At 40.9% G+C, this 130,755-nt stretch overlaps 1 protein-coding gene across 1 annotated transcript; it reads left to right on the forward strand.

Moving 5' to 3' along the window:
* The first annotated feature begins 22,430 nt into the window (after positions 1-22,430).
* Positions 22,431-118,964, forward strand: LOC126166411 (tRNA (uracil-5-)-methyltransferase homolog A-like). The gene is made up of 11 exons (XM_049920400.1): positions 22,431-22,521; positions 37,657-37,881; positions 63,229-63,399; positions 80,183-80,341; positions 83,347-83,539; positions 97,871-97,998; positions 110,592-110,845; positions 113,487-113,595; positions 115,727-115,849; positions 116,680-116,872; positions 118,603-118,964. Exons 1-11 carry the CDS (start codon positions 22,435-22,437, stop codon positions 118,905-118,907), a joined length of 1,947 nt encoding a protein of 648 aa, XP_049776357.1. The 5' UTR covers positions 22,431-22,434; the 3' UTR covers positions 118,908-118,964.
* Positions 118,965-130,755: the final 11,791 nt, after the last annotated feature.

Consider the following 130,755-nt stretch of genomic DNA (forward strand, 5'->3'; position numbering starts at 1 on the left):
AGCTTCGTCGGAAACACAAAATCATGCCAACCGGTTCAATAGAATCGAAGTTAACATACTGTGCGATAAAAAAAATGTTATTTCGAAAAATTACGCGTTTGAAGTTTTGACTACGTATAAATGCAATATTATGCAACGTACGTTCAATCTGCTATTCCGGGTCCATAAACTAGTCCTTCCTCTTCCTCATAGAGGGCGTTCTTCTCGATCTGGGCCATCCTGCACTCTCCAGAGCCGCTCGTGCGGTCGGTGACAAGAGGTTTCGGCCGCTTGAATCCGGTGGTCGTCCGAATGCTTGGCGAACTGCGTCGAATAGAGTCCCAGGGTGACGTCCATCTTTGTCATGGTCTTCAGAATTGCTGAATCTCCTTTGCTGAAGATGATCACTGCCAGGAAAGTCGCAATCTCCACAGTTTTCGCACCACAATGCAAATGCTTGGAGGCTAACTTCCAAACACACGAGTTAAAACTTTCTTTTGAATTTTGTGTGTTTCCTCCCAAGCACTGGGACAATAACTCGTCCTCTGAAAGAAAAAAACTGGTGCAGGAAAAAGGTCAATATCAGGCAGGTGCATTTTCCGTTCCGTATTCGGAAAAACCGTTTCAGGGGTGGATTCTAAACACTTCCATGGATCCAAAAATGCAATTTCAAAAATCGATTTTTTTGACCAAAAGGTAGTAAACCTCCCCTTAAGTTAAAAGGGTATCATGTTCTCCACCAAGATATAAATGACAGGAAAGAAGACATATCTTTGTTAATAAGATCTTCTGTGGCTTTTGCCATACAGTAAATGGATTTTACGAATGTATGTAATTTCTGAGTGGTAGCAGCAAAAGTACATTATCATCACAATTTTTAACTATAATCTCAATTGATTGTTTGCTGAGTTCTAAAGTAACAACAACAAAATGGTACTCATTATTTAATCAGTTAAGTCCACCATTTTTATTATGCAGAGGCTTCAATGTTCGTAATTCTTCGGAGAAGCCATTTAGGAAGTAATGAATCAATTGAATTTATTTATATTAAATGACACTGCTTACTGTACCACAGTGGAAAAAATAGGCTGATGAGATATCTGTTTGTTCAGCATTGTTAGCAGACACATTTGAATAGAAAGTTAACTCATATCCAATAGGTTCCTATCACTATTCAATTGAAATATTAGTATATAATTCCAAACTTAATGTTTCCTATGAACCATAATTGAGGCGGAATGTAAGGAAAGCAAACTAAACTACATACCAAAGACTTTTAGATGTAGAATGTAGTACATTTGGTCTCTTAGAAGAGTGTCATAGTACACACAGAAAATTTGTAAATATGATCAATGTAGCAGCATCAGCCTCCATTCCTTAGAAGAAGGCGACAAGAAATCCTAAATTTCATCCTGTACCATGGTGGAATGCTAAGTGTTCACGCGTAATTGCTGAAGTCCCGACAATGGCGACATCACCCGAAATTTTTCGTGACATAAACACAAATATTTCTAATCACGTTTTCGTTACAGTGCAAAATTCGTTTAAAAGACAGCTGCTTGCTTCATCAATGTATATTGTCGCAATAAAAGTGTAATTAAGCGTTCCGAAATCGTATTTAACTATCACATTTCGTATTGTTTACTAGTTAGATAGACGCGATCTAGCCCAAAGTTTCCGAGTTATAAACGTTTAAAAACCCAGACGCGCTTGATAACGTAAGTTCTCTGAAAGCAAAGTAATTAAAAATTCATTCTTCTGTCATTGTATATCTAAATCAGTACAAAAACAACAACCACCGCACATAAGACCTTTGTGTCGTTTTTTGTTTACTCACAACCAATCTCGCGTCCTTGACAAATATGAAACATTCTTTAAAATTAATTATTCTTTCGAAACTGACTAGGAGTGAGAAATGTGGGAGCTGTTATAGAGTAGTGAGTAAAGTGATTTGTGCCAGTCTTGTAGGAAATATTTTCACTGGGGGGTTCCAGTGGGAAGATTGTTGGGAAAAGAGAAAAAGCTCTCTCCTGGAACTTCAGAGCATGCAGGAGGAACATTTTGATTGGGGAACAGGAAAGGAAAATCTATGCCCTTCAGGCACAGTTGCAGGGTGCAAGGAAGGAACTGATAAGGATCAAGGGAGATAGGGGAGGAGGAGGGTGGTTGGGAACTGGCAGCTGGTAGGAGGATAGGAAGAAACAAAACGCTATCTAACAGTTTTATCATCAGCACCAAAAACAGGTATCGACCACTGCCAGAGTTAAGTGGAGAAGAGCCTCAGGTAGAATGAGGAGCAGGAAATGTGCAGCACACTTCAATCGAGGCCAAGAAGTCTAGGAATGTACAAAGTGTTAGGAAGAAGAAAGTGCTGCTACTAGGTAGTAGCCATGGGCGAGGTGTAGGAGCGCAGTTACAGGAAAGTTTAGGTGCAGCGTACCAGGCCACCAGTATCTTCAAGCCAAATGCAGGGCTGAGTCACATGGTAGAGGACTTAGGGTCTTTATGTAAGGACTCTACAAAAGAGGACCATGTAGTGATAGTGGGTGGGGCAGGAAACAGTTTGGACAGGGATGGAGCATATGGCATAGGTGGTGACCTGGACAAGATAGCTTCTCTACCTCATGGCAACAACGTACACTTTGTTGAGCTGTTCCAGCGTCATGATCGACCACACCTTAATTGAGCTGTGAGGTGAATCAGTGTGGGGTTGGGGATGGCTATGAGGACACCCAACTTTGCTCATGTTTCTCTGGTGCCCGTCGGAATTATCAACAGATGGGGTTTCACCAGGCATGGCCTACACCTAAACAGGACTGGGAAGGGAAAATTGGTACAGCTGATTTATGAAAGTATAGTGGGTGGATCTCGGACCACACATGGGTAGGAAAAGTAGGTTTTTTTAAGGATAAATCCAGACAACAGTTCCCCCTGCCTAAAGAGTATCTTCAGCAGTTTAAAAAATACTGAAACAATCATTCACAAGACAGATTTTAAAACTTCAAATATCACACATACCAGATGTCACAAAGAAAAACAAACCACTGGAAAAAGTAACATGGGGCATTTCACAGACTTAACAATCATCCAACAAAACATGCAATCAATAAAAAATAATATACAACTATTAGAAGTTAAGCTCCAATCTTTGAACAGCACAGTACTTTGTGGTACTGAGCACTGATGTAGGGACAGAAATCCAACATGTAGTATTATCATTGTATGAAGGGGAAAACTCTTACTGCAGAACTGCTTCAAGGGGTGGAGGATCATGCATTTATATCAGAAAAGGAACACAGTTCAAATCAAGACATGACCTCAGTACAGTAAGTGAAGGCAAACACTTCAAAATATCAGCTATTAACAGGGCTTGATATCAATAATAAATTAATCATTTTGTTTGTATATAGATCTCCCAGTGAAGTGTGGACACTTTTTTCAATAAATTAACAGAAGTTCTAGATAGTCTCAAGTACAAAGGTCAACATAATTTTGTGTTGGGACACTAACACCAACACTAATATCATAAGTGAATCCAGCAGCACCTTCACAAATATCTTTTAAAGTTTTGGCATGTCCCTAATGGTCAATAGTGCAACAAGGGTTACTACAATGACTGCATCAGTAACTGACCACATAGTCACAAATAAGGACAGGGAAAAATGTGATGTAGCTGTAAAAGATCTCAGACTATCAGACCACCTCTGTCAAATAACAACTGTAAAATCAGGTATCGAATCATTCCCTAAACTACAAACCTACAAACGACATCTATCAGAAATCAAAATAAAAGACTTTTCAAAAGGACTAGAAAAACAAAGCTGGGGTGAAGTGTATAAGGAAACCAATGTGAATATCATATTCTCTAAATTCTCCACATTGTTTAAACTGAACTTTGAAAAGGCATTTCCAAAAGTATGCATGTCTGTATCAAGATCTCACAAAAACAGATGCATAACAGCAGGTATTAAGAAGTCCTCCTAAACACTTAAACACCACAGTTCCATGAAAAAGATTCACAATGATCCAGAATTCTTAAATTTCTATCGTAGATACAAAAAGATCTATAGGAAGGTGCTGATTGCTGCAAAAAAGTCATTTAATGACGAATTAATAATAATGCAGAGACTAAAAGCAAAGCAGTCTGGGATGTTATAAAAAAGGAAATGGGGAGAGGCAAACAAATGCAGAATAACATACTGCTAAGGGAGTGGGGATAAGGTAATAAATGATCCACAGTACTTAGCAAACTATGTAAACGAGCATTTTTTCAAGAATTGCAGATAAGTTACAACAACAATTCCTCAAAACAAATATAACACCTGTAAATAATGTTGCAGTAAATACATAAAATGTTACTTCCAACCATAGAGAATGAAATCAATAAAACCGTTCAAAAACTAAAAAATAAGAAGTTAGTAGGCTTATATGAAGTACCAATATGTGTACCAAAACAGTGCATAGGGATTATAGATTATACAAGGCATCTTAACAAATATAATAAATGAATCTTTCACATCAGGGATATTTCCAGAGCAGATAAAACAGGCAAGAGTTGTACCTTTGCTTAAGAAAGGTAATGCAGAAGACATGAAAAATTACCGGCCCATTTGCTGCTGTCACCATTCTCAAAAGTGATAGAAGCAAGAAAGACAGATTAACGAATTATTTGAATTAATACAAACTTTTAAGCGAATCACTGTTTGGTTTCCAAAGAGGCAAAAATACGGAGTCAGCCATAGCAGAATTCACAGAAGTTGTATTTGATGCTCTTGATAAAGATGAGTGTGTCACAGGTATATTTTTGGATCTTTCTAAGGTCTTTGATACAGTCGATGACAAGATACTGTTAAATAAATTAGATGCATTAGGAATAAGACGGGTAGCTAATGACTGTTTTCGATCATACCTAGCAGATAGGGTACAAAGAGAAGAGATAACACACACTTGAAATAGATCGAAACATTTAATAAAACACTTATCAGAACCAAAATACATTAATATAGGGGTTCCACAAGGTAGCATATTAGGACCAATCCTATTCCTGATATACATCAATGACTTTCCCAGTAGCGTTACTTATGGTGAAAAAATTCTCTTCACTGATGACAGTAATATTATACTCACTGAGAAAACAAGAGAACTCCTTGCAGAGAAAGTAAATGAGACTCTCAAGGACGTTTATGATTGGTCAGTAAGCAATAAAGTGACATGGAACACAAAGAAATCTAATGCCATGAATTTCAGTTTGAAGAGGAAAAACTACAATGGTAAATTAAGTGTAGATGGCACCTTTATAGACTGTGTAACAAATGCAAAATTTCTAGGAATGAATACTGTTTCTCAGCTGAAGTGGTGTCAAACCACAAAGGTACTTGAAAACAGAATGTCATCAGCTTGTTACGTCTTTAGAATCCTATCATCAGTGTGTAACATGCAGGGTCTTTTAGTTACTTATTATTCGTATCTACACTCAGTTCTTAGCTATGGCATTCTTTTTGGGCAACAAACGCACAAAATATGAACACAGTTTTCAAACTACAGAAAAGAGCCATAAGAATAATAACCAAAAATACTAGATGAATTCATTATAAAGATCTGTACAAATTACTGGAGATTTTAAATGATCCATGTGAATACATTTGCCTGTCAATTGTACACATTAAAAATAACATTGGTAATTACTGCACAAACAGCTCTTTCCATAACATGCAACTTACATTTAGCAAGAAAAAATAAACATAAAACTCGAAACAGCATTTTCTACCAAGGAATATAATTATACAATAAATTACGAAAAGAGATTAAAGAAATTGCAAAAATACATTTATTTAAAAAGGCAGCCAAACAGTACCTGTTATGCAATACATTTTATTCATTGAAGGATTACTTAGATAAAACAGAGTAGGGATTTGATAAAAAAAGTTGTACAAATAAATAATAATAATGAGTATAAAACATCCAACATTCCACATAACACCACCACATTATGTTTTTTCCTTCACTTTTCCTTTCTAGGAATACTTCCCCCCAAGCTATGTGTAGAACTATACTAACACCTCTTCCTCTTTTTAAGCTCAACATTTCACTCACTACAGAGGGATACTGACTCAGTTTTTTAGGATAGCAAATTGGAAGTTGTGGTACAAAAAAATTGTTCAAATGGCTCTGAGCACTATGGGACTTAACATCTATGGTCATCAGTCCCCTAGAACTTAGAACTACTTAAACCTAACTAACCTAAGGACATCACACACATCCATGACAGAGGCAGGATTCGAACCTGCGACCGTAGCAGTCGCGCGGCTCCGGACTGAGCGCCTAGAACTGCTAGACAGCTGTGGTACAGAAAATGGCCTAGAGATCACCAGTGTGTGTGTGTGTGTGTGTGTGTGTGTGTGTGTGTGTGTGTGTGTGCGTGTGTGTGTTTATGTGTGTAGTGAGTAAAGGGTTATGAAACAATGTGTGTATAGTGTGCAGTGATTAAGTGACTAATAGTGAGATATGCGTGAACAGTGTGGCATTACATTATTTAATAAGTTATTTGTAAAAAAAAGTATTATATACCAGGAGTAAATCTAATGATTGTCTCTAACTGGAAGTCTGTAAATGTATGTGTATGCGAATTAGCTTATTTTTATATCAGTCTAAACGTGTAAATACTTTGTCATGTCCTACTGTAAATTAGCGTATACACAATTCAAGCGCAATAGCACATGAGAAATTTTTTGCAACAACAGGGTAACAATTATTAAACTATATGAAGTAAAATCGTCATAACTTCTGAACAGTCTGCGCTAGGATGTTCAAACTGCACAGTTGACCATGCGGCTTGATGGGAATTAGTATGCTCATGTATGGTTTGGTTTAGCGATGAAGCCCACTTTCATTTGGATGTGTTCATCAATAAGCAAAATTGGCGCATTTGGGGAACTGATAATACGCATTACGCGATCGAACAGTCTGTCCACCCTCAACAGGTGACTGTGTAGTGTGCAACGTCCAGTCACAGAATAACTGGTGCAATGTACCTTTATGGCACGGTGACTACCAAACAGTACATGAAGGTTTTGGAAGATGATTTCATCCCCATTGTCCAAGGTGACCCTGATTCTGACAATATAAGGTTCATGTAAAATGGAGCTCGACCACACTGAAGCAGAAGAGTGTTTGATGTTCTGGCTCTGGGGCAACCAGAGGCCACTAGCATGGGCCTCGATTGGCCGCCATATTCTCCGGATATGAACACATGCGACTCCTTTTTGTGGGACTATATTAAAGGCAAGGTATAAGGCAATAACTCCAAAACATTTACTGAGCTGAAAACAGCCATTCAGGAGGTCACTAACAGCATCGATGTTCCGTTACTTCAGCGGATGATGCAGAATTTCGATATTCGTCTGCGCCACATCATCGCTTATTATGGAAAGCATATCGAACATGTCATACCATAAATCCAAATATCTGCAGTGATGTTTACATGTCGAATAAAGTGTGTACACGCCATAGTTTGCAACTAATTTACGTTTGTTTTCGTGTAGTTCAATAATTGCCAATACTAAACGATTCATTAAACTCCAAAATAAATCTTTCTGGAAAAAAGATTGTGAAAGGATTGTTATTGCACCTCTACTAGAAGAAGGAGAAACATCACAGACTGGAAAGAGCATTCACAAAGAAGCACAGGCATCTAGCGAATTATTTACAAAAACTTTTACAATCCAAGGATTAGAAATGGTACTTAAATGTTCTACATCCACAGCATTGGGAAATGGTCATATAAATTACCTTATGACATACAACTGGCCAATGGCAGCAAAAAAGATACTCTTGCAGATCTTTAAAGCAGTATGGTCAGAAAGTGAAGTTCCTCAAGAATGAACCACACTAATTATTGTACCTATACCAAGCCTCATAAAGATCCTTCAACAGCAGGTTCATATCGTACAATTGCACTGTCATTGGGCTTAGTAAAGACTTTGAACAGTTTCTCAAATTATATTGGAGTGGTCATTAGAACATAATAAAAATTTACCAAAGTCACAGTATGGTTTCCAGAAAGGGAGAAGATCTGTTGACTATTTAGACATCCTCACAATGGACATTGAAAAAGTATTCAATGAGAAATGTTACCTTACAGTATGATTCTTTGATATACTGGGAGAATATTGCTGTAGACGTTATCTTACTCTTGCAGAATATAGACGACTTATGTGTCCCACGAATTTGTCTCCGTTTCCTTCAAAACTATCTATAATGTAGAACTGTATACATTAAAAAGCAAGACAACAGCTTATCTGTGCCCTTCTTAGTGTTGAAAGGTTGACCTCAAGGTGCTATTCTTAGTCCCCTCTTTATGCTTCATTTGTAGCAAATTTGGAACGTGTATTTGGTCCTACTATTCATATGTTACAATAAACACATAATGTCTGCAGATATACAGCATCCATCAGCCTGGAATGGTGTTGCTCATGGATGAATAATGCTAGTGATCTACTATTGGAATGGTCGCTGAGAAATGCCTCAGTTTGTCACAATCAAAATCTTCTGTAGTTTCCTTTTCACGAAAACAACGAACATACCCAATGAATACAATAAGCCTGGGACCTTTTAGGTTTAATGCATGACCATCAGCAAAGGTAATTGGTCTTTTTCTGGAGAGCAGACTAACCTGGACAGAATATGTTAATCATATTGTTACAAAAAGCGAAAAAAAGCTCTGAATGTTTTATGTGCTCTAAGCTGTGTGTAATGAGGAACCCAGCCAGACATATGGCTTATCCTATACATGGACGCTCTGTAATGAACTACAGAAGTTTTCTATTTTGAAATCCCCCACGAAATGTACTAGAAAAACTAAAAGTATTTCAGTATCGAGCTACTACGTGGTGACTAGGAGCAATGAAATCATCACCATGTAACACCCTTCTGAAAGAGGCCAAAGAAATACCTCTTGAGCCCGTAGAAAACTACTTGCTAAAAACTTCTGCTTCAAGGATCTGTAGTAATTAATCATCCCATCATAGTTAAAGGTAAGCTATTGGAAGAAAGCGGGTACTCAGACGAATGCAAATGAACACTGCTGTTAAAATTATAGTAACAGGCTTTCGATGTCTCAGATTTCTGTTCCTTTTGACATGAGTGCTACCAGCATCCAGTAAAGAATATTAGAAAACAGTCCGCCCACATGAAGATTTTTTATCTACTAGACAGAATGAGTCAAGAACTTAGAGCAAATATAGAAACAATAAATTACCTAGAAAACGAATAGCCAAATTTTTATGTGTATATACTGACAGATCCAAAACTCATGGTGGTGTTGGCTGCAATATTATTGCTCTAGGCTGTAGGTAGCTTAAAAGGTGTTATTACCATCATTAAATAGTGTTTTCACTGCAGATGTAACAGCTGTTTAAGATGAAATTAAGTTTAGTACTGAAAAAGGGAACAAAACACTAATTCTAACTGAATAGAAGTACTTTTGGAGCAATTAGAGTATACAAAATGGAAAGCTGATAACAGTTCTACCTATGATGTGGTGGAACTACCAATGAAAGTTAACAACAAAAATGGATCGGTAATCTAATAATGTTAGAGGAGCACTCAGGTATTTGACATAACGAAAAAGTAGATGGTCTTGCAAAAGAAAGCATCAAAGAAGGAGACCCAACATTTATACAGCTTCCATATTCTGACTTTCTCCGTGTGCTTTTTGTTCGCTTCAGGCCAATAAATATACCAAAAAACCCATGCTACAGTTACAAACATCTCTTAAGGAAACATCAGTTATTAGAAAAAGGTTGTGACACGGATGTTTCCTCATACACCTCTACAGGATTGGCGTGATAGGTTCTCTCACATGCGAGGAACATCCAGAAGACAATGGGGATCTTGGCCATGTCATTTTGGGATGTTCCATATATGATTCACATCGAAAAAACTGTGCAAAAACCTTGTAAAAATGAAGATTTCCTTATCAACAAATATTAAAATTTTAATGAGTGAGAACAACTAGAAAAGCAATAGTTTAATACACACCTCGACAAAAGTTTGCAATATCATAGTGTTTATTATGATGACTTCTTATAGTACAAACACTGAGGTTTGTACGATACATTATAAACAAAATAAACATAATTCGTTCGGATTTCTATACGTTACTAAAAAGAAATTACAAAACAAAGAAAACTCTGTCCTAAGTGTACATCTTGAAAACAAAAACAAATGAAAACCTTTATCTGGTGATAATTATTATCATTCTTTAGTATTGAGATGTCCTCCTCACAGATGGATGAGTTCTTCCACTCTATGAAGGATGCTCTGCATGGGAACGTCACGTTTATCTTGGGGCTTCAGTGAGGCCTGAAAACTATCAGGTGGATTTGGATGCTGTGCAATGGCCATGTTCACTAAGTCCCATGCATGCTAAATTGCGTTCATGTCTGGGGACTGTGCTGGCCAACGCATTCGATAGATGTTGCGTCTTTGAGGATACCGAGACACTGTTAGAGTACAGTGCGGTCTTGCATTGCCATCAACTAAATTGAAGTTGTCACCATCTTCACGTCTGTATGGCCTACAGTTGTTGTGAGACTTCTTGGAAGTATCGGGGGACAGTCAAATTGCCATAGCTAGGAAGGGTCTGCCATCCCATCATTATTGCTGTCCAGAACATTACGCTTTGACCTGAAAACAGATAGACTTTGTGAGCGGACTATTGGAGGAAACGATTCTGCATTGATGTTGTCATACGAGGACGACCACTGCGACGTCTGTCGTTAACATTTCCTGTCTCTCTATACTTTCTTCCCACCTTAAACACCACTTTGAGCGGCATGTAATCGATCGGCAACGTCTTGCTGTGTATGACCTGCTGAAAGTTAAGCCACTATCCTGACTCTATCAAAGTTTTACATTCCACCACATGGCGTGTTACTGCAGTGCTGAACACAACCTGAATGAACCTGTTGTTAATACTAGGTGCTTGTGGTGTGCCTCTGCAGCAGCACAGCCACAAAGCATACCAACAGTAAACACTGTCCAGTATATGGGCTCTAACTGGATAAAACATGAAGTGCCTCTATCAATGAGACCCCTAGTATTGTACACTACATTTACGATAGTATTCCAAACTTTTGTTGAGTAGTGTAGATTACTTATAAGAGGCGGAGATAAAGCTCTGACATATAAAACACTAAATTCGTAACTGTAATTTCGTAATTTCACGTATGTACATAGTAGTTGTGTAATTAAAATTTAACTGAAGTGACAAACCTAAACAACTGTAATGGCTGTTTTGTTTCCTAGAAAAAGTTAATAAAATATTAATTAAAAAATAACTCTGTGGGAACTGTCTAACTGCTTAACGCAGAAAATTGACTATGATTACGTGCCAAGTTCAGCAACTGACATTAGGTGGATCTGCTCACAAATGAACTCATTCATTGGACATTGCATGTCTTGAATTATTTGTTTATATATGTGAATAGCAAGCATCATTACAAAATAATGGGTTCTGTCTTCAGTTAAATAAAGAAATACTTTATGAAGTGACAAACTGTACTTAAACCATGTAGTAGGAATCCCACTGTAGCATTCACAAATTCCTTATAAACACATATTTATAGCAAGCTTGAAGAGATGAACAGGATTTGAAAAGTGTTGTAATTGAAAGTGTGGACTTGCTAAGGTTCATATTACTGAAAAAAGTCAGTATTGTAAAGGTATTTTTTTATTTCTGTATAATGAAGATCATTTTTTGCTTCAGTCACTGAGTTTAAAAACTGAAGTGCAAATATAAAACTGATTTGTGCTTTTAGAGATTTAAAACTATTCTTGAGCCTAATTAAAATCCTATAAAAATATAACAATATTCAAATTATTGCAGTCACTGAATAATGACAGCTGTGTACAGTAGTACCAAGTTTGGTTACAAAATTAATGACCATACAACCAAAAGAATATTTACAGCAGCTGCAATTTATCAGTTGTTGTTGTTGTGGTCTTCAGTCCTGAGACTGGTTTGAGGCAGCTCTCCATGCTACTCTATCCTGTGCAAGCTTCTTCATCTCCCAGTACGTACTGCAAGCTACATCCTTCTGAATCTGCTTAGTGTATTCATCTCTTGGTCTCCCCCTACGATTTTTTACCCTCCACGCTGCCCTCCAATACTAAATTGGTGATCCCTTGATGCCTCAGAACATGTCCTACCAACCGATCCCTTCTTCTGGTCAAGTTGTGCCACAAACTTCTCTTCTCCCCAATCCTATTCAATACCTCCTCATTAGTTACGTGATCTACCCATCTAATCTTCAGCATTCTTCCGTAGCACCACATTTCAAAAGCTTCTATTCTCTTCTTGTCCAAACTATTTACCGTCCATGTTTCACTTCCATACATAGCTACACTCCATACAAATACTTTCAGAAATGACTTCCTGACACTTAAATCTATACTCGATGTTAACAAATTTCTCTTCCTCAGAAACGCTTTCCTTGCCATTGCCAGTCTACATTTTATATCCTCTCTACTTCGACCATCATCAGTTATTTTGCTCCCCAAATAACAAAACTCCTTTACTACTTTAAGTGTCTCATTTCCTAATCTAATACTCTCAACATCACCCGACTTAATTCGACTACATTCCATTATCCTCGTTTTGCTTTTGTTGATGTTCATCTTAGATCCTCCCTTCAAGACACCATCCATTCCGTTCAACTGCTCTTCCAAGTCCTTTGCTGTCTCTGACAGAATTACAATGTCATCGGCGAACCTCAAAGTTTTTATTTCTTCTCCATGGATTTTAATTCCTACTCCAAATTTTTCTTTTGTTTCTTTCACTGCTTGCTCAATATACAGATGGAATAACATCAGGGATAGGCTACAACCCTGTCTCACTCCCTTCCCAACCACTGCTTCCTTTTCATGCCCCTCGACTCTTATAACTGCCATCTGGTTTCTGTACAAATTGTAAATAGCCTTTCGCTCCCTGTACTTTACCCCTGCCACCTTTAGAATTTGAAAGAGGGTATTCCAGTCAACATTGTCAAAAGCTTTCTCTAAGTCTACAAATGCTAGAATCGTAGGTTTGCCTTTCCTTAATCTTTCTTCTAAGATAAGTCGTAAGGTCAGTATTGCCTCACGTGTTCCAGTATTTCTACGGAATCCAAACTGATCTTCCCCGAGGTAGGCTTCTACTAGTTTTTCCATTCGTCTGTAAAGAATTCGTGTCAGTACTTTGCAGCTGTGGCTTATTAAACTGATTGTTCGGTAATTTTCACATCTGTCAACACCTGCTTTCTTTGGGATTCGAATTATTATATTCTTCTTGAAGTCTGAGGGTATTTCACCTGTCTCATACATATTGCTGACCAGATGGTAGAGTTTTGTCAGGACTGGCTCTCCCAAGGCCGTCAGTAGTTCCAATGGAATGTTGTCTACTCCGGGGGCCTTGTTTCGACTCAGGTCTTTCAGTGCTCTGTCAAACTCTTCACGCAGTATCGTATCTCCCATTTCATCTTCATCTACATCCTCTTCCATTTCCATAATATTGTCCTCAAGTGCATCGCCCTTGTATAGACCCTCTATATACTCCTTCCACCTTTCTGCTTTCCCTTCTTTGCTTAGAACTGGGTTTCCATCTGAGCTCCTGATGTTCATACAAGTGGTTCTCTTATCTCCAAAGGTCTCTTTAATTTTCCTGTAGGCAGTATCTATCTTACCCCTAGTGAGATAAGCCTCTACATCTTTACATTTGTCCTCTAGCCATCCCTGCTTAGCCTTTTTGCACTTCCTGTCGATCTCATTTTTGAGACGTTTGTATTCCTTTTTGCCTGCTTCATTTACTGCATTTTTATATTTTCTCCTTTCATCAATTAAATTCAATATTTCTTCTGTTACCCAAGGATTTCTACTAGCCCTCGTCTTTTTACCTACTTGATCTTCTGCTGCCTTCACTACTTCATCCCTCAGAGCTACCCATTCTTCTTCTACTGTATTTCTTTCCCCCATTCCTGTGAATTGTTCCCTTATGCTCTCCCTGAAACTCTGTACAACCTCTGGTTTAGTCAGTTTATCCAGGTCCCATCTCCTTAAATTCCCACCTGTTTGCAATTTCTTCAGTTTTAATCTACAGGTCATAACCAATAGATTGTGGTCAGAGTCCATATCTGCCCCTGGAAATGTCTTACAATTTAAAACTTGGTTCCTAAATCTCTGTCTTACCATTATATAATCTATCTGATACCTTTTAGTATCTCCAGGGTTCTTCCATGTATACAACCTTCTATCATGATTCTTAAACGAAGTGTTAGCTATGATTAAGTTATGCTCTGTGCAAAATTCTACCAGTCGGCTTCCTCTTTCATTTCTTAGCCCCAATCCATATTCACCTACTACGTTTCCTTCTCTCCCTTTTCCTACACTCGAATTCCAGTCACCCATGACTATTAAATTTTCATCTCCCTTCACTATCTGAATAATTTTTTTATTTCATCATACATTTCTTCAATTTCTTCGTCATCTGCAGAGCTAGTTGGCATATAAACTTGTACTGCTGTAGTAGGTGTGGACTTCGTATCTATCTTGGCCACAATAATGCGTTCACTATGCTGTTTGTAGTAGCTTACCCACATTCCTATTTTCCTATTCATTATTAAACCTACTCCTGCATTACCCCTATTTGACTTTGTATTTATAACCCTGTATTCGCCTGACCAAAAGTCTTGTTCCTCCTGCCACCGAACTTCACTAATTCCCACTATATCTAACTTTAACCTATCCATTTCCCTTTTAAAATTTTCTAACCTACCTGCCCGATTAAGGGATCTGACATTCCACGCTCCGATCCATAGAACGCCGGTTTTCTTTCTCCTGATAACGACATCCTCTTGAGTAGTCCCCGCCCGGAGATCCGAATGGGGGACTATTTTACCTCCGGAATATTTTACCCAAGAGGACGCCATCATCATTTAATCATACAGTAAAGCTGCATGCCCTCGGGAAAAATTACGGCCGTAGTTTCCCCTTGCTTTCAGCCGTTCACAGTACCAGCACAGCAAGGCCGTTTTGGTTATTGTTACAAGGCCAGATCAGTCAATCATCCAGACTGTTGCCCTTGCAACTACAGAAAAGGCTGCTGCCCCTCTTCAGGAACCACACGTTTGTCTGGCCTCTCAACAGATACCCCTCCATTGTGGTTGTACCTACGGTACGGCTATCTGTATCGCTGAGGCACGCAAACCTCCCCACCAACGGCAAGGTCCATGGTTCATGGGGAGGGGGGGGCAATTTATCAGTTTCTTGACTAATTCTAAAAATACAAACAAAACAGAATTGCTTAGGCAATACATGACTTTCCGATGTACCTACGGGGAATTGTAGATAGTTTCCAAGCACTTAAATCGATTTAAAATGACATTTTGGAAATGGTGGTCTTCGGAATGCAATACGTGTATTGCAGTGATAATAGTGTTTTCAGTTGCCCGATATCAAAAAGTTTCTTGTGACTTTAATGCGAATCGGTGCTGCCTCTCATTTACCTGTATTAGATGTTTGTATCTTACATTCGAAAATAATTTTCTTCCTCAGCAGATAGCCCCTTATTAGCATATTGGATGTGTACGAGATACCTATTCTCAACATTTCTGGGCTCCTACTCTAATACGGGGAGAAGCTAATTTCAAGTGAAGCTCCTCGCTGCGAAAAGCGTGACTTTTCGCGATCTTCAAAGTCGCATAAGTAGCGTTCCCAACTTCGGCAAATGGAAACGCTACTTGGCCCTTCGTCCACACATTGATGACAACGTTGGCGCCAACACTGGTCAATTTAGTTTAGTGATACTAGACATGTCATGTTTCCAGTTTCATACAGAGTAAAACAAATATCTTCGAAATTAGTCATTGACACATAAAAACAATTTTTTTGTAATATCATTTTATGTGTAAGACAGATATTTAATAGCACTACACGGCGATGATACTGTAGCGACCGCTACTCACGTCTACTGCTGTGTCCGCACACGTTAGTTCCGTTTTCGCCATCCATAGATACAATTGTTCAGTGACTGCTCGGCAACAAATGAATGGCGTAAACCGCCAAGTTTGAATCCGCCGCTTGGAGCGCTGAATAATGTTGTGCCTACTCCTTGCAGTTATAAATTTTGTGTTTATGTTTACTCTGTTCCTTGGTTACTGTTTTGTTGTTTACAAGTTCCATATAGCAACTGTGCTTCTTTTTCTGTAATACCAAGTAATAAAACGTTCGAGTATATTCTCAGCGCGTGTTTGAATATTTATTAAGTACGGGTAGCTCTACACGAAGAAAATATACCTGTCAGTTCTGACCCCGAAGTGATCGGCGCTGAGAAAACCGGTCCCGCGACAAAACTGATTGCAGAATGGAATCGCCTGCAGTATCGAGACTGTCTGTTCGCCTCCCAATGTTTTAGCCACATAATCCAGGTTCACTCAGGTTGAGGCCAGCTTTTGCTATGCCGGAATTACAGCGGATACGACTAAGTTTGCATTCATAGTGAGTCAGCTAGAGCAACGCTATGCTTCCGAAGTTCAATATATAATCACAGCACCACCGACAGAGAATGCATACGAAAGATTAAAGACTGAACTTATTCATAGAGATTCAGCATCGCAGGAAGAACGTATCAGACAATTGCTGACTCAGGAAGAGATAGGAGACAGTAAACCATCTCAGTACTTGCGTCACCTCCAAAGCAAGGTGGACATCGGAACAGTGCCTGACAATTTTCTACGTACACTATGAAGCAGCCGTCCGTTGCAGGTAAAAGCGATTGTCGCATCGCAAACAGAGATGTCTCTGGACGCTGTTGTGGAACTGGCCGACTGCATCCAAGATTCCATCACTCCGAACCAACAGGTTAGTGCTGTGACAATGTCTGGTAGTGTCTTGTCCCTGGCCCTTCCCATTTCACGTGCAGATTACGATGTTCTGTCCGCCAAAGTTGATGCACTGAGCGCACAGATTGGCACTACTGTCACAAGGAGGTCCTAATCGCTATAGAGGACATAGCCGCAAACGATCTAGGAGCCGTTCCTCGACTCAGTCTGTATCAGATGCTGGTCCGACCACTTGCTGGTACCACAGAAGGTTTGGTGAGTAGGTTAAAAAGTGCACTAGTCCCTGCGTTTATCCAAATACGAATGGCGGTCGCACGTAGACGCCACCGACTGCTCAACTACATCCCGATGCCTATTCATTACTGACAGGGTATCAGGCCAGAAGTATTTAATAGACACAGGGTCCGACCTTAGTATCCTGCCCAGAGTGTCAGTGTTGCAGGCCATCCACTGCATTTAGCTTGTCTGCTGCAAATAATTCAGCAGTTGCAACGTACAGCACACAGCATGAAGAATAGAATTTGAGGCTCCGCTGCCAACTCACATGGGACTTTACTGTAGTAGACGTGGCTGAAGCAATAAATGGTGCCGATTTATTAGCTCACTATCAGCTCCTACCGGATGTAATGCATTCCCACCTAATAGACAACCTTACCAGACTTGCAACCACTGGCTGCCATCATGATGCCAGAACATACAGCATCAAGGTCATACACGTTGCAGACGAGGAGTGTCGCTCACTGCTGCATGAGTTAAAGACCTTAATGAGGCCTCCAGGCGAGCCACAGCAAGTATTGCATGATACGGTCCACCTCAAAAAAACTGCGGGCGGACCGCCTGTGTCTTGCCAGCCGAGACGATTGGCTCCAGGACGCCTCGCCATTGCTAAAACAGAATTCGATACAATGTTACCAGAAGGTATCATACAACCCTCAAACAATCCATGGTCATCTGCACTGCATTTGTTACCCAAAAAGGGAGGAGCCTGACGCCCATGTGGCGGTTACAGAGCGCTCAACTCGCGGACCGTGCCTGTCGCTACCCAGTGCCACTACTAAAAGACTATAGCCACGCACTGCATGGAGCCACTGTATTCAGTGTTACAGAATGCGCAAAACCGTATACCAAGATTCCTATGGCAACAGAGGACATTGCAAGGACTGCTATTATTACGCCATTCGGGTTGTATGAAAGCAATTTTATGGCCTTCGGCTTGTGTAATGCTGCTCAAACCTGGCAGAGGTTAATCGATTCTGTGTTGTGAGGGTTGAACTTTTGTTTTGCCTATCTGAACGATGTGTTAGTGTATTCATCGTCCAAGCAGCAACATTGCCAGCACCTGAGAGAAGTTTTTGAGCATTTCGAGAAGTACGGAATGGTGTTAAACACAGCTAAATGTATATTTGCCCAACATCAAGTCGATTTCCTTGGTCATCAAATATGTTCATCAGGTTCATTACCACTCACTGAGAAGGTTGAAACCGTACTGCAATTACCCAAGGAATCTACAATAAAAGAGCTATGCAGATAGTTAGGAATGCTCACGTTTTACCACTATCATTTACCATGTGCTGCCAAACAACAGGCACCGTTGAACACGGCACTGGCTGGTCCCAAGTTTAAGAGCAGTTATCCTGTGCAGTGGTCCGAGGAGATGAATGCAGCTTTCGAAGTAACCAAAAAGAGCCTAGCACAAGCAGCACCGCTGGTGCATCCCAAGCTCGAAGCTCCACTGGCATTAGTGGTGGACGCCAGTCAGTTAGCCATTGGTCCAGTCTTCCAACAGTGGGTGGAAAATGCCTGTCAACTGCTGGGTTATTTCTCGCACAAGCTGTCACCTGCACAATAAAGATGGAGCACATATGATCGGGAACTTTTAGCCATATATCAACCAATCAAGTGCTTTCGACCAGAGGTTGAGGCACGAGAGTTTGTGATATACACCGACCACAAGCCTTTAACATCTGCCTCCAAGAAAAACAGCAACACTTGCTCTCCATGGCAGTACAGCCAATTGAAATTTATTATCCAGTTTAGTATGGACATCCGCCATCTATCAGGCATCACTAATGTGGTTGCGGACTGCCTCTCTAGAATGTCTGGTGTCTCACAGCCTGTGGACATGATGGCGCTTGCCAGGGTGCAACAAGAAGATTCCGAGCTACATGCCATATTGCGTGATGACACTGCAGCACTCAAGTTACAGCAAGTCGACGTTCCTGAAGAGAACATGAAATTGCACTGTGAAGTGTCACATGGTAGATCACGCCCTTTTGCTCACGTTGAATATCACATGCCAGTGTTCGAGTTCTTACATTATCTTTGCCACCTAGGAATCTGGTCGACATTCAAGCTAGTGTCTCAAAGGTTCATGTGGCCAGGGATAGATAGAGACTGCCACAAATGGATGAGAACTTGCCAACATTGTCAACTTTGCAAAATCACTCGCCACATTCATCCCCCAATAGGAGAGTTCCCAGATACTTCTTCACACTTAGCCCATGTTCATCTTGATGTGGTGGGACCACTCCCTCCATCGGATGGCCAGCAGTACATATTCACAATGATTGACAGATATACATGATGGCCTGAAGTAGAACTTATGGACAACCTCTCTGCAGAAACACTATCCACCGCTTTCACATCAATCTGGCTGGTGAGATTCGGCTGTCCATCCATATCACCACCAACACAGCTCAAGTCAGATTTGTTCACACAGCTGGTGAAGTTCTGTGGCTACATCCATCACAAAACGACCAGTGATCATCCGGCCAGCAATGGCATGTTTGAACATTGGCATTGAACACTGGAGGCTGTGCTAATGTGCCACGAGACATCTTGGACGTTTGCACTACCCACAGTCCTGCTGGGTCTACAAGCCACAGACAAACCAGACATAGAGTCCTCGGCAGCTTAATTGGCTTATGGCGAGACTCTGCGCCTACCAAGGGAGTTTGTCGACACAGGCCTACTGTTAGAAATGGACGACAACCAGAGTTCCTTCACAAGTTACGGGAACATGTAAGCCAAATCAAACCCACAAAGGCCTCCAAGCATGGTTGTCCAACAACTTTTGTGCATAACAACCTTGAAAGCTGTTTGCACGTTATGTTACGTACAGACTGTGACAAGCCATCACTGCAGCCACCGTATACTGGACCCCACCGCATCCTGCACTGAGACACACACACACAATGGTCATCATAGTAAATGGCAAACAGGCCACCACCGTGTCTCTTAGCAGAGTGAAGGCGGCTTACATTTTCAAGGAGGCATCACCCACCTTATGGTCAAGAGCTCAACGCCTGACAGATGTAACACCTCAACTTCCAGCACCGCCGCCACAACAGGTCGATGCCGAACTTATATGCACAACCCACTCCAGACGACATGTCCACTTCCCGACCAGATTCAGAAAAGACGCACCACTCTTCGCTTTCACAAAGCGGGCTCCTGTAGCGACCGCTACTCATGTCGACTGCTGTGTCCGCACACGTTAGTTCCGTTCGCTCCATCCATAGATACAGTTGAGTCGCGAATTCAGTGACTGCAAGGCAACAAATGGAAGGCGTAAACCGCCATGTTTGAATCTGCCGCATGGAGCGCTGAATAATGTTGTGCCTACTCCTTGGAGTTATAACTTTTATATGTATGTTTATTCTGTTCCTTGGCTACTGTTTTGTTGTTTACAACTTACATATAGCAACTGTGCATCTTTTTCTGTAATACCAAGTAATAAAACGTTCAAGTATATTCTTCAAGTATATTCTTAGTGCGTGTCTTAATATTTATTAAGTACAGCGAAAATATACCTGCCAATACCTACCAATAGCCTGCATTAATTTACACAACACTCTTGCATTACACAAGGAAAGTTTACAAAGCTATATGTCTTTGCCATACAGCTGAAAATTTTAATACATGTAGACAAGCTGGAAACTGATTTTTAGATCATGCAAGTTGAGCACTCTGCAGAAAATATTTACACATAGTGAAAATTCATTTCTACCATATTTGCTCTAATACACTTGATCTCTGTTTCGGTACTATACTTTGTTCTCCGTTTGCTTCTTCCAAGAAACTTGTTTCCACTTGAAAAAGGAAGTATTGTACTCCACAACAACTTTACATTTTCATTTGTCCTGTGGTTTTGCCCACAGGTACTTCTTCACCATACGACAAAGCCAGAGGTCAGCTATACCTGCAGTTTTCTTTTGCAGGTTCTCAGGTTATGAGACAGCGCCAAAGCGATCCAACATTCAGTAGAAATCGTCCATAGCCAACGTAAACGTGCATGGTGCATAGAACTAGGACTGTGCATTTGTGTTATGTAACGTGACTAATTATTTTTGTCCTTGCTAAACAAAAGGAAAACATTAAATGATGGGCTGTAACACTTCATGCGCTTTGAAATTAGTAATTTTTAAACAAGGTATAGGTTCACAGTTAGGTTAGTTGCTCTGTGCTCGTGTGAGTAATTTATTCATGCCTGTGGAAGCTCAGCTAAAGCCCGGTCCACACGCAACGATCTGTCTGCGCAGACATCGGCGCATATGTCTGTACATGCAAAAGATCGCTGCAAATGTGGTGTGTTCACGCGACACAAACCCCAATCTACTACTCGCCCGCCATCTGTCGGTGTAGAAAAGAAATCAGTGGCAAGCGACTACGCTCCCCCTACACATCAAAAATTTAATCCCGTCATTCTGAAATATAGAAATGGAGAAAGTTCTGTTGTGGTCTGTGTTCGCAACTTGTGTTGTAACAAACATTCAGACCAACCGCAGGAAACAGAGAAAGCGGTCAAAATGATGTAGACAGTGGCTGCTAAAGCGAAAGCAGTTTTCTCACGTAAATTTACTGCGAGAGTTGCAGGGCGAACCTAACGACTGGCGAAATTATTTGCGGATGGATGTCGAAACTTATAATTATCTCTTAAAGCTTGTAACCCCTCATATTATGAGAAAAAATACTTGTATAGACAAGGGCAATTTCTCCTCATGAACGGCTGGCGGTAACATTAAGATTCCTAGCAACAGGAAGGAGCTACAAGGATTTGGAATTTTCAACTGCAATATCGAAACAAGTGTTGAGTGAAATAATACCCGCAATTTTTCAATTAGAGCATTGTATGCTGCTGTCTTTTTGTCTCAGTCACTATATTCTTTACTTTAATCTTCCACAAACATGGGTGGTTTCTATATATTTCAATGAATTCACTTACAAACTCTCCAGAACACTGACGAGAATCAGCCATTTTAATGTCCTGTGCGCACAAATACAAACACTAGACTGAACAAACAGCTGTTTAGCGCCAGATTTGCGGCGATCTCCTGTCCACACGCTCCTACTTGTCGGCGCAGATGTGGTTTGAACCCACAGATTTGAGAGGTTTCGCTCAAACCTCCTACTCCAACTTCCAGGTTTGCACACACTTCAGTTTGGTGCAAATCTTCTGTCCACACGCAACGATCCGTCTGCGCAGATGTGATGTGCGCAGACATTTGCGCAGATAGATCATTGCGTGTGGACGGGCCTTCAGAGATATACAAGTTTGCTTCAAAGAGTTGGCACCAATGTTATGTGTGTGAGAGTCTTTGGAATTGTTTGTTTATATCGGGATTGTCAGCGTGGTAAGACAAGACGTGAATGTTTTTGTTTGGAAAAGGTGTGTTGACATGTCATAAGGCTCTTTATTTATCGGTAAATCGTGCGAGAGCCATTGAAATAACTAAATGACAATCCTTTTGCATTTTGACCGTTCGTTTTATGGACACTACTGCACTTTCGGGCCCGCGTGATTCTTTATTATTCAACAGTACCTGCAGTGCATGCCATAGCAGACTTGAACATATTATGTGTAGCATCTAACTATATAAGAAAATCATCATCTATAATAACTGCCCTCCCAGAAATTACTAAATCCTTTTCAAGGCGCTATCACATGCATTATGGTACCATTAAAATTTTTAGAATGTATACGCACCAGCGTGGATCAGTGAATGCAAAGCTTTGAGTTCAGACATAATTTATTTTTTTGTCGTTTTTCTTAATCTAAGGACTACCGTTACCGTATTTTAATGACATTTCTGGAAATGACAAACAATGTAATGTATCATAAGCCATTATTTATTTATGACAGAGACTAGGCCTAAATGGAATGGTTTTTGGTTTAAGAATGTCGAAAATGTCTTGTTTGTTGATCAGCTGATAAACATTTTGGGCGAACTTGCTTGCACAGCCTGCTGTCACAATACGGAAAGATAATTTCAGGCACGTGTGTCTTATATAGTTTGATTTGGCTGCATTTAAAATGTCAAATTCCTTCTACTCTTGACATGTTTAATAATTGTACTTTATTTAAAGCTAGAAACATTAGCTGTTCGTAACAGTAATTCAAAGTCACTAATTTGATGTAATTAGTGTGTTCAGTTCTGTTACATGCTTAGTGATATGATTTTTAATCACCTTGAGGTATAGTATGTGTAGGCTAACCATTCCATGCTGTGACCTGAAATTATAGGTGTACTTACAAAATCTGAGAATTTTCTTTATTGTTTTTACTCTTGTTCATTTAATCGTCCAGATTATTTAGCAGGCTGTCTGTAAGTATTTTTTATCTTCTTTGGTACTTGTGGAAAGTTGCTGACACTGTGGACTGCATGACTTTCTAGTAAGGTGTACTGATCAGAGCACAAAGGAGGGAAGAAAATTGTTATCTCCGCTATACTTCACTGGTGCTACAACACACTCAGGTAAATACCATTTGGTAGTTATCTTAAGGTCAACATTTGCACATCTGACTGAGACATCACTCCATAAAAATGTCTTCGGTCAAAGACATAGACCAACAATTGCATTTTTTGGAGAACACTGTAACTATACTTCACTTTGTATTTTCATTCATGTGATCATACAATGTAGGCTTTCACAACTGGTATTGTCTTCACTTAAAACTTCCAGCCTTACAGGCAGTGGTCAATGTATAAAATTCTCCCCTAACGTCTCTGACTGCGGGAGACATCCTCCCAGGTAAGTTCGCTGTTTTACCTTGGAGGATGTCTCTGGCAGTCGGAGACGAAACTTTAAGGGAGGGTTTTATACATCAACCACCCCCTATCAGCCCGGAAGTTTTAAGTTTCATTAATGTGATTAATGGCTTTTGGGCAGCATCATGATTGTGAAGACTGTGCCGTACAATCTCCACTGGGCCATTCTACTGCCGAACTCTAGCTGAACTGTGATTGACACACACTGCTGTAGTTGAAAGACAATAGTTGTGTTGGGATTACAGAAGTGCCCGATTCCACCCATCTGCTTTGACCCATGACGTCATCAATATGGCGGAAATGTCTATTCTAAGTGTCTTCAATATGGCACCTATGACGTCACTACATACACACGGCAACAAACATGAAAATATGTATAAATAAGACAATAACATCTCCCTCCAAAAATATAAACTAACGGGACAACTGCGGGAAATTGTGGTTTTAGGGTGAGAACAAGCTTAAAAAGAAAAAACATGATCCCAACACACAAAATTATGAACGAAAAGAAAAAAAAAAATTACAACATTCCGCTCCAATATCAAGGAATCCGACACTTCCCTTGACCTACATAGGTCACCCACAGGTGACGATACCAAAACACCAATACCTACAAATAAAGTTACGAAAATTGGAATCTGACATTTCCCTTGACCTATATAGGTGTACCACAGATGATGATACCAAAACAGCAACACCTACAACTATGAAAATGGGAATCAATCATTTCCGGTGACCTACATAGGCTAGCCACATCTGTTGATACCAAAAAACCAACACCTACAACTACGAAAAATGAAACCAAAACCCCAACCTCAAAAATCCACAAATCAAACATCCCTACATAATTAAAAACACATTCAATACACCATAAATGCACGAAACATCACAACTCGAGAAGAAGAGAGAGAGAAAAAAAAACAACATTAATTACCATCAACAAATACCGGCACTGGAAACTAGGTTGGCCACACATGCACACAAATTAAACGTCTTACCACAGTACAAACAACAAGCCAATAACACCTAATGAAAATGCCAGACACGTAAACAAAAAAATTGATAACTCATTGAAAAAATTTCCAAACCTTACATTTAGAATTACAAACACTGCCAACGGCTTCACATCCAACACCAAGGCTCAAATGAACGCAATATAACACATTGTACTCAGTACACCCAACCACCACCACCAGAGGGCACCATGAAACACAACAAGATGATTTCTACAACAACCAACTCATAAACACTGTGCTGTAATGACGTCACACACTACAACACCCTTACGTCATGGGTCAAAGCAGACTGATGGAATCAGACACTTCCTTTGACCCACTGGGTCATACAAAGCTTGGTTGCTCCTTCCAGTTAATTTCTGAGACCAAGCAGAATGACTTTTCACTTCAGAATACAGCTGTTAAAGTGGAGCATGTTTAATTCCTGTGAAGAACCCCTCTGATCGAATGATCGAGCAAGGTGGCACAGTGGTGAGCATACTGGACTCATATTTGGGACAATGGCAGTTCAGATCAGTCTCCAGTCATCCAGATTTCGGTTTTCTCCGATTTCTCTAAATTGCTTCAGGCACGTACCAGGATGATTCCTTTGAAAGGTCACAGCCATTTTCCTTCTCCATCCTTAAAGCATTCAGAGCTTGTCCTCCTCCTCTAATAATCTCTATGTAGATGGTACATTAATCTTCCTTCCTTTGATGAAATGATCAAAACTTGTGGGCTCCATATAATTTTCAGTCTTCATACTCACTCAGATCTATCCGCTTACTCCAACAGAAAATTTGTCTGTTGTGTTAAATCATTGTGGTACTACTTTTCTGATTTTGGGTGCAAAGCTTGGCACAATCGATGAATCTGTTCTGCCAAAAGAAGTCATCTGCTTTTGAAACTGAATAAATAGAGAATTTTGCTACTCCTGTTTATGATTTTAAACAGATATTTCAAGCTTTTTTTTTCGTGTGTATCCACTATAACTTTGGGATCTATTTACTCTATTATGTCTAAGTTTTAGAACACTGTCAATTACACTATTATATCTTAGTATTAGAACACTGTCAATTACACTACTGGCCATTAAAATTGCTACAACACGAAGACGACGTGCTACAGACACGAAATTTAACCGAGAGGGAGAAGATGCTGTGATATGCAAATGATTAGCTTTTCAGAGCATTCACACAAGGTTGGCGTCGGTGGTTACACCTACACCGTGCTGACATGAGGAAAGTTTCCAACTGATTTATCATACACGAACACCAGTTGACCGGCATTGCCTGGTGAAACGTTGTTGTGATGCCTCGTGTAAGGAGGAGAAATTCGTTCCATCATGTTTCCGACTTTGATAAAGGTCAGATTGTAGCCTATCGCGATTGCGGTTTATCGTATTGCGACATTGCTGCTCGCGTTGGTCGAGATCCAATGACTGTTAGCAGAATATGGAATTGGTGGTTTCAGGAGGGTAATACGGAACACCTTGCTAGATCCCAAAGACCTCATATCACTAGCAGTTGAGATGACAGGCATCATATCCGTATGGCTGTAACGGATCGTGCAGCCATGTCTCGATCCCTGAGTCAGCAAATGGGGACATTTGCAAGACAACAACCATCTGCATGAAAAGTTCGACTTCGTTTGCAGCAGCATGGACTATCAGCTCAGAGACAGTGGCTGCGGTTACCCTTTACGCTGCATCACAGACAGGAGCACCTGCGATGGTGTACTCAATGACGAACCTGGGTGTACGAATGGCAAAATGTCATTTTTTCGGATGAATCCAGGTTCTGTTTGCAGCATCATGATGGTCGCATCCATGTTTGGCGACATCATGGTGAACGCACATTGGAAGCGTGTATTCGTCATCGCCATACTGGCGTATAACCCGGTGTGATGGTATGGGGTGCCATTGGTTACATGTCTCGGTTGACCTCTTGTTCGCATTGACAGCACTTTGAACAGTGGATGTTACATTTCCGATGTGTTACGACCCGTGGCTCTACCCTTCATTCGATCCCTGCGAAACCCTACATTTCAGCAGGATAATGCACAGCTGCATGTTGCAGGTCCTGTACGAGCCTTTCTGGATACAGAAAATGTTCGACTGATGTGCTGGGCAGCTCATTCTCCAGATCTCTCACCAATTGAAAACATCTGGTCAATGGTGGCCGAGCAACTGGCTTGTCACAATACGCCAGTCACTACTCTTGATGAACTGCGGTAATGTGTTGAAGCTGCATGGGCAGCTGTACCTGTACACGCCATCCAAGCTCTGACTCTATGCCCAAGCGTATCAAGGCCGTTATTATGGCCAGAGGTGGTTGTTCTGGGTACCGATTTCTCACCCAAATTGCGTGAAAATGTAATCAGATGTCAATTCTAGTATAATATATTTGTCCAATGAATACCCGTTTATCATCTGCATTTCTTCTTGGTGTAGCAATTTTAATGGCCAGTAGTGTACTCAGCTGACAGTGTGCTGCAGATTCACTTTTCTAACCAATATGTTTATGATATTGAACCCTGTGAGATCTATTAGGCACTTTTTTCGTAACCTATGTAAGAACTTTCACATTTGCCTGTTGTTCAGACCACTTTGTAAATATACCTGCAGACAAAGGGGACCAGAACCTCCTGGTTTTCCATATCTTTACATATTAAGTGAAGGATGTGTGGCATCCCTACACTGCACATCATTCTTAGCAGACCAGCCCTGTTCCTGCTTGATACAGACGTTTGCTAATGCAGTGAGTTTCTTTCTTTATCCCGTACTTCTCCCCAAAGCTCTCAATTCTGCCATGTGAACATACACCCATATACTACTGTCACTGGCTACCAGGGCCGAGACAATAGCCGTGTATCTACCTCACCTGTCTGTACACCAAGGTCAACTGCCACATAACCCCCTCCCTTCTCCCAACACACACTTTGGCTCCTTACCAATGCCAGGCAGAGTTTTGCCCACATTCACATGGACGTCATTGGCCTTCTACCTTCCTCCAACTAACTTCTCACCATTGTGGACAGATTCACCAACTGCCCTGAGGCAACACCAATACCCAACGTCACCACTGCCCCGGTAGCTGCCTCCTTCTTCCTCACATGGATTGTTTGTTTCAACTGCCCTTACCATGTCACAAGAGGCCGAGGGCACCAATATCTATCTTTCGTGTGCTAGTGGACCCTTGCAGGTCTGACCAGCACTTGACAGTGAGCTACCATCCAGCCGCCAACAGCATGGTGGAATTGCTGCACCGTACATGGAGGCAGCCCTTGCCTGCCACAGCAGTAAGTGAACTGCTGCACTGCCTCTGCTGCTTCTTGGCTTCCATGTCACTCACAAGGCCTATCTGCAGATATCATCTGTTGACCTTGTCTACGTCCAGGTACTCGCCATGCCAATCGACTTCCCGGATCCTGCCATCTGCTCACAGGTGACAACATGCATTAGTTCGTCACTGGTTTGCAGGACTGCATGGCTCGCCTGTGACCCCTCCTATCCCAGAGCTATGGTGAACACAGGACATTTTTTCACAGTGACCTCACCTCACGCATCCTCATCACACTGTATATTGATGCTCACTGGCCCCTGCTTTGCCCACGAAACTCTGGTTTCCGCCAGGTCCTGTAGCGGGTCTCCAAGATGCTCACACTACATCTTCGAGGCACTTCTACCAGTATCTCAATCAGTAGACTGAAGCTCAGCAATATGCTCTCTATCCTCACAACACTCAGCCCCCCCCCCCCCCCCCCCCCCCCGCCCCGCCATTATTATCAATACACTGCAGATGCCCGTTGCTGCCAACTCTCGAACCACTGCTGACACTGCCCAACGCGCCCCTCTGCCAATCCCCCTGAGATGCCAGCCTACCACACCACTGCCGAGGGCATAGCTGGAAACCTACCAAGCCATGATGGAGCTGCCCCTGACCTGCAGCTGTCAACAATGCTGGCCGGGCCAGCTTGGCACACCTCATCCCATGTGCCACCAGCTGACACACGTCTACACCTATACTCTACAAACCACTATGGAGTGTATGGTGTGGTGCATCCCAGTGTACCAATTATTGGGGTTTCTTTCCATTCCATTCACATATGGAGCATGGGAAAAAAAATTGTTTGATAGCCTCTGTGCATGCAGTAACTATTGTAATCTTATCCTCGTGATCCCTATGTGAACGATATGCATGGGGTTGTAGTATACATGGTGCGTCAAAAAAATGTATACACACTTTGAAGTGTCATAGAAAATTTGTTTCCCATTCTACAATGTTAAATTTCTGGAAATGGAAAGCTTAAAGTCCAATTGGAAAAATAAATGTACTTTGCAAATGTGATTAATGTTCAAACTGGTGGCCTTCAGCATCAATAAATTTCTGAGTATGAGTCACCACTGATTCCGTACATCGTACCAAAGTGTCCAATGCGATTTCAGCGCGCACTGTCTAAATCTCATTCCAAAGTGTGTCCAGGTTACGTGGTTTACATTTGTACACCTCATCTTTTACTGTGCCCCATAAGAAGAAATCCAACGGCGTGAGGTCTGGAGAGCGTGCAGGAAACTCGATTGGTCCCCTGTGTCCTATCCACTGGCCTGGCACATTGTGATCCAGGTATGCTCGTACGTCCCTATGATAGTGTGGCGGGGCGCCATCTTGTTGGAAATAAAACTCTTCATTACCACATAATGCATGAATGGCAGGGAATATGGAGTCAGCAAGCATTGTTAGGTACGTTTCTCCAGTAACAGTACTTTCGAAGTGGAAAGGCCCAATGAGTCCCCATGCAGACAAACCACACCACACATTTACACCAGGCAAATTCACTTTTCAACTGTAATGTGAGGATTATCTTCAGTCCAGTACACACAATTGTGCCTATTGACAGTTCTATTGAGTTTGAATTGGGCTTCATCCGACCAAATTATACTACCCATAAAACCCGGTTCACGTTTCACCATCTCCTGAACCCATTCACAAAATTCTAACCTTCGATCTGGATTGTCGTCACTTAGCTGTTGCACCAGCCTTGGAATGTACATGCGAAACTTGCCTTTCATCAGAATGCGTAGCACACTACTAGCACTTATGTTACTCTCACGTGCCGCTTGCCTTGAAGATTTTTGAGGCGAACGCTGGAACAGTTCCAAAACTGCAGTTGTGGAATCATCACTTGTAGCTGTACGAGGTCGCCCTGATCGACCTTTATGCACATCACACACTGTTCCATGCATTTCAAATTTGTCTCGTAGATGTGTAATTGTTAACCTTGAAGGTGGTTCTGCACCATACTCACTTCTCCACTGTCTTCGAACTGTAGCTACATTCTCGAACTTCCAGTACCACTTAATTATCTGCTTCCACGCTTCAAAGCTCAAACACACGTCTGCCATGTTGCAGTTACTTCCTTGCCACTGCTGCCACCTGTTGAAGAAACATAACATTACTTTCTCACAGATATTTAACCTTGTAGAACGGGAGATAAATTGTCTATGACAGTTCAAAGTGTGTATACATTTTTTTGACGCACCCTGTATTTCCTAGAGTCATTTAAAGCCAGTTCTTGAAACTTTGTTAGTAGACTTTCTTGGGATGGTTTATATCTAGCTTCAAGAATCTGTTGGTCAGTTTCTCCACATTCCTGTAACACTCTCCCACTGATCAAACAAACTTGTGACCATTCATCCATGCTGCCCTTCTGTGTATATGTTCAATATCCCCTGTTAGTCCTATCTGGTATGGGTCCCACACACTTGAGCAATGTTCTAGAATCAGTCACATGAGTGATTTGTAAGTAATATACTTTGTAGACTGATTGCACTTCCTCAGTATTCTATCTGCCCCTTACCCAACACCTGTCAACAATGCTGGCCAGGCCAGCTCGGCGCTCCTCATCCCATGTCCCACCAGCTGACACATGTCTACACCTATACTCTGCAAACCACTATGTAATGTATGGCAGGATACATCCCAGTGTACAAACAGCTTGTTTGATCAGTGGGAGAGTGTTACAGGAATGTGGAGAAACTGACCTGACAGACTCTTGAAGATAGACATAAACTATCCCAAGAAAGTCTACTAACAGCCTTTACATATGACCAGAATGTCTTTGGGTTTTGTGGAAGATCATTTATCAGTATTCTGCAGTGTTAATCACAATGTTTTATCCATGACTGAGCCTATGTGATCATTCCATTTCATATTCTCACAAAGTGTTATGCCTAGATATATATTTTGAACATGTAAAGCAAAGTTTCAGTCTTTGCACCATTTTGAGATCTTATCAAGATCTGACTGACTGAATATTTATGCAGCTTCCTTCGGACAATACTTCATTATAGATAAGTGCATCATCTGCAAAAAGTCTCAGGCCACTATTAATACTGTCTGGGAGGTCGCTAACATATGACATGAACAGCAAAGGTCCGATCACACTTCCCTGGAGAACACCCAAAGTTACTTCTACATCTGACAATGACACTCAATCCTAGGTAACATGCTGTGTCCTCCCCACCAAAAAGTCCTCAATCCAGTCACATATTTCACTTGATACCACATATGATCACATTTTTTATAATAAATGTAGGTGTGGTATTGGCCAAATGCTTTTCAGAAATCAATTAACACTGCATCTGCCTACCTCCCTGGATCCAAAGCTTTCGGTATACCATGTGTCAAAAGTGTGAGTTGTGTTTCACATGATCAGTGTTTTTGGAAACCATGCTGTTTGGTAGGGAGAAGGTCATTCTGTTCAAGGTACCACATTATGTTTGAGCCCAGAATAAGTTTTAATATTGTACGACAAATCGATGTCAGGGATACTGGACAGTAGTTTCGTGGATAACTTCTGTGACCCTTCTTGTAGTTGGGTGTGACCCATGCTTTTTTCCGAGAACTGGGCTTGGTTTTCTGCTCGAGGGATCTACACTAGATTATAGTTAAAAGAGCAGCTAAGACAGGTGCAAATTCAGTACAGAATCTGATAGGGATTCCATTGGGCTTTGGTACTTTGTTCAATTTTAATGATTTCAGCTGTTTCTCAACACTGCTGACACTAATGTTCAATTTTAATGATTTCAGCTGTTTCTCAACACTGCTGACACTAATACTTATTTCACTCATCTTTTCAGTGGTACGAGCATAAAATTAAGTTCTCCTGGGTTATCCTTTGTAAAGGAACATTTGAAAACAGAGTTAAGCAGTTCAGCTTTTGCTTTGCTAACCTCAATTTCAGTTCCTGTCTCATTTGCTAGGGACTGGACACTAAATTTGGTGCCACTAACAGCCCTTACATATGACAAGAATGTCTTTGGGTTTTGTGGAAGATCATTTGTCAATATTCTGCAACGGATATCACTGAAGGCTTCACACATTGCTCTCTTGACAACCAAACATGTTTCGTTCAATATGTCTTTATCCATAGCTCTGTTCTTTATTTTACACCTATTATGCAGTAATCTCTGTTTCTGTAGTAGATCCTTTACAACAACTATACATCATGGGGGGGTCCCTCCCATTATGAACTATTCTACTGGATATATGTCTACCCACTGCATGGTCTGTTATTCTTTAAAAAATGTTAGCCGGAGTTCCTCTACGTACTCCTGCCCTGTGCTGAAAGTTTTAAGTTCCTCATTGAGATACGACTACTGATTTTTTTTTTTCTAGTTTACTGAACATATAAATCTTTCTGCTTGTTTTAGTTGTCCTTTGTGCTCTGATAATTATTGTTGCGACAACTGTATCATGGTTACTGATACCAGTGGCGCAAGCTGTGTGGCAGCCCCTTCACCACACACTGGTCTTGGCAGTCCAGCTCCATTCCATATGCACCTAGCTTTATGCAGCTGTGTTAATGCAGTGACATGCACTTAACTTCCACCCAAAGTCTGTGATTCTGCCCTGCCATGTGGTGGACACTCATCTCTTATGGTCACTGGTTTCTGGGACCAATGCAATAGCTCCACCTCTAGCTAGGCTTCCTCTGGGCTAACCTCATTCTCAGTTCTTTGCAACGACATCATCGGAGTTAGGCCCCTTTCACAGACTGTGATAGTCTTGCAATGTGGGTGTGTACTTTGTTTCTTTGACACTTGGTGCAAAGTATTGAGACTTGCCCACACTGCACTGTCTTTACACCAGCAACACAGCTCAGTATATAAATCGGTGCTTCATGCTTCAAGACATTCCCCTCAACTCACGCTCACATGTGCTCACTTGGGGACTGGCTGAGATTCGAGCTCCCACCTGTCACAGCCAGTACACTCATGAGCTAAGTGTGTTCCAATCCTTTGGATCTCACCCTGGCCATTTCTCTTATGAGAGGCATCAGTTCTCCACCTCATGTTGGCAATATCATGTTTATGCTGGTGAGTACATAGCTACTTGTTAGTAACTGTGTTCCATATCCCATTTCATGTGGAACATGTGTAGTCATTTGTTTTCTGATCGAGCCAGCACTAGGGCACTATTCTAGCTTCACCCCATTACGCTGCTTGTTTATTTGGTGTCATCATATCAGCAAGTAACTATCACTAAGAACTATTAATTTTTGAGATCATTTCAGTGCTCTCTGCAGTAATTTAATTATTTAGAAAAAAAAAACCTGTTGTTTGTCATTATTGTTCATTGCACTAGTACCCAACCTTCCCACTCACAGGTCCTCAACTTTTTAGTGATTATTTAATTAAGTTATGTAGTGTTACATTCCTACAGATGTATAAGTTTCCATCTAGGATTCTAAGAAATGAATGCACGTGATAGCAGGCAGTTCTTGTAAGGAACACACTACATCCACATCTACGAGTATATTCTGCAAACCACTGCGAAGTGTACTTCCTATATTAAGGTCACTTCCCATTCCATTTGCATGTGGAGAGTAGGGAGAACCACTGCTCAAATGACTTTGCACACTAATGACTCTGATGTTCATCTGGACAGCCGATGGAAATAATACGTAGCGGCTCCTAGTATATTCCTAGAATCATCTCTCCATTCTGACTATTTAAGGTTTGTCAATAGATCTTCATTGGTAGTTGGCATCTATTTTCCAGCACCTGGTTGTACAGCTTTTTCAGCATTTTCGCGACATTCTTCCATGGGTCAAACATACCATGCTGCCCTACTTTTTATACATTCAGTATCTTCTGTTAGTCCCATTTGGTACAGGTCTCTCTTTTTTAAGTAATATTCTAGGGTGAGTCGCACAAGGTGTTTTGTAAGCAATGTCCTTTGTATATTGATTGCTTTGATTGTCTTTTCAGAGTATCCTTCCAATGAACAAATGCCTGACACCTGTTTTTACTCCAACAATGCCTAATTATCCACACCTAGGTATTTGTTTGAGTTGCAGATTCTAATTATGAGTCGCTGGTGATATTGTTATAGGATACTACATTTGTATATTTTGTGAAGTGGAGAATTATACATTTCTGATCATTTAGAGCATTTTGCCAACCTTTGCATCTCTCACAGGAAATGAAACTGGTTTGGGCAAACATGTTACTTACATAAAATTGTAATTTTTCCCCACTTTTTCTGAACCATGAGTGACTTTTCAGCTGAATTTATTTGTTGTATTTGGAAATGAACACTTGTGTATTAGGCATAGTGTACAGTTGAAAACTACAAATATTAGCAAAAGCATTTGAAAGCCTTTTAAACTTACCAGCTGGTGACCACTGACTAGCTGCATTAAATAGGGTATCACATGAGATGAACCATTTGATATTTATTTCATAGATATTCTGTCAATGTGACATATTTGTAAACCCTAGTCATACATGCAGTGGTTCCTGAAGAGTCTGCTATGGCTCAGCTCAGATCAGGTGATTAATATGGCAGACAATGGAAAGAGACTGCTCAACAGAGAACCAAGTTAGTTCTTTTATATGCAGAAACAAAGAGTGTAATTATTACACAGATGTTTGCTTCAACATTTTAACACAAGTTGGGCTTCCACCAAAAACACAGTCTTTAGGTTGCATCAGCAATTTGAAAATAATGTAATGTTAGAATCAAAGCAGCCGTGTGTATCTCAAATCTGATGACCTGAAAATATGAAAGCTGTAAGAGTGGCAATGCAATGCAGCCCCCATAAGTCAACAAGGGGAGCCACAGTTGAACCTGGAATCTCACATCAATCTATTCAGCACATTCATAATCAGACCTTCATTTATTCCCTCCAAAATGACAGAGTTCCATATTCTTCTCAATTAGTAGAAAGAAGACAGGCATAATTTTGCTGCTTGGGTTATGAAGAGGAAAGTGGAAGGAGTCCTGCACAACATCTGGTCCTTCGTCAAGGTGTACATCCATGTTAATGGAGTGGTAAAACAACAGAATGTGACATTTTGGGCTACGGGACATCAGTGAAATTTTATGAACTGGACAATAACAGTCATAAAGTGTCTGTCTGGGCTGCCATATCAAGCCACAGATTAATTGGACCTTTCTTTTTTGGCAAAACTATCAGATCTGAATGGTACATGGGCATGTTGCAGAACTAGTTCCTTCAGCAATTTATGCCCTTTGACTTCGAATGCACATGCAGTGGTCTATGCACATAGCCTGCCATCACTCAACTAATGTTGTTCTTGACTTTCTGCATGAAACATTTGGTGAAAGAGTACTTTCTCACTGCTTTCCTCAGTGTCCTAAGTGTGGTCAAATTTGGCCACATCAAATCCCCGGCATCAGTCCCTGCAATTTTTTCATGTGGGGATATTTAAAATCAGAAGTCTTCTGTGAGCATCCACAAAATCTAGTGAATCTCAGATCTCGTGTTGTGGAAGTGTGCAACACTATAGATGAAGGTATGTGTCACAAGAAGTGCAGAAAATGTGTGTTCATCTTGAACAGCAACAGCAGCAAAGTGGTGGTCACATTGGACATGTTGTCCATTGACATCAATTCTCCATGATAGTATTAAAATAAATATAAGAATAAATACTTAGGATTAAAGGAGCACTGAAAAGCAGAAGCACTAAGCTGCTGATAGGCACACACAAAAGAAGGAAAACTTGCTAGCTTTCATGGTTATCCTGTGAGGAGCTGAAGTACGTGCACACATTCTTTCACACACATGTATACTCACGCCTATGCCTCTACATGGTGCCAGCTAGTCAGTCGTGTGTGTGTGTGTGTGTGTGTGTGTGTGTGTGTGTGTGTGTTTGTATACTGTATGTAGCTTGTCAAAGGATAACTCCAAAAGATAGAAAGTTTTCCTTTTTTATGTGTGCCTATCAGTGACTCAATGCTTCTCTTTTAACCCTAAATGATTTACATTCCACGAGAACTTTCCTACAACATTTTTAAGTTTAACAGTTTCAACATCTCTTGCACACTCCTGTAGTCTCTCTCAAACATAATTAAATACTTAAAATTAATTGCCTGTAATTGCCTGTAAATAAGCCATATTTGTGGATTTTCTAAGAAGTGGTTTCTATATTGTAGCTGTTACATTCCTACTCAGCAAAGGTCAATCATTTTGAGACAGAGTAATACACGGGGTGTATCAAAAAGAATCACCCGATTTTAAAAAATCATAAATATTATGTTATTTGAGATACATGTGTGAACAACTCTTGAGTTTTACATGGTTCCCGCTTATAGTAAAAATGGTGTTGGGACAACAAAAAGTGTTTCATGTTCTATGTTTTGCGCAGTGCGCATCAATAATAAGTGTTCAGCATGACTTTTGTACTAGTGGTGTGGATCCTCCTACAGCACAGAGCATTAGATGATGGCATGAACAATTCTGATAATCTTTAAATCAAAGGATTACTGAATGATGGACCAAATGATTCAGTCTTAAATTACTGGCCTGACTTTATATGATTATTTCTTGTGGGGGTTTATAAAAGCCTCTGTTTATGTGCCTCTATTACCAACAATAATAAATGAACTGAAGACATGCTCGCTGCAGTGTTGGAACAATTCGAATACGGCATTGACATATGCCATGCATCTCAAGGGGGCATAATGAACACTTATGGAAAAAAAATTGCGTTCCCACTCAAAAACAAAAAAAAAAAAAAACATTGTATATGTTTATTAGTTCCGGAAATATAGACTTGCCAGATCGGATGATCCTTTTTTATACACCCTGTATTTAATGTGAAGTGTGCCATTATTTTGCAATTCTGCTTTTTTGCTATGGGTAGTATGTTTGGTGTTATGTTTTTCCCGTTATTTCTGTATGTCTTATTTGCCTTCAGATTAGTGCACTGCATATCATACTAATCTAAGAGTTCTAATGTCAAGTTATTGACAGGCACACATAAAATTGAAATAAGACTTGCTAGCTTTTGGAATAAATCCCTTGATGAGCTATAGCATGCACATGCCGCCGTCCCCCCCCCCCCCCCCTGCCTACCCCCAATCACCCCCTCCCCAATGCACACCTATCCCCTTCCTGGTACCCCTCCCCTGGATGTGTCCAACCACTCTTCCACTCCCCCCCCCCTCCCCCTCCCCGCCCCATTCCACCCCACACACCTCTCTGTGGCCGCTACATTGTGCAATTTTCCATGGCTTCTTTTGATAATAAACAACAAATATTTGTGTGGTCTCTATCAAAACACTTTTTGTGAGTGTCAGCAAATATGAGCTCTTTTCAGCAGTGGTCACAACAGAATAACTTCAGTTTATGCAGTACAGAATATTCAATCGATATTTGTGATTTTATTACTATTATAATGTATCTGTCAAATTATCTTTAATTTTAACATTTACTTTTTGCTTATAGGTTATGGCTGAGGAAACAAATGTCATTCTGGAAGATGTACCAGGTGGCAAGCAGGAAGAGGAACAACCATCAAATTTAAATAATGACAATAACAATGGTGAAAATGTTGTTGCAACGGCTCCAGTTATCCCTTTGAATCCATATGCATATCTGGAAAGAAACGAGTTTACTTCTGAAAGGTTCAAAATAGAAGTTAGAGGACTACCTAAATACTATGGAATTGGTGTAAGGTTTGATAATCTTCAAACATTTACCTGTTAGTTGTATTTGGTATAAATTATGCTATTGGTTATAACCAGTGTCTTGGTGGTATGGGTGGAAAATTATGTGTACACATTTTAAAATCTCACCAAAATGTTAACAAAAATAGAAAGTCAGATTCAGAAAGCAGTTCCTGGGCTTCAGCCACACCAAGTGGTTAATAGATCCACAAGCGTGCAGCTGAGTGCTTCTCAGTTGTTGTCAAATGGTAACTGAATGCTATGTTGTTGTTGTTGTTGTTGTTGGACGGTGCTCAGTCCATTGCTGCATAAGGCAATGTCTTGTCCTACATCTGTCACATCTACTTGAACCTTGCAGTGTTTGTGCTCTAGTGCTGTATGCAGCTGCAAACTACTTTGTTATTAGATATTTTGATCTCTAGAGCCTCTTTAATTACACCCAGAAATTGTTAGCATTTGTGATTATGGAGAAATTGTTAATGTAATTTTTTGTCCATTTTTCATTGAAATTTCAGCTACTGCTGATTTGTCTGGATAGTGTAGTTGCAGACACCTCTCATGTCCAATCTGGCATAGTTCTCCTATGTGCACGATCTGCCTGATGCAATACTGTTTGCACTAGCATAGTATTCCTTAAATGACAGAAATTATGAGTCTTACATTACGGTTACTTCAACAATAACCGTCTCTGTGACACATGACGCCTCTCGTGTAGTGACTGCAACTGTAGTTATTTGAGCTTCTCAAACCTGAGTCTCGTGTGCTAACAACTACACCACCCAGGCAAGTGACTTCGCACAACTATACGGACTACACTAGCATGTCTTATTGCCATACGATAAATAAATAAATAATACTAGCATGTCTCTCACTCCTCAATCCAAATTCCCATTTACGTCTCGGCCCACTTGTTATATGTCGACGGAGATGCTAATGTCAAAATCAGTTTATTCCATAGTAAATTTGCGTGAGTATTTGAAACTTGCTTTCCTAAAAAGTTATCCAAAAGATCCATAAAAAAGTCATGGATGACTAGGGGAATTTGTTATAACTTCAAGTTGAACAAATATAGTTTAAGGACGACACAATACATGAAAGTCACAGATCAAGTAGACCGAGTAAGATGTGTGTACACTTTAACAGTCAAATTATAACTGAGTCTGAGTCTAGCGGCCGCTGGCTGGCTGGCCACTCAGGTGGTGTGGCTGCTGCATGGCTGGCAGACAGCGCCGCATGTAGAGGATGCGCGTAATTGCGCGGTGGCACTTTGAAAGACCAGCGAGTCACAACACTTTTCCCCCTTTGAAGTTTTTGCACTGGTTTTGATGGAGGTGGCCTGTAGCTTGCTAACGTCCATAGGTGTTGTTTGACTGGCCGTAAAGTCTCCAGGAGGAGGCTTCCCATACGGACGGAAGTGTCCCCGATGATAACGGGTGAAGATGACAGGAGATGTGAGGGTTGAATCTGCTGGGACCCCGTGCACCAATCTGCCCGTTGCGGCAAGTCCGGTTGTTATAACAGGAGCCATGGGCAATGTGTCCACGTCCGAAGGAGAAGGAGGTGTGTAGAGTTGCTCCACACATGATGGTCATCTGCTTCCTGCATGGGCACGTCTCCTGTTGGTGTCAGTTCTTGTGCTGGCACCGATATGATGGTAAGAGGACTGCATTGTGAGTGATGAGAGATTCCAGGATCCCGAGCGTCAGGTAGAGCCAAAGGTGGTGTAGCAGCATCTGGAACAGGCGTTGCCGGCACATGAGGCCGAAGCTGGTCCGAATGATGCACTGCAACACCCGTGTCCGTCTGGATTTCATACAGGCATTGGCCACGGTGTCATAAGATGCGGCTAGGACTCCATTTTGGCCGCCAGCCATATCCCCGTACTCATACAAGGTCGCCGGTGGTGAACCGTCCAAGCGAAGGCACCTGCGGCCTTGAGGTGGAAGGCCGCAGAAGATGAAAAGTAATGTGCGGGGCTGTCGGCCATGTAAGAGCTCAGTCGGGCTGTGGTCGCCCATGTGGGTGAAACGGTAAGAAGCCAGAAATTGAAGAAGCGCATCATCAGCAGCAGAAGAAGTCAGGAGTTTCCTCATCTGAGCCTTAAATGTGCGGACCAGTCGTTCAGCCTCACAGTTTGACTGTGGATGGAGCGGAGGGGGATGTGACATGCATGATGCCGTGATGGGAACAAAAATCTGCAAAATCGGAAGAGGCAAATTGCAGACCATTATCAGTAACAAGAGTAGAGCATTGGTGGTTGCCGCGGTGCTAGGCGATGCGCAACAGACAATGAAAGGAAAGTTAGATTAGGTGTCAATAATGAGAAGCCAATAAGTACCTAAAAAATGTCCTGCGAAGTCAGCATGAATACGCTCTCAGGGCTTCTCATGCGAAGGCCACGGGGACAAAGATGACTTCGGGGCGGCGGCCTGTGACACACAAGGGCCGTAGGCAGCGACCATGTGTGCAATTTCAGAGTCAATGCCGGGCCAGTACACATGACGGCGCGCCAGAGATTTCGTGCGAGAGACACCCCAGTGCCCTTGGTGAAGGAGACGCAAGACCGAAGCACGCAAAGATGCAGGTACCATAACACGAGGCGAAGCATTTTTGTTGGAAAGGAGGATAACACCATCCCTAGCCATGAGGCGGTAACCCAAAGGGTAGTAGTTCCGCAACGGATCAGAAGTCTTAGCGGATGGACGATCTGGCCAACCCTTCTGAATACAGCGTAAAACCCGGGAGAGGGTAGGATCAGAACCCGTAGCAGCCGCCAGCCGGTCCCCGGTGATGGGGAACCCATCCACAACCCATTGCTCGGCAACATCCAGGTGGAAACACAGAAGTTCGTCCCTATTGAATGCCAGATTAGGACCCATGGGAAGGCGAGACAGTGCATCAGCATTCGCATGTTGAGCGGTCGGCCGGAATTGAATCTCATAATTGAAACGAGACAAGTAAAGAGCCCAACGCTGCAGCCGGTGTGCAGCCTTGTCGGGAAGTGACGTTGATGGGTGAAACAAGGAAACAAGTGGTTTGTGATCCGTAACAAGATGGAATTTGGATCCATAGAGAAAAGCACCAAACTTATGAGGAGCATAAATAATGGCCACAGCTTCTTTTTGAATTTGAGAATACTTATGTTGGGCATCCGTGAGTGTTTTGGAGGCATAAGCAATGGGTTGTTCAGAACCATCAGAAAAACGGTGCGCAAGGACTGCACCGACCCCATATTGAGAGGCGCCCGTGTCAAGAACAAGAGGTTGGCCAGGTCGATAAGTAGCCAGGCATGGGGCCTTTTTCAGCATAGTCTTCAATTTCTGAAAAGCCACATCGCATGACGCGGACCAGTGAAAAGGCATGTTTTTATGCAACAGGCGGTGCAACAGCTGAGCCACCGAAGCAGCAGACGGTAAAAACCAGTGATAGTATGCTATTTTCCACAAGAAGGCCTGTAGTTCCTTAACAGATGTAGGGCGAGGAAGGGCATCGATCGCAGTGACAGTTTGCTGAAGCAGACGGATACCATCCCGGGAGAGTTGATACCCCAAGTACGTGATAGATGCCTGAAAAAAATTTTGATTTCTGAAGATTACACTTAAGACCGGCAGTCTGTAAGACATGAAAAAGTGTGCGGAGATTCTGAAGATGTTCTTCAGTGGTGGAGCCAGTGACAACAATGTCGTTCATGTAATTTATACACCCAGGGACAGGGAGCAATAATTGTTCCAAGAATCCCTGAAAGAGAGTAGGGGCCCTGGCAATCCCGAATGCCGATTGTTGGTATTGATAGAGGCCGAAAGGCGTGTTAAGGACTAGAAACTGCCGGGAAGCAGCATCGAGAGGAAGTTGATGATACGTTTCTGACAGGTCAATTTTAGAAAAATACTGGCCTCCAGCAAGTTTAGTGAACAATTCTCCAGGCCGAGGCATAGGGTAAGTGTCGATGAGGCATTGAGCATTTACAGTGGCTTTGAAATCGCCACAGAGACGAATATCACCATTTGGCTTAACAACGACAATGACAGGAGAGGACCACTCACTGGAAGTGACAGGAAGGAAGATCCCTGAAGCAGTGAGACGATCCAGTTCCCGTTTCACCTGATCACGAAGGGCCACAGGAATGGGCCAAGCCTGAAAAAACTTAGGCCGAGCTGTGGGTTTGAGCGTGATATGTGCTTCAAAGTTGTTTGCACGGCCTAATCCAGGAGAAAAAAGGGACGAAAATGTCGTCGACAAGGAATTCAATTGAGCATAAGGAATAGCATCAGAGACGATATTGACAGAGTCATCTATGGAGAACCCAAAAACGCAAAAGGCATCGAAACCAAAAAGATTTTCTGTATTGCTATGTTCGACCACAAATATAGGAACAGTGAGAACGACAGATTTGTAAGATACCTCTGCATCAAATTGTCCCAAGAGAGAAATCTTCTGTTTATTGTAAGTCCGTAATTGCCTAGTGACAGGTGACAGGATTGGAGAACCCAAATGAAGATACGTCTGAGACTTGATGATAATGGCGGCAGAACCAGTATCCACCTGCATGCGAACGTCTCGACCAAGTATTTGGATAGTGAGGAATAACTTCCCTGAAAGGGAAGAAGTACAATTGACAGATAACACAGAATCAGAATCTGTGCCATGTTCATTAACATCATGTATGCAGTCAGATTTGCAAACGGATGACACATGACCCTTTTTTTTTGCAGTTGTGACACACGGCCCAATGTTGTGGACAATCCTCTCATGAATGTTTCGTAAAACACCGCGAACATGAAGGAAGTTGCCGTGGCTTTTGCTACAGTTTCTTAGAGGTTTGTTTACGGTTAGGCCGAGGCTGCGCTTGGGAGCGTACTGCGGCCATGTCGGCCGGCAGGGACACACTACACGCTTCGTCAACAGCGCACAGAGGTTGTATTTCCCAGACTTCACCCCACGCCTCTATTTGCGCCCCAGCGGCGCGAGAAAATTTCAAAAGACTGAGTGATGGACAGGATTTCATCTAGAGTCGGATTTGCCAACTGAAGGGCATGTTGCCTAACTTCTTTGTTGGGCGCCGACCGGATAATAGCATCCCATACCATGGAATTGGCGTAGGTTTCTTTGTGAACTTCAGTTACAAATTGACACTTTCTACTGAGGTCGTGAAGTTCAGCAGCCTAAGCGCAATAGGATTGACTCGGTTGTTTTTGACAATGATAAAAGGCAACACGAGAGGCTACCACATGTGTAAGCTTTTGAAAATAGACGGACAGAAGTGAGCACATTTCAGCAAAGGACAAAGACACAGGATCTTTCAAAGGAGCCAATTGCGACAACAACCGATACATTTGAGGTGAAATCCATGAAAGGAGCAGAGACTTACATGTTTGTTCGTCCGCGACATGAAATGCCAAGCAGTGCTGTCGAAGATGTTTTTCGTAATCAGACCAGTCCTCCGCCGTCTCGTCGTAAGGAGGAAGAGGATGTAGAGACGATGGCGAGAGACGCCCCGCATTTGATGCCGCGACGAAATCACGAATCGCATTTGTGAGAAGTGTTTGCTGTTCTATGAGACCTTGCAATAGTTGTTCTTAAGTAGCCATGGAAACACGTGGGTCAACGATGAAAAGGAAAAATCCACTACCTTGTCGCCAATTATTATAACTTCAAGTTGAACAAATATATTTCAAGGACGACTCAATACATGAAAGTCACAGATCAAGTAGACCGAGTAAGACGTGTGTCACTTTAACAGTCAAATCATAACTGAGTCCGAGTCTAGCGGCCGCTGGTTGGCTGGCCGCTCAGGTGGCGCTGCTGCTGTATGGCTGGCAGACAGCGCCGCATGTAGAGGACGTGCGTAACTGCGCGGCGGCACTTCGAAAGATCGGCGAGTCACAACAGAATTAAAATCTCATGTAAGAGAAGTATGGAAATTTATGTAGCCTAAAGGCCAGAGTAAGGCAGTATCTGATATTACTTGCATACTACAAAAATATGTAGTATTTTAAAGGAAGTCATTAAAATGTCCAGAAGTATGCATGTCCTGAAGAAAATAAATAATGCAAATAATAAGATTAAAATTATATGAGACAGTGTCAAATAGCAAACAGAACAGCCAGTCAGTGTACAGAGTTCCATAACAATTAAACTAAATAACAATATTTTCACAAGCTTTTAACAATCACTTTCTAAATGTAACAGCAAATATAGGGTTAAATGGTTCAGTTGAAGAAGCAGGAGGATATATTAAAATGTCATTCCATAAAACCTTAAGCAACTAGAAGTTAGCACCAACTTCCTCCATTGAAATTAACACAGTTATAAGAATTCTAAAACAAAAGCTCTTATGTGGTTGATGGAATTTCGAGCATACTTCTGAAAAGTTGTAACAACTTAATAAGTAATGTCCTTAGTGATATATGCAATGCAGCATTGGCACTGGAAATGTTGACAGGCAGGTTAAAATATGCAATTGTTAAACCACTTCATAAAAGAGATGACAATATAAAAAGTAATGTACTGAAGACCAGTAACACAGATTTGAAAACAGTTTACTTAGCGTATCACAGTTTGGATTCTGGAGAGTTTGCCTGACTGAGAATGCTATTTATTCACCCATCAGTTAGCACAAGCCTTACATATATCACCAGTTGGTACTTTTTGTGATCTCATCAAGTTCTTCAGTTGTGTAGATCATGATTCTCTCCTAGAAAAACTCAAGTTTTATGGGATTGATGGTTTTACATATGGCTGGTTTGAATCATGCTTGACAAAGAGAATGCAAAAGGTTGTGCCAAACAGTTCAAACAATGTTGGAAGGGTAACAAATTTTAGTCACTGGGGAGAAATCACATAGCGAGTCCCACAGGTTTCAAATTTTGATCCACACCTAGTCCTTATATATGCAGAACTGGTACTTTTTTTCAGGTGATACATGTGTTATAGCAAATCCTATTGGAGAGAAAACAACAGAAGAGTTGATAAATGACTTTCTCCAAGGAATTATGAAGTAGTTCTCAGAAAAGGGACTCTCCCTAAATTTTGAAAAAGCACACTGTATTCAGTATTGTACAACAAACAGTCATACCCGCAGTTGATGTAATGCATGAACAGGAGTAAGTAAGCAGTGTTAAATGTTCCAAAATTTGGGTGCACATACTGATGAATGCGTGAATGGGGAGAAACATGTTAAGAGCTTCTGAAACAGTTAAAGTCAGCTAATTTTTCTTCTCATACAATTGCTAAGCTTGGAAACCAATGGATTAACCTCCTGAAATATATTGCATATCTCCACTCAAATAATTTTCTGGGGTAACTAATCACTTAGAAAGAAAGCATTGATTGCACAAAAGCAAGCAGTAAGAATAATATGTGGTGTTCACCCACGGACATCATGTAGATACCTCTTTAAGGAGCTAGGCATTTTAACTGCACCATCACAATACATGTAAACCATAATCAAAGTAGTCATAAATAATAACTCAGAATTTGAGAAGAACAGTGATGTCCATACCTACAACACTAGAGGGACAAATGACCTTCATTATTCATTTTGAAAACTGCCAGTGGCTCAGAGAGGATTTCAGTATGCAGCAATAAAAAATTTTCATTCTTTGCCCAGTAATTTAAAATGTATGGCAGGTAGCAAAGTAAGTTTTAAATCTAATTCAAAATCATTTCTCCTGGACAACTCCTATTCCATTGGTGAATTTCTGCTCAAAAACTGGTAACCATTAAAAAAAAGTTTTTAAGTATAGTTGCATGAGGAGGAATACAGTGATAATGTGTTCATTAGTCTTAACACTAATGACTTGTACATATCCTGTAAACTGACTCATTCCACATCATTTAGATAAAAGAATCATTCAAATGATCTGTGGAACATGTGACTAACTAAGCAATCCCCTAAACTCGAATACCTTTGCAGAGTCTCTCCAACTGTATTGGAATAGCACTTCAGCATGGAATGACACTAGAGATCGTGTATGAAACGAAAACATAGTTAGAATGAAACTATATGGTTTCAGAGACCTTTTCAAGTCACATCTATGCTGTACTAATAAAACAATATGTACTGATATATTTTGTATATGATGTACTGGTGTGTGATGTGGTGTGCCAATGTGACATAGTGGCTAGCACATCTGCCTTGTGAGCAGTAGACCCATAGTACGAAGCCCAGCCTTGGTACAAATTTTCAGTGTCACTCCAGCCTGCATATATGTATGTCATAGATGTGCGAGTTATGAGAAGGCCTCTGAAATCATATATTTTCATTTGATTGAAGCACCTTCACCTGGGTTCTAGGCAGGTCCCCCATGTTGTTTGATGCTGAAGTGCTATTCCAGTACAGTTGGAGAGCTTCTGCAGTGCTGTTTGAGTTTAGGAGAAATACCAAGTGGGCTGGGACATGGATGGGAATTTGGATTGAGGAGGGAGACGTGTTAGGGTAGTCCATGCAGTTGTGCCAAATCGGTTGCCAGGATGGCATAGTGGTTAGTGCATCTGCCTAGTGAGCAGGGAGACCTGGGTTCAAATCCAGTTATTGGTTCAAATTTTCGTTCATTGCTTCAGTCTGCGTATATGTACATCATAGATGTTTGGAACTTGAAAAGTTCTCTGGAATCATATATTTTCATTTGGACTTCTGCAGTGTGTGAATGGAAGCTATATTTAACTTAAGTACTGGCACTTTTAGGCACAACCATGTCCCAGTTAAAATGAGTGTTAACTAGTTGCAACTTTTCTAACTGATGTCCCAAAGTATATGGGCTGGCACAGCTTTAATGTTGACATCTCCAGCAGTCGCTTTCTCTGATGGTGGCTACCTGTGGCTTCCACAACAATGTACTTGCACTTCTAACAGCACCAGCTCCTGAAAATGACTAGCACAGCTTTTCACTACTGTGTGACAAGGAATGGCTTTTGTAGCAGTGGTTACACCATCCTTCTGCCTCAAGATACTTTCTGATTGTTGATGCCAAAATGCTTGTTTCCTAAATTAAATTTATACATTTTGTGATTTGTGAAAACATCAAAATTTAGTATGATAATTTTTTATGTATTTTTATCTTTACTGATTACCAGTTTTTAATAAAGAATGATTTTGCATTTATTAAGGATGTATAAGATTTGAATTTTTGGAACTGCCCCTCAATTTTGTCACAAATGAGGTGTTTCTTGTTGATTCGAGTAACTCTCCCCACTACTTACGCGTTTCATTTCAGATGAATATAATCATCCACCCTTGTACCTTTTGATCAGTGCTGCCCAATATTTTGTTGATATAGTAGTAGTAGTAGTAATAGTAGTAGTAGTAGGCTTCTAAGAGACTCAAAGCTCCTGTGCCAATCTCATATGATTCCTCTAGATGCTCCTGTCTTGTGTTGCCCGTTGCCCATTATTTATTCCCTCTCTTTCACATATGGAATCAATTTTATTGCGCCAAGTACTCCTGAGTCTCCCCCTTGGTCTTTTGCCATATGGCTTCTCCCTGAATATTCTTAACACAATTTGGTCTTCTTTCATTCTCATCAGATGTCCAGCCTATTGCAGTCTTCTAGCATTTATTATGTTTACTATCATTGGTTGTTGTGATAGCTTGTGGATTTCTATGTTATGTCTTCTCTTCCAGCATTGTGATTCATTGTCATAATATGGACCAAAGATTTTTCTATAAACTTTATTCTCAAACACTTGTAAATGGTGGTGTTCTGTTTTTGTTAGGCGCCATGATTCTGCTCCATAGATTAGCACTGGTCTGATGATTGTATTATATAACTTTATTTTAGTTTTCCTAGTCAGTAGTTTGGACCCTAAGAGATTTTGTATTGCGTGATAGGCTCAGTTAGCATTTTGCAGTCTTGCTTTTATTTCTACCTGTCTCTGATTTTGTTCATCTATCACTGATCCCAGAAATTTGAACTGTTCGACGTGCTTGAATTTGTGTTCACCAACTATTAGATGTGATTGGTTATCCCATTGATCTCTACATCTTTGAACTATCATGTATTTCATTTTCTTGTCATTTACTTTCAGGCCAAGTCTTGATGCGTCTGTCGCAAACTCCACAAATAATTGCCTAATCTCTATTTCACTGTTTCCAATGAGCACTACATCATCTGCTTATGATAACATGTTGATTTTGCTTTCTTCCCAGCAGGTACCATTTGAGTTTCCTCACAACTCTTTCTAAAGCTATATTGAAGGGAAGGGAGACAAAACATCTCCTTGTCTTAACCATGTTTTATTTTTAAAATGGCCAGACTTTAATTCATTTGGTAAAACCCTGCTTGTATTTTCATCCATGCATACTTTGCAGAGATTTATCAATTTAATTGGGAAACCAAATTCAGTCATTACATCCCACAAGCTTGGTCTATGGATGGTCATAAGCTTTCATGAAATTGATGAACAGATAATGTATCTTTTGTTTATACTCACAAACTTTCTCATTTATCGATTTGATTGCAAATATGTTGTCAGTGGTGAATGTGTTTTTGCAGAAGCCATTTTGATAATCCCCAATTATATTTTCTACATATGGCTTTAAGTGGCATAGCAATAAACAAGATAAGATCTTATAACCTGTATTGACTAATGATATTCCTCTATAGTTTCTGAGATCTTCCCTGTCTCCTTTTTATGAAATTATGGAAAAAGACTATGGAAAAAATGGTTGCAAACAAATAAGAATCCTGAAATGGAACTTGCTTATCGGCAGGCTCAAATGCAGACAAACAAAATTAACTGGAAGAAAAAGAAACAATTCCTAAAACAACAGATTGAATATATTCATGAATATAATCAAAATAACATCATCCAGAAAATGTATGGTACAATCAACAAAATTAGTAAAGGTTTTAATTACAAAACCACGGTGATGAAGGATTTAAATGGCTATGTGATGATTGAACCAAGAAAAGTTTTAGTGACAAGCAAGGAGTATTTTGACAATCTACAGAATTGTTCTGATTCAGAAGCACCAATTACTAGTTCCAGCAACAGTCACAACTGTGAGGAAATTCCAGAACCTACATATGAGGAGCTGGTAGACTGTATCAAATGCCTAAAAAGTGGTAAAGCAGCTGGCCGTGACAGTATCCCAGCTGAGATACTAAAATATGGAGGCGAAGCATTGCACAGTAGTTTATTTCATCTTATACAGATAATCTGGAAAACAGAGAAATTCCAACAGAGTGGAGAGAATCATAAATTGTCCCTACACATAAAAAAGGATTTTATTAATGAAAGTTAAAAAAAAGAACAATACAGTGTTCTATAGCAGAATCATTACAGTTTGCATGTATGTGTACTTTTTACTTAACTAGCTCTGAGAAAGGGCGTTTTCTAAAAGCTTTGAAGTGATGTCAGCCTTTTTTATGTGCCTGTTATCTGCTCGACCTCAACTATATAATGAAATAAGGTACACAAACAGTTAAAATATGATCACAAACACAACAGAGTTTACACAATTCTCAGGAAGGTGGCACACATGGCTTCCCTTCCGTAGGCCACCTCGATGACTGCGGTGACAGGAAGGGCATTCGGCTGCAGAGTTAAATAAAATAAATTTGGCAGAACATGAATAAAGTGAATCCCCATACTGTACAGTATCAACGCCAACAATGAGACGTCCTCAGGGTGGGATTGACCTTTTGAAATCATTTGAATGGTGATGTAGGTTAAGATCCCATATACCTCCCCCTGCAGCCATTCATCCAGGTAGGCCCTTGTTTGCGAATAATCAGTGAAACAAAACATTTCACAATGCTGTGTGATGTTTCAGAGCCTTAAAATTGACAGCAGTCTGAATGTTGGCTATGTAGTGTAGTGGCTAACATATGAGCCTGATGGGCAGAAAACTTGCAGGTTAAAATCTCATCAGGTGCTTCAAATGTTTTTTATTTTTTATACTGTATCAAAATGACTGTGGTCATTATTTTTTTTGTGTTTAGGAATCCTGTATATTTGGTTCACTAGACAAACAATCAAACAACTCGTATAAATGAGTTTTATTACAACAAGACAAGTGAAAATACTTAACTTTGAATCAATCTTCTTCAGAATATACAGAATTAAGGCACCAGCAAAACACAAAAGCCCACAACAAAACAAAACTAAGACAATCTGTTGCAGCTGGTGGCTCTGGATTCAAAGCGTTAACAGGTTGTCACTGTGTTATTGCTCCTACATCGTCAGCACCATGTTATTCAGACATCTCGTTGCCATATTGTTGTGTCTAGGAATCCTGCATACTCAGTTCACTAGACAAACTGAACAACTCGTATAAATGAGTTCTATTACAACAAGACAAGTGCAAATACTTAACTTTGAATCAGTCTTCTTAAGAATAGACAAACACAAGTAACAGTTTTGGTCCTAGCGAACACTTCTGACAAGAGTCTCTCAACTGAACTGCAATGACTGCTGATCTCTAACTGTGCTATGTAGAGAGTGCTAATGAAGAGGCTACGATGCATCGACTAACAAAGTGGCTAATGTTGAAGCTGCTATCGAAGTGGCTGTCACCACTCAGGTGCGACACTTATGTTGTCTTCACCTAGGGGCTGCTGCTATTCCATTGTCATCCTGGAGGGAGGTTGGTCAGTGTGCGATTGGCTAACCTCTCCTCACAGCCTTCTCTTTTCTGTCATTCCTGATTGCCTGTCATTCCTGATTGCCTGTCGTCATATATGGAGCACGACAAGGGGGCTGGGGGGGACAGAAGGCAGGAGCGTGGCCACTTTGATGGACTCAAAACTGTGGCTGCAGGGGATGTCAGACTTCTGATTGTACCCCACCATTTGGCTTTCGTTCTGGTGGAAACATCCGCCAAAAAACACCCAGAAGGGTACACGCTCTGAGGCCCATACCAAGATGTAGAAGGCATCGGCTGCTGTGGCGTGGGTGGGTCCAGCTCCAGCTGCATCGGTAGGATGAGAGAAGGCAGAGGAGGCAAAAGCAGCAGCTCCATGGGGTCGTCCCGCAGTGTCGTGATGACACCCTCTGATGGCTGCTGTGGCCACGCTGTCCTCGGGATGCATGTCTCTGGGAGAAGAGCTACAGAAGTATCACTTTGCACATGGCAGTGGCGAATTCGATTGTCATGTTGGCGCTGCAGTCCGTCTGGGCCTGAAATGAAGATACATGCGGGAAACATAATATCATGCAGCACGAAGCAATACTTGTGGCCTTCCTTTGGTGCCGGGTGCTGAGGAGGGTGGAGCAGTGTCCGATGGCGGCAGCCACGAAGCAATTCTGCTGGAGATGATCCATCTGGTGGATGTGAGTGATAGGAAGCAAGAAACAGTTGCAGTGCTTGTCTGTGGTGTGTGCGGCACCAAGTTTGGCCATCTGCTGCTTGAAGTTTCTGACACAAAATGTTCAGCTTTGCTGTTTGACTGTGAATGGAACAGTGCACCAGTTAGGTACAGTATGCCATAGTGTTCACAGAATGTTTCAAATTCTTTTGACGTGAACTGAGGCCCATTGTCTGGCACTATGACTTCAGGCAAACCTTAGAGGCTAAAAATAGAGGACAATGTGTGAACCGTGCTATGTGACGTTGTCGAGTTCTTTGGCACAGCAAAAGGAAGCTTGCTATAAGAGTCTACTAAATCAACCAACAAATGTTCCACAAAGGACCTGCAAAGTCTATTTGCGCAAGTTGCCATGGTGATTGCAACTTAGGCCAAGCAGAGAATTTTTGTGGGAGAGCGGACAGATTTTCCACACATGCGTGACACTGTGACGTCATCTGTTCTGTTTTGGGTGTCCATACCCTGCCAGGTACAGTGTCGATGTGCTAACTGTTTCATACCAACAATCCCCCCGTGTCCTTGATGAAGTAGCTGCAACACGTGTGACTGTCCACTGTCATTTTGAACAAGAATTGCACCTTGCTGTATAGCGAAGCTATGCCGATGTGCAAAGTATCGGTGCACTACAGAGTTCTTTATGCTATGCAGTGAGCAAGATCAATATGTGCAAATGTATTTTAACAAAAGGTGCAGATCTAAATCAGCTTCTGTGGCCTTTGCAATTTTTCTGTAGTTCAGAGGAAAGGATTGAAGCAGTTCAGAATCATGAGCATCGATATGACAACAAGATGCAGCAGAAGCATCATCAAAGTCGATATCGGGGCAAATCGGAAGACATGAAAGTGTGTCCGCACTACCATGTTGAGCTGTCGGACGATACACAATCTTGTACTGGTATTGAGACAACAACAAAGCCCATCTTTGCAATTTTTGGGCAGTTCGTACTGGAACCAGCTTCATCAGATGGAACAAGGACTGCAATGGCCTGTGAGCCATTTCTAAGTAGAATTTTGTGCTGTACAAATAGTGGTGGAATTTGATGACACCATACACAATAGCCAATGCCTCTTTATCTATTTGTGAATAGTTACACTGAGTTTTGGGCAATACTTTTGATGCGAAAGGAATAGGCCTGTCTTTATCACCACATCTGTGCAAAAGCACTGCTCCGATTCTGTAAGGGGAAGCATCAAGTTGCAACACAACTGGATTGTTAGGATCAAAGTGAACCAAGCACTGAGCATGCATCTTTAAGTTTTTGAAAGCTTCTTGGCACTCATCTGTCCAAACAAAGGGGACGTTCTTGCGATGCAAGTGATGCAATGGAGCTGCAATTTGTGCAGCATTTGGTATGAAGCGAATATTGTAGTTCATTTTCCCTAAGATTGACTGCAGTTCTGTGACATTGCGAAGAACTGACAGGTCGCGTATCGCTAACAAATGTGACTGAAGAGGATGTACCCTCTGTTTATGACATGACTGAGATTTTAAAAAATCACACTTGTCCATTCTGCACTTAAATCCTGCATCAGATAACACATGAAACAGAGCATGCAAATTTGCAATGTGTTCTTCAGGTGTACGGCCTTCTACAACAGTATCGTCCAAATAATTTGAACAGTTTGGCACTTGAGCAGTCAGCTGTTCCAAATACCGCTGGCAAATTGTGGGTGCGAAAGCATTACCAAAAGGCAAATGCAAATATTTAAAGAAGCCCAAATAAATGTTCACAACACACAGGGTTTGAGCTTCTTCATCTAGTGGTATTTGAAGATATGTGCTGCGCAAATCAATTTTTGAAAAGTAGCTACCAGCACCTAATGTGTCCGTGAGATCCTCTGGGAGTGGCAATGGATAAGTATCAATCACAGTTTGTGGGTTGACTGTAGACTTAAAGTCAACACAGAGGCGAATGTGACATGAAGGTTTGGGGAACAAAAGCAGTGGACTTGCCCATTGACTAGCTCGTATGGGCGCAACATCTTCACTATCTTGCAATTCTTTAAGTTCAGCAGCCACATTGTCCTGTAATACAATGGGAACAGTTCTGACCCAGCAAAATTTCAGCTGAGCATTGTCTTTCATAGTAATATGTGCAACAAAATTGTTAGCCTTGCCTAAATGTTCAGAAAAGAGTTTAGAGAATTCTTTCAGCAAGCTAGCTGCATTGTCTTTGGTATTGAATGCAGTCACTGGCAACACATTGTCCTGAATTTGAAAACCAAAGAAATCAAACGAATCGAGGCTAAATAATCACGTGATTGGAGCACAGTGAAAGTCATGGTTCGCATATGCAAGCGATACATGGCAGGCAAAGTACATTTTCTGTGGACGGGCGTGTCTTGTCCGTTTTAAGCCGTCAGGTGCGTGCTAGTTTGAGACAGGCATAGGGAGCCTAAGAGTTCATGTGTGTTATGATTCAGCAATGTAACAGAGGCACCCATGTCCAACTGAAATTTCACATGTCTTTCACTAAGATGCAAATGAACAAAAAGTTTTTTGGACTGGCGTAGCACTGAAGAACCTTGCTAATTTTGCTACACCGCATTGATTACATGGGCCTTGTGAGTAGATTTTGGTGAGTGAGTGGAATACTTATGATTGTTCTGTTGCAGACATATGGATTGTACATGACCCTTCTTGTCACAAGTGTAACACTGTGGTTGTCTGGACGGGCAATCTTGGTGTTTGTGCCGTGAATAGCACCAAGGGCATGACTTAATTCTTTTTGCATGTTTAGAGAACTGTTTACACGGCTTGGCATGTGCATGCTGTTGCTGCCCACTGGCTCGGTCGTGAACAAGGGATGACTCAATCCGACAAATTGGTGGCTGCTCAGATTTGTCAGTCGTTATGGCATCTGAATCATACTGATTTAGAATTTGCACTACGTGATGAAATGATGAATCTGACTCTTTCAAAATCTGTTCTCTAAGTTTGGCATCAGTTGCATTGTACACAATCGCATCACACAACATAACATCAGAGTATAAAGCACCACAAGCACATTTTAATTTGCATTTCCTCATCATACCCTGCAAATCTGTTACCCACTCATGATAAGTTTGTTGTTCCTTTCTGTTGCAACAAAAGAATTGGTACTTAGCTACCACCACATTCACTTGCTGGTCATAATAATTAGAGAACCTACAACCTGGTTGTATTGTAACGTGGCAAAAATATTTTTGTGTGGTTAAATTTGAGATGTGTATCATTGCTCAACACAAGGAAAAAACAGAATACTATGTCATATTATGGATATCCTCCACCAAATAAATAACACGTATCTTGTGTAATCTGCGGTGCTGCTGCTTAATGCTGCCATAGGTTCATCTCGATGTTACTGCATCACCACAAGGGAGTTCTGCAATGGTAGAAATAAGCTCCAGGAATTAGTGTTCACAATGTGTTTTATTTCACATGTTAGCTGTTTGGTGGCGAACTATATGCATAAAATTGTCTTAACGCTGTCTCATGACTGACGTAAGACTAACTTCAGACTAACTTAGTCTGACCTAAGACTGACCTCAAACTGTACTGAACTGAACCAAGACTGACTCCTGGCGGCTTAAAAATCAGCTCTATTTATATGATTTTAAACAATCACTGACATTGTTAGATATTAAATTTGCACATTTAACAATTGAAACTTTTAAATACATCTTCCCAAATTACATTGAAATTTACATGAAATAAAAGTGAATAATTTCATACAAAGACAGGAGAGAATTGGTTTCTATTAACACTATAAATTGCATGTTTTGTCATAACAACAATATATTTCATTAATTTGCATATATTATTTTACTTACTTAAAGAATAATCACCCTATCATTTTCAGATGATCAGAGGGATTAATTTTGTTGAATGAAAGGCCTAGATTCAATTAATTAAATTTTGTAGGAGAAAAAATTTACATTTCTATATAGTCATAATTACAATTCCATTAACCCTAGAAACACCAAGCATGGACAAAAATTGCCCATATATTTTTATTTTTTAAAAATGTCATGGCAAATATCCTTCTATGTTTTTGGGTCTTTTTCTATTTGTCTGTTACCTTATAATATATTATGCTGTACGTTTCTTTGGTTAAATTTTTATAATTGCAAGTACAAAATAGGAATTTTACGCCCAAGGGCACATTTGGCCTGGGGTTGGTACTCCACGCGACCATAATTCTTATTATCTTCCCTACAACCACCAAGCATGGGCAACATCTGCCTGTACGTTTTTCTTTCCTTTATTCAGTTGGCAACCTCGAACATGAGTTTTACAGTGGTTTGTTGAGTGTCTAATTGTTGAGTTTCACTTTCGTTGTTGATTTTAGACTTGCCATTATTACTATTAGCAGTTTGTCACAATGGAGCGACGCCTTTATCGTAAAGTTGATTTTGTAAGATGAGTTATAGAGGCTTGAACGATGCAGAAGTTCTTGCAGAACTGTTACTCGACGGCAAATTATCAAATGTAAGTGATTTTGAGTCAGATCATACAGAAGTAGAAAAGGATTCCAGTGAAGAAGCGGAGCACAATGAAGAAGGAACAAACCATGCAGGTAACACTCCAAATAAATATGTTACAAGTTCTGGCACAGTGTATCTTGCAGAAGCTCCGAGACATAGTAAAAGGGATTTTGGTAACATAGTCCATGAACGTCAAGGAATAACCAGTGCTGGGAAAGTAACAAGCATATGTGAATCATTTTAAAAAATGTCACTCCTGAATTAGTACAGAAAATACTTGACCATACAAATGAAGAAGCTGAAAGAGAAAACATATCCCCAGTTAGCGATTCTGAAATATATGCATTGATGGGAATTTTAATTCTAATGGGAGTTTAACGGACAACAATATTTCTTTTCTGATGTATGGTCAAATTTATTGGGAAGAGTGATTTATAGGGGAGCTTTGGGTAAGATAAGAGCATATCAGCTATTGAAAATTCTTCACTTTGATGATAAAGGCACCAGGTCAGAATGACGTGTACTTGACAAATTTGTGCCACTGCTTGAAGTATTTGAAGTATTGAATGGAATATTCCCAAGGTACTTCAGAAATTGACCTGAAAATACAATTGATGAAATGTTGCATCTTTTCAGAGGTAGTTGTCCTTTCAAAGTTTTCCTCAAAGACAAACCTGGAAAATATGGAATATTAGTCAGAAAGCTTTGTAGTGCAACTGAATGATACATAATAAAAATAGAAGTGTATGCTTGAAAAGACAGTAGACCTGCCAGTGAATGAGGTGCTCCTGAGATTGTGAAGAGACTGGTGGAGCCAATAAAGAATACAGGCTACAATGTCACAACTGACCACTTCTATACTTCTGTGGAGTTGGCGGACATTCTCTATCAAGACTGCAAACTTACATTGGTTGGGACACTCAAATCAAACAGAAAACATGTACCACAGTAACTTAAGACGACAGCAGGCAGAGATCTGTATTCCTCCAAATTCGCATTCACAGACCCATCTCCTAAGAAGCTGCCAGTAACAGTTGTCTCTTACATCACAAAGGAAAAACCAAAGAAAAATCTGTTGTTGTCTACACAACATCGTAATGCAGGAGTAGAAAGTTGATACACCAAAAAAGAAAACACACATAAACCTGTACTATAATTCCACTAAGGGAGGAGTGGATGCAGTAGATCAAATGGTTAGTACATTCTACAAAAAGTGGTATGAGAAGATGGCCACTGTCAATGTTCTACAGCCTACTTGATATAGCTGCAGTTAACTCATACAAACTGTTAAAGATGAATGCGCCTAAATGGAATGACGGGAAACCAAACGCCAGAAAACTGTATCTCCATGAATTAGGCCACGAACTTTAGAAACCATACATAGAAGAGCGAGCCATGGATCTGAAAGGACTCCAGTTGCCTATTATTTGCGTGATGGGAGAGATCCTATGAAAGAAACTAGAGGTAAACAAAATTGCTGCAAATGAAGAACCAACTAGGAAAGGAAGGTGTTACTTATGCTTGAAGAATGCAAGTAACCAGAGAGCAAGAGACAACATCACAAAACATGTGGAAGCTGTGGGCGCCATCTGTGTAATACTCATTCAGAACCAACCGTTTTGTGTGCAGGAGGTAAATGTCATCTGTAAGTGAAAGTATTCTCTCCAAGTGAAAAGTATTTTCCAAGAGTTTTCAATGTACAATAACATGTATTTTAGCAAGTGTTTTCATTTCTGTTTTTGAAACTTTCTCTCAATGACAAATTTGTATTATTCAGTTAATAGATCAAAGAGTACATAGAAACTTTAGACAGCCTTTGTATTCAATTACAAACCTTCTTATCTTGTTTACACAAACTTTCATTGCCCAAGATTTGACCGTTCTTTGTTGTTATATTCACCCTATGAGTGTTAAAAAATTAAGCTTTCAATTATGTCGTCAATATTTCCTGTTAAATTAATATCTCAGTGGAAACAGAATTACATAAAATAAATACATATTACAATAAATCACAAGATTTAGAGCTTATTGTAACACGGGCAAAACTTGCCCTTGGTTGGAGCTTCGTGTAACCTAAAATACCTTGGTGTTTCTAGGGTTAACTAACACCAATTAAAACATGAGTATGCTTAATTCTGACTGAGAAATTACCACGTCATATTTCCATCAGGGATGCAATTTGTTTTTAGCGTGAATACATAAAAATAGTTGTATCTCGATGACTAGAAATATTGGAATTTTAATTATTAATTGCTCCATAATTACAATAGCAAATTATTCCTACCATGTGCCTGAAGTTTGTATAATGTACAAATTGTGATGGTACATCAGCTTTTAATCCAACATGTTTCCTTCATTGTGCATACTGCGAGGTCAAACATAAACAAGGTCAAAACAGTAGCTTAAATTGGTGCAAATTACTAATTTGCTCCAAAAGAAAATCTTCAATGTATTCACAGCCAGATAACCAGAAAAGACAAAACCAAAGCAGGAGTTTAAATTTGTGTACATTACTGATATTACACATATGTCCTCTTCAGAGGAGTGGGGATGAGACTGGAAATGGATACAGTAGCCCAAAAAGGGTTGTGGTATTACATGATCATAGGAAAGTTCACTCAGAGTGGCGATAGGGGACAATTTCTGAATGAGGCAAAAGACTGCACTTTCTACTGTTGACAAAAAGTAATGTAGTTTCACAGTACCTGAGACTTTGTGAGCAATGTTTTGGGCTTCATACTGTTGCGACGACTCAAGCCATTCCTCTTCTTTTTCATTAAACTGGCGAAAAGGCGCTATAGCACTTGGAGCTACAGTTGTTGCATGTTGGTTGGAGGTTGCACTGCATTTGTTGCTTGGTTGGCGAGTAACTGCTGTACCGTGTTTAGAAGGGTTGAAATCTGTTGTGGGTAGGAGAGATGGGTTGGTCTTTTTGGAATAGGCAAATGCAATAAATAGACAATGCAAGCAATAAAAATAAGCACACAAGCAAAGAAAAATTTCTGCCATACCCACCTGAAAAAATTGAATAGAAAAACACTATAAGAGACACTGTTAAAACATATAAACATGTCCCTGCAAAGAAAAGACAGGGTAGAATTAAGGCACCAGCAAAACACCAAAGCCCACAACAAAACAAAACTAAGACAGTCTGTGGCAGCTGGTGGCTCTGGATTCAAAGTGTTAACAGGTTGTCGCTGTGTTATTGCTCCCACATCGTTGGCACCATGTTATTCAGACATCTCGTTGCCATATTGTTGTGTCTAGGAATCAAGCATACTCAGTTCACTAGACAAACTGAACAACTCATATAAATGAGTTCTATTACAACAAGACAAGTGCAAATACTTAACTTTGAACCAGTCTTCTTCAGAATAGACAAACACAAGTAACACGTCTGGTCCTAGTAACCGCTTCTAACAAAAGTCTCTCAACTGAACTGCAATGACTGCTGATCTCTAACTGTGCTATGTAGAGTGTGCTAATGAATAGGCTAGAATGTGTCAGATAATGAAGTGGCTAATGTTGAAACTGCTATCGAAGTGGGCTGCCACCAATCGGCATGGCGTTTATGTCGTCTTCACCTAGGTGCAACTGCTGTTGCGCTGTTGTCCTGAGGGTAGGTCGGTTAGAGTGTAATTGGCTGACCTCTTTTAACAGCCTCCTCTTTTCTGTTGTTCCCAACTGGCATTCCAGCACTAACTTTAGGCCCTGACAATTTTTATTTAATTAATTGGTTTAAATACAATTTTTAAATATTTATAATCTTTTGTTATGTCATTTTAATCATTGTAAAAAATTTTGGTTTGGCCCTTATTTTTTCTTCTTGTAATTTTCTTTTCATTTGGAATCTTTGCACATGTGATCATTTTATTTATCAATCACAATATTTACATGTTTGAAAATGTCAACCTAAAAAAAGAGGAAATAATCTGTTTTTGTATTGGCTTTTCGGTGGTGTCAGAAACATTCATTTCATTATGTACAAGATGTACATTTTTTTGAGTGGCAATAGTCATACAAATAATGGAAACATAAATTCATGTTGCTCTATGGAGAAAGTAATACAGATGGAGATTAGAATGAAAGAAGGGATTATAAATGAAATGACAGTCAAGCAAAGTGAGGAATAGAAATAATGTATGAAAATATAAGATGAGAAAATGGATAAAATTAAATTGAAGTCAATAAAATCACATCCAGAAATGTTCCAAATAAAAAATAAGGTTGTTGTTGTTGTGGTCTTCAGTCTTGAGACTGGTTTGATGCAGCTCTCCATGCTACTCTATCCCGTGCAAGCTTCTTCATCTCCCAGTACCTACTGCAACCTACATCCTTCTGAATCTGCTTAGTGTATTCATCTCTTGGTCTCCCTCTATGATTTTTACCCTCCACGCTGCCCTACAATACTAAATTGGTGATCCCTTGATGCCTCAGAACATGTCCTACCAACCGATCCCTTCTTCTAGTCAAGTTGTACCACAAACTTCTTTTCTCCCCAATCCTATTCAATACTTCCTCATTAGTTATGTGATCTACCCATCTAATCTTCAGCATTCTTCTGTAGCACCACATTTGAAAAGCTTCTATTCTCTTCTTGTCCAGACTATTTATCGTCCATGTTTCACTTCCATACATGGCTACACTCCATGCAAATACTTTCAAAAATGACTTCCTGACACTTAAATCTATACTCGATGTTAACAAATGTCTCGTCTTCAGAAATGCTTTCCTTGCCATTGCCAGTCTACATTTTATATCCTGTCTACTTCGACCATCATCAGTTATTTTGCTCCCCAAATAGCAAAACTCCTTTACTGCTTTAAGTGTCTCATTTCCTAATCTAATTCCCTCAGCATCACCCGACTTAATTCGACTACATTCCATTATCCTCGTTTTGTTTTTGTTGATGTTCATCTTATACCCTCCTTTCAAGACACTGTCCATTCCATTCAACTGCTCTTCCAAGTCCTTCGCTGTCTCTGACAGAATTACAATGTCATCGGCGAACCTCAAAGTTTTTATTTCTTCTCCATGGATTTTAAAACCTACTCCGAATTTTTCTTTTGTTTCCTTCACTGCTAGCTCAATATACAGATTGAATAACATCGGGGAGAGACTACAACCCTGTCTCACTTCCTTCCCAACCACTGCTTCCCTTTCATGTCCCTCGACTCTTATAACTGCCATCTGGTTTCTGTACAAATTGTAAATAGCCTTTCACTCCCTGTATTTTACCCCTGCCACCTTCAGAATTTGAAAGAGAGTATTCCAGTCAACATTGTCAAAAGCTTTCTCTAAGTCTACAAATGCTAGAAACGTAGGTTTGCCCTTCCTTAATCTAGCTTCTAAGATAAGTCGCAGGGTCAATATGCCTCACGTGTTCCAACATTTCTACGGAATCCAAACTGATCTTCCCCGAGGTCGGCTTCTACCAGTTTTTCCATTTGTCTGTAAAGACTTTGCGTCAGTATTTTGCAGCTGTGACTTATTAAACTGATAGTTCGATAATTTTCACATCTGTCAATGGCTGCTTTCTTTGGAATTGCAATTATTATATTCTTTTTGAAGTCTGAGGGTATTTCACCTGTTTCATACATCTTGCTCACCAGATGGTAGTTTTGTCAGGACTGGCTCTCCCAAGGCCGTCAGTAGTTCTAATGGAATGTTGTCTACTCCGGGGGCCTTGTTTCGACTCAGGTCTTTCAGTGCTCTGTCAAACTCTTCACGCAGTATCGTATCTCCCATTTCATCTTCATCTACATCCTCTTCCATTTCCATAATATTGTCCTCAAGTACGTCGCCCTTGTATAGGCCCTCTATATACTCCTTCCACCTTTCTGCTTTCCCTTCTTTGCTTAGAACAGGGTTTCCATCTGAGCTCTTGATGTTCATGCAAGGGGTTCTCTTATCTCCAAAGGTCTCTTTAATTTTCCTGTAGGCAGTATCTATCTTACCCCTAGTGATACTCGCTTCTACATCCTTACATTTGTCGTCTAGCCATCCCTGCTTAGCAATTTTGCACTTCCTGTTGATCTCATTTTTGAGACGTTTGTAGTCCTTTTTGCCTGCTTCATTTAGTGCATTTTTATATTTTCTCCTTTCATCAATTAAATTCAATATATCTTCTGTTTCCCAAGGATTTCTACTAGCCCTCGTCTTTTTACCTACTTGATCCTCTGCTGCCTTCACTACTTCATCCCTCAGAGTTACCCATTCTTCTTCTACTGTATTTCTTTCCCCCATTCCTGTGAATTGTTCCCTTGTGCCCTCCCTGAAACTCTGTACAACCTCTGGTTTAGTCAGTTTATCCAGGTCCCATCTCCTTAAATTCCCACCTTTTTGCAGTTTCTTCAGTTTTAATCTACAGATCATAACCAATAGATTGTGGTCAGAGTCCACATCTGCTCCTGGAAATGTCTTACAATTTAAAACCTGGATCCTAAATCTCTGTCTTACCATTATATAATCTATCTGATACCTTTTAGTATCTCCAGGATTCTTCCATGTATACAACCTTCTTTTATGATTCTTGAACCAAGTGTTAGCTATGATGAAGTTATGTTCTGTGCAAAATTCTACCAGGAAAAAAGAAGGTAGGAAGCAATAATCAGAACAAATGAAAAAGTTAATATGGTATTTAAAATAACATGACAAATAATTACAATTTAAAAAAAAATTTGTATTTAAACCAGTTATAAGAATAAAAATAATGTTTAAAATCATTTCAATAAAGATTGTGAAATAAAAAAGTATTGAAGCACCTGACAAGATTCAAACCCACAACCTTCTGCACATCAGAATCATATGCTAACCACTATGCTACTTCTACCAAAGTGAGGGCTCTAGAGCACATGCAAAATTATGAAATTTTCCCCCTTGATTACTCACAAATGAGAACCCACCAGAATAGCTGCAGAGTGAGGTACGTGGGACCCTAAGTTACATCACCATATGGATAGTTTCAAAAACTTGATTACACCCTTGGGGACTCCTTGTAAGTAAAAGAAGAAAGGATTGTCAGTGAATGCTGTATTTTAAATGTTTACCTGAAGGTCAGGCAGACAACCGTAATCACCTTTGCAGGTGTTTTTGAAAGGTTGCATGAGAAAATTTGCGGAAAGAGATTACAATTGTGGCAAGACAATTTGTGTCTCCTTCTCAATGATAATGTACCTAGTCATCCAGCGTAGTCTGAAAATTTTGTGTCCTTAATCAGATGACTGTCTGTCTGCAGCAAATCTACTCTCCGAATCTCACTATAAGTGACTGTCTCTTCTTTTCAAAGTTAAAGTCAATGACATTAAAGAGAATTCACCACAGGTGATGAAAGATATTACAAAAGCAGATTTCTGGGACTACATTACTAAGTTTGTGGCTAGAGAGGTGGAGTACTTAGTAGGAGAGGTATTATCTTTGTTTATAAGTTGGGTGTTGTGTAAAATGTCCATCATTCTTTTCTTGTCTGTATTATAACTACTTCAAAATAAAGAATTTTTTAATGCTGTAAACATTTAAAATTTAGTGAATGGAGGAGAATTATGGCTTTTTCATTTAATTTATGTTTTATCCTAGGAATTTAAAAAACTCTTGAATGATAAACTGAAACTTTCAACAACAAAACTGAAACCTCCAGCTAGAGGAAGTCGATGGATATATATCTGCTTTCGAACAGAGGAGGATAAAAAGAAAGCTCTGGAAGTCCTGAGTGGCTACAACTGGAAGAACAGCATATTAAGTGCACAGGTATATCTTCCTGAATTCAAATTGGGTAGAAGTAACGTCTATAAATCAGTTAGCAGAAGATTAATGAACAAACTTAAAAGGTTTTGAATTTATGTTTTCTCTTCGTTTAGGTGGTGAGATATCTGGATGATGTAAGTCTTAAAAAATTTTTTTTTCTCCCTCAGTGCCCCCCCCCCTCCCCCTGTCTCTCTCTCTCTCTCTCTCTCTCTCTCTCTCTCTCTCTGGGTGCGTGCGTGTGTGTGTGTGTGTGTGTGTGTGTGTGTGTGTGTCACCCCAACCGAGATCACTACTTGCCCTAGAGATGACAGTGGCCCTGTGTGCGTAGTTTTCTCTGTCTGATAATGGACTTTTTCATATAGCTAGAATCTCAGATTCTACTTCTAAATGTCCCTGTCTGCTGTTCAGCATCTTTTGTATGTGGTTTGTACCAGTGTATTCTGATATTCATATTGTTATATCATCCCAGATTTTCAACTGTTGAATACATACGTCAGAATTTTTAACCAGTAGATAGGCACAGATTTCAGAGTTGTGTGTTCATCATATAAATGGAGTGGGTGGGGTGACAGCAGAACAGACTGTAGTAAAGACAAAAGAAGGCCCTATCTTCATCTTTGAGTATGACAGGAATAGTAATGTATTACGCGCAAGACTGTTGGGGGGAGGGGGGAGTAAGTAGAGCGAGCCCATTAAGGAAACCATTTAGTGGGTAAAGGACACTAATTGAGAAGGGAGGCCAGGAAGTGTAGTGAGTGTGTACACAGAAATATGAGGATAATTAGAATGTGTGTGTTGTAAAGAAGTGGAGTCCTGATGCGAAGAAGTAGTAGGAAAAGGGTAACTAATGCGCAAAACATATCGTTAGAGGTGAGATGCTTGTGCAGAGGGTGTGGGGGCAGATATTATTGGAGACTGAGCCAGTGGTTTGTGGGATTGGCAGTTGTGTTGGATAGATAGTTTCTGCCAGTGCAGTTAAGAAAAGCTCAAAGAAGAAATACAAAGCTATCGAGAATGAGACTAAAGGAACAAAGTAGCATGTAATAGATGATGTTTTAATTCATCAAATATTAAATGAATTCTGCCTAAAGGTGCACACACAAAGAAACCAGGTTACTTGTGTAGTGGAGTCAGGTTGAACCTGCGTGAAGAATAACCCGTTGTTTTCTACTGGAGCATGACGGAATGATAACCTGGTGGCAGTGCTGACACTGGGTTGGACACGTGCCTGCCAGAAAACCAGAATGTACGAGACATTGGTTTCCAGTGTCTGCACCACCTGCAGATGACATGCCGTGCTGACAAAATTGAGGAGCATCCCCTACAATCTTTGAGAAAGATTTTATGGAAATTAATCAGTAAAAAAATAAAAAACAAATGTGTTACTTATAGCTTTATATGTCACTTCATAGTGAAGTGCCCATTATTTCTGTTATAACGTCAAGTTGAACACATATATTTCAAAACGACACAACACATATAAGTCACAGAGCAAGTTGACAAGCAAGACATGTGAACACGGTAACATTCGAATGAGCACTGAGTCCAAGTCTAGCGGCCACTGGCTGGCTGGCCACTTAGGTGGCGCGGCTGCTGCATGGCTGGCAGACAGCGCCGCATGTATATGACGCATGTAATTGTGCGGCGGCACTTTGAATGATCGGCGAGTCACAACAATTTTTCCCCCTTTGAAATTTTTTCACTGGTCTTGATGGAGGTGGCCTGTAGATTGCTAACATCCATAGGCGTTGTTTGACTGTCCATAAAGTCTCGAGGAGGAGGCTTCCTGTACGGACGGAAGTGTCCCCGATGATAACGGGTCGAGATGACAGGAGACGTAAGGGTCGAATCTGCTAGGGCCCCGTGCACCAATCTGCCCGTTGCAGCAAGTCCAGTTGATATAACAGGAGACATGGGCGACGTGTCGGTGTCCGTAGGAGAAGGAGCCAAGTAGATTGGCTGCGACAGATGATGGTCATCCGGTTCCTGCATGGGCACGTCTCCTGGTGGCGTCCGTTCTTGTTCTGGCACCGAGATGACAATGAGAGGTCTGCGTTGTGAGTAATGAGAGATGCCAAGATCCCGAGTATCAGGTAGAGCTGAAGGTGGTGTATCAACATTCGGATCAGGCATTGCCGGCACACGAGGCTGAAGCTGGTCCGAATGACGCACTGCAACACCCGTGTCCATCTGGATTTCATGACGCACTGCAACACCCGTGTCCATCTGGATTTCATACGGGCGTCAGCCACGGTGTCATAAGATGCGGCCCGGACTCCATTTTGACCGCCTGCCATATCCCCGTACCTAGACAAGGTCGTCGGCGGTGAACCGGCCACGCGAAGGCAACCCCGGCCATGAGGTGGAAGGCCGCAGAAGATGAAGTAGCGTGCGGGGCTGTCTGCCATGTAAGATCTCAGCCGGGCTGTGGTTGCCCATGGGGGTGTAACGGTAAGAAGCCAGAAACTGGAGAAGCGCATCATCATCAGCAGAAGAAGTCAGGAGTTTCCACATCTGAGCCTTAAATGTGCGGCCCAGTCGTTCAGCCTCACCGTTTGATTGTGGATGGAACGGAGGGGCCGTGACATGCATAACACTGTGGCGAGCACAAAAATCTGCAAAATCAGAAGAGGCAAATTGTGGACCATTATCAGTAACAAGAGTAGAGGGAAGGCCTTCCAAAGAAAAAATGCGTGCGAGAGCACTTGTGGTTGCTGCGGTGGTAGGCGACGTGCAACGGACAATGAAGGGAAAGTTAGAGTAGGCATCAATTACAAGGAGCCAATAAGTACCTAAATAACGTCCTGCGAAGTCGCCATAAAGGCGCTCCCAGGGCGTCTCAGGCGAAGGCCACAGGGACAAAGATGACTTCGGGGCAGTGGCCTGTGACGCACAAGAGCCGCAGGCAGCGACTCTATGTGTGCTGTTTCAGAGTCGATGCCAGGCCAGTACACATGACGGCGTGCCAGAGATTTTGTGCGAGACACACCCCAGTGCCCTTGGTGAAGGAGGCGCAAGACCGAAGCACGCAAAGACGCAGGTACCACAACACGTGGTGAAGCATTGTCGGTGGAAAGGAGGATCACACCATCCCCAGCCGTGAGGTGGTAGCGCAAAGCGTAGTAGTTCCGCAACAGGTCAGAAGTCTTAGCGGACAGACAACCTGGCCAACCCTTCTGAATACAGCGTAAAACCCGGGAGAGGGTAGGATCAGAACCCGTAGCCGTCGCCAGTCAGTCCCCTGTGATGGGGAATCCATCCACAACTCGCTGCTCGGCAACATCCAAATGGAAACACAAAAGTTCATCCTTATCGAATGCCAGATCAGGACCCATGGGAAGGCGAGACAGTGCATCAGCATTCGCATGTTGAGCGGTTGGCCGGAAATGAATCTCATAATTGAAACGAGACCTTAAAGAGCCCAACGCTGGAGGTGGTGTTCAGCCTTCTCGGGAAGTGACGATGATGGATGAAACAAGGAAACAAGTGGTTTGTGATCCATAACAAGGTGAAATTTAGATCCATAGAGAAAAACACCAAACTTATGAAGAGCATAAATAATAGCCAAAGCTTCTTTTTCGATTTGAGAATACTTTTGTTGGGCATCCATGAGCATTTTGGAGGCATAAGCAACGGGTTGTTCAGAGCCGTCTGAAAAACGGTGTGCAATGACTGCACCGACTCCGTATTGAGAGGCGTCAGTGGCAAGAACAAGAGTTTGGCCAGGTTGATAAGTAGCCAGGCACGGAGCCTGTTTCAGCATAGTCTTCAATTTCTGGAAAGCCGCATCACATGACGCGTACCAGCGAAAAGGTACGTTTTTATGCAACAGGCGATGCAACAGCTGAGCCATCGAAGCAGCAGACGGTAAGAACTTGTGATAGTATGCTATTTTCCCCAGGAAGGCCTGCAGTTCCTTAACAGATGTAGGGTGAGGAAGGGCATTGATCGCAGCGACAGTTTCCTGAAGCGGGCGAATACCATCCCGAGAGGGTTGAAACCCCAAGTACGTGATAGATGCCTGAAAAAATTGTGATTTCTGAAGATTACACTTAAGACTGGCAGTCTGTAAGACATGAAAAAGTGTGCGGAGATTCTGAAGATGTTCATCAGTGGTGGAGCCAGTGACAATAATGTCGTTCATGTAATTTATACACCTGGGACAGGGAGCAATAATTGTTCCAAGAATCACTGAAAGAGAGCAGGGGTGCTAGCAACCCCAAATGCAAAGCGTTGGTATTGATAGAGGCCGAAAGGCGTGTTAAGGACTAGAAACTGCCAGGAAGCAGCATCGAGAGGAAGTTGATGATATGTTTCTGACATTTGAATTTTAGAAAAATACTGGCCTCCGTCATGTTTAGTGAACAGTTCTTCAGGTCGGGGCATAGGGTAAGTGTTGATGAGGCATTGAGCATTTACAGTGGCTTTGAAATCGCCACAGAGACGAATATCACCATTTGGCTTAACAACGACAATGACAGGAGAGGACCACTCACTGGAAGTGACAGGAAGCAAGACCCCTGAAGTAGTGAGACGATCCAGCTCCCATTTTACCCAATCATGAAGGGCCACAGTAATGGGCTGAGCCCGAAAAAACTTAGGCCGAGCAGTGTGTTTGAGCATGATATGAGCTTCAAAGTTGTTTGCATGGCCTAACCCAGGAGAAAAAAGGGGCGAAAATGTATCGACAAGGAATCCAATTGAGCATAAGGAATAGCATCAGAGACGATATTGACAGAGTCATCTATGGAGAACCCAAAAACGCGCAAGGCATCGAAACCAAAAAGATTCTCTGCGTTACTCTGGTCGACCACAAATATGGGAACAGTGCGAACGATAGATTTGTAAGATACCTCAGCATTAATTTGTCCCAAGAGAGAAATCTTCTGTTTATTGTACTTCCGTAATTGCTGAGTGATAGGTGATAGTAGTGGAGAACCCAACTGAAGATACGTCTGAGAATTAATTATAGTGGCAGCAGAACCGGTATCCAACTGCATGCGAACATCCCGACCAAGGATTTGGACAGTGAGGAATAACTTCCCTGAAAGGGAAGAAGTACAATTGACAGATAACACAGAATCAGAATCAGCGTCATGTTCATGAACATCATGAATGCGGTCGGATTTGTAAACGGAAGAACATGACCTTTCTTTTTGCAATTGTGACACACAGCCCAATGTTGGGAACAATCCTCACGTGAATGTTTCGTAAAACACCGCGGACATGAAGGAAGTTGCCGGGGGTTTTTCTGCAGTTTCTTAGCGGGTTGTTTACGGTTAGGCCAAGGCTGCATGTGGGAGTGCACTGCGGCCACTTCGGCCGGCGGGGACATGCCGCACACGTCGTCAACAGTGCACAGAGGTTGTATTTCCCCAACATCACCCCACGCGTCTATTTGTGCCCCAGCGGCGCGAGAAATCATCTAGAGTCAGATTTGCCAACTGAAGGGCACATTGCCGAACTTCTTTGTCGGGCGCCGACCAGATAATAGCATCCCATACCATGGAATCGGCATAGGATTCTTTGTGAATGTCAGTAACAAATTGACACTTTTGACTGAGGCTGTGAAGTTCAGCAGCCCAAGCGCGATAGGATTGATGCAGTTGTTTTTGACAACGATAGAAGGCAACACGAGAGGCTACCACATGCGTTTGCTTTTGAAAATAGACAGACAGAAGTGAGCACATTTCAGCAAAGGACAAAGGCGCAGTGTCTTTCAAAGGAGCCAATTGTGACAATAACCGATACATTTGAGGTGAAATCCAGGAAAGGAACAGAGACTTACATGTTTGTTCGTCTGTGACATGAAATGCCAAGAAATGCTGTCGAAGACGTTTTTCATAATCAGACCAGTCTTCCGCCATCTTGTCGTAAGGAGGAAAAGGATGTAGAGACGACGGCGAGAGATGCCCCGCATTTGATGCCGTGACGAAATCACGAATCACCAATGTTAGAAGCGTTTGCTGTTCAATGAGACTTTGCAATAGTTGCTCGACAGTAGCCATGGAAACCTGTGGGTCAACGATGAAAAGGAAAAATCCCATCCTCGTCACCAATTGTTATAACGTCAAGTTGAACACACATATTTCAAAACGGCACAACACATATAAGTCACAGAGCAAGTTGAGAAGCAAGACATGTGAACACTGTACCATTCGAATGGGCACTGAGTCCAAGTCTAGCGGCCGCTGGCTGGCTGGTCGCTTAGGTGGTGTGGCTGCTGCATGGCTGGCAGACAGCGCCGCATGTAGAGGATGCGCGTAATTGCGCGGCGGTACTTTGAATGATCGGCGATTCACAACAATTTCTTTAATGGTCATAGTTGTAAAGTTTGCATTTAAGTCACACACTCTACAAAATTCAAAAAGTTTGCAGTGAAAAATTGGGGTTGCTCATTTTGGCTTTGGCTGGCAGATGGTGGTTGAAATGATCACTATAGCAAAAATTTACAGATACCAGTATTTGAATGCTGGCCCCTGCTTTGACCAGAACCGAGGTGGAATCTTCCTGCACGTCAGTCAGGGGCCTGAAGATGGCATTGTAAACTGGCTAAATTGGTAGCCAAATAAAATAAGTTTGGACATGAGATGGCTGAAAGGTGTTTGATTTGACATCCTCTAGCAAACAGCCAAGCCCCACAACCATCTCTGAAAAGATGGACATACAGAGATTTTTGGTTTGGTGCATATTAGATCATACACTGCTGCATATTACATTTAGCTAACATGGTGAATATTTCTTTAAACTTGGGAGACAATCTACATGTAGTAACAATCCCCAGAAAATGAATTTCATGCAGTGGGTTCCCTTGCACACGCTAATTATTTCCCCCTTTCAAGAACTACCCGTCTCTTTGAGCTGCTCTTCCAAGTTTTTTGGTGTGTCTGACAAAATTACGATGTCATCGACAAACATCAAAGTTCTTATTTCTTTTCCCAGAACTTTAATTCCCTGTCCAAATTTCTTCTTGCTTTCTTTCACAGTTTGCTCAGTGTACAAATCGAATAACACTGGGGATTGGCTACAACTTGTTCTCAGTGCCTTCTCAATTACTGCTTCCCTTTTGTGCCCTTCAACTCTTTATAACTGTCATTTGGTTCCTAAGTTGTAAATAATGTGTCATTCCATGTATTTTACTCCTGCTACCTTCAGAAATTCAAGGAGTTTATTCCAGTAAACATCATAAAAATCTTTCTCCAAATGTGGCAAATAGCAAGCAAACAGCTGAGAATTTTGCCATGTAGTTAATACACGTAACTTTCTTATCTATGATGACATAGCAGTAGCTATAGTTTTTTCCCTTCATTGGAGTACTGTAATTTTTTTAGATTGTTGACAGCTAGTGAAAAGAGGATTTGCTAGTATGACAATAAACATGAAATTTTTAGACTTATGTTATTGCAAACCAACATACAGAGGATTTCTGTAAGCTATTGACCTTTCTGATGACCAATTACTCGTTTAATAAGATACTCTTGTTTTAGGATTCTGTCGCAGTAGCTTGTAGTGATCAGAATTTGAACAACATATATATTGTTAAAAATTGCACTTGAAAGTGGCATTTATGTATTTGTTATCATGGAAGTGGAAGTTTCAGGGAAAGTATACCATCACAGGTATTAGTGCACCTTCACTGGCCCAGTTAGTGAAAGTGGATTACTGATTCTAGCTCTGTCAAACAATACACATTGACTAGGGATAGTGCACTATCACTAGTGAATGTATACTTTCACTGCCAATAGGTAAGGAAAGTGAACCATGGCTGTAATAACAAAACAGTTGTACTTTGAAAGTTGCATTTATCACCTGCAGTTTGAAAACATAGTCATATTATGTAAAATTCATTTATTGCAGCAAAGACGTGCACCATGGCACTTTTGAGTTGCACAACACATTTTTGTTTCTGCAAAAGCATCTCAGAGTCTGACATTTTTGCTGGCAGTTGCATTTGAAGAATCCCTGGCTGCTTTCCTCTGACCAAGACGTCGCAACCATCCTCAGGGCAACAGTTTTCTCTGCTGGAAATTCCTCCTCTGAGATTATTCTTAGAGGGCAAGTACTGAGCTGGGACCTGAAACAAAATGTTGTAGTTGTAGCCGCAGTGCCATATCGTATTGTCTCTTCCACAATTATTTAAAAACAAACGATTTATTACTGTGCATATAGTTGGCTCAGCACACCATCTCTCATCCCGATTCGGTAGAAGCCATTGGCCATTTTCTTGAGGATGACACCCAAGGTAACTCAGCATCTCCTCTTGCTTTATCAAAGTCGGAAACTGGAACTCTCACAGTACAGCCATCTACCACTGTTGGAAAGCAGTGATCCGCACACTGCTGCATTCTTTGCACTTGTTCTTCTAAGCACTTGTACACTTCAGTTCTGTGTTTCTTAATAGCACAAGTTGTTGTTGTTGTTGTTGTTGTCTTCAGTCCTGAGACTGGTTTGATGCAGCTCTCCATGCTACACTATCCTGTGCAAGCTTCTTCATCTCCCAGTACTTACTGCAACCTACATCCTTCTGAATCTGCTTAGTGTATTCATCTCTTGGTCTCCCTCTACGATTTTTACCCTCCACACTGCCCTCCAATGGTAAATTTGTGATCCCTTGATGCCTCAGGACATGTCCTACCAACCGGTCCCTTCTTCTTGTCAAGTTGTGCCACAAACTCCTCTTCTCCCCAATTCTATTCAATACCTCCTCATTAGTTATGTGATCTACCCATCTAATCTTCAGCATTCTTCTGTAGCACCACATTTCGAAAGCTTCTATTCTCTTCTTGTCTAAGCTGTTTATCGTCCATGTCTCACTTCCATATGTGGCTACATTCCATACAAATACTTTCAGAAACGACTTCCTGACACTTAAATCTATACTCGATGTTAACAAATTTCTCTTCTTCAGAAACGCTTTCCTTGCCATTGCCAGTCTATATTTTATATCCTCTCTACTTTGACCATCATCAGTTATTTTGCTCCCCAAATAGCAAAACTCCTTTACTACTTTAAGTGTCTCATTTCCTAATCTAATTCCCTCAGCATCACCTGACTTAATTCGACTACATTCCATTATCCTCGTTTTGCTTTTGTTGATGTTCATCTTATATCCTCCTTTCAAGACACTGTCCATTCTGTTCAACTGCTCTTCCAAGTCCTTTGCCTCTGACAGAATTACAATGTCATCGGCGAACCTCAAAGTTTTTATTTGTTCTCCATGGACTTTAATACCTACTCCGAATTTTTCTTTTGTTTCCTTTACTGCTTGCTCAATATACAGATTGAATAACATCGGGGAGAGACTACAACCCTGTCTCACTCCCTTCCCAACCGCTGCTTCCCTTTCATGCACCTCGACTCTTATAACTGCCATCTGGTTTCTGTACAAACTGTAAATAGCCTTTCGCTCCCTGTATTTTACCCCTGTCACCTTTAGAATTTGAAAGAGAGTATTCCAGTCAACATTGTCAAAAGCTTTCTCTAAGTCCACAAATGCTAGAAATGTAGGTTTGCCTTTCCTTAATCTATTTTTTAAGATAAGTCGTAGGGTCAGTATTGCCTCACATGTTCCAACATTTCTGCGGAATACAAACTGATCTTTGCTGAGGTCGGCTTCTACCAGTTTTTCCATTCGTCTGTAAAGAATTTGTGCTAGTATTTTGCAGCTGTGACTTATTTAACTGATAGTTCGGTAATTTTCACATCTGTCAACACCTGCTTTCTTTGGGACTGGAATTAATATATTCTTCTTGAAGTCTGAGGGTATTTCGCCTGTCTCATACATCTTGTTCACCAGGTGCTCTGACAAACTCTTTACGCAGTATCGTATCTCCCATTTCATCTTGATCTACATCCTCTTCCATTTCCATAATATTGTCCTCAAGTACATCGCCCTTGTATAGACCCTCTATATACTCTTTCCACCTTTCTGCTTTCCCTTCTTTGCTTAGAACTGGGTTTCCATCTGAGCTCTTGATACTCATACAAGTGGCTCTCTCTTCTCCAAAGGTCTCTTTAATTTTCCTGTAGGCAGTATCTATCTTACCCCTAGTGAGATAAGCCTCTACATCCTTACATTTGTCCTCTAGCCATCCCTGCTTAGCCATTTTGCACTTCCTGTAGATCTCATTTTTGAGACGTTTGTATTCCCTTCTGCCTGCTTCATTTACTGCATTTTTGTATTTTCTCCTTTCATCAATTAAATTCAATATTTCTTCTGTTACCCAAGGATTTCTACTAGCCCTCGTCTTTTTACCTACTTGATCCTCTGCTGCCTTCACTACTTGCACTTTTGCACTTCCTGTCGATCTCATTTTTGAGACGTTTGTATTCCCTTCTGCCTGCTTCATTTACTGCGTTTTTATATTTTCTCCTTTCATCAATTAAATTCAATATTTCTTCTGTTACCCAAGGATTTCTACTAGCCCTCGTCTTTTTACCTACTTGATCCTCTGCTGCCTTCACTACTTCATCCCTGAGAGCTACCCATTCTTCTTCTACTGTATTTCTTTCCCCCATTCCTGTCAATTGTTCCCTTATGCTCTCCCTGAAACTCTGTACAACCTCTGTTTCTTTCAGTTTATCCACGTCCCATCTCCTTAAATTCCTACGTTTCTGCAGTTTCTTCAGTTTTAGTCTACAGTTCATAACCAATAGATTGTGATCAGAGTCCACATCTGCCCCTGGAAATGTCTTACAATTTAAAACCTGGTTCCTAAATCTCTGTCTTACCATTATATAATCTATCTGATACATTCTAGTATCTCCAGGATTCTTCCATGTATATAACCTTCTTTTATGATTCTTGAACCAAGTGTTAGCTATGATTAACTTATGCTCTGTGCAAAATTCTACCAGACGGCTTCCTCTTTCATCGCTCTCCTCCAATCCATATTCACCCACTATGTTTCCTTCTCTCCCTTTTCCTACTCTTGGATTCCAGTCACCCATGACTATTAAATTTTCGCCTCTCTTCACTGTCTGAATAATTTCTTTTATCTCATCATACACGACATCAATCTCTTCGTCATCTGTGGAACTAGTTGGCATATAAACTTGTACTATTGTGGTAGGTGTGGGCTTCGTATCTATCTTGGCCAGAATAATGCGTTCACTGTGCTGTTTGTAGTAGCTTACCCGCATTCCTATTTTCCTACTCATTATTAAACCTACTCCTGCATTACCCCTATTTCATTTTCTATTTATAACCCTGTATTCACCTGACCAGAAGTCTTATTCCTCCTGCCACTGAACTTCACTAATTCCCACTATATCTAACTTTAACCCATCCATTTCCCTTTTTAAATTTTCTAATCTACTTGCCCGATTAAGGAATCTGACAATCCACGCTCCAATCCGTAGAACGCCAGTTTTCTTTCTCCTGATAACAATGTCCTCTTGAGTAGTCCCTGTTGTGACTTGGCAAGACAGCAAGCCACTATGGTTGGTAGCAGAAAGGCACGCGTTAAGCTCACGCAGGCTGGCGTGAGGTCTGGAACATTTAAGGAAGTTAAACTTTAGCAAAAAATGTCGTAGCTGTTGGAATACTTAACTTTAATTCATAATTGGTGAACATTGGTCTGACGGTACATGCATCACAAGATAAATAGCAAATGATAATGGCGCCTTGCTAGGTCGTAGCAAATGACATAGCTGAAGGCTATGCTAACTATCGTCTCGGCAAATGAGAGCATAATTTGTCAGTGAACCATCGCTAGCAAAGTCGGCTGTACAACTGGGGCGAGTGCTAGGAAGTCTCTTTAGACCTGCCTTGTGGCGGCCCTCAGTCTGCAATCACTGACAGTGGCGACACGCGGGTCCGACGTATACTAACGGACCATGGCCGATTTAAAGGCTACCACCTAGCAAGTGTGGTGTCTGGCGGTGACACCACAGTCCCCACCCGGAGATCCGAATGGGGGACTATTTTACCTCTGGAATATTTTACCCAAGAGGACGCCATCATCATTTAATCAAACACAAAAGCTGCATGCCCTCGGGAATAATTACGGCTGTGGTTTCCCCTTGCTTTCAGCCATTCGCAGTACCAGCACAGCAAGGCCATTTTGGTTAGTGTTACGGGACCAGATCAGTCAATCATCCAGACTGTTGCCCGTGCAACTACTGAAAAGGCTGCTGCCCCTCTTCAGGAACCACACGTTTGTCTGGCCTCTCAACAGATACCCCTCCGTTATGGTTGCACCTACGGTACGGCCATCTGTATCACTTAGGCACGCAAGGCTCCCCACCAACGGCAAGGTCATGGTCCATGGTTCAAGTTAACTCATTTAAATGTCAAGCAGTAGTCGCTATTGTCAGGAATACTTTCTTTCTCTCTGTTCTCAACCTCTTTTCCTGTTGGTATGTTACCCTCTTGCACTCGAGATTTACTGTGATCGTTATCCTGCAACATTTCAGTCCCTGTCTCACTGCTGATACTCACCTGATTAATTATATTTTCAAGGTCATCCTCAGAGTGAACGTTCATTAGTGCTTCAGGAGGTAAACTTGCTGAAGACAAACTATGTTTAGGAGAGCAGCCAACTATAACTTTGTACTGAGAGGTATTGGAGGTGGAGGTGGAGGTGGAGGTGGAGGTGGAGGTGGAGGTGGAGGTGGAGGTGGAGGTGGAGGTGGAGGTGGAGGTGGAGGTGGAGGTGGAGGTGGAGGTGGTGGTGGAGGGGGAGGGGGAGGAGGAGGGGGAGGAGAGCCCTCCCATCAGTTAGCGATTGCCCGCATCCAATAGAGGCTGTGACCTTGAGTAGGAGTGGACAGACCCCTATTCTCAAGTTCATTACAAGCTAATGTTTAATCTGTTAGCAAGGTGAGTTTGTGCAGCTTAACATGTGTTTTGGCAAAAGAAGCAAAATTAAACCTCTCAACTAGAGAAATGTAGATGTTACACAGTTCTGATTCATCATCAATTATTAGTAATGTTTACATTTCCTTATTGACAGGTTTCTTCAAAGGAAGAAAGGTAGAAAATTCAGACTAAAATAAACTGACAATTCTGTTGTAATTTTGCCAGAAATCCGTAACCCATTATATTTTTAACATTGAATGAGTGAAACGGAAACTTAACAAAGGATTATCTTGCTGCCCTTCAATGATGTGAGAAATATGAAAATGATTCACAGCGAATGGTGTATAATCTCGTTGTTCCTATACCCATTCAGAATGAAGTGATGAACTACTTCACTTTAAATATCTTTTGATATGTTAAACAGAGATCATATATGGAATGAACTTTCTACTCTACAAGGGAATGTGTGCTGATATGAAACTCCTTGGCAGATTAAAACAACAAGTTACAAAGGAGACTGGTGAAGTTTGGAAGGTACAAGGTGAGCTGTTGGTGGAAATATAGATGTGGGGACAGGTCATGATTTGTGCTGTGGTAACTCTTTTTGTAGAACACTTGCATGCAAAAGGCAAAAGGCTGAGGTTTAATTTCCAGTCCAGAACACAGTTTTAATCTGCTAGAAAGTTTCATTCATTATATATATTTATAATCTATTTTCACATTAACGAGTGGTCTCTAACAGTCCATACATCTACATCTATATTTATACTCCGCAAGCCACCCAGTGGTGTGTGGCGTAGGGCACTTTACGTACCACTGCCATAACCTCCCTTTCCTGTTCCAGCCGCATATGGTTCGCGGGGAGAACAACTGCCGGAAAGCCTCCGTGTGCGCTCGAATCTCTCTAATTTTACATTCGTGATCTCCTCCTCGGGAGGTATAAGTAGGGGGAAGCAATATATTCGATACCTCATCCAGAATCCAGAAAGGCACCCTCTCGAAACCTGGACAGCAAGCTACACCGCGATGCAGAGCGCCCCTCTTGCAGAGTCTGCCACTTGAGATTGCTAAACATCTCCGTAATGCTATCACACATACCAAATAACCCTGTGATGAAACGCGCCACTCTTCTTTGGATCTTCTCTGTCTCCTCAGTCAATCCGACCTGGTACAGATTCCACACTGATGAGCAATACTCAAGTATAGGTCGAATGAGTGTTTTGTAAGCCACCTCCTATGTTGATGGACTTTATTTTCTAAGGACTCTCCCAGTGAATCTCAACCTGGCACCTGCCTTACCAACAACTAATTTTATATGATCATTTCACGTTCTGTATGCATACTCCCAGATATTTTACAGAAGTAACTGCTACCAGTGTTTGTTCCACCATCATATAATCAAACAATAAAGGATCCTTCTTTCTATGTATTCGCAATATATTACATGTGTCTATGTTAAGGGTCAGTTGCCACTCCCTGCACCAAGTGCCTATCCGTTGCAGATCTTCCTGTATTTCGCTGCAATTTTCTAATGCTGCAACTTCTTTGTGTACTACAGCATCATCCGCAAAAAACCGCATGGAACTTCCAACACTATCTTCTAGGTCATTTATATATATTGTGAAAAGCAGTGGTCCCATAACACTCCCCTGTGGCACACCAGAGGTTATTTTAATGTCTGTAGACATCTCTCCATTGAGAACAACATGCTGTGTTCTGTTTGCTAAAAACTCTTCAATCCAGCCACACAGCTGGTCTGATATTCCATAGGCTCTTACTTTGTTTATCAGGCGACAGTATGGAACTGTATCGAACGCTTTCCGGAAGTCAAGGAAAATGGCATCTACCTGGGAGCCTGTACTAATATTTTCTGGGTCTCATGAACAAATAAAGTGAGTTGGGTCTCACATGATTGCTGTTTCTGGAATCCATGTTGATTCGTACAGAGTAGATTCTGGGTTTCCAGAAAAACATGTTCTAAAATTCTACAACAGATCGCAGTCAGAGATATAGGCCTACAGTTTTGCGAATCTGCTCGATGATCCTTCTTGAAAACTGGAACTACCTGTGCTCTTTTCCAATCACTTGGAACCTTCCATTCCTCTAGAGATTTCTACATGGCTGTTAGAAGGGAGGCAAGTTCTTTCGCGTACTTTGTGTAGAATCGAATTGGTATCCCGTCAGGTCCAGTGGACTATCCTCTGTTGCATGATTTCAGTTGCTTTTCTATTCCTTGGACACTTATTTCGATGTCAGCCATTTTTTCGTTTGTGCGAGGATTGAGAAAAGGAACTGCAGTGTGGTCTTCCTCTGTGAAGCAGCTTTGGAAAAAGGTGTTTAGTATTTCAGCTTTACGCGTGTCATCCTCTGTTTCAGTGCCATCATCATCCCAGAGTATCTGGATATGCTGTTTCGATCCACTTACTGATTCAACGTAAGACCAGAACTTCCTAGGATTTTCTGTCAAGCCGGTACATAGAATTTTACTTTCAAATTCACTGAACGTTTCACACATAGCCCTCCTTGCGCTAACTTTGACATTGTTTAGCTTCGTGTAAATTTGCAGTGAAGCTCTCTTTGCTTTCGCAGTAGTTTCCTAACTTTGTTGTTGAACCATGGTGGGTTTTTCCCATCCCTCACAGTTTTACTCGGCAGTGTTCTTATAGTATTATTATGCACAGATAAACAGGCATCAGATTTTCTATTTCTGGTAGAACAATGCCACATTTTTACTACAGAATGGAATTGAGACAGTAAAACTGTTTCGTTACTCTGAATCTGTGAACAAGTTGATAATTTTTGGACCCTTGTCAGCTACTCATCCAAGTGAAATATCAAAATAACTATGATCATTAATGAAATGATGAGCACTTCGCCATGAAGCTGATGTGTAAAGCTAGAGGTAAAACAATTTTTTTTGTTTTTCCAAATACTTTCTGTAAAATCACATGAGAGAGACTGCAGAGGTAATGCAGCACACTATGATATTGTACTCATAATGGCACTCCTGCACATTGATTAGCAGGTCATCTGCATTCTCTATGTGCACCCATAGGTGTGTATATATGCACTGGACAGTGCAGTGATTCGATACGCAGACTTCTCTCACCAAGAGTACATGGTCAGTCTGGTCTTGTGCTGTGCTCAGAACTGTGAGGTGTGACAGAAGTAAATGTCTCATTCTACTGAATAAAAATACAAATGTATCTGTTCTTTTTATCATCTTCCTGGCTATGCCTGCACTAGGGTATCATTTCACACTGGCATAGTACTAGTGGCAGAGCCTTCCTTCCTTGCGCTCTGGAGTAATATAGCTATCCACATATGTACCTTCACTTTCCTTCCTTGCACTCTGGAGTAATATAGCTATCCACATACGTACTTTCACTTATTATTAGTATTTAGATTAGTGACTTTGATGAGGGTCAGAGACAGATTAGTTTTGAACACAGTGGAACTTCTTCTTTGAACAGAGTAAAAGAAAAGGGTCGTATTTTTATTTCTTTTAGACACAGTCACAGAACACAGTCACAATCAATACCTGTTTTGACCCTACATCAGCAACTTCATTATCCATAAGTCACAGGTGTATGTAGATTCTGAAAATGGTCAATGTATGGCCAAAACTGGTAATGGTTGTAATTATATCTTGTGACTGTGCCTAAATAAAATGGAACTAAGAGTACTTTTTGTTACTGCTGTACAAAGATATTGTTTCATTGTGTTGAAAACTAAGCCATGCCAGTCTGAACCTGTTTCTCCCTTCAGACACAAGGCATGGACTGGCGGGAAATCGTTTGGCTTGTCTGTATCTGCTGTTGGAAGAAGATAGCGGATCATGTCATTTTTCCTAACTAATCTGTAAGAATGTTCATCGAGCACATAAGTCCTGAAACTCATACACAAGCAGGACCAGAAAAGATTTAGGAGAATAAATTCTGCTGAAGATATGCTGTATGCTGACAAACATGTTTTTACTTGAAGGAAGCGAGAGCTGCACCTGATCCACTGGTACAGAAGAGATCATTGCAGCTGGAAACAGATGATGTTGCTGCTAAGAAAGTAAAGCTCACCTCTGAAACATTGACTGAAATGATGAAAAAATCTACAACACCATGGTGGGACATACCGTATGAGGAACAGGTAATTGGACGGTCAGTTATTTTGATTGTATCAATTATGGAAAACTTGCCCAGTAGTTACTTTTCACATCATAGTTTTGAAGCATCACTGCTAAGTGTGAATAATTCATGTCTTTTTTATTTTCAAGGAATCATTTTATATTTTTATTGCTTGTTGTACCAGAATGTCTCACTTTCAGGACCTGCAGGCTCCTTTGACTCATCAGAAGCCATTTCATCTTCTCAGCCCCTCCATTCCCTCTACCTCTACCTGCCCTCCCCCTCCACTCCTCCCTTACATTTACTTTGTGAGCATGTGATTGACTAACATGGAACCCCAACCCTTTGCATGATATTTCCCTTTCTTCTGTACTGTAAGTTTAACTTCTGACTGCCTGATACTCTGCCACGGGCCACAGCCAGTGACAGCTACAGTAAGAACATAAGAGGGGGCAGGGGGATGCCATGTTGTGGGTTGGTCAGCATAGCCGATTCTGTATTGATGTAAATTTGTTGGTGAGGATGGTACAAACAACTGGGAGAGAAGGCGGGGCGTGGGGTGGGGAACTCAACTTTAGTGTGCGGGGTGTGCTGTGTACCAATGCAAAAGCAGTTGCAGTGCTGTGGCATGAGTGGATATGCTTGTTCACAATACACCAGTTTTCTGTGCTTGTGCCTGAGTTAATTCATGAAGTTAACCACGAATCAGTTTGTGGATGTTACGTATACAGTTGCACATCATATGCTTATGCTTCATTGTAAAATTTGTTTCATTTCTTGTTTATATGAACTTTTTTATGTTTTTGTCAAAATATTTGAAAATAAGTATGACAGAAGCCAAAAATATACTGCAGCACATGTGCTGATCAAGCAGTACATTCATGGTAAAGATGGTGGTTTTGTGCTCCAAAACTACAAAGAAAATGCCACAAAAATTGCAGTGAAATAAGTGACTTGTGAGTCAACAGTGTATGAGACAGTGACTGCTGTCGTCATCTGACTTACCCAAGCAGTCGTATATTTGCTTCACCTGTCGATGAAGTGTGAGTGGGTGCATCTGGCACAAATTTTTTTGTCACATATTTCATACCAAAAACATCCAAACAGATTTCATGGTGTGAGCCAGTTGAGCCATTTGATATGCCACCATCAGCAACTTCTCCACTGGTGATTAGGTGATCATTCATGATCATTTCTTTCACTTTTTCTGTGTTTTCATATGTTGTTGATGTGCTGGGTTGTCCAGAATGTCATCATCATCATAGCCATTTTGGAAATGCTTGTGCCACTTGTAAGCCCTGGCTTTGCTTATAGCAGACTCACCAAAAGCAATATTCAACATTTCTAAAGTTTGTTACATTTATTCCATTTTTATAGCAAAATTTTCTGATCCATTTTTAAAACAAAACAGTGATCACCACTCATAAGCAAACACATATAACCTTCTTGACAACTGATGACATACATTTCAGAAATGTTGACTAACACTACATGAATTAGACCTATACTACCTGTGAAATTACAAAATTCCCGATATTTTTTGTAACACCTCATGTTTAACATAGAATTTCCATCAATCTACCTGATTGCAGTAAGACCTCCAGTACAATAAAAAATATTTCAGCATCCTGAGTGTATCAGGATTGGCTTTCACATCATCTAGTACACAAGCACATTTTGACTGCTTTCGTATCTCATAGTAATACACAGATCTTGTAATTCCTTTTTGAGACTCTCCTTAATTGAAGGAATATGGGACCAATGGAGCAACATCCTCAGCATTGTTTCACTTAGACTGATGGTGATGGCTTGGATCAAGGAAGTGAAGTTCAGTTGGGGCAGATTTGTCTTAGGTGCTGTGTCATGACTAGCACTTCAAGAAAAACTTTTTTTCCTTATATTCTAGTAAGGGGAATTTTGTGCTGGTATGAATCATATTAACCATAGAAAACAAGAAGATTCTTACCTTTATGTGTGACAGTACACAAAAAACATAGAAACATACTGATTGCTGTCTACTTGGTTCCAGTTTCTTTGTTTCAAGACATAATGCATTCGGAATCACATTTACTTGTGATGGAGGTTACCTTCAGTCACCCCACTTAATTGTTGGTTCAGTGATTAGGAGGTCCATTGATATCAGAACAGTTAGGAAAAGATTTGTGAATTTTTATTGGATTAATGTCTTGTGTCATTGCCAAGGGGGAGATTCTGTTAAAAGTGAGCATGGTGGCGGTGGCTTTTCACTACCTGACATTAAGAGTGTGAAAAATCATGGAACAGTAACTCACACTTATACATGTGTCAAGTGAGACAACTTTTAAGGTATTTAATCTGCTGGTATGGAGATATTATGATCATCTTGTCTGTTGGTATCAGAGGTATGAAATCTGTTTAAAAAATATAGTGATCAATCTTGGTGGTAGCTCATTAAAGTGGACTGCAAAGTGTATATGTGAGTGAGGATGACTGTAGCAGCCACATTCTAGAGAGTCATGGCATGTATGTGATCACTGCATTAGCATCTAATCTTGGGTAAAGCTGGAAAATTCATTTGCAGAGGATATAAAGATGATTTTAGAAGTAATGAGTTGAGACTACCATGAATAATGACATGAGACAGATGTCTGAGATGTCTGAGAATCAGTTGAAAGTTGTCCACACTCTAGACAACAACAATAAAGTAGACCTGTGGAAAATATTGAATGCACATTACATAAAATCAGCAAGGACCAAGAACTAGAATCAGAACTTAGAATACCATAATCTGAAGTGTAGAAAACTGTTATGGCACTTCTAAATGTGAAAGGTATTGTAATAAAATATGTTCAGTGCTTACTGCCACCAGTAAAGAAGGGTCTCTGTACGAATGTAGCTAGTATTGTATTTTATTTTAATGCTGTAGGTTTAAGATTAATGTTTGAATAATTCAATAGTGAAGACCAAATTTGAAACATATTACAGTAGAAATAACTGTCTAGTGTGATTGTGACAGCTAAACATTTGTGCGAATAATTGTGTCGATAGGTGAACCGGAAGCTGGAAAGCATGCGCCAGTTGCTCACGCGTCTGGGCCGTGATATGGTACGCTGTAACCCAGCACTGGGTGCATGGCTGAAGAAGCAGCAAAGTATGTACAATGGATTACCATGTGAGCTGCTTGGTTGTCGTTCTTCTCCTCAACAGGACAGCTACCGCAATAAATGTGAATTCACCATTGGTATGTTCCTTTTATATTTATTTTTCCTATTCACATTTAAAACTGTTTTATTCTTTTAGTGCCATTGTAGTGTTCTGCTAATCACTGGTGCAGTTTGCTGAAACTAGGATGATGATGATTATGTTGTTAATTTGCCAACTAATATAATTGTTTATTAAGGGGTAACCATGGTTCTGCCAGGACGCAAGCTGTTGTTGGGAATTATAATTTGTTTATACTGTAGAACCTTACTGTTACATTCCTGCAAGTCCTGTCAAATTTTCTATGTTCAAAATGTTGATTCCCAGCCCCACTTTTGCATCTTCCCGTCTGTCCCCAGATCGGTCTGCCGCTGTGGTTGCCCCGGTTGCTGCCCACAGTGGGGCTGAGCCCTCACCTGTGGTTGATTGGGAGGTCGTTCCAAGGTGTGGCAGGCAGCGAAAGACATCCCCGGAGGCTATCACAAAGCCTCCCCGGTGCGTCTGACAAACAGGTTTCAGGCACTGACTCTGGCTGAGTCAGATGCAGCTGCCTGCCCTGTTTCAGAGGATGATTCTCAATCTTCAAGGTCCGGGCAATCACAGAGGGTGGGCTTATTGGTAGTTGGGAGCTCCAATGTTAGGCGCGTCATGGGGCCCCTTAGGGATATGGCGGCTAAGGAGGGGAAGAAATCCAGTGTTCACTCCGTGTGCATTCCGGGTGGAGTCATTCCTGATGTGGAAAGGGTCCTTCCGGATGCCATGAAGATCACAGGGTGCAGCCAGCTGCAGGTGGTGGCACATGTCGGCACTAATGACGTGTGTCGCTTTGGATCTGAGGAAATTTTCTCTGGATTGCAGCGGCTATCTAATTTGGTGAAGGCTGCCGGTCTTGCTTACAAAATGAAGGCAGAGCTCACCATCTGCAGCATCGTTGACAGAACCGACTGCGGACCTTTGGTGCAGAGCCGGGTGGAGGGTCTGACTCAGAGGCTCAGACGGTTTTGCAACCATGTTGGCTCGCAGATTCCTTGACTTGCGCCATAGGGTGGTGGGGTTTTGGGTTCCGCTGAATAGGTTAGGAGTTCACTACGCTCAGCTGGCGGCTACAAGGGTCGCGGAGGCTGTGTGGCATGGACTGGGCGGTTTTTTAGGTTAGAAGACCTCGGGAAAGTACGGGGTGGGCTGCAATCTCAAAGGGTGCGTGACAATACGTGATTGGATCAAGGAACAGTCGGAATTGTAGTTGTAAATTGTTGTAGTTGTGCTGGGAAAGTCCCTGAGCTTCAAGCACTAATAGAAAGCACAGAAGCTGAAATCGTTATAGGTACAGAAAGCTGGCTAAAGCCTGAAATAAGTTCTGCAGAAATTTTTACTAAGTCTCAGACGGTGTTCAGGAAAGGTAGATTAGGCAGAATTGGGGGTGGAGTGTTTGTGTCTGTCAGTAGTGGTTTATCTTGTAGTGAAGTCGAAGTAGATACTCCGTGCGAATTGGTATGGGTGGAGGTTATACTTAACAGCCGAACTAAGTTAATAATTGGCTCCTTCTACCGACCCCCAGACTCTGATGATATAGTTGCAGAACAGTTCAGAGAAAATTTGAGTCTCGTAACAAATAAATACCCCACTCATACGGTTATAGTTGGTGGGGACTTCAACCTTCCCTCGATATGTTGGCAAAAATACTTGTTCAAAACCGGTGGTAGGCAGAAAACATCTTCCGAGATTGTCATAAATGCTTTCTCCAAAAATTACTTCGAGCAGTTAGTCCACGAACCCACGCGAATTGTAAATGGTTGCGAAAACACACGTGACCTCTTAGCCACAAACAATCCAGAGCTGATAGAGAGCATCATGACTGATACAGGGATTAGTGATCACAAGGTCGTTGTAGCTAGGCTCAATACCGTTTCTTCCAAATCCACCAGAAACAAACGCAAAATAATTTTATTTAAAAAAGTGTCACTAGAAGCCTTCCTAAGAGACAATCTCCATTCCTTCCGAACTGACTATGCAAATGTAGATGAGATGTGGCTCAAATTCAAAGATATAGTAGCAACAGTAATTGAGAGATTCATACCTCATAAATTGGTAAGAGATGGAACTGATCCCCCGTGGTACTCAAAACAGGTCCGAACTCTGTTGCAGAGGCAATGGAAAAAGCATGCAAAGTTCAGAAGAACGCGAAATCCCGATGATTGGCTAAAATTTACAGACGCGCAAAATTTGGCACGGACTTCAATGCGAGATGCCTTTAATAGGTTCCACAACGAAACATTGTCTCGAAATTTGGTAGAAAATCCAAAGAAATTCTGGTCGTATGTAAAGTACACAAGTGGCAAGACGCAGTCAATACCTTCGCTGCGCAGTGCCGATGGTACTGTTAGCGACGCCTGTGCCGCTAAAGCGGAGTTATTGAACGCAGTTTTCTGAAATTCCTTCTCCAGGGAAGATGAATGGAATATTCCAGAATTTGAAACACGAACAGCTGCTAGCATGAGTTTCTTAGAAGTAGATACCTTAGGGGTTGCGAAGCAACTCAAATCGCTTGATACGGGCAAGTCTTCAGGTCCAGATTGTATACTGATTAGGTTCCTTTCAGATTACGCTGATACAATAGCTCCCTACTTAGCACTCATATACAACCGCTCACTCACCGATAGATCTGTACCTACTGATTGGAAAATTGCGCAGGTCGCACCAGTGTTTAAGAAGGGTAGTAGGATTAATCCATCTAACTACAGACCTATATCTTTGACGTCGGTTTGCAATAGGGTTTTGGAGCATATACTGTATTCAAACATTATGAATCACCTCGAAGGGAACGATCTATTGATAAGTAATCAGCATGGTTTCAGAACACATCGTTCTTGTGCAACGCAGCTAGCTCTTTATTCGCACGAAGTAATGGTGGCTATCGACAGGGGATCTCAAGTTGATTCCATATTTCTAGATTTCTGGAAAGCTTTTGACACCATTCCTCACAGGTGACTTCTAATCAAGCTGCGGGCCTGTGGGGTATCGTCTCAGTTGTGTGACTGGATTCGTGATTTCCTGTCAGGAAGGTCGCAGTTCGTAGTAATACACGGCAAATCATCGAGTAAAACTGAAGTGATATCAGATGTTCCCCAGGGAAGCATCCTGCGGCCTCTGCTGTTCCTGATCTATATAAATGACCTGGATGACAATCTGAGCAGTTCTCTTAGGTTGTTCGCAGATGATGCTGTCTGGTAAGGTCATCCGAAGACCGGTATCAGTTGCAAAGCGATTTAGAAAAGATTGCTGTATGGTGTGGCAGGTGGCAGTTGACGCTAAATAACGAAAAGTGTGAGGTGATTCACATGAGTTCCAAAAGAAATCCATTGGAATTCGATTACTCGATAAATCGTACAATTCTCAAGGCTGTCAATTCAACTAAGTACCTGAGTGTTAAAATTACGAACTTCAGTTGGAAGATCACATAGATAATATTGTGGGGAAGGTGAGCCAAAGGTTGCGTTTCATTGGCAGGACACTTAGAAGATGCAACAAGTCCACTAAAGAGACAGCTTACACTACACTCGTTCGTCCTCTGTTAGAATATTGCTGCGCGGTGTGGGATCCTTACCAGGTGGGATTGACGGAGGACATCGAAAGGGTGCAAAAAAGGGCAGCTCTTTTTGTATTATCACGTAGTAGGGGAGAGAGTGTGGCAGATATGATACGCGAATTGGGATGGAAGTCATTACAGCAAAGACGTTTTTCGTCGTGACGAGATCTATTTACGAAATTTCAGTCACCAACTTTCTCTTCCGAACGCGAAAATATTTTGTTGAGCCCAACCTACATAGGTAGGAATGATCATCAAAATAAAATAAGAGAAATCAGAGCTTGAGCAGAGAGGTTTAGGTGTTCGTTTTTCCCACGCGCTGTTCGGGAGTGGAATGGTAGAGAGATAGTATGATTGTGGTTCGACGAACCCTCTGCCAAGCACTTAAATGTGAATTGCAGAGTAGTCATGTAGATGTAGATGTAGATAAATATTGGACCATTTACACATTATGAAATGACATTATTTTGGAGAGAAACTGTTGTAAGTACAGGATAGCATTTTTACCTTTTTGAAACACCAGGAAGTTTTAAATTTTCTTATTGTTAGTGGAGGTAACTTTTCCCCTCCATCACTATTTGCCATTAACATCGTCATACTTTGTTTACTTTTTTGTTAACATCTTTGGCATTGTTATTCCTTTACAGAATATGTCTTTGCAGAAAGTAAATTATATAAGATGTCAGTTTCATCGGAAAATATTTCTGTACTCATAACACTGTATTAGTACTGATCTTGTAATGTTCTTGCAATAGGTTACTCTTTCTATATCCACAGCCTAACTTTCTCCACTTACACTATGAAACAACAGGTTCTGATGTTCTTTAAAATGATCCACCCAGCTTTTCAGTGCACAGAAATGTTCAGTGCCAATTGTCAATACAGTTCCACAAGCCACAGAATGTTTCTGCAAATAGGACTGCCGTCATTCCTCATTCCTTGAAATCACTTCAAAGGAATTTTTTTCCACATCATTGAATGTAGATGTATGAAGGCCTCCCCCTTTGAATCCAAAATAATTGTTAGCTTCAGCATTTAAGAATTCTTTCTTATTTTTTAGTATGCTGCACAAAGTAAATGGTGCTACATCTGCATTTTCATCTCCATTCATACTCCACAAGATACTGTACAGTGCGTGGCAGGAGGTATCTTGTACCATTGTTAGTCATCCTCTGTCCTGTTCCATTTGCAAAGGGAGCAAGGGTAAAATTACTACCAGTATGCCTCTGAACAAGCACTAATTTGTCTTATCTTGTCTTTGTGGCCATTACGCAACATGCATGTTAGTGACAGTAGAATCACTTTGCAGTCAACAACAAACTCCAGATCCATAAATTATCTCAATAGCGTTTTGTGAAAAGAACATTGTCTTTCATCTACATCTACATCTACATGGATACTCTGCAAATCACATTCAGGTGCCTGGCGGAGGGTTCATCGAACCACCTTCACAGTTCTCTATTATTTCAATCTCGTATAGTGGGCAGAAAGAATGAACACCTATATCTTTCCGTACAAGCTCTGATTTCCCTTATTTTATCGTGGTGATCGTTCTTCCTTATGTAGGTCGGTGTCAACAAAATATTTTCACATTCGGAGGTGAAAGTTGATGATTGGAATTTCGTGAGAAGATTCCATCGCAACAAAAAAACGCTTTTCTTTTAATGATTTCCAGCCCAAATCCTGTATCATTTCTGTGACACTCTCTCCCATATTTCATGATAATACAAAATGTGCTGCCTTTCTTTGAACTTTTTTGATGTACTCCATCAGCCCTATCTGGTAAGGATCCCACACCGCGCAGCTGTATTCTAAAAGAGGACGGACAAGCATAGTGTAGGCAGTCTTCTTAGTAGGTGTATTACACTTTCTAAGTGTCCTGCCAATAAAACGCAGTCTTGGGTTAGTCTTCCCCACAACATTTCCTATGCGTTGCTTCCAATTTAAGTTGTTCGTAATTCTAATATCTAGGTGTTTAGTTGAATTTACAGCTTTTGGATTAGACTTATTTATCATGTAACCAAAGTTAACGAGTTCCTTTTAGCACTCATGTGGATGACCTCACACTTTTCATTATTTAGAGTCAACTGCCACTTATTGCACCATTCAGATATCTTTTCTAAATCGTTTTGCAGTTTGTTTTGGTCTTCTGATGACTTTATTAGTCGATAAATGCCAGCTTCATCTGGAAACAACTGAAGACAGTTGCTCTGATTGTCTCCAAAATCATTTATATAGATAAGGAACAGCAAAGGGCCTATAACACTACCTTGGGGAATGCCAGAAATCACTTTGTTGTACTCAATGACTTTCCGTCAATTACTACGAACTGTGACCTCTCTGACAGGAAATCACAAATTCAGTCTCATAACTGAGACGATATTCTATAAGCACACAATTTCACTACGAGCTGCTTGTGTGGTACAGTGTCAAAAGCCTTCCGGAAATCCAGAAATACAGAATCGATCTGAAATCCCTCGTCAATAGCACTCAACACTTCATATGGATTAAGAGCTAGTTGTGTATCACAGGAACGATGTTTTCTAAACCCATGTTTACTGTGTGTCAATAGACCGTTTTCTTCGATGTAATTCATAATGTTCGAACACAATATATGATCTAAAATCCTGGTGCATATCGACGTTAACGATATGGGCCTGTAATTTAGTGGATTACTCCTACTACCTTTCTTGAATATTGGTGTGACCTGTGCAACTTTCCAGTCCTTGGGTACGGATCTTTTGTCAAGTGAACGGTTGTATATGATTGTTAAGTAGGGAGCTAATGCATCAGTATACTCTAAAAGGAACCTAATTGGTATACAGTCTGGACCAGAAGACTTGCTTTTATTAAGTGATTTAAGTTGCTTCACTACTCCAAGGATATTTACTTCTACGTTACTCATGTTGGCAGCTGTTCTCGATTCGAATTCTGGAATATATACTTTGTCTTCTTTTGTGAAGGCATTTTGGAAGGCTGTGTTTAGTAACTCTGCTTTGGCAGCTCTGTCTTCGATAGTATCTTCAATGCTATCACGCAGAGAAGGCGTTGATTGTTTCTTGCCACTAACATATGACCAGAATCTCTTTGGATTTTCTGCCGCGCTAACAGACTTCACATACGACCAGAATCTCTTTGGATTTTCTGCCGGGTTTCGAGACAAAGTTTCGTTGTGGAAACTGTTACAGGCATCTTGCATTGAAGTCCATGCTACATTTCGAGCTTCTGTAAAAGATCACCAATCTTGGGGTTTTTGCATCTGTTTAAATTTGGCATGTTTGTTTCATTGTTTCTGCAACAGTGTTTTAACCCATTTTCCTTCAGGTATTCCCATTTAAAAATAACTTTAATAAACACACATTGTGTACATATGGTTACAACTGAGTTAGGCTTTCACCAGTCTTTCATTAATGTGCTTAGTGGTTGAGATATGCTCTGTCTGGGGAATGGCTTGTTGTGCAATTTACAAGTGCAGTCCTTCCTGAGGTCACGATACGATCCCTTCTGGCGTATCGTCCAGGGGAAGCCATGAGTGGAAAAATGTGTACATGTGGTGGAGTTGGAAGTTCAGTCCTTTTCAGATATCTCAATTCATTGCTTCTGTTTCCAAGATTTGCTTTGGTACCTCCCTGGCTTTGTTTTGTCTCTCCTTGATGACAGTTTTGTACGTATCCTTCCATTTCTGGAAGATTGAAATATTGTTCAGTATCTCCTACCTTCCCAACTTCACAGAACTTCTCCTGCATACCTTGTGGGTCTAGCACTCGTGAATGAAAGGATATTATGGAGACATGGCTTAGCAACCACCTCAAGGATTGTTTCCAGAATGAATTCTCACTCTTCAGCAGAGTGTGCACTGATTTGATACTTTTTGCTTTTTGGCAGATTAAAATTGTGTGCCAGACTGGGATGTGAAATGGTGAAGTGGTACTGGCGGAAGTAAAGCTGTGAGAAAGAGTGAATCTTTTTTAGCGAGAGAGAGAGAGAGAGAAAGAGAGAGAGAGAGAGAGAGAGAGAGAGATGGTTCTCATGACCTCGCAGTAGTGTAGAAAGAATTATTATTATTGACATGATAACTCTTCTTGTCACAATGTAGTTACAACTATAATGACATCACAATATAGTTACAACTACAATGACAATAATAATAATAATAATAATAATAATAATAATAATGATAAGGCGCCTAGTTTACACGACGACACTAGGTTGCAGGCAACTGCACTACAGGCCACTGTGCATGCGCACTGTGCATTTGCGCAACTCGTTGGTGAAACTAAACACTTTCAGTGTGTTCCAACTTTGGCGACACTAGTTGCATGAGTTTTTGTGGTTATGTGTGTTCGCAGAGTGTAGACAAACTGAAATATGAAGTGGGGAATGGAGAATAATGTTAGCTTTTTGGATATCTATGCTTTGCATAGGTGTTTGTGGGATGTCAGTGATGCTGATTACAAAAATAAGCAACATATTGCTGCCACTGAGACAGTCATATGCTATTGCTAGATAACATTCCATTCAAATTTGACATCATTCTAATATATGGTTCTGTTTTTTGCTGCTTTTTGAAACTGGAACTTCAGTTATAATCATCCTGCATATGAACAAATGTTGGAGAGATAAGTGTTAAATTTTCAAATGTGAATAATTCACCCAAACTGGAATGTCATTATTTGGTGGTTTTCGTGTGGACTATATCCTACATGTGCCATATAATGACAGTCTATAAAGTTGAGTTACCTATGTCCGTAAGCACATCATTTGTTCTATAGTAGACAATGATGGTACAAGATTCAAGGTCAGATATGTATGCACCACCTCACGTTGAGTCCAGCAGCTCTGTTCCTGAGCCATGCCCTAGTGTCATTAAGTCATTCATCACAGTTGTATCATGTACCTCATGGAGGAAGGTAATTTGTCATTCTTGGTAGCTAGGGCTCCACATAGGTGCTAATAGGTTAATAATGGGAACTGGAGAATTCTGTAGGCCTGTGGGAATGGGCTTTGGCATGTTACAAAATCATCCCAAAATAATGAAGTGGTGAAAACAGCATGACAGTATCCATTGTTAAGGGCAGAGCAGTTGAAAAACATTACATCTTTTCCCTGGGCACTTTTTATTGTTCAGAATCAGCTTCAGAAGGCTGGGCCACAAAAGGAATTTGTGGCTCTGAAGAAGACAGTATATTAACACTGATTCTAGTGGCTATTGTTTGCATTGTATCTTAAGTGTTAAAATTCTGATGAATTGGTATTTTTCTTAGGAATAAGTTGTCCCGTAAAATTATAGACTGAAAGGTGTCCACTTCTAATCTAAAAACCTCTGTGGGCCATCTTGCAATGACTTGTGTCTGTTGTAGTGTGGGGCTAAATCTCGTTCTTTGAACTTGGAATGCTTCAGAAGGTACATGGTTGGATTGATGCTTCCTACTGTAGTCAAATTATGAGTAGTGTGATAAGTACTGGTATATTCTGAGGGAGCAATCTGTTTCCAGCTGGACGAGCTTGCAATACATATAGCATAAATAGTGCAGGATAGAATGAGGTTGCACCTCTAGATTTTCTCCCCATGCACTGAACTTCAACATTTATAAAAATGAATAGATAGAGAGAAAATGGATGGTGTGAGAAAACACATTGCACCAGTACTTTTTGTCTCAACATATGACTCGAACTGGTGTTCTACCATTTCAAATGATTTTTTCCTTGTTAAACCTAATAACTCAAAATCTTTATGTTCAAGTAAATTTTCATGACAAAATAAAATATTAGAAATATTTCTCCAGTTTGAAATTCCAATAGTAGCAACCATACCTCTGAACAATTAATGTGGTACACAAAGAATAGCACTGGTGCTACAAGAGTATAATAAGTCACTACACAAAGTTTACAATTAAATAAATTTTTGTTCAGATATCTGGTTTTACTGCCTACTGACCTTCATGATTTATAAAAATCACCGTTACAATTTTGGTTAATGCCACAGTGTAAAAGAATGTCAATTGTTGATTCATTAACACACCATTCCGCAGAATCATCACTAATTAGGTTATTTCTTTTGTAATGTCTGATTCGGCACTTAGGTTTTTGTGAGACTTGAATTCAGGAACAATTTGTTTTTCTTCATTTTAGGTATTGTTTTGTTCACATTTACTTCTTTCACTACAGCTGTAGTTCTAGACATATCATCAGTACTACTAGAACTCAAAGTTGAAAAGCAACATTTTTTGTGAAAAATTTGTCTACTCTTCCAAACCTTTTTTTTTAGAACACTAGCTTCTCACTCTTGATTCTCCTCTGCTACTTTCTGACATGCCGCTCCATTTAATTTTGCACATTTGTTTTTGTCGCTCTTGTTCAGATTAAAGACACTTATAAAATTGTCCACCAACACAAAAGAAAATAATTTTTAAATAAAGAATATACAGTTCAAAATCGTACCATGTGGCACACATGTACAGAGTCTTTTACTTTAAATACGACAGCTTAGATTACTTGACCGAACTGTACTGTGAAATAAAATCATTAAGTCAAAAAAGACAATGCAAAATAATTTAATTTCATTGTCACCTCTTTCCCTATTCTCAGTGAACAGAACTTAGAAGCTGACAGTGTTCTGAGAATAACAACATTTCAAAGCTCATATTGTCGATTGTCCTTCTGATGGCTTACTTTAAAATATTATTGAACAGTTTCATAAATATGATTACAGGTGGGAATTGGGCATTTGAATTTCCATTCAGTCACCCAATAAACTAATGATGTTTTAAACCTAATATTCTTGAATCTCGTTCTTGTGTCTTGTTTAAACTGTCAAGTTATTTCAAAATATTTGTAAATGCAGTTATTTCAAAATGTAAAATGTTAAAATAAATACAGTGGAAAAAAACGCTACCCTCTCAAGCTGCTGCCCCTAGACGCATGCCTAGTGGCCCTATATATAGATCTCCCTCTGGAAGGAATTAGATTAGGAAATGAGATACTAAAAGAAATAAGCGAGTTTTGCATTTTGGGCAGCAAAATAACTGATGTTGAACATAGTTACAATATTATGTAAAGGAAACTTGCTACTCACCATATAGCAGAGGTGCTGAGTGGCGGATAGACACAACAAAAAGACTGTCACAGATAAATAAAGCTTTTTGGCTTTGTCAACAATACACACACACACACACACACACACACACACACACACGTGCGTGCATGCAAATGCAACTCAGCTCACCCGCACGACCACAGTCTGAGGTAACTGAAACTGCACTGTGGACAGCAGCACCAGTGCATGATGGTAGTGGCGACTGGTGGGGGTAAGAAGGGGGCTGGGGTGGGGAGGGTGAGAGATAATATGGTGGGGGTGGCAGACTGTGAAGTGCTGCAGGTTAGACAGAGGACAGGAGAGTGGTGGGGAAGGGGGAAGTAGTGGAAAAGGAGATAAGTAAAAAGACTGAGTGTGATGGTGGAATGACGGCTGCGTATTGCTGGAATGGAAACATGGAAGGGGCTGGATGCATGAGGACAGTGACTTACAAAGGTTGAGGCCAGGAGGGTTACAGGAGCATAGGATGTGTTGCAGGGAGAGTTCCCAACTGCGCAGTTCAGAAAAGCTGGTGTTGTTGGGAAGGATCCATATGATACAGGCTGTGAAGCAGTCATTCACATGATGGATGTAATGTTTGGCAGCATGTTCAGCAACAGGGTGGTCCACTTGTTTCTTGGCCACAGTTTGTCAGTTGCCATTGATGCGGACAGACAGTTTGTTGGTTGTCATGCCCACATAGAATGTTGTCATGCTCACATACAATGCAGCACAGTGGTTGCAGCTTAGCTTGTCGATCACATGACTGGTTTCACATGTAGCCATGCCTTTGATGGGGTAGGTGATTTTTGTGACTGGACTTAAGTAGGTGGTGGTGGGAGGATGTATGGGACAGGTCTTGTATCTAGGTCTGTTACAAGGGTATGAGCCATGAGGTAAGGGATTGAGGGCAGGGGTTGTGTAAGGATGGACTAGTATACTGTGTAGGTTTGGATCCTTACACAACCCATGTTCCCAACCCCTTACTCATGGCTCATACCCCTGTAATAGACTCTGATGCAAGACCTGTCCCTTACATGCTACCACCACCACCTACTCCAGAACGGTCATGAACATTACCTATCCCATCGAAGGCAGGGCTACTAGTGAAAACAGTCATGTGATGCTAAGCTGCAGTCACTGTGCTGCATCCTGTGTGGGCATGACAACATACTATGTGGGCATGACAACCAACAAGCTGTCTGTCCACATCAATGGCCACTGACAAACTGTGGCCAAGAAACAAGTGGACCACCCTGTTGCTGAACATGCTGCCAAACATGACATCTTTCATTTCAATGACTGCTTTACAGCCTGTACCATATGGATCCTTCCCACCAACACCAGATTTTCTGTATTGTGCAGGTGGGAACTCTCCCTGCAATACATCTCCTGGCCTCAACCTTCGTTAGTCACTGTTCTCACTCATCCAGCTACTTCCCCGTTCCCATTCCAACACTTCACAGCCGTCATTCCACCATCACACTCAGTCTTTTTATTTCTCTCCTTTTCTACTACTTGCTCCCCCCCCCTCCCTTTTCCACCTCTCTTCTGTTTTCTGTCTGACCAGCAGCACTTCACTGTCCCCACCAAACTATCTCTAACCCTCCCTGCCCCAGCCCCCTTCTTACCCCCACCCAGTCACCACTACCATCATGCACTGGTGCTGCTGTTCACAGTGTGGTTTCAGTTGCCTGAGACTGCGGTCATGTCTTTTGTGTTGTGCCTATCAGTGACTCAGCATCTCTGCTATATGGGGAGTAGCAACTTTAATTTCATAATATTGTTACATACCATCCTGGATTTTCTATTGTTTGATGACCAAAGTTACGAAGATATAAAATGCCAACAGGCTGTAGCCAGAAAGCTTTTATGAAAAAAGAGGAATTTTTTAACATCTGGCATCAATTTAAGTGTTGGGAAGTCTTTTCTGAAGGTATTTATGTGGATATTTGTCTGGTTTTGAGCTTTTTATGAAAATGAAATGTGCATGATGAGTAGTTTTGAACAGAAGTTAGTTGAAGCTGGCGTTACAAAAGAATGCTGTAGATAAGATTGGTAGACTGAGTGCTAATGAGGAAATACTGAATCAAATCAGGGGGAAAAAGAAATATATGGCACAACTTCACTTAAAGAAGGGATCAGTTGATAAAGACATTGTGAGACACTAGGGAATCACCAGTTTGGTAATAGAGGAAAGTTTGTGTAGGTGAGTGGGTACGGTTTTAAAATGAAAATTGTCAATGGAGAGCAAGAGATTAATACAGTAAGGAGGTTCAGTTGGACATGGGCTGTAGTAGTTATCTGTAGTTGAAGAGGCTTTCACAGGATAGAGTAGCATGGACAGCTGCATTTAACCAGTCTCCAGATTGAAGACAACAAAAATGTGCCCATAGCTTCTATTTGGAGTGTTTTTTGCTGTGCAGTTAGTCTCCATTGTAGTTCTTTCTGCTGTTTATCACACTCTGTCACTTTTCTCTCTGTGTTTTGTTCATTGCTGTCATTATTTGTTTTGATGATGCATGATAATTTCTAGGCAGACGGGTTGTAGTCTTTTTTGTTGCTGATATAGTTGTTGTGTTGTGCCATGTTAGTATTGTTTATCTGAAGTTCTTACTGATTTCTGGTAAACAATATTTAGTGGTATAAATACCCTTACACAAGTTGAAATTGGAAGAAGTTATGTGCAGTATGTAAGACAATTTAATGAAATTTATTGTCTAATAGCACAAAAGTTTAAAAAGTGAGAAAGTACGAGGGTAATCCCAAAAGAAAGGTCTCCTATTTATTTCTACAATGGTTTACATCAGTTTACAGCTTGAACATTTAGCTATTTTTTGAAATAATCATCATTTCTGTCGATTCATTTTTGTAGACGCTGTGGCAGTTTTTGTATGCCCATGTCATACCAGCTCACCGCCAGCTCTGCAGCTTTGGCGAAGAAGGATGCTGCCACTGACATTGCTTGGTCTCAGGTGTAAAGTGGTATGCCCAGGTTTCATCACCCACGACAATTGAGTCCAGAAAGTTGTCCTGTTCGGCTGCAAGGTGGTGAAGAAATGTGCGGGAAGCATCAACTCATTGCCACATGTGGTCCTCAGTCAGGATGTGTGGCACTCATCTTGCACACACCTTGTGGTAGTTGAATGTTTCCGTTAAAATTCTGTGATCGGTGCTTTGGGAAACCTCAGGAACCAACGTGCAGAGATCAACCAGGGTGATCCGCCGATCTTCACGCATGCTTTGCTCAACCTTCAACACTGTCTCCTCAGAAATTGATGGTCTTCCGCTCCTTCGTTCATCGTGAGTTTCGGTCCAACCAGCTGCAAACTCTCTACACCACTTACAAACATTTTTGACATCCATGTACGCCTCACCATACACTTCCATCAATTGGCGATGGATTTCAGTCAGCGCAGTGCGCTTTGCATTCAAAAACCAAATAACTGCGTGCAATTCACACTTGGTGGTAACATCCAAAGGGAGCTCCATTCTCAGTGGCTGCCAAGCCGAGACAGAGCGCCTCAGCGCGGCATGTACATGTTTACACACAGTGTGTGAAGCGCTCTTCATAACAATGTGACCAGCTGCCACACTAACAGAGTTCTGTACTTATAAAAAAATAGGAGACCCTACTTTTGGGATTACTCTCATAAATACAGTATAACTGCAATGACAATATGCTAATGTGATTTGTTCATCTTCAACAGGCAGAAACCCTGTAACAGGTGAAGGAACTGTTGGCTTCCGAGTGAGCAGTTATGCTCAGGGTAGCACTGCTGTAGGACCAGTTGATAGTTTAATACATATCCCTCAGCGCATGAAGCTTGCTGCGAAGGTAAATGTATTTTTAAATTATTTTCTGTCTCTTATTGAAGTCTGCAGAATTTGTTTGCTCTGTGGTATGCGAATACTTCCATCTGTAAGGAAAATTATGTATCTGTTGTTGTTGACTGACATCTGGAGCTTTTGACATGACACCAGAGGTTTACTGGAATTGCTCCATTACGAAAAAAAATGTTATTTCTTAACTTGCCCTTCACTTTGCTTAGTAAGATGTCATTTGGTGTTATGATTTTGGTTTTCATGAAATTAGGAAACTCTTTTAAAAATTTCAAGTTTTTTGTGTTCTTGAATGATGGAAAATTATTCCTCTGTCAAATCTGATTTGCTCTGTTTTCTAGTGAAAGATGGGGTGCTGATATTCTGATGGCAGCACAGAATAAGAATTCCTTCTATTCAAGTGTGCAACACCCATTTATATTATAAACTGTCTACTACAGGTGGAAAAGGGAATGGGCACACATTTTAAAAAATAACAGCAAAGAATATGTCTATGTTACTTGTGTCTCCAGTTTATGCCATGTCCGATAAAAAAAATAGAGTTAGTTGGTTAGTTACGTGTTCCTTTGATCATCTGAATAATTCATTTTTTGAAATGTTGCGCAATGAATCAGTTTATAGGATAGGTTTATGTGATTAGCATTAACATTAATGAACACAATATATTTTAGTCCTTCTCATGCAACTACACTCAAAAAAAAAAAATTCCTATAAATATTATCAGTGTTCAAATAGAAATTCATCTGTGGAATAGAAGGTGCTGTCCAGGAGAAACGATTTTAGGTTAGATGTAAAATTTGATTTGCTACATGTCAGACATTTTTATGTTTTGGGGAGAATGATCAAAGTACTTTTTTCTGCATATTGAGCTCCTTTCTGACCTGCTCACAGCATTAATAGTGAAAAATAAAGGTCATTTTTCCCTGCTGTGTTGTAGGCATGGAGCTTACTGTTCTTTTTAAATTGTGATGGCTTATTTGTGATTAATTTCAGTATCGAATATAGGTATTGTGATGATGCACTAAAAATGCCTAACTCCTTGAAGACCTACCTACGTGATCAACCCAGGGGGCTCACTATTCTTTGGTGGGTTCCTGCTTGGCTACCACGGGCCCCCAGTCTTGGACGTGTCTGAGATGTTTTTGGAAATGTGTTCTGCATTTTCAGTAGCAGACATTGGAAGTCTCTCACTTTTTTTCCCTTTTTTCTTTCTTCATTCTACTTCTCCTATCCTCCCTCTGCTTTGTCGTTTGAGGTTCCTCTCTTTCTTCTTCCTCCCTGTGTGCTCCTGAAGGCTGGTCCATGCATCTGACATGTAACGGCAGTAATAGTGAACAATAAAGGTCATTTTTCCCTCCTGTGTTGTAGGCACGGAGCTTACTGTTCTTCTTAAATTGTGACGGATTATTTGTGATGAATTTCAGTAGCGAATATTCTGGGTAATCTGTAATTCCCAGCCCAAGTTTGACAGATAGGGTTTGCACGTATCACTTGGTACAGGCCAGGCCCAGGGAGGGGTAATTGCCTGAGCTGCTACCGTGCCAAATTGCCAATCACCTAAGTGGATGCGTCACCCTCTGTGGAGAGGCCCCTAGTTGGAAGGAGTGTGCCATTGGAGACACTGGCAGTCATGAGGGATTTTCTCACAATGAGCCAATATTCTTCTTCACAGTCAGTGTCTGCCAAGCATAAGTGGAATGAGGCTCACAATTCAAAGATCCTCCCAGCTACGCCATGGTTCCTTGTGGTTTCACATACTGAAGACAATCATTCCTTTGCTACGGTAAATCCATTTATTATTCAGGAAGGTGTTGATGCAGTTGCTGGCCCTGTGAAATTCTGCTCTTGTTTACACAATGCCACTTTGCTTTTGGAGACTACTACTGATTCTCAAACACAACAACTGCTTGCAGCTTTGCTCCTCCACAGCTATCCTCTTTGTGTCAAAGCCCATCAAACAATGAATTCTTCCCATGGTGTTGTTTAGACTAGGCTGCTCAATGGTCTGACCACGGCAGAAATTCAAATGTACCTTTCTGATCAGGGTGTCATTGCAGTCCATTGGGTGATAAAAAAGGTAGATGCATCCTCAGTGCCTACACACTCTCTTTTTCTCACTTTTGATAGAGTAATGCTTCTATCACACTATGAAGTTATCACAATCTGACCGCACATTAGAAACCCAATGGGCTGCTACCAATGTCATCATTATACCCCACTCAAATGTCCTGTCAACACCCAGTCAAATGTGTAACCTGTGGTAGGGATGCTCACGACGGCGATTGTCCGCCTACTTCTCCCTGCTTTATCAACTGCAGTGGCGACCATGCAGCCTCCTCCCCGATATTGTCCAGTGTATCTTGATGAGTGGGCTGTCCAGGAGATCTGGGTGCAGGCAAAAGTGCCTTACCCTATTGCTCGCTAGTTGTTGGCTAGTTGGGAACCCTGCGTCCTACCATCCAGCACTTACAGTACTGCTTTTCACTCCATGAAGGACATGGCCATGCAGACATGCAACCTCAAATTCAGCACCACAGTTTTAAAATCATACAGTGTCTCAATAGCAACCCCATATCCTCCTCCAGCTGTGCAACAAGCTACCAAACTTTTGCCTCATGGGGTGAAGTTACCTGCTACACAACCAGCCAGCTGGGAAAGATAGAAGGAATACTCCCGCAAAGCTTTTTTATATCCCTCCAGCCATCAAACATGTGCGTCTTCCTCTGACAACTGGAAAGGCTCCAAGAAATCAAAGGCAAATGGTCTTCTCCTACGGCAACTCACAAATCCTCTTCAACAATGTTGCTGCCTGACATACTCACCCAGCTGACCTCCGTGTCGCCAGTGAGCACCACAAACCATTTTTCTGCCCTAGACTCCACAGATCAACAGAGGGAGAATGCCAACGTCTCTATAGATCTCATGGAGGGTGATCCTCCAGCCTCTGTGCCCTCTAGCAATGAGTCTTCGTAGGCTAGCACTCGGCAGCAGCTGAGGTGACACCCCTGCCTTAACACAAGAGCACCCACACTCCTTTCAGACTCCACTCACACCTATTCCCATTTGGACCTCTCCTTCTGCACTGCCCAGCTTGCCCGTCATCTCAAGTGGTCCAGTCTCTCTGACACGTACTCGTGTAACCATTTCCTTTGTGCCATCTGTTTGCTGACTCCTAGCCCACCTATGTCACACCCAAATGGCAGATTTCTAAGGCCGAGTGGAGGCATTGCTCCTCATTAGTGACCTTCGATGAACAACCTTTCCCCAGTTGTGATGACCAGGTAGAATATCTTACAAACATCATCCTTACTGCCGCAGAACATTCCATTCCTCACACTTCATGTTTCCCGCACTGTGTCATGGTCCCTTGGTGGAGTGAGGCATGCCACAATGCAATTCGCGTGCAGAGACATGCTCTCCGCAGTTTTAACTGTCATCATACAGTGGCAAACTGCATTTTTTATAAACAGTTGCATGCACAGTGTCACCGCATTCTTCAGGATAGCAGAAAAAGTATCTGGATTTCATTTATTACTTCTTTTAACAGTTCCACTCCCTCTTCTGTTGTGTGGGCCAACCTCTGACAGTTCTCTGGGACTAAGGTCCATTCCCCAATTTCCAGCCTTATCATAGCAGGTGATCTCTTAGTGGACCCTATTGCTATCTCCAACACCCTGGGCTGCTGTTTTGTGGAGATTTCAAGCTCCACCCACTATCACCCTGCCTCCTTCCATTGGTAACGAGTTGAGGAGGCTGGGGTGATACCCTTTTCTTCTCAGAATTGTGGGTGCTATGAAGGAGCTAGCTCACTCTCTCACTTCATCCTGGTCCTCTGCCCCAGGGCCAGATGCTGTTCACATTCAGATGTTGCAGCACCTTTGTCTTGCGGGCAAGCACTTTCTGCTTGATAAGTACAACCACATCTGGACAGATGGCACATTTCCCATATGCTGGTGTGGAGCCACTCATACCCACACCTAAGCCCGGTAAGGACAAACACCTTCCTCCTAGCTGCTGCCCCATTTCTCTCACCAGCTGCGTTTGCAAGGTGATGGAATGTATAATTCATGCCTGGCCGGTATGGTGGATTGAGTCATGCAATTTACTAACTGCTACACAGTGTGGATCTTGAGTGTGCTGTCTGCAGTTGACCATCTTGTCACTTTGTCAACCCATGTCATGAATGGTTTTCAGCAAAAATACCATACTGTGGCTGTGTTTTTCTATTGGTGTGAGCCCACAACACGTGCTGGAGGACTGGTATCCTCTGTACTCTCTACACATGGGGCTTCTGAGGTTGCTTGCCCCATATCCTTCAGAAATTTTTAAAAGACAGGGTTTTCAAGACACGTGTGAGTTCTGCCTTGTTGGACACTTTACTTTTATTCAGGAAAATGGTGTGCCTCAGGGTTCTGTTCTCTCTGCTACTGCCATTAATGCTATTATGGCCGGTCTTCCACTGGGCATCTCTGGCTCCCTTTTCATTGAGATTTTGCCATCTATTGGAGTTCTCTGTGGACTTGTCTCCTTGTGCAGTGTCTTCAGCATTGTCCCAATCATCTTTACTCATGTAGCATTGACAGAGGCCTTTGTTTTCCACTGAAAAAAACTGTTTGTATGAATTTCTGGCGGCGCAGTCGGTTTCTTCCAACATCTTTACATCTTTGGACTGTTGCTCTTTCATTCATTTAAACTATGGGATTTATGGGGCTCATGCTCGATAGGCAACTTTCTTCGTCCTCCAACTTGTCTTACCTGGCTGTCCGCTGTACACAGTCCCTCAGTGTCCTACGTGTTCTTCGTGGGGAGCAGATTGGACCACCCTCTTCTGTTTGTACTGGTTCCATGACTGTTCAAAACGAGACTATAGGTGTTTTGTTTATGCATTTGCACATCCATCCATCATACGCTTTCTTAATACAATCCACCTTCAGTTTGGCCACTGGCACCTTTCACAATAGCCTGGTTGAGAGTTTGTATGCAGAAGCTGCTGAACTACCGTTGTCATACCGCCATGATTTTCTCCTTAGCAAATATGCATACCATTTGTTTGCCATGCCTGGCTACCCATCCTATGCTTCCTTCTTCAGTGACTCCTTTGATGGCCAGTATGGGGCGTGTCTCTCTTCTCTGTTACTTACTGGAGTTCTTTCAGCTATTGCTTCGACAGCTTGACTTCATGCTACCTGCCACTTTTCCAATGGATGCGAACTATCCATCACCTTGGCTTTGCGCAGTTGCCTGTGTTAAACTGGGACATCATTTGCTTCCTAAGGGCTCTACTCCAGCCTTGCTCTATCACCGTAATTTTCTCGACCTTTACACGGAACTTCAAGATAGTATCTTTGTGTACATTGATGGCTCTTGGACTGACCATGGTGTCGGGTGTACCATCATCATTGACACAGTCGATTTTCGGTATCTGCTTCTAGAACACTGCTCAGTATTTGCAGCGGAGATCTTAGCCCTGGGTCAGGCAACACTGTACATTTGGCATTCAGGCTTTTTAATTGTGCCATCTGCTCCAACTCTTACAGTGCCCTTCAGAGCCCCTGTGTGCTGTATACCATCATCCCTTAGTGCGAAGGATCCAGGAAAGATTTCACTTGCTTGCCCTTGATGGAGTCACTGTGATGTTTATGTGGGTCCCTGGTCACATCGGTCTGATGGGAAATGAGCCCCTGACACTGCTGCCAAGGCTGCAGTCCTTGTACCTCAGTCCGCTAGTTCTTCCACTCCCTCCAATGATCTCTGTGTTGCTGTCTGTCTGCAGGTGGTGTCAATTCAGCATAACCACTGTTCTTCCCTTCGTGGGAACAAGCTCCATGGGATTGTGGGATTAAACCCCTCCCAGCGGCTTGGCTGACACTCATTGCCCTCAACTTTTTTAAATAATTTCGAAAAAGATGTCAGCAAGGAAATTGTATGATAATTGTTTAAGTCTTTCTTGTCACCTTCCCAATGAAGTGATTTAACAGTTGCATTCCCAGTGCTAGTGATGCATTCCATATATCATTAAGGGTGTTACTTATTAAGCTGGAACAACATTTCAGAATTATGTTTGAAATTCCATCAAGACCACATTAGCTTTCGTTTTTTAAAATTTTTATTTTTACAAGGGCTATTCATAAAGAAGGAACGTTTCTGTCTGATGCCGCTAGGTGCGCGCCGATCGCGTTTATTTTGGTATGTGTGTGCTCGGCAGCTCAATCAGCATACATCCATGGCAGTGGGAACGTCTCTGCATGTCTGGTTTGCGATATTCGAATTTGAAATGGGTGTGCGATTGAAAATCCTGCCAGTTGTGAGATGCAGTCTGTGATACGGTTTTTGTTGACAAAAAACCTAAAACCCATAGAAATTTATCATGAACTGTGCAAAGTGTACAGAAACAACATAATGAGTGAATGTTCCATCCGGAAATGGTGCACTCGGTTTAAGAATGGCCATACTAACGTTCATGATGAAGAGAAGAGTGGACGCCCGAGCATTGTGACTGACGATCTTGTTGCTAAAGTTGATGAAACGATTTGTGAAAACCGTCACTTCACAATAACGGAGCCTTAGAAGAGCAGTGCAAAACAAACACCGAGGAAAGCTGATGTCCAAAATTTTGTTTTTGCATGACAATGCCTGACCTCACATGGAAAACCTGCTAAAGTTGATGAAACAATTTGTGAAAACCATCACTTCACAATAACGGAGCCTTAGAAGAGCAGTTCAAAACAAACGCCGCGGAAAGCTGATGTCCAAAATTTTGTTTTTGCACGACAATACCCGACCTCACATGGAAAACCACACTAAAGAACTCCTTAATTCATTCAAATGAGAAATTTTCCCTCATCTGCCCTACAGCCCCGATCTTGCACCAAGCGACTTCCACTTGTTTCCTAAGATAAAGAACTGGCTTGCAACACATTTCTTTGCTGACAAAACGGAACTCCAGGCGGGCGTGACCCACTGGCTGAAGTCTCAGGTGGCAGAATTTTACTATGAAGGTCTTTCAAAGCTTGTCCAATACTATGATAAGTACCTCAATGTGTTTGGTGACTATGTGGAAAAGTAGTATGTCAGTCGCTCTTCAGATGTATATAATAAAATGTATTTCTTGTACTTAGTTTTTTTTTTTTTTTTTTACTGTCATAACGTTCCCTTCTTTCTGAATAGCCCTCATATATTAATTTCAGTGATGGATGTTGGTGCACTTAAGGTTTTGTAGAATGACATTGTTAAATATATTCTCTCACCCTTTCAACTAAATCATTTAAACTGCTTTTGCCGTTACAATTAGAAAGTGATTCTTAAAATTATTCACAAATTGTGAATTATCAGTCACAACATTGTCATTTAGTTTAGTTGTTACTGTGTCTTGTATACTGACTGGCTTTACTGTCTTCCATTTACAGTATCCCATAAAGTTTTAATCTTACTATCCACATTATTTATTACTGTCAGGACACACATACTTCTTGACATTTTATTTATTTTCCATAAAATATCACAGTATTTTTGTAGTATGCATGTAATGTCATATCTTGATGTATTCTGACCTTTATATAAATTTCCGTCTACCAATTGCATGAGATTTTAATTCCCTCAGTTGCCCACAGCTAACGTGTGTGTGTGTGTGTGTGTGTGTGTGTGTTTGTGTGTTTGTTTGTTTGGGTAACTTTTTAGAAAAGCAACTTACAAATATTGACACAAATTTGCTATGGAACCAATGGAATTTCACATTGGCATCTCTTTTTACATATACCCCCACCTCTTTTAACTTACCTTTAAAATATTGTATCCTGTTCTCATTAATAAGCCTCATTGCTTTGTATGAACCTGCCTTTGGGTTGTAAGATGCCTTATTGTTTGTTTCCATTAAGTGTCACACTTGGATAGTCCATTAACAGTGGGGTACATGTAATTTTTTCAACCTGAGCCCTGTGTATAAAAATGTTGTCGATCAGTGTCCTACTATCTTGCTGCACCCAGGTTGGAAAATTGACTGTTGAAATTTAATTGCAACCCAATGATGAAGATTCTAGTTCATTTTTCCCATCTGTATCTTTTAAAAAATATACATTGAAATCGCCACAGATCACTAAATGTTTCCTCTTGTCTGAAAGATAGCTCAATAATGTATCTAGATTTGTCATAAATGGCTGAAAGTTTCTTAGAGGGGTTCTGTCGATTATTACAGTTATCAGACATATATTCTGCAGTAACAACTTACAACCACATTCTTCTAGGTTTTGATCAAAACAAAAACCTATTTGTTTCAGTATTTTTGGCTTGCTGTTCATTTTTTTACATATGTTGTAACTCTTCCTTTTTCCATTTTAACTATATATGAAAATGATGCTAGTCTACAATACTTGATATTTAACTTCTCTATCCCTTTGGTTATGTAGTGTTCAGGGGCACAGAACAACTATCACTTCAGAATTTTCCACATCTCTAGGCATACAAGAAGTTCATCTGTCTCATTTTTCAACACCCTAATGTTCTGATGAAACAAATTAATTTTTTTCTGGAAACTATTACATATATTGTGGTCTTGTTCTGCTATAATTCCTTTCTATACTCTCCATCTGTAACCTGACTGTAACTTGAAAAATGTGCCCCCTTTGACTCCAGGAATCACAGGATTTTGTCTTGTGTGCTTTTACAGCCATATTAACCCAGGACTGGTCAAGACACTGTAAAATCTCCACATGGGTGTGTGCTGTTGCAGTACACAAAGTACCCTCCACCACGCACAATAAGATGACTTGTAGAGTATAGATGTAGATGTAGAAGCAGAAGTATTTTTACTGCACCTTACAATTCTTTGATCACTTGCGATTCTAAAGTGACTTGTGGTCATCACACCTGTACTCTTTGATAAAATGTAATCAGTTTCATTTCTAAACAATGTAAAATCCAGGATGGAATGTAACAGTATTATGAAAAGGATAGCTGCTTCTCACCATATGGTGAAAATGCTAAGTCACAGATAAGCACAACAAAAAGACTGTCAGAAACTGAGCTTTTGGCCAACAAGGCCTTCTTTGGAAATAGACAGCACACACATCCAACTCACACACACACACACAAACGCAACTCATACACGCATGACCAGTCTCTGGTTGCTGAGGCCAGACTGAGAGCAGCAGTGCATGATGGAAGAAGCAACTGGATGGTGCGGATAAGGAGGAGGCTGGGGTGGAGAGGGAGAAGGATAGCAGGGAAGTGGTGGGGGACAATAAAGTGCTGTTTGTGGGAGTATACAGGGATGAGGTGGAGAGAGGCTAGGGCAGATAGATGCAATTGGGAGGTTAGACAGAGAGGGGGGTAGCAGTAAAGGAGAGGACAGAAGTAAGAAGACTGAGTGTGTTGGTGGAATAGAGGGCTGTGTAGTGCTGGAATGGGAACAGAGAAAGGGCCAGATGGGTACGGACTGTGACTAAAGAAGGTTGAGGTCAGGAGGGTTATGAGAACATAGGATATGTTGCAGGGAGAGTTCCCACCTGTGCAGTTCAGAAAAGCTGGTGTTGGGAAGGATACAGATGGCACAGGCCATCCCAACACCAGATTTCCTGAATTGCACAGGTGGCAAGTCTCCCTGCAACATATCCTCTGTTTCCGTAGCCCTATTGGCCTCAGCCTTCATTAATTGTTGTTTTTAACTATCTGGCCCCTTCCCTGTTCTCATTCCACCACTACACAGCCCTCTGTTCCATCAATGCACCCACTGTCTTTTTACTTCTCTACTTTACTGCAACCCCCCCTCCTCCCACCCGCCTTCCAGTTAACCTCGCAATTGTATCTAGCTGCCCTGTCTTCTCTCCACCTCATCCCTGTATGCTCCCATAAGCATCACTTTACCATCCCCTCCCCCTCCCCCACTATCCTTCCCCATCTCCACCCCAACCTCCTCCTTACCCCCACCACCCAACTGCTTCTCCCATCAGGTGCTGCTGCTCTCAGTCTGGCGTTGGCAGCCAGAGACTGGTCGTGTGTGTGTGTGTGTGTGTGTGTGTGTGTGTGCGCGCGCGCACGGTGCGTTTTCTATTTCTGATGAAGGTCTTATTGGCCAAAAGCTCACTTTCTGACAGTTGTGCCTATCTGTGACTCATCTAGCATCTCCACTATTTGACAAGTAGCAACTATCGTTTTCATAATATTGTTGCAGTTTCATTTTTATTGTCATTTGGTTAGTGCCATATGGTTCTTCTGTTTATTTTCATCTGGAAGAATGTGTTGATGAGAAACATGTTGTTGTTATAAGAAAATTATAATAAAATGTGTGACCTCTGTCATTACGGGCATCATATTCAAAGTTTCCACACTGAAGGATCATTCTTTTGTTTTATCTTACTTTTGCTCACACTCTCCCATCATTACAATATAGTGGGATTTGCTGTCATTCATGAGTTTATTTAACTTTCTGTAGAGAGCTCTTCTATCTCCTCCGAAGAATGTTACTGTAATAATGTGTTTAAGTGCAGTCTAAGGAAGCAGTAGACTGCATTAAAAGACATTATTATGAAACAGTTGTCACAGATGCCAAGCTTTCACAGAGAAATGGGAGCATACTACTGCATAGACATCAGGGATTTTCTGTGAATACTTTTGTTTGCTTTTAATGTAAGTTTTGTTATTCTTTTCAAGATTAATTAAATATCAGTAGCTTTGAAGTATTTTCTTGTTTACAGTGAAGCCTGCACCTGAATTTTCTCCCTTCCCTTTTCTTCTATAGTAAAACTTGCTCTGTTCTTAACTTAATTTTGTCTCTCTCACTCACTCTCACATTCCGTTTTATTTTATTTTATTTGCCAAACACCAGATGAATCTGTTACATTGCATGTTATAGAACAACAAGCAGTATATGTTGATGAGTAGCCTGTCTATGTTTGTTGTCCCTCAGAGGGACATCTTAAGTTGGGATGAACACCCTTTGTCAGAAAATTTCCAGGCAAAGTTTTTTATTTATGAGTTTGTAATATTTGTAAAAAGGAACAAATGTTGTTTTTATGTTACCTGGTATGAATGCGTCCTTGAAATGACCTTGGCCATGATTTGCGCAAACTCACTATGTGGCAGGGTTGTCCTTAGCAGCACCCTGGGTTCTTGCATGTTAGTTACAGTGAGACAATGGATGCTGCTTATGAGCAAAGAGTGGACATTAGGTTTTGCTTAAGCTTGGGAAAACCCCTCGTGAAACGTGGACAGTGATAAACAAGCCTATGCAGGTGAGGCACTTTCAAGAAATTGTGTTTTCGAGTGGCACAAAAAGTTTCGTGAAGGCAGAGATTTAGGGCAAGATGATCCCAGAGCTGGTTGCCCATCTTCAGCACACACTGATGTAAACATGGAGTTTGTAAGGCAGATATTGAAAGAAGACCATCATGTAACTGTGCATGCAGTATCAGAAGAACTTAATTTGAATCGTGATGTGTGTCATATGATTTTACACGAAGATTTGGGGAAACAGAAACTTAATGCTAAACTCATGCACTGACAGACGAATATGAAAATAAAGGACATAGAATTTCTGCGTACAACTTTACAGAGTCAGGCATGATCCCACACTTCTATCAAAGATTATCGCTGGGGATGAAAATTGGTGCTACGAGGATGATCCTCACTTGAGGCATCAAAGTGCAGAATGTCAGAGTCCTGAATCACCAGCCTTGAAAAAATTGAAATGGCAACATTCGAGAACAAAGACAATGTTGATCACATTCTTTGATAATAAAGAATTAGCTCACCATGAGTATGTTCCTCTAGGTCAAACAGTGAACAAAGCTCTTTATACTGAACTCTTGAAATATTTGTGACAAGCAGTTTGATGCTGCCTCCCTGATTTGTGGCCTTTTCAGAACTGGTTTGCACTTCGTGACAGTTCAAAACCCCATACTGCTTAATCTGCTACCGAGTATCTGGCCAAACATTCTGTTATTGCCATCCCACATCTGCTGTATTCGCATGACCACTTGCCTTGCAATTTTTTCTTGTTTCCATGAGTGGAAAGGCAATTGAAAGGAAAGCTTCATCAAGATATCGCAGGCATCAAATGGGCCGCAACAAATGAGCTTACAAGCATCTCAGCTGAAAATTTCCCTGCTTGCTCCCAAGACCTCCAGAAATGTTGGCACCTGTGTATAGATAGCCAAGGGGACTACTACGATAGGAGCTAGGATTATTACTTGGTGAGTGCAAATTTCTATTAAAAAAAATATGACATGGAACTTTGCTGACAATAGGAGTATTATATATAGCTGCTTGTTATGAACACCTGAATTGAATGCCTGCTGGTTGGTTCCCTTAATCCTCCATTAGGTGCAACACAGTTTATTGTTACATATTGTGAACAAAATATACCACATACATTTTTGTGGTGTGAGCTTTGTCAGTTTGATATGGTGTGATCTGCAGTCAAAGAACTTAAATTTGCGGAATTTTTACAATTGTAAAGCTATTTAGCATCATAAGAGAATATAAAAAACACTGTGTGAACTAAATCTTTGCTGTTGCTGGAAACATGGTCATTGTACTTCATAGTGATGTGTTTGTTGGTTTTAAGACACTGATCCGTATTTTTGTTATCACTAGGTTTTTGAGCAATTTGTACGGTCATCAAAACTTCCTGTATTTGAACCAGAACACCAATCAGGGCATTGGAGGCAGCTGACATGTAGATTGTCTATGTCAAATGATCAGCTAATGCTTGTTGTTGGATTACATCCACAACAACTTAGTGCAGATGAGCTGAACAATGTGAAAACTGAGCTGAAAGAATTTTTCATGCATGGAGGAGGGAAAGATTGCAATGTAACATCACTTTACTTTCAACTGATTTCCAAAAGGTAAGTACATTTGAATAATTAAAATTGTTGTTGCTTGATTTGAGTGTACAAGGTTGCACCATCATCAGGACCAGGCAGCTTGCCATAGGGATTGGTCTTCTTTCTTAACAACTGAAAATTCTCTGCTGATTGTACTGAAACATATTTCCTCTCTCCATCATCTGTTTTGCTCACTAACATTCCAGAGGCTTGGTCTGTTCTTTTGTTCGATTCTCACTACTCAATGTGAATTTCTCTTCATGCAGTTTTTGTTTTACTTTTCACAAAATATTGCTCCTCATGAAAAAAGAATTAAATGGAGACCAATCTGTGGGCCCAGACTATAAGCACATGCTGCAGCTATGATTGCATTTGAATCTCCGTCAAATAAAGAACATTTGGCGTAATGTGGAAAACATACTTTTAGAAGCATTTATGTACACATTGCCTATGAAGTAAATTATTACTATTTTCTGTTGTTGCCATACATGAAGAATGTTTTTTAGGATGCCATCAGTACAATATTACTTTAGTGACTTCTGTTTGCACTGCCTGACTTAATAATAATAATGAAACATCCGGAAGGAGGGGAGGAGACAAAATGAAACTTCATGGATTGAAAGGGTGTATGATGTTATTTCAGTAATTACAAAACTGAATAAAATGTACAAAGAACTTGGCAGTGCTAGCCTACTTATCAGCATGGCATTGCATCCACTCCAGTTTGGATGCATGCACTGATTAATTTGAGAAGGTGTCATAAAGCCATTTTATTCTCTGCTAAAGAAAGCTGGCCTACAACTGTTGTAATTGGTCCTTGATATCATGGATACTGGTACTAGGATGGAGTTAACATCCAAGCTGGTCCCACACATATTCTGTCGGATACAGATTGCTGACGATGGGAGTACCTTAACATCACACAGACAGTTCATAGAGACAAGAGGTAACACACGAGGATGCAGGATGTCTGTGATGTACTGTTATGCCATCAGTTTACTGAATCACAACCAGCAGTGACCTAAAAGTACCCAATGACTTTCCATTCCTTAATGCCGAGAGTAACACTGCTGTGCTTCTCCAAAACATTGGAATCGTGGGACCTTTCTCTAGGTTATTGGTATACTCACCAGTGATGGTCATCTGGAAAGTGCAGAACTGCTTTTCAACACTGAACACAATCCGAAGCCATTCATTAGCAGTTCATGCTTCTCAGTTACAACACCACTCAAAATGCAGCCATTTGTGTCCTGGTGTTAATAACTGTCCGTGCACGGGACAGTAATTCTTCATCTGGATGCTGCTACTCTCTGACCAATGGTACGAGATGACACAGAATGTTGCAGGGAGCCCGTTACTCATTCTAGGATGGCAGGTGCAGATATGAGGGGGTTGGGAAGGGCTTAGTGCACAATATGCTGATCCTCCGATGTGGTCAACCTGAACCTTGTCCATGTGCCTGCTCTCAACTTCCCAAATAGTCCAACATTGAGCCACTGTCACATTTGAATGCCCTGAAAGTCTGGATATTTCACGATTCATTCAGCCAACAAGATGGAGACCCACAATGAGGCCCACTTCAAACTCTTGTCAAGTGCTAAATAATGCTGACTCATACAAGTATGTGACATCAGTGTCTTTCATCCCCCTTTATACCAAGCTTGGTAATAAAACTAAACACAAACAACCCTAATGCATTCTGGTGGTCGTTCTATTGGTTACAGAGAATTTTATTCCAAATCATTAACATATGCACCTATGCTGTGTTTGTGTACGAAGTTACACTGATGTCCTACAGTGTCTCCTGGTTTTTTTTTATTGTCAGGCAGGTATTTAATTTCTTCCTGTTATGTTTTGTTTTAGGGTTTCCTATTTACTTACTTTTATTAGCAACATATATTGAATGATCCTTATTTATATTTTGTCTAGTGCTTCAGCTAATTTAACAGTGCAGTCTCAAGGCACAATAAGCATCTCATTGTGCCCTTCTCAAAACATGAATATTGAATGAACTGCAGACCAAATTACCACCATTAGTGCCGACAGATGGTGAGAGTCACACAATTTCTAGATAAAGGAAATCTTGGCTCAGAAACTTAGTTTTGTTCTGAAACCGAATCTAGGTGGCAGAATAAATATACCTCTGAATTGGACGGACTGTGAGGCCATGGCATGTGAATGGTTTTGCCACTACTAAATGTTAGTGATGATGTACTTGAACAAAGATATTTGAATATTGTCCTTTGAGATTAACTGGCTGATTATGTTTATGAAGATGAATAGAAAAGGAAGAAATTGAGTGGCTAAAACGAGTGTCCTTTACCATTGTTCCTTACCTCAATTTATAGATGCTTGTGGCACCAATAAAAATGAGTAAATATTTGAGACAGTTTATTAAAGTGTAGTTCTTAAGTTTGCTGGTTTAATCAATCAGATTTTAGGACCTTTACTACCGTACTGTGTACCTTGTGTTTTTATGTCTTAGTTGATTAGGGGTGCTAAGTGGGACTCATTTTTTCAAGTATTAGTGCTTTCATTTCCATGCTTGTTTTCTGCATTTATATGGTAATGAGGAGCTTGCTTGTTTCTGTGTTTAATGATAATGACGAATGAATCTTCCTGGCATTTGTGTCTACATTATGTTACATTTTTCTGTATACAGGCAGGCAGGGACTGATCCCACTCCACCAGAGCTCCTGATGGGTGCCTCTCATATTGAGGAAAGTATCTGTGGAGTCACTCTACGCATTTCACCAGAAGCCTTCTTTCAGGTCATACAATAATAATCAAAATTATAACATATTATTGTGTATTATTATTATTTCTATTGTTCCACATTGTATGCTTATAGCTGTCTGCATTGTGCAGATATCATGGTTGAGGCACTGGATTCACATTCTGGAGGAGCAGGGTTCAGATTTCTGTCCAATCATCCAGATTTAGGATTACAAAGTTTTCTGTAATCACTTAGATATAATTCCAGGATGGTTCCTCATCCTGTTCGAACTTACTCTCATCTCAAATGGCCTCATTCTCAATGGGACATACGACTCTAAATCTCTAAATGCTCTAGTGACTTTTATTATTCCACTAGCTCTGAAACTTGTTCCATCTTTCATATTAAACTTAAATACAATTACATTATGTTATAAAATAATTATGGTCTTCTTTCAGCAGCTTATCTCAGGTTTATTGTCAAAGTAAACAACAGTTTTTTTGCAAAAGCTAGTAGGGAAAAATGAGGTCTTGTATTATTCAGGACAGCTGTTGTGAATGTAAGCATAACGTTTTACTCTGAAGGTTCAGTCAAAAATGTGTGTTTATAGTGAGTTAGTCCAAGACCACAGTATACAGGTAACAGATGATATGGGGTAGAAACTCCCAGAAGCTAGTCAAAGATTTATTTATAATTAATTTTATTTCTACACAGATTCCATACGTGCGTGTTAGACACTAGGATGTGGAACGAGTTAAAGAATGTACACTGTCTAGTCATATTAATGTGACAACCTGTCAAAAGCCTGAATAACCACTTTTTTCAGTGGGGACCGCTGCAAGAGAGAGTCAGTTACATTCTGGAAGGTACCGACAGCGATGTGTAGCCATGCTGACTCAAGTGCCGTGATGAGCTGCCCTAGGTTTCTTGGTAGAGGATCCATGGTGCAAACAAACTGATCGATGTGATCCACAGATTCTCAGTGGGAATTTGGTGGCCAAGGGGGTATGGTAAGCTCATCTTGCGAGCTGGTAGATACCATCATGTCGAGAAAAAGCAAACTGCACGTAGGGGTGGACATTGTCCCCAAGCTTAGATGCATAATGGTGTTGATCCATTGTGCCTTCCAGAATGAAGAGGTCACCCAGGGAATACCAGGAAAATGTTCCCCAGACCATAACACTCTCTCTTCCAGCCTGGATCCTTCCGACAGTTCTTACAGTGTGTTCGCTTTAAGACGTTTCATGCCAGTGGGGCATAAAATGTAATTCACGTGAGAAGCCCACCTTTCGTTGCTCAGTGGATGTCCAGTTGTGGTATTGGCAAGCAAATTCCAGCCTTTGTCACCACTGAACAGCAGTCAGCATTAGTGCATGAACCAAGCGCCTACTGTGGAGGCCCACACACAGCAACGTTTGCTGAATGGTCATTGAGGAGACACTGTTGATAGCCCTTTGTTCATTTAGGTGGTCAGTTGCTCAACAGTTGCACATCTATTCACCCGTACACATCTCCGCAATTGCACTTTGACTTTGGATATAGGCGGCACCCACATATGTGAGTGAACTGTGTATAAATATGAATTACATAGAACATAGTACAGTACAAGTGAGCACAATTTCGAACCTCAAAATGCTGGAGAGAGTCCAAATATCAAAGGAACTTTATAATCAGACGTTACACAGCTGTATAATGTGTTTGTCACTTCTGAGAAAGTAGTAGTAAATTATATGTACTATAGAGTGTAAAGAGCTGTAAATAAATAAAAGGAAATCAAATTAAGGAAACAAATTGTGTGAATAGTTCTATAATATAAGTATGTTCTTGCTTAATTTTAATTAGTGTGTGTAGGTTAGGGGTGCTCAACAACTAAGTAATCAGTGCCCAAATTAAGTTTAGTGTACATTCTGCATTGAAATCACTATTAGCTTGGTAAATGGCACAAACTGACAGGTACTGTGTGCATTTAATTTAATTTTGTTTTTGTTGTACTTATTGGGAATCATTTGGTGATTGCTTTCTCCACTCTCTCTTCAGGTTTTAAGAAAGATGTCAGCAGAGCCAAAAACTTGAATTTTGGTATCTGTATTAGGTATCATTCTCAGCAAATTTGGTGCTATTTTAAAAATCTGTTTTAACAGAATATATATGTAGAAATAAATTCATAATGGGACATTACCTTTCAGGTTAACAGTGCTGCTGCCGAAGTACTGTATGGTGCGGTAGAAGAGGTGGCCCAACCTACTAGAGATACATCTCTTCTGGATGTATGTTGTGGTTCAGGAGCTATAGGACTTTGTCTGGCTAAGGTATGTATCACTTGTGAAGCAGCTGCATCGGAAAATCTTTTATATTAGATCTGTTTTATTATTTGCATGATAATGAAATTGATTCCAAGCCTGTAGCAACATACATGTCTTATATTCCCTATTACAAACTTCGGAAATTTGTTATTTTCATTAACTTAAGTGAAGAGAAAACTCTTGGCATCAGTCTCATCTAATCTATTCAGTATCATTCTCTTGGTAAAATGAACAATTACATTGATGAGCAATTGATTTAAGAACAGCTATCATGTTGTAAAGAGGGCCTCAGTAAAGTAATAAGTTCGATGTGGGCTGCTTCTTACTGTGCAGGTGGAACATTTTACACTGAAAGTAAAGAACACATTTGATCAGGTTCAGTGATTAGACACACGAGGCATGTTATCTGAAATCATAATAATAATCGCAATGTGTTAGTTTCTCCATGTTGAGATTGTGCTGTTGCTCCACTACCGTATACTCAATTAATGAGATATCACTGCAGTTGCCGATATTTCCTGTATCCAAGTCCTCAACCAATATCAGCCTTCACATTGAGACCATTTTGAAGTGTGTTATCTTGTTGTGAAGCAATGACAAAATTTAGTTTAATTTACATATTGCTTTGACACATAATATTCTGATCAGTTTGAATATGGCTTTGAGTCATGTTGTTGCACCCTCCCCTCTTTCCCCTCCAGCACATATACTAATATTTATTTGTATGCCGTATATAATGTCCCCCCCTCCCACCACACACACACACATATATACACAAAATTATTTTGAGTATATTGTAAATTGCGACGAACTGTAACTTGTTGCTCTGTTTTTAGAAATGTGGGCAAGTACTAGGTGTAGAGCTGATTACACGTGCTGTGGAAGATGCCCGTACCAATGCATCCATCAATTCTGTGGAGAACTGTGAATTCTTCTCAGGTGCAGCAGAGGAGATTTTGTCTTCAGTTATTCGTCGTGCTACCTGTAAAGACCTTTTGGCTGTTGTTGATCCTCCTCGTGCTGGCTTACGTAAGTATTTGTATTTATAATATCAGTTACTTTAATTAAATATTTAACTGAGTCAGCAAATATTGGGTATCTTTCTGTGAAAAGACGACGTAATCTTTGAAAAGAGATTTTCACGTATTAATGTTGTATTCTCTCTCAATAAGTTTTTGGTGTTTGGTGTGCTTCAGTAAACTCAGTATGCTGTTGGTTGAAACAGAAGGGAACTATTTGCTGAGTATTAAAAATGTGTAACTATTAAATGCAGCAAGATGTCATGTGGGAGAATGTATATTATTATCCTTTGTATCAATATCCATAAATGTTGAAACAAGTGGTAAAGAAATTTACTTTTAAAGCAATCTTTTAACAGCTCAGTGACAACATTAAGCACCAGGGCCCTATATATTCACAGCATAGCTTTATGAATGAAAGAAGTACAACAAACAATGGAAACACCAGGTTGGAATATCAACAATAATACAAAAAGGATAGATTTCTACTCAATGTAAAGATGACTCATTGAGTTGAAGACAGGCACAACGAAAAGACTGTTACACATTATAGCTTTCAGCCAAAGTCTTCTTCAGCAAAAAAATTAGAACACACACACACACACGAGACTGTTGTCACCAGTAATTCCAACTGGAATGCGACTGTCATGTGAATAATAATAATAATAATAATATGGAGTGGAGCAGGCAAAAGGGGGGGGGGGGGGATTTGGTGGTTGCCAAAAGTAAAGCAGAGCAGCTAAACACAACAGGCTTGATTTCAGTGGCTGCTTTACAAGCCAGGTCATCTGGGTCCTCCCCTCCATCACTATCTTTTGTCAACTGTGCAGATGGGAGTTAACCTTACAACACATTCTCTGCTCCCAAAATTACTCTGGCTTCAACCGACAGTAACCTATTGTCCCCACGCTCTCCACCCACAGTTTCTGCCCAATCGTCATATCATTGCCTCGATTTTCACATTCCCTCACCCTCTTTGTGTGCCGCACTCTGCCAATGTACCTACATGCTCTACCAGACAGCGCTCTTCTTTCCCCTCATCCATACCATGCTACCCCCCCCCCCCCCCTTTCCTGATTCCTGTCACAACTTCCAGTGGTCATACGTGCAGGAGGTGTGCTTGCGTGTGTTTTTTCTTTTCTTTTCTGAGGAATGTTTTGGTTAAAAGCTATAAATCGTAACAGTCTTTTCATTGTACCCATCTGCAACTCAACCGGTCATCTTTGTTGTGAGTAGCAGTCTATCCTTATTTTTATGAAAAGTATAACATTTACTTCTGGGAAGGAGACTCTGATGGTACAGTGTGAAAGTATGTTGTTTATCGAAGTACCTACTTGGTGAGGTTGCAAAGTGATTTGTCCGGTGTCAAAACACACACACAGCAGCAGGACCCACTACTACTGTTCAAAGAATAATTATTGTAAGTGTATATATGATTCACAAACCCCAACAAAATTACTTTACAGTATTGATAGGTCATGCACACTTGTAGAAGCAAAATTTGAGCTTCCACAACATATGGCATCTCAAATCTTCACGTCACAAAATGTGGCATGTACTGCCCCCCCCCCCCCCCTCCCCTTCGATTGTCACTATCATCCTTGCTTTAATAACTAATACATAGGACCTTTCTTGTAAATTTTGCTTTAGGATTAAGTAAGAAGTTTTGTGTAAGTATCTGTGTTTGCTTATATTACCAGTTTGTAGATGATAGTAAATATATTTCATTTGTGTTTTCAGACCAGAAAGCAATCAAGCTTATTCGCAGGACAGAGGCATTAACACGAATGGTGTTCCTGTCCTGTGATCCACAAGCAGCCAGAGAAAACTTTTTGTCATTAAGTCGGCCTGCTTCCAAAACCTACTGGGGTGATCCTATAGTACCAGTAAGAGCTGTTGCTGTTGACATGTTCCCACATACACCACATTGTGAACTTATCATATATTTTGAGCGATACTGTGATGTTAATACTACACCTGCTGCTCCTGAAGATGCTGAAGCTAAGCCTCATGTTACAGTGGATATGAACCTAAATGACAGTTGATTGTGAACTATTTGTAACAACTGGCTTTAGAAATAAATTATTTCAAATTCTCTTGTATTAGATGATCAATACTTAAACCAAGTAGCTGAACTTTCAGTGAGAAATAGTAAGAAATCTGAGATGCTTCCTGCTGCATGGATGTGCCTCTGTCAGTTGGAAATAATAAAATGTCAGCTCCTGTACACAAAAGCTGTGTGTCAGACTATAACATGAAAGAGTCAACTGTGTCATTGTTACACTTAGTTAAATCACATCTCCTAAGATGTGAAGAATCCGTAACACAGCTTTCACTTACATTTTAGTACACAATAAGTACTTTTGTCTGCACTTCACCTCATAATGCAACTGATATTTTGCAACCTTTGCCATTTGTTTGTTTAGCTACATCAAAAACTGCTGTCTCAGTATGATGTGAAAACTTCAAGTGCATCCCTGGTTCTACCATAATGAAATTCTGTAATATGGATCTACAGCTTCTATAATTTGTTAAATGACACCATATTTGCTTTTAGTGTTTCATGCACTATTGCAATATTAGCATTTGTGCCATTTTCAAGCATGAAATTTGACTTCTTGTGTCGTACGAACAAGTGAAAAATAACATTTTTGTAGGACTCTTATTATTTTTCATGGCAATTAAATCACCATAACAACTTACAAAGTCCTATGAGAACTTTATTTTTTGTAAATTTTTCTGACAACATGAAATAATTTTTTAAGTGTCTATAAATTTTCAACTATGAAATACTTCTAAAATCAGAAGAATTAATATGCACATCCTTGTCAAAACTGTTGTACTGTCTGATGATTTGCAACTGTGAAATTAATTTTTACAAACAAAATTAGATTCAATTTGTCCAGACATACACTCCTGGAAATGGAAAAAAGAACACATTGACACCGGTGTGTCAGACCCACCATACTTGCTCCGGACACTGCGAGAGGGCTGTACAAGCAATGATCACACGCACGGCACAGTGGACACACCAGGAACCGCGGTGTTGGCCGTCGAATGGCGCTAGCTGCGCAGCATTTGTGCACCGCCGCCGTCAGTGTCAGCCAGTTTGCCGTGGCATACGGATCTCCATCGCAGTCTTTAACACTGGTAGCATGCCGCGACAGCGTGGACGTGAACCGTATGTGCAGTTGACGGACTTTGAGCGAGGGCGTATAGTGGGCATGCGGGAGGCCGGGTGGACGTACCGCCGAATTGCTCAACACGTGGGGCGTGAGGTCTCCACAGTACATCGATGTTGTCGCCAGTGGTCGGCGGAAGGTGCACGTGCCCGTCGACCTGGGACCGGACCGCAGCGACGAACGGATGCAGCCAAGACCGTAGGATCCTACGCAGAGCCGTAGGGGACTGCACCGCCACTTCCCAGCAAATTAGGGACACTGTTGCTCCTGGGGTATCGGCGAGGACCATTCGCAACCGTCTCCATGAAGCTGGGCTACGGTCCCGCACACCGTTAGGCCGTCTTCCGCTCACGCCCCAACATCGTGCAGCCCGCCTCCAGTGGTGTCGGTACAGGCGTGAATGGAGGGACGAATGGAGACGTGTCGTCTTCAGCGATGAGAGTCGCTTCTGCCTTGGTGCCAATGATGGTCGTATGTGTGTTTGGCGCCGTGCAGGCGAGCGCCACAATCAGGACTGCATACGACCGAGGCACACAGGGCCAACACCTGGCATCATGGTGTGGGGAGCGATCTCCTACACTGGCCGTACACCACTGGTGATCGTCGAGGGGACACTGAATAGTGCACGGTACATCCAAACCGTCATCGAACCCATCGTTCTACCATTCCTAGACTGGCAAGGGAACTTGCTGTTCCAACAGGACAATGCACGTCCGCATGTATCCTGTGCCACCCAACGTGCTCTAGAAGGTGTAAGTCAACTACCCTGGCCAGCAAGATCTCCGGATCTGTCCCCCATTGAGCATGTTTGGGACTGGATGAAGCGTCGTCTCACGCGGTCTGCACGTCCAGCACGAACGCTGGTCCAACTGAGGCGCCAGGTGGAAATGGCATGGCAAGCCGTTCCACAGGACTACATCCAGCATCTCTACGATCGTCTCCATGGGAGAATAGCAGCCTGCATTGCTGCGAAAGGTGGATATACACTGTACTAGTGCCGACATTGTGCATGCTCTGTTGCCTGTGGTTCTGTCAGTGTGATCATGTGATGTATCTGACCCCAGGAATGTGTCAATAAAGTTTCCCCTTCCTGGGACAATGAATTCACGGTGTTCTTATTTCAATTTCCAGGAGTGTAGTATTCAAATATAAAGTTTTATGCATGAAAGATTGCAGCTCAAGTGGTGACTTTTAATAGAACAACGAAATCTGCAGATGCTATTATGAACAATCATGATATTTATCTTTTATTGATTACAATGTCAAAAACAGAGCATTTTGCACCCCAGCATCTGTATGTGTGCTTCAGGTACTCAGTGTGGACATATTGAATTATCAGTGATACATACATACCTGCATCAAAGAAATTGAACTTACATGCCCCCTCCGCCATGAACCATTCACCATGGACCTTGCCATTGGTGGGGAGGCTTGTGTGCCTAAGCGATACAGATAGCCGTACCGTAGGTGCAACCACAATGGAGGGGTATCTGTTGAGAGGCCAGACAAATGTGTGGTTCCTGAAGAGGGGCACAGCAGCAGTCTTTTTTCGTAGTTGCAGGGGCAACAGTCTGGATGATTGATTGATTGATTGATCTGGCCTTGTAACACTAACGAAAACAGCTGTGCTGGTACTGCGAACGGCTGAAAGCAAGGTGAAACTACAGCTGTAATTTTTCCCAAGGGCATGCAGCTTTACTGTATGGTTAAATGATGATGGCGTCCTCTTGGGTAAAATATTCTGGAGGAAAAATAGTTCCCCATTCGAATCTCCAGGCGGGGACTACCCAGGACGTTGTTATCAGGAGAAAGAAAACTGGCGTTCTACAGATCGGAGCGTAGAATGTCAGATCCCTTATTCGGGCAGGTAGTTTAGAAAATTTAAAAAGGGAAATGGATAGGTTAAAGTTAGATATAGTGGGAATTAGTGAAGTTCAGTGGCAGGAGGAACAAGACTTCTGGTCAGGTGAATACAGGGTTATGAAATAGGGGTAATGCAGGGGTAGGTTTAATAATGAATAGGAAAATAGGAATGCGGGTAATTTATTACAAACAGCACAGTGAATGCATTATTCTGGCCAAGATAGATACGAAGCCCACACCTACCACAATAGTACAAGTTTATATGCCAACTAGCTCCACAGATGACGAAGTGTATGATGAGATAAAAGAAATTATTCAGATAGTGAAGGGAGGCGAAAATTTAATAGTCATGGGTGACTGGAATTCGATAGTAGGAAAAGGGAGAGAAGGAAACGTAGTAGGTGAATATGGATTGGGGGGGAAGAAATGAAAGAGGAAGCCACCTGGTAGAATTTTGCACAGAGCATAACTTAATCAGAGCTAACACTTGTCCGCCGCTCGTGGTCTCGCGGTAGCGTTCTCGCTTCCCGAGCATGGGGTCCCGGGTTCGATTCCCGGCGGGGTCAGGGATTTTCACCTGCCTCAAGATGACTGGGTGTTTGTGTTGTCCTCATCATTTCATCATCATCCAGGAAAGTGGCGAAATTGGACTGAGCAAAGATTGGGTAATTGTACGGGCGCTGATAACCCCGCAGTTGAGCGCCCCACAAACCGAACATCACAGAGCTAACACTTGGTTCAAGAATCATGAAAGAAGGTTGTATACATGGAAGAACTCTGGAGATACCAGAAGGTTTCAGATAGATTATGTAATGGTAAGACAGAGATTTAGGAACCAGATTTTAAATTGTAAGACATTTCCAGGGGCAGATGTGGACTCTGACCACAATCTATTGGTTATGAACTGTAGATTAAAACTGAAGAAACTGCAAAAAGGTGGGAATTTGAGGAGATGGGACCTGGATAAACTGAAAGAACCAGAGGTTGTACAGAGTTTCAGGGAGAGCATAAGGGAACAATTGACAGGAATGGGGGAAAGAAATACAGTAGAAGAAGAATGGTTAGCTTTGAGGAATGAAATAGTGAAGGCAGCAGAGGATCAAGTAGGTAAAAAGACGAGGGCTAGTAGAAATTCTTGGGTAACAAAGGAGATACTTAATTCAATTGATAAAAGGAGAAAATACAAAAATGCAGTAAATGAAGCAGGCAAAAAGGAATACAAACGTCTCAAAAATGAGATCGACAGGAAGTGCAAAATGGCTAAGCATGGATGGCTAGAAGACAAATGTAAGTATGTAGAGGCTTATCTCACTAGGGGTAAGGTAGATACTGCCTACCGGAAAATTAAAGAGACCTTTGGAGAAAAGAGATACACTTGTATGAATATCAAGAGCTCAGATGGAAACACAGTTCTAAGCAAAGAAGGGAAAGCAGAAAGGTGGAAGGAGTATGTAGAGGGTCTATACAATGGCGATGTACTTGAGGACAATATTATGGAAATGAAAGAGGATGTAGATGAAGATGAAATGGGAGATATGATTCTGCGTGAAGAGTTCGACAGAGCACTGAAAGACCTAAGTAGAAACAAGGCCCTGGGAGTAGACAACATTCCATTAGAACTACTGACAGCCTTGGGAGAGCCAGGCCTAACAAAACTCTACCATCTAGTGAGCAAGATGTATGAGACAGGCGAAATACCCTCAGACTTCAAGAAGAATATAATAATTCCAATCCCAAAGAAAGCAGGTGTTGACAGATGTGAAAATTACCGAACTATCAGTTTAATAAGCCAGGGCTGCAAAATACTAATACGAATTCTTTACAGAAGAGTGGAAAAACTGGTAGAAGCCAACCTCGGGGAAGATCAGTTTGGATTCTGTAGAAATGTTGGAACACGTGAGGCAATACTGACCCTACAACTTATCTTAGAAAACAGATTGAGGAAAGGCAAACCTACGTTTCTAGCATTTGTAGACTTGACAATGCTCTCTTTCAAATTCTGAAGGTGGCAGGGGTACAATACAGGGAACAAAATGCTATTTATAATTTGTACAGAAACCAGATGGCAGTTATAAGAGTTGAGGGGCACGAAATGGAAGCAGTGATTGGGAAGCGAGTGAGACAGGGTTGGAGCCTATCCCCAATTTTATTCAATCTGTATATTGAGCAAGCAGTAAAGGAAACAAAAGAAAAATTCGGAGTTGGAATTGAAATCCATGGAGAAGAATTAAAAACTTTGAGGTTTGACGATGACATTGTAATTCTGTCAGAGACAGGATGTGGAAGAGCAGCTGAAGGGAATGGATCATGTCTTGAAAGGAGAATATAAGATGAACATTAACAAAAGTAAAACGAGAATTATGGAATGTAGTCGAATTATATTGGGTGATGCTGCGGGAATTAGATTAGGAAATGAGACACTTAAAGTAGTAATGTGTTTTGGTATTTGGGGAGCAAAATAACTGATGATGGCCGAAGTAGAAAGGATATGAAATGCAGAATGGCAATGGCAAGGAAAGTGTTTCTGAAGAAGAGAAATTTGTTAACAACGAGTATTGATTTAAGTGTCAGGAAGTCGTTTCTGAAAGTATTTGTATGGAGTAGTATTCGTATGGAAGTAGAACATGGACGATAAATAGTTTGGACAAGAAGAGAATAGAAGCTTTTGAAATGTGGTGCTGTAGAAGAATGCTGAAGATTAGATGGGTAGATCACATAACTAATGAGGAGATATTGAATAGAATTGGGGAGAAGAGGAGTTTGTGGCACAACTTGACTAGAAGAAGGGATCGGTTGGTAGGACATGTTCTGAGGCATTAAGGGATCTCCAATTTAGTACTGGAGGGCAGTGTGGAGGGTAAAAATTGTAGAGGGAGACCAAGAGATGAATACATCAAACAGATTCAGAAGGATGTAGATTGCAGTAGGTACTGGGAGATGAAGAACCTTGCACAGGATAGAGTAGCATGGAGATGCATCAAACCAGTCTCTGGACTGAAGACAACAACAACAACAACAACAACAACAACATGCCTTTACAAAAACATGTCAAATTTGCTGCAAAGCATCAGCAGCCACTCTGATCCAAAGCTCAAACTGTGTTGTACGCTCTTTATTTTTTAAGTATGCACTGATTTCAGTGACCTTAGAGACCTTTTTAAGTTGTGCTGTTTCCTAATTCTCCATACTTAGTTTTCCACCACAGTGATACATTTTAAATATCTGCCTTTCACATCCAGATTTTTATATTCGGTGGGAACTGAACATATGCACATAGATAAAACAAATTAGTATCACATTACTTTACTTTAAATATCATATAAAGAAATGAGAGTGGCTACATACACAAAAAGTGGAATAATGTCCCAAGCAATAGACCTAGTTGAGACTGCGTTTTACAACTCTTTGAGCGCTGTAAAATAATATGACTTGGAAACTTAAAGATAGAAACTCTGACTGTGGACTGGCCCCAAAAGCAAATGTTTTAAAGTTCATTTATCAGGCATAAGAGGGTGTTATTAAGTCTTAATACGAATGACTGGGAAGTCACTATGAGGATATTTCAATACTGATTTCATCTTGGATAGTTCTGATTAAGGGCACTTTGAATTACTGTTGCTCTACTTTGATTTGTTCCCAACAAGAATATGACATACATTGAGAAATAAGTTATCAGTCACTGTTGCATGAAGTGTCTTTCATGAAAGAGTTGAGTGTCCCAATATGATCAAATGGCAGCAGTAAAGAATTTCCATTAATCATGGTAAACTAAGAAAGTATAGTTTTCCAAAATCATACATACAGCCTCAGCTACACTAGTCAGTTGAAATAATGGAAAGTAGTTTACCAAACTGAAATCATTTCTGTTTGACAACTACTCCTATTTCATAGATGATGTGTATGTGGTTGGGTTCCATTTATGAAGTTTTGCTGTAGATTGAAAAAAAAAAAAAAAAAAAAAAAAAAAAAAAAAAAGCTTTGTTGCATAAATGGCTAGTATGTAGTATGTAGCCTTGATGTCACTGAGAAAAATGTGTGTCACTTGCGAAACTACAGACACATTCTGTGCCATGGCGAGTTGTTACTGATATAACCAGGAGGGTAATGGAGCTAGCTCATAACTGGTTCACAGCAAACAGCTTAATTGTACAAATATTCACATTACAGAGTTCCAAACAAATAACTTGCAGTTGTAAGAAGTATAGATATGCATGGGTACGCACCATATGAGATACATTGCCTCCAGATCGGTAACAAGTCATAGTGACACAATCATGCAGATAAGTTAACAAGAATGCTCCATTCTGCCTGCTTTGTACTTAGAAACTTCTTTCTTTGCATTCATTGGCAGATAGGATTGCTAGCATACTTTTACTCATCAGAACCCTGGTGCAATGCAGCTAAGATGAACAAGTTTTTATTCTACCGAAGTGTGCAACATGAGCATTTTGTAAAGTTGACAACTGAACATTTTGTAGATGGCTCTTCCGGTGTCTAATGATTCACACACTTATGTGCCAATACATGTACTCTGTAGTGGTACTGGTGGCTAACAACAACAACAGTGAGTTTAGGATGAACAGTGTATTTCACAGCCATAAAACTGGATGAAAAAATAATTTCCTTATACTACATGAATCACAGTTTTATAATAAGTTGCTGGTATGTATCAGAGCACACCATCCATAATTTATCTGAATACTGGCATCCAGGTATGTAAATTTTGCTTATCTGTAATGTTTCTATTACACGTACCTGGACACTGCCAATACAGAAAGAGCTTATTTTAATCTGTTTGCAGTACTAGATAAAAACAGCCGCTTAGTAGTCTAAGATGAGAACCAGAGGCTCATTTCAGAGTTACTGTTTTTCTCCTGGTATAAAGTAATCTAGAAGTAACTCTTTTAATTATCAGCGTGAGTACATTAGTATCACTAGTCATAATGTGTTACTAGCCTACAGTGGCTGCTACTAACTGTGAATGTATTAGTTGACTGGTTCCACATCCCTGAAGGTGCCTTCATGATGGGATTTTACAAACATTATGTGTGAATAAATTGTTCGAGAAACATTATCTTTGTACGGGTACTTTCTATGAAAGTGGAGGAAGACGTATCAGATATTACATGAAGTTCATCTGCAAAATATTTCCTTTGTTGTAAACATATGACTGGCAGCGCTTTAACTTTCAAATTATAAATTAAGCACAGAATATAACCTATAAAGTTAATCATGAATTATTTAGTGTTTAAGAGTTTTTACCAGAATGTCAAATTGTCACTTCTGCAGTTATAAAAATCCCAAAACGATATCTCTCTTGGCTGTGGTGTATTCAGCAACATATGCCCAGTAAAACACTGTTGTGATTTAAAGCTGAGTCATGATAACAATTCAGTCAGATGGCATTTTGGAATAATTTTAGCATTATTTTATTTATAGAAATTGACAGCAAATGGTGTGTATTTGGGCACATATGTGCATGGTTGCCATAATAAAATTTTCAAAAAGAAAGAGTGAAGACAAAGTTGAGGATGAGGACAGTACAGGTATGAGGAAAGTGTGTGCTGTGGCTTTCAAAATAATCATAATAGTATTTCAACATCTAACACTGCCCTAAAACTCTGACCACCATATTCAGTAACAGAGATCCAGTTTAATTTTTTAATTCCCTGACAAAAAATTGAAACTTAATTATGATTGCCAACACTAAACATTGTGCAAATATTAAAATACAGTATATGAAAGCTATAACAGATGTTTCTAAAAGTGCCAACATCTGATTATGATTATATCAAGTACATACTGAGAAAGCACAATATATTTCATGAGCATCTTATAGCCTTACTTTTACAATTTTTGACTTTCCTTTTTTTTCATTGTTTACCCACCAATTTTTGTTAATAGATCCATGCATTATTTCATTCTAGATTTCCCCCCCCCCTTTTTTTTATGCCACCAATGATCCAGTTATGCTCTCTACTATTGTAAGCCTAGAGAGTTTGAAAGAGTGAGATGACCAAAGAAAAGATCAAGTTTGAAGTTTGCAACAGGTCAATGGGTGTAATGCAGGAACTGATGACACTGACATGGTCACTAAGTAGAACTATTGCTATAAATTATGAATGAGCAAAATGAAACAATATTTTGTTTAAATTACACAAAAGTTATCAGGTCAATGCTTTTCAACTTCTATAAATTCAAAACTTGAGAGAGAGATAAAAAGTTTATACATTGTGCAGAGTCCTATAAATCAATTACTATATAACAGATAAACATCATTTCAACAGAATGCATGTAAACAAAAAGTCATTGCTTTTCATCACATTACTTTTGTTCCCTACAAGTTCCATCATGAAGTGCATACTTGTCAACATTCCATTTACATATTGCTGTGTGCTCTGCACATTCCATGTGAAATGTAACATGAGAATTTCTGGAATAACATGTTCAACTATTACCCTCTTAGGCTGATGAAAGATGCTCTTGAAATTAGAAAACATATTTTACGTAGTTCGTTGGTAGCGAACATGCAGTTATTTCACTTTATGTTGATATGTGCAGAAATGATTAACAAAGCGCAGACAAAGGACATCAGTGAAGCGCAACAATGATTGAGCATCTCCATCTGTTGTGAAGGGGTTGCTTATGCTTTGGCATTGCAGAGAAAGCAATTGAAATGTTTTAAGTCTGATATGTAACTTGACTCTATGTAGTCTGTGAGGCGATACCATGATTCTCTTCATATATATTGCCCAAGTTTATGTAAGATCTGTCCACCCACCCTGTCTAGTGATTTTATGTGAGCAAGAAAATACAGAAGATATGATATTGCAGTGCCTGTGTTGTTCTGATTACGATGCAAAGTTCTTTTGCATGCAGCGACTACAGCCGTTATGAAATACATTAAATGAATTCACAATTGCAAATAAGGACATCCATCAGCTATTGAACAGAATGACAACAATGAAAAATTGTGCCGGTCTTGAACTCGAACCCAGAATTCCCGCTTATTGTGAGCAGTTGCCTCACGGCCAGATCGAAACTTCTATATGTTGTCAACAACATGTCTCACACATCAATTATGTATATTCCTGTACAGGTCAGACATTGTACTTGAAAGTCACTTGCCCAGTATTGGCAGATAAATACGACATTGCAGTGCAGGCACATGCATGTCCAAAGGAACTTTGTATCATAATCAGAATAACACAGTATCGTATTTATCTGCCGATACTGGGCAAGTGACTTTCAAAGTACATCTGACCTGTATGGGAATATACATAATGGATGTACAAGTACAAGTTATAGACACGTGGTTGACGACATCTGGAAGTTTGGGTCTGGCTGTGAGTCATGCACGGATAGCCAAATGGTAAGGCAACCGCTCTTGATAAATGGGCAATCCGGGTTTGGGTCCTGGTCCGGCACGAATTGTCATTCCATTCTACAGCTGATCATTGTCCTTATTCCGAATTGCAAATTCTTTTAATGTATAAAAACAGAAGAGGTCTTTCAAAAGCAGCCACAGCCCTCTGCAGGCAATGGAGAAATCTGCACAGTATAATTAGTGGAACTGAGCAGCAGGTCCACAGCTTCTAGAAAATACAAGCTGACCGTCAAGACTGAATAAGTTAACTTTTACTATAAACACTATCAGGGTGACAGATAACTTGAGAAGTGAGACAGCAAGTAACAGCCCATTGTCGGTACTTCTCCATAACACTGAATCCCTCACCTGTACCAAAGAGCTAATCTTTTGGAGATCACACAGGTAGGAATGTTACTATTGAAGCAGTACATTCGCAGATTGATCACTCTTTTCCCTTTGTTGGTAGTTAATAATAAATGAAAAGGGTTAACTGAATCTTCTAACAACAGCCCTGAAAACGCCTTAAACAGTTCTGGTTCACAAATATAAACTTTCATATTGACACACCGTATCAATAAGCATACATAATGTATACCTCACTCTAACAAGGGAACCTCCCCATCGCAATCCCCTTAGATTTAGTTATAAGTTGGCACAGTGGATAGGTCTTGAAAAACTGAACACAGATCAATCGAGAAGACAGGAAGAAGTTGTGTGGAACTATGAAAAAAATAAGCAAAATATACAAACTGAGTAGTCTATGCTGAAGATAGGCAATATTAAGGAGAACATGAGCTCAGTAACGCCGTGGACCTGCGGTTAACGTGAGCAGCTGTGGAACGATAGGTCCTTGGTTCAAGTCTTCCCTCGAGTGAAAATTTTGATCTTTTATTTTCTGACAATTATCAAAGTTCAGGCACTCACACACAATCAACTTCGCTCTCCAAAATTCCAGGACATGTTCAGATTTGCTTGGACATATGCAGGATTTGACGGTCTACACACGGAAAAATTTGAAAAAGTTAAAAACATATGTTTTGAAAGAGCACAGGGAAAACTGTGCGACTGTGAAACTGTTGCATTCATTTGTTGCAGTTTATGTGACAAACTCTTCACTTTTTTGGGAGTGATTATCACATCCATAAGAAAACCTAAATCGGGCAAGGTAGAAGAATCTTTTTACCCATTCGCCAAGTGTACAAGTTAGGTGGGTCGACAACATATTCCTGTCATGTGACGCACATGCCGTCACCAGTGTCGTATAGAAGATATCAGACGTGTTTTCCTGTGGAGGAATCAGTTGACCTATGACTTTGCGATCAAATGTTTTCGGTTCCCATTGGAGAGGCACGTCCTTTCATCTACTAATCGCACGGTTTTGCAGTGCGGTCGCAAAACACAGACACTAAACTTATTACAGTGAACAGAGACATCAATGAATGAACAAACAGATCATAACTGCGAAAATAAAGAAATTAA

Source organism: Schistocerca cancellata, chromosome 1 (genome assembly GCF_023864275.1).
Source record: "Schistocerca cancellata isolate TAMUIC-IGC-003103 chromosome 1, iqSchCanc2.1, whole genome shotgun sequence".
Lineage (NCBI taxonomy): Eukaryota > Metazoa > Arthropoda > Insecta > Orthoptera > Acrididae > Schistocerca > Schistocerca cancellata.

Bases quoted from the DNA above. Each gene is read 5' to 3' on its own strand.
- LOC126166411 (XM_049920400.1), top strand. From the start codon at position 22,435: ATGTGTGTGAGAGTCTTTGGAATTGTTTGTTTATATCGGGATTGTCAG. The intron at 37,882-63,228 runs GTAAGGTTTGAT...GTTTTATCCTAG, and splicing joins CTAAATACTATGGAATTGGT to GAATTTAAAAAACTCTTGAA. The intron at 113,596-115,726 runs GTCATACAATAA...ATTACCTTTCAG, and splicing joins CACCAGAAGCCTTCTTTCAG to GTTAACAGTGCTGCTGCCGA.